The following is a 116001-nucleotide window of genomic DNA, read 5'->3' on the forward strand; positions in this document are numbered from 1 at the left end:
GAAGAAGAGCGGGCAAGTAGAAAATACCAAAAATAGAAGATAGGTAAAGTACATCATCTCTATCTCACACACACACACACACACACGAAGATAAATCTATCATTGGGGCCAACCTGCTGCCTGTCGCCTGCTGGAAGCTGCTTAGATGATGCCTTGAATTCTAATCAACAGCTAATTAAGTGACAAATTAAATATAAATTAAAAACAATTCGAATCAAGTGGATTAGATAACAAACAGCAAGGGGAATAGGTTGAGAGAAGTGCCATTTACTTTTAATTAAATTAAACTTTTACAAGACAACTTGTTTGGGTGTCCCTTTGTGCATATCAAATGAACTGGAAATTGTAAAGTTGAAAAGTGAAAAAGTCTCTCACAAAAATTAATTAAGTTCAATAACTATGCGATACTGCCATTTCGAGTAGAGTATTTCAATGGCTAAAATTAATAGAGTGATGCCATAGCTAAATATCAATATCAATAAAGCAGAGCTCACTGTATCCATGTCCACCTAAATAAAAGAAGAAATAGATTAAAAGCAATTACCAACAATTTGCATAGCTTTACATGCAAATCGGAGGTCTCAATCTTTTTCACACATGGCGGCTTACGAGAATGCCAGACATTGAAATGATACTTCAATATACCCGTCTCTGTAACGCGTCGCAGACTTTAAAAGTCAAATAATAGGAAAATTAGTCTCTATGTAATAACGGGGTATCCATAGCTAATTATTTACCCATAAGCAATTGCCTTGCGCATGGGTGAATTCTTTTGCATAATGTTCACCGTCTTTTGAGGTGGAAACATGCTCACTTCGGTCAAATCACAAATTTCACGTTCATTGAAGGTCTCCGCAATGATACGATAGGCAGCAGCCACATCTACATGAAAAGCGAAACCTGGTATTAAGTTAGAAGTTCAAAATTATAATGATTTCTTACAAAATGAGAAAATTCCTTCATCACACTACTCACGTTCATGCTTAACTCTTTGTAGTCCAGTGTCAGGATCTAACCAATTACTAGCCGCATTATCCTTGGCATGAGCTCCAGTCTCGTGACTATGAACAATATCACGATAAGATTTAGCAGATTCGCTAGCTCCAGCTTGTGTTGATTCTGGTTCTTCATCATTGCCACCAGCAGCTCCAGCACCAACAGATCCACCAGCTCCTTCGTTATCTTTATTTGGAGGTAAACTAGTAATTTTCTTGGCATATAACTCCATGGATACAGGATCTTTGGTGTGCTTAAAATAAAAAACATATATTGAATGTAAACTGTATTTGTAATCTTGTAAAATTTCTTACCAAAAAGTAATCTCGATTATAGAGTATATCTTCTACGCCCACTTTTAAAGAGCTATGAACCAAATCACTTAAAGTCTTAATTGTTTTCGGTTTCTCCATAAGCAACGTGCCAACAATACTGGCCGAGTAGAATTGATAGATGGAAAAGGAGAAAAGCAAACTAGTGATAACAATGCAACGGCCCGAAATGAAACTGGTGGAGAAACCTAAACCCTGTTGACAAATTATGCCAACAAAAAATAGCACAGACTCTAAGAATAGGCCCACACGTTCAGGTGACTGGCCATTGCCGCCACGCTGTGAGCGACGTAGATTGACATGGTTCTTTAAGCGTATGAGGCAACGTTGAAAAAATGTTCCAGTGATTGGTAAAATCTCAACAGAAATTCTCGATAAATTGTCGTCTTCTGGCTTTACTACAGCACTAACCGGGTGCGATTGCGGCTGTTGTTGCTCCTGCTGCGGATGATGACGATGATGGCGATGATGATGCATTTGTGGTGCTCCGCCCTTTGGTTTAATTAATGCAGCACCATCGTGGGGCACTAATTTCCATTCAATTGTCGTCAATAACCACAAAATGAATACTGTGAATACACCGCAAATGACAATCAGTATCCAAACATCGTTGGTAAATGGTTGCAAAAATACAATACGATCCTTTTGCGTATTACGTGGATGTCGAAAGATGAAACATGGTCGGCTCGACCAACTACGGCCAGCAACATCGATCCACTTATGCCTTTCTAGCCAATAGAAAATTGGTGCTCCACCAATATCCGTCTCGTTGCGTATGAGTGCCCCAATCATGCCATCGTAACGGCCATTCTTCACATAGCCCCATGAGGATGTGCGGGATAGGACAAATGTCCAGTTGAACATGTCACGGACGGCCATCAGCAGATTGAAATTGAAACGATTCATCGTATCGATGTGACCCGATACCGGGTGCGTTAGGTAGTACATCAAAGTGCCCGTCATGTTCTTGTTGGTCACCTGCCAAAAAGGATGCAAAGCAGACGTAAGCAGTGGCGGGGTAGCAAAAAACAAAAAAAAAAAAAAAAAAGGGCTGCAGCATTGAACGTTAAGGACTCTTACCACAACCATGCAACGAACTCTGGCATGCTGCATATTCTGGCGACGCAACACCGTCGATGTGGTACGAAACCAACTCTGTAGCAACAGTCCATGTGTTGGCGTAAAGCTGCCAATTTCCGTTAGATTGACATGACCGCCATAGTTCAGGCCGGGATTCCTAAAAGCATTTCCGTCACCAGAAGAAGTAAGGAGTGGATAATAAAAGTTCATCATGTTTATCATGCTTTCGAAAACGGTTTATGGTGCGTATATGTATGTAAACATTTGTCTCTCTCGTGTCAATTTGAGTTAGGGCTGAGACTGTGTTTAATTAATTGTGACCTTTACAGAGTGACTTAAGCTGTCGTGAGTTGTAAGTATAGGCATAGAGTTTTTATGGAAATACTTGAATAATAGTTCATCTTTAGGTAAAATACTTGAACAAAAGAATGTCAACTTTTCTCTTACCAAACATCATAGAGTGTATAACCAACTCCCATGCTGGCAGGCATCCTTTTGGCCAAAGTTAATTCAGTGTTGATATAGAAGTTAAGTCCCTCCATAAAGCTCTCAATAGAGATAAGGTCATCAGTCTGTTGCAGCAGCAACTCTGATGTCTCAATTTGTTGAAAATTCGCTTTCATATGCAGCGCATAATCCTCCATCAATAGCCAGTGAAATTTGTCATTAAAGTACATCTTGGCGGAAGCCTTTGCGCAAAATGTTCACTGAGTTGAGTACTTAATATTCATAGAAAAAATTCCACTCCCTTTTTTGCTTTAACAAATCCCCGTGACTTTGCATCACTTACCAGCTCGAGAAAGCGACGACTTAAAGGTCCACAAGCTAAATCCACGACCACAAACTGTTTTAGGGCTTCCAGTTTGAGGACATCATCCAGCCAGTCGACATAACTGAAAGTAGAACCACGAGCCTTTGGCCTACCCTTGACATTGTTGTTCTTGTTGTTGTTGTTGCGTTTGGTACCAGTCGCTGCTTGCCGTAGCACATCCATTTGCACAATCCTGATAAAGGGTTTACCTTGATATAGCAGCAGTTTAATCAGTTCCACATTCTTTGCCCGATAGGAATCCTGTAGATGCTGCTGCAGCTCCTCCACCTGAATCCCTTCATTGTGGCTGCTGGCCGTTGCCGCCTCATTTATGTTGATAGGATTGCGGTGGCAGGTGAAGTAAGTTAACCTTGGTATGTGTTTGTGCTGCTCGGCAAATTGTCGAATTAAAGTGCTTTGCATGAGAGCAGTAAGATGAGGTTCCCCTCCGATTGCCATGGCGGCACTTCCATGCCACAGTAGCTGGCTTAGTCCAATGTATAAAACCGATGTCTGCATTGTCAATGTCTAAATGGCGAAATGCAAGCAGCTTGCCAGATTTATATATAAACATATATACATTTTTTTTGAGTTGAAAAGGATAGGAATGTATTCAATTATTCATATCTTTTCAATGTCTTTGACATTTGGTGGCTGTCAAATATTTTTGTTGAATTGGACCCATAAATCGCTCATTGGTATTTTCACTTTTCCACATGGTCATTATTCAATTTTCATTCAATTACAATTTCATAATTCATGAGATATGGCCTCTACACACACACACACACCAAATTGCATTTGTATATGAATATGCATGAGAGATGAGGGGTTTTCTCTTCATCTCTGTCTCTCATTCTCAGTCTCTTTCCCTCCCTCTGTGTGTGTGTGTGTGTGCGTTTGCCTGTCCTTTGGGTATTCATTTGGGTTTTTGTGTTTTATTGTATCGCCCCCATGTCATAAATTTTGACAGTTTGTCACTTTAATTGAATTTCCTTGCTAAAAAAAAAAATAGAAGCAAAAATAAGAAAATATTACGAAAACTTTTTGTTCAACTGGGGAATTCTAGAGTTTTTCAACAATTAAATTAGCCTTTTGCTAAATAAAATGATATATGTACAGGATATGTGTATCACAACGGACAATTCTAAAGTCATGGACAACATTTTTGCAACTTATGTCAGATTTAGATATATGTGGGTCTTAGGCTTAAGAACTAGCTTAAAGTGTTGGGCATAAAATGTGATATTGTAATAGAAATTAGCATAGTTAGTACAATAGATCATTCTATGTACTTTTAACTGTTTAGTGATTCTTTTGTTCAAATCTCTCGTTTGATTAGAATGTAAAACTTAAAGAGGTCAAATAAAAAGCTTCTTATTATCTAAAACTTGTTAGACATTCTAAAATCTTCAAACTTTCAAAAACTGTTTTCTAATTCTAATTAGAGGTTCTTAAGTCGAAGAGTGTAACATAGAAACAAAAGTAAATATAAATATTTTGAATTAAGCATCAAATTTTTATAAGACTTAATGTTCAACTCTTTCTACATTCCATTCACATTATAGAAGCCCATCGTTTGATACCGAAAGAAAGGATTTATACTAATCTAGAGAGGACAATTTAATAACTCATCTAGTGCATCTTGGTATAAAAAGGCTCTCGCACTTTTTGTCGTCTGTGACAATTAAATTGTTTTTCGCGCTTTGTTAAAAAGCAAATTGTGCAACAAAAAAACAATTTTCCTGTACAATTTTTGTTTTATTTTGTGTTTTGTTTTTTTTTTTTTGGTTGGTTTTCTTTTGCGGTAGTCAAGAGAAAAACGAAAACGATTGCTAAAACACAACACAAGATGAAAAGGAGGAACAGCAGCAGCAGCAGCAGCAGCAGCAGCAGCAGCAGCATTAACAGCAAAAGCAAGAGCAACATCCTCTAGCAAGGAAGACCTGCAGGAGCTTGGCATAATTAACAAAGAGCTCAGTAGGGCGCATAATTTTGTGCCCGCTACCAGCGTCAAATTATGCTACACTCGACGGTCTGGCTTGAGTCCTGGGCGCTTTGGGTCCGCGCCTGGGCGACTGGGTGAAACTTTTTACCCAGGAAAGGCAACCAAAACCAAACCGTACAGATTGTACAGTATAGTAAAAGTAATGTAAAGTAAAAGTACGTAGAAGCCCCCAAGGAGTAAGAGTGCAGCCAGATCGGTTCCGAGCAGATTGGCCAGTGTGCATATGCTGCTTTTCCGCTTTCCCTGTCTCTCCCTCTCTCTCTCTGTCTCTCTTTCTGCACGTTTGTGTCAAAGTGTGAAAAACTTTCATGCGTCTTAATTAAATTTTATATATAAGTAGCGAGAGCCAAGCTAAAATTTTGCTCAGACACGGTAAGGGGCAACAACTCTTCAACAACTTTTCAAAAGTGACAGCTGCAAAGGGCCAAGCCAATGGAAAGCAACTTACTGAGTAAGGTGGATTGTGTGGGCGACAAAAAGGGAGGGGAGGCGGGAAGCACTTGACTTTAAGCTAACCAATTAGCGTATAAGCTGTTTGATAATTGAGTGGTTTGCTTTTACTTATTAAATCAAATTACTTCTTACGCATATTAAATGCAATTGTAATTGATTAAAATCATACAAAGCTCAGACAAGCGCAACAGGTGTGTAAGTCATACATATACATATATTGGTAAGAATAAGACCAATTAGATGCTTTTTTTTTTACTCATTGCTTGTATTATGTTTTTTAGTTTTCCTAATAAGTAGTTAATTAACTTTAAGCGTTTTGTTTCTTATGACTTAAACCAAATGTTGTCTACTGCCATAACAACATGAAGGTAGTTAACCATGGCTCATTATCATTCCAAACAGGTTGAGCTCACATTTGTGACACGCGACAGTGACAAACAATGTGACATACACACGTTAGTTCAGGAGCGGTTCAGTCACCAAAGTGGTGGGACGTAGGATGTCATTTTGGCTTTGGAGATTGCCCTCAAGATTTTGTCATTGCTCTCTAGCTTTTTACACAGTAAATAAACATTTCGTTATCCTAATTAGGTTGAGCGATTAAAAGGAAATCAAATAGATGGTTAGACTGTCTGTTTTGCTCCAAAAAGTATTCTTGCATTGAATACATTGCTTATAAAGAAAATGTCAAATATTCAGCCGTTTAATATGTCGTTTAATTTACAATTTATTCTAAAAGTAGACTCGCATGTCAAAAAGTTAGTTTGCTTTACAATTTGGAATCAAGTCTAATGACGTCTACAACTGAAAAATTGAAAAAATATTCGCAATTTTCCTTTAAACCGTACCTGCGTACAAAATTTGTGTACAGATTTTTGGTAGCTCATACATACATGGATTCCCACACGCTGTCCACATGCTGTCAGGCTTTTCCCCTCCCACACACACGCACGCACACACACACCGCACATACATAGACGAACACACACACACACACACACATACATACCGAGATTGAGATGACATAATTTGGGTGTTGGTTTTCCACTTGGTTTGTGTTAAGCGCCCAAGAAGGTAAACATTTTTGAATGGGTTAATTATGAAGTTAAATTCTTTTGCTCCTAGAAACAAACACCTGGGTAGCGGAATAATCATCATTAGAATTTTGGGGTTGGCACACATGACGTATGAGTAACATTTCGTATGTGTGTCTGTGTGTCTGTGTGTCTGTTAATTCCTCTGGCATTTAATAAGGCTTTTGGCCAATAATGAATAATTTACATGAATCCCATCGATTATTCATACATAATTGAGTTAGCTAAAGTGTTGATAGTTTATCGATAATTTAAAGTTTATATGTGCAAATAACTAGAAAGAGACAGAACTATCTAATGATTTTATTTTGCACAACAAAATGTTCCCGGTTTTTTTTATATATATATATATTTTTTGGTTACATGTTGTAAACATACAATTTAATGGCATCTCTTTTCCTTTTACTCACACTCCTCATAATAATAGTTTTGTGCAACTGTAATTTATGATTATAGTTTTGCGTTTTGGCCAAGAGCCAACTTTTTATTATCAACAATTTGTGTACAGGTAGAGAAAAAATGCAAAAATGCATTAGGGGCAGGCATACAAAACGACATTCACCCACACCCACACACACACACATACACATAATCACAAATGAACAGTTACACCTGCTCTCACACACTAAAAACCCACTTAAATAATTTAATAAATAACAAATAGCTGAAATAAATAGCGAAAAAAAAAGGAAAAAAGGAAAATATAATCGGATTGTATTGTTGAAAATCATTCAACTTTAAACAACAAAAGTCACAATCAGAGCAAAAGTCTGACAAAAGTATGGAAAAACATCATTAATGCGTATTATGGATTCTTGCTTGAGCAGAAAATCGATCAATTGCTGGCATTCCCTTCCATCGCGTTCTCTTTATCTAACATTTGAGTTGAAGGAAGGGAAAAGTTTTTCATCCATTTTGATTTGTTTGCACTTCTCTGTCTAGCCGATTGGCAGGCGGAACTCGAGACACAAAACTAAGGAACAACTGCAACAACAACAACAAGAAAAACCATTGCAAAGTTTTGACTTGAAAAAAATAAAAAATGAAAGGAACAAAAATAACAGCCAAGAGAAAAACTTTTTCATCTGCCAGTTGGAGAAGATTTAAATAACATTCAGTTTACACTTCAGTTAATAATCGTTATAATATGAATAATAATCCATACAAAGTGCCCTTTTGACAGGCATTTAACAGCAAACAAAAAAAAAAAGACAACAACAGAAAATGTATGAAACAATTTCAATTAAAATGTCAGTCAGTGAAAGGTTTTAACTTTTTGTATATAAAATTGCACGATAATTGAGCATTACGAGTTCAATTTAAGCCAGAATATATCTTAAAATAATAACATTCAATTATTTAAAAGTGAGAAAGGTTCCACTGAAAATACTTAAATAGAAAAGTTCAAAAAGAAAACTAGAAAAAACACAAACTTTAATAGAAATTACGTCACAGAAAAATTGCTTTTATGCAGAGAGTTATGAGATGCTCATGCATACTTGTATTCTCATCTCAAGTCGAACATTTGATTGTGAAGATTTATGGCTAGCATTTTGCTTATTGACAGCCGAGGGAAAGTGAGCGTGACAAGGTAATCAAATGGAGAGCACAAACGACAGCAGCCAGCAGAGCCAACAACACGGTGAAGGACTAAAAGTCCTTAAGGTAATTCATCATAAAAGGATGTGCTAGGCAAAAGTGTTTCACACCTGTGGCTATGTTGGCTGCCGCTTTCAAGTTTATATATTCATTCATTGCGTCATTCATCAATCTTCCAACACAAAAAAAAAAAAAAAAACACACACACACAAATGAATAAATAAAAATGAAAAAAGCCATTTTTACACCCTCTTTCCTCTTTTTGGCTATTGGTTATTTAAATAATGAATAAATTTTCTAGTACAAAATATTAAGCAAATTGTGTCAGAGCAATGAAATATGCCAGATAAATGATCAGCAAGAATGTGATGCCCAAATAGAAATTGACTACGCAAAAGGTGGACCAACAATTTGTCTATCCCTATCTGCATATTTCTCTGTCGCTCTGACGCTGTGTCGCTTAGCACTCATCCTTACAAAAAGAGAGAGCTGGAAAAGGGTTTTCTTTTTTTTTCTAAAAGCTTCGATAAAAGCCAAATCCAAAACCAAACTACATAGCGTAAAATTCTCCAAATTGAAAGTGCGCTTTTTGGGCTCAAAGCGCTTTCTAGCTTGGTTTTTCCTGACGGTCTCCTCTACTCTGCCTGCTTTGCGTGGCTCTTGATTTTGATTGCTGGCAAATTGTTCTGCAAGTGAAACGAAACTTAATGACAGAAGATGATGTAAGTAAGTTGTTGCGACGACTTCTGTATACCATGCATTAAAGGCAATTTTAACCTAAACTGGCACAGAGATTAACTTTGCCTCTTTTTTGGTAAAAAACTAATTTGCAATTCATTATTTTTCAACCTTTTTCCATGAAGTTCCCTTCGGTGACTCCAATATACCAGTTGACTTTATGGGTGTGCATGGTGTAAAAAGACACACTGACTGGCACTTACAGCAATTCAGCGGGCACTTTACCTCACCCCCCCCAGCAAGGCGAATTATTGTAATCGACTTAAAAATCAATCAGCAAAAAAGAAGAAAACATTAGGAAAAAACCACAGAAAAAAAGTTCTTCATGTAAGTCATCAAGATAATGGCTTCTCTATACCCTTCGTCTAAGTAAATATATTTCATATTATTCATATTGAAACATTTTTTGTTTCATTCAGAAAGTGTTCTTGTGTACTTTAAGAAATTTTTTATATTTTTGTATAGCCAAAATGTATTTAAAGTAAATCTATATTTCTTTTGAAATTTATACATTTTATATTGCCTACTTATTGGGGCAATTCACTTTTGCTTCTACAAATATGTTTTTCTCATTTACAAATTGTGCTTCCATTTAATTACTTAATTAAGTTAAGGTTTTGCCAACTTAAATTTAATCGTTTATGAAACGATGCGGCAAATAAAATCGAATATACCCTATGTCGTTTTTAGTCTTTGGCTTAAGGGATAAAAAACGAATGCGAGATAAGATGACACAACGAAAAGCAGAGGGAGAGAGAGAGAGATAAACAGAGAGCAAAAGCCTCAGAATATAAAATGCAATTGCCAAATGAATGAAGGATTACACTCTTAGCCATTGACTAGTAGTACATTAGCAAGAAAATAAAAAAACAAAATATACAAAAAATTGTCAACTTAATCTACTAAGCATCAAAGGAAAACTTATTCATAAATGTGTCTTGGCGAAATGGTTGATGGGTCCAAGCATTAAGATTATATTTCTTCGCCTCAATTCAAATATGCAACACAATAACAAAATAACTAACTTGAAGAACAAAAGCAAAGTAAACTTTTCTGACAATGCGTAATGCGTCTCTAGAGCATTTAGCCACAATATGTAACAGGAAAAAGACGAAAACTTTAGATGTTTTGTCATGACCAATGGGAATAATACTATACAGTAAATGCAAAGGAATCTGTATAATAATAATAACAATAATAATAGTAGTAATAATAATAAGTGAGACGATTACAATACTGACAGAGTGAGCAAGAGAAAGGGAGACAGAGAGAGAGAGAGAGAGAGAGCGAGTGAACAAAAGTTTCAATGCCCACAGAGAGGATAATGACAATAATGATAATGATGATGATGATGTTGATGATGATGAAGATGCGTGCAAATATTTGTCTTTGCTCTTGGGGCACTGATTCAGATATTCGGATTGTGTGATTCTGGTTTCTGGTTTTGTTTCTCGTTTGCTATTTAACACGTAACACGCCCCCATGATAATTGCTGCATAATAAACATACAACAATTTGAATTTACTCGCATTCTCCACTCTTCTATTCGTTTACGTATTTGCATTGTCATTTTGTTGAACAAAAGCAACGCCTGAAAAGCATTCTCTGTCTGTGGGTTTGACTAATAAATACACACACACACACACACATTCAGCTAGAGGAGAGAAAATGTGTTTATGAGGCTGGTGTTGTCACATGGACAGGCAGTAAAATTGGTCATCACACACACACACACACACGCACCATGTAAAGTGTGTAAACAACAACAACAGCAACACAAAATTGTCAGACAATAAGTAGGCAAAAACCCATTCAAATAGGCGAGAAATGTCAATTCGATTTTGGGTTTCAGTTTACGGCCCATGAAATGAGAGCCTAGAATTGACTAAAACGAATCTTCTAACCAACTTTAATCGTAATCGCTTTCGTTAAGTTATAATTCCTACACAATAATAATAATAATCTTACACTTGTAGAGAAAAAGAATTTGAAAGTGTCAGTTAAATGCTGTAGGGCATTGGTTATTATTGCACAATTTCCATCATCAATTTGAAATTTGCTATTTAATTTATCGTTCATTTGATCATTAATAGTAGTCACCCAAAGATTTTGGCTCATATTTCTCTTCTTTGTTACCAAACCCTTGCCAAATCCTTTGCTTTAGTCAGTCCAACTTCTGTTCTTCGATTTCGTATGACTTTCCATCCACCATCGTCAATATCTGAATTCCAGAGAATAGATTATTTACCAAGTTGAAGTTTAATTTGATGAATTCCTGATGGGAGATTTCTGCAACTTGATGTCCTTCTAAATGGTAATATATCTTTGATATCGACTAAGTCACTCTCGATTCGATTTGAAATCAGAAAATTGCGTTCACAAGATGAGACTTTATGTTCTTTAACATTATGATTTTCCAATTCATTCTGTATTGTTTCCCTTTTGTTATCCGATTGCCGTTTTTTAAGTTTTCATTTAAGTTGCTCAAATCTTTCCTTTTTTGTGTCTCTTTCACTTCATTTATTTTTTTGTACTTAACTCATTAATTTTTGCATTATTGTTTTGCTGATGAATTGATTCTGCAAGAAGCTTTCGCAAATCTTCATTTCTTTTGTGTAAACTATCTTTTATTTTATATAGCTCAATATTTTCCTTTTTCCACAATTTCAAATCTCGAATGTTGCTTTTAGAGGTTGAGTTGCCATGTAGCAATCGGGTGCGCAAAGATTTTTATTATTATCGGAATTTCGGCGAATCTATAAATGTTTTTTTGAGAATAAGTTTCGTTTTTAAAACTTAATTGAGACTTATAATCTAAATATTCTATTGTGACAGCAATTGACGCCTCTGCGATAAGCAGTTTCACTTCTTTTCTCACTCATCTCTTGGTTATTCTCTCCAGAAACTACTTTATCGAATCCAGAAAGCAGAACCAGGGCACAAATTAAACAAAACTTTGTAAATTCATTTTGGTGATTCGGTCTTCCAATATTTTTAAGATTGACTTGTTATCTATGCTAGAAGGTGACATAAAGTATAAACAAAAGCGGTGTTCCTGAGAGCAAACATTGAGATTTCGGAGAACTAAAGGTATCAATTTCCTTTTGTTGATAAGACTAAGCGATGGGCACAGATATAAAATATAAATTCTTAATGTTATGTTCTCACAATTTTTGAATTTCCTAGGCAAAGAAAATGTATTTTTATTTCTTTTTTGTCTGTCTTCCTTTTTGACCGTTTGGCGTTTTCTTTTGTCGCCTTAATTGTCATTTGAAATTCATTTAGATTTTTCACCTTTTATCTTTGCCCAAGCACACGATGAGTAAAATTAAAATAATCCGCGGCGGGTGTTGATAATACCTACATACTACTATATATGTATATATATTCTGTTTTTTTTTTTTTCTTTGCTTTACCAAGTTTTGCCTCATTTGAATAAATGGAAATGCTAAGTGTCGGCGACTGACTGACTGTCTGACTGACTGATGGAGTAACCAAGCTGGAAAAGTTAAGCTTTTTAATTAAATTTAATTACAAAGAGTTGACTTTGATGAAGTCAACTAAGAAATGAAACAGAGTATTTGCATACCAATTGAAGAGTAAGGAAAAACTCATGAAGTGAAAAGCTTCGTTTTTTTTTTTTTTTTTTGGCTATTTCGAATAATATTTTCATGCACACATGAGTAGACAGACAGATGAAGAGAGTGTGAGTTACTCAGGGCACGTTCAAAAGAAAATAAAAAAGAGAGAAGAAAATGTTAAGCTGAAGATTTATTGAAGCTACTTAAGTTGCTAGTGATGATGCTGTTCTCTAGCCTTTTCTGCAAGGCCAGCAGCTACTTACTCAAAGGACCAAACACCACCACCCACTACATGGCAAAATCAAAAAAGAAACAATCCAATTCAATATGCCAATGTCAAATGGGTCGACTGGTAAATATCCTTTATTTTTTGGATTTTACTATGAGATGGAAACCATTGTGAATTCATAAATAGATTAAAAAACCTTCACAAATACTTACTTCTGGGAAAAATGATAATAAGTATTGATCTCTTAATCTGTTATCCATGTTTGAAACCCAAGCAAAGTGCTTAACAATACAATTGCATATCTTTGGGCGTCTTAAGCATACCCGTCCAAGTGATTCTAGAGCACAAAAAAGGTTAAAATTCAGTCGTCTGTAAAAATATTTTTCAAGTAAAAAAATATTCTATCTCAGTTGTTTTTTATTCTCTCTCTCTCTCTCTTTCTCTATGTCTGTAATAACTTTGCGCTCTTTTTGCTTTTGAAGTGACTGCTGCCAGACGACATAATAGATTCGAAAAGAGAAAAAAAAAAAAATAATAATAATAATAAATATAGGTATATAAATATTTCTATTGAACGCCTGCGGGCATTTTAACCAAAGTCTAAGCTGCTTTAATGAGAGCAGGAACCCATCTTAAAGATCATAGATCATTATAATAGCAACAATAAGAGCAAACACACAGACAAGTTCCCCCTCATAAATAAAACATTTATGCCAAATCATAAAAAAAAGATGCCTTCAAAGAAAAAAAACAAAAAGGTAAGAAAGCCAAAGAAGAATAAACATTGAAAAACCTGAAAAATTGCCATTACATTTAAAATGAGCTTTAAAATATAAAAGCAAGCAAAGGAAAAGCGAAAAAACAAAAAATGATGAGAGGGGAGTGAACAAAAAAATCGTAAACACATGGCGTTTGAGCAATATGCAACATATTTTTCCAATTGAAATTGTTGTAGACAAAACTCTAAAACTCGGAAACCAAAATGATTGAAATTGAGGGAGCGAGAGAGAGAGAGAGGGAGAGAGGGAGAGAAATAGAGCGAAAGGGGGAAAAATGTGATACGTTTTATTCTTATTTTTAGCTTGAAGCAAATTTGAATTGTCAAAAATTGTAACGAGCTTTTCTCTTGTTCTGTCCCTGTTGCTGCTTACCCGACATTCCCCGCTTCCCTGCTGCTGTTCTCTTCCTGGTCCTGGTGGTGGCCACTCTCAAACCCGTTTCGCTGACATAAACTGCATTGAAATGTCATAAAAATTGAAACACGTTTCGAGGTTCCCTGCTTGTGCTTCGGCTCTCTCCTACTCTTGGGTTTCCACCGCCCACTCCGTCGTCCCCACTTCGCTTTGCCACTCTTTTTGGCTGACTTTGACTGGCAGTTCAGTTGTTGGCCGGGTTCTGGCCTGGTCCTGGCCTGGGCTTTGGCCTGCAGAGTGTCGCATCATGTTTCCCAGTTTACTCCCAGCCATCACCCCGTCCCTTAGCAGTTATTGCCTGTTATTGTTGTTGTTGCTGGTCTGATGCTGCTTTGCATACAAATAACGGTAATCTTTTTGGTCCTGTTCCTGGTCCTGGTCCTGGTCCTCTCTTCATCTGCATTTTGGCCTAGCAATTCGCTGATGCCTGCACTTTTTGCACTTTACACGTGAAAAGCGACATGTGTGTGGCTATCTCTTTCTCTGTTTCTCTCCCTTTTTCGCTCACTGTGCGTGTGTGTGTGTGTGTGTGTGTAGGTGAGTGTAGGATCTAGTCCTGCTTGGCTATTATGAAAATTTATTGTTTTACGTGTGAATAATTTTGGGCAATTTTTAGATATAAGGTCTAAATCAAAAAACAGGATAAGAAAAGTATAGAGAAAGAGGCAAAGACTGAGCGAAAGAGATATACAGTCAGTGTCAGGAGATCGTGGCAAATAACATTTTTATTGTTCGTTTTTTTCGCAATAAAAATAAAAGAAGTCAACTCCTTTATATCAAGAGGATTCATGAAAAATTTAGAATATATTCTCTGAGAAAAATGAATGCCAATGAAAGATTTTGCCATCAAATTGTTTATTTCAGATAAAAATTCTGAAGCTTAGCAAGTTAAAGTATTATGAAACAAATTAATAGCATTAATATTTCTTACTTGTTGTCATGACTGTCTCATAGATTCCGATTTCAATCAGGTTTTTGCTGTCAGCCATGTTTCCTTTAATTTGTTCATGCGCCTTCCTTTTGGCCAGTTTCCTTTTTCAATTTAAATTCGAATATAAACTCTTAACTAATTGATAGGACACATGCAAACAGCAAATCTCTGGCCACAAATAGTCAACCCCATCCCCCCACTGCCCCTACCCCAGCCACGTTTTCTCACATCCCATGCGGACCACCCTCCACCACCCGCATGACTTATGGGCTAGTTAAATAAATTTATGCTCTGTGATTTTCACATAAAATTGATTTATCACATTAACCACGACAAAACGAGAAATGGACTACAGATTTCAGTTTCAAGTTTCATTTCATGCTTGTTGGCTTTGTGGCTCATCAATTTGCAAAGGAAATGTGGAAATTGCATTAGAAAAGATAGAGGGAGATGAATACCACCGCCAAAAAAAGGGGCAAGACCATAAATCCGACTGGCCACTAAGATTTACCCACAAAAACCAGCAACAAAAACGAAAAAGAAAAGAGGTGGGTGGGGAAAAAAAAAACCAAAGGGTCACTATAAAAAAAAAAGAACTCTAAACTTGAAAGTGTGAGCCGTTTATAAGTTACCCTACACACTAGCCCAACTAACAAGTAAAGTTAAGTAAACCTAATCTCATAAATACTTCAGATTATCGTGGCTATAGATGTTGTTGTGATCTAAAAATAATCTTATTGACTTGGACTTTATTCGATGAATCTTGATATACCCATTTACTTTCAGTTTATAGGGTTTAAAAATGAAATGACAAAACAAGCTACCATAAAGAAGGGTTAATGGTGCGGTTTTTTGTTTGTTTCCTTTATTTTTTTTAATTTTTTTTTTTTTTTGTTAGTTTTCTATTGTAAATTTTTGTTATTTTCTAGTTGGCATCTTTTGCTTTTGCGTTTTTCTGTCTCACAATATTTATTACATTTCTAATGAAGAAAGTAGTCATAGCCAAAAGGAGCTGCTCAGTAAGCGCATTTATTTCAATTCATATTTCTTTTCGCAGTTTAGTTTGGTTTTTTTTTTTTGGTTGTTAAGCTTTTGCCGCTTGGGATAATCAACATAATGAGTGAGCGAGTGAGGCGCATTCAGGCGAATATTTGTCTCTCTGGCTCTCAGGACTACTTCGGCCTTTTGTATTTATGTATGTAATATGAGGGGTTTTTACGCTAGATGTAGGTAGGTAGGTAGGTGTCTAGAAACGCGAGAGGGGTGGGGTTTATGGAATGGTTGTGCGCGCTGGTTGGTTAGCAGAAAGAACAGAGGCGAAGACGAGTTGTGTCAGAAACAAATGCTTTTCATTTCAAATGCAGCTGTTGCTTGGTTACCCCCTAGAGGGATTCCCATGTTTCTTCCCTTTACTCCTATCCGACTCGGGCAGCAAGTAGCGGCAACAGCGGCAAAAGTAACAACAACAACAGCAACTTGAAGGACAACAGATGTTTCAGTGCGGCAGCAGCTTGTGTCACTCAACGTTGTATAAGATAATGTATATAGATTCATCTTCTTGTTGGGGAATTCTGGCCATTTTCTTAGGGTTGCGCTACATGGATGGTTAGATGGATGGATAGATGGATGTGTGGGGTGAAAGGGGTTCGGTTTGAAGGAAATGTTGAGCTTGGACTTGGTTTTGCGGTTGGTTAGCAGCCATGGAATGTCTTGAGATATTTAGTTGACCCAGTTGGCAAAATAGACAAAAAAAAAAAAAAAAAAATCTAAGCACCACACAAATTGAAGAATTTTTCGTAACATTTTTTTTTTTTTTTTTGTTTTATTATTTGTTTTGATTTTTTTTTTTGTTAAAAGAATTTCTTCAGTTTTTGTGCAATAATCTCGACTAAATGTTTGCTCTAGTTACAAATATGTTGCTTAATTTGCCCGTTCGTATAGACTGAATCTCCTCGGCTGTACTGCGGTTATATATATTGAAAAAAAATTGAATGTTTTAGTTATCAGAGTTGTGCCGTTAAGCATTAGCATTACTTTTCCATTAGCATTGAAAAATAAAAACAACGCTAATAAAAAATTTCTATTAGCATTCATTAAAAAAAATCAATTCTAATAAAATCTGTTGTCATTAGCATTGAAAATGAAAAGTAATGAAAAATTTCGCTTGGCATGGAGGAATTCTTCTAATTTTGTAAGCATTATAATTGAAAAATTATAAAACAGGAAAAGTTTTTTTTTTTAATTTTTGTTAATTTTTTGCAGTTTTTGAATATTTTTTGCTAATTTTTCCTTAATTTTTTGTTAATTTTTTTATATTTTCGATTTTTTAAAAAATTTTTCGTTCATTTTTTAAAATTTTCGTTAATTTTTGTTAATTTTTTTAGTTTTTTGTTATTTTTCTTAATTTTTTCTTCCTTTTTTTTAATTTTTTGGTTAATATTTTGAATTTTTTCTTAATTTTTTTCTAATTTTTTTAACTTTTTCTTAATTTTTTTCTAATTTTTTGAATTTTTGCTTAATTTTTGTTAATTTTTTTAAATTTTTCGTTAATTTTTGGTAATTTTTTTAAATTTTTCTTAATTTGTTTCTATTTTTTCTAATTTCTTCTAATTTTTTTTATTTTTTAAAAAGTAATTTAAAAAATTATAATAATTTACTCACCTGATGACCTCAAAAAGTTTGACCTCACGCAGCAATGCAGCTGCAATGACTGACGCGTAACCCCTCAGCTGCAGCTTCTTTTATAGGCCCAGCGATGGCAAAGAGCGAGAGAAGTGCTCTCCCACTAAACTGCTGTGTCACTCGCACACTTAGTTGCTGATCGGCAGAACTGCTCTCGCTCACTTACATATACATATGCAGTCGCCCTCTCGCTGACGTTGGCTAAGTGTGCGTGCATATTAGTGGGCGATGTGTGAGAGTTATCAGTGTATGCGTGTTTTTAAGAAAAAGTTCAAAAAATTAGAAAAAATTTAAAAAAATTAACAAAAAATTAACAAAAAATTAACAAAAAATTAACAAAAAAATTAACGAAAAATTAAAAAAAATAGAAAAAATAAGCAAAAAAAAAAAAAAAAACAAAAAATGTACCAAAAATTACCAAAAAAATTAAAAATTACGAATAATTAACAAAAAATTAACGAAAAATTAACAAAAATCAACAAATTATATTAACATTTTCTTATTTTTTTTTCTAATTTGTTTATTCATAAATTAAAAAAATTTTTTTTTAAATAATATTTTTTAAATTATTTTTTTAAAATTATTTTTCATTTTTTCTCATTTTTGGCTTTTTTGTTGAACTTTGTTCCTGTTACTTTTCATTTTCACTGCTAATGACAACAGATTTCGTTAGAATTGATATTTTTTAATGAACAATTTTTCACACAACTCTGTTAGTTATGTGCCAGTTATTACTTAACAAGTTCACAGGGTATTAAATGTTTAGAATGTTAAATCTTTAATCGTTTGAACAAGAATTGCCAACTAATTTTTGAGGATAACAATTTTGTCATAGCATACTTTTTAGGGCTCACCAAAAAACCGCATTGAGTTGAGTGGAAAATAAAAAGAGAATATGAAAAGCGGCAGCAGCAGGGGAGTCGAACTGATAAATAAGCAACAATAGTAAGTGGATATGGCAAACCTGCTAAAAGAAGCTTACATTCCTTCCGGAAACTCGGACACCGACCAATCCAAAAGAGAAAACTGTAAAAGGTTAGTTTTTGCATTCACTGTGCTTTTTTTTCGTTTTGGATGCTTTTGGGTGTTTGGTTTTTGTTTTATGTTTTGTATTGTTTTACATTTCTGTTTGATTTTTCTGTTTGATTTGTGTATAAAAAGCGGATTTTCTCTTGAGGAAAGAAGAAAAAAAAAGTAAAAGAAAAGAACAAAAAATAGAAGTAAAGAAAACACGAAATGGAAAGAAAAATGAGCATAGAATGCGTACGCATACGCATTGGGGCATTAGTAGGATTTTCTTTTCCCACATACAAACACCCACACACTCTGACACACACACACACCCACACACAGACATCTTGCCCATAAAATGGCATAAATTGTATGGGAAAAGAACCTTAGGGAGCAGCAGCTTGCCTCAAGGCGTTTATCGTTTGTAAAAATTCGAGATTTGCATGCATTTGCTTGTCATAAAAAGAGAAAGAGGGCAGTAGTATGAGAGAGGGGGGAGGGGGTTACTGGAAGTTGTTGAAGAAAACGCAAATGTGTTTACATGTTTATATGCCAAATGGCAGGAGTGTCAGATTACGCATACGCAATGTGGTCATAGCCACTTTGTATTACAATAAGTTTCTTTTACTTCCAATATGTTGCTATATTCATACAGACAAACACACACGCACATGCATATATACATATATATACACACACGAGGGTCATTTGAAAAATAGAGAAATGCCCATTCTTGTTTATGTTGATTTTCTGTCTCCATTAACTATTTCTAGTCTCTTCGATTGAAGAGATCGAACATTGTCATGTTCTTTAATAACCCTCGACATAAAAAAGTCCCTACAAAATGTCTTTTGATGAATTTTCCTTGGTTTTTCTCCTCCCTTATGATTTTTTGCTATTACTTTCTAGTTAGTTTGCGTGATTAAAGCAATTAGTCAACAGCTCATAAAACACTCAACGCATTAGCGAAACATTCATCAGATTTCGAGAAATTTTTATTAATAGTCAACTCATATTTAACTGGACAAAATCATGCAATGCATAAACTCATAACGAAACTCTCGCTCCTGCTCCTTGCCAGTATCTGGTATCTGTATCTATGAAAAATGGAGAAAAATGTGTTTGCTCTTCTCTATCAAAATGATATGCAATACAAAATGTGTAGGCAAGAAGTCAAAAGCTAAGTTCTTAGTTTAGTTTTACCAGTTGAAGTTTGTCTTAATCAGTGAGTTGGACTTGAGTTAACTATCTTTTACTCTGTTAGGCAGTAGTTTATGTCAAATAAGTTTATAATTCATACTTTAAATGGCATTGCTGTTGGGCTGAAAACTGAAACTAAACCAAAGAATAGCTTAAGTTGTTACCAAATAATGCTGATTAAGTTTTGCTTAAAAAGAAAAGGATGAGGAAAGACACAAGGAACGAAAGACACTCGCCATTTCGAGTTATAGAGAAACCACAATCAAAAGGTAAAGTGTTCTCTTGGTCTTTCAATGACTACCTACTTAGTGACTTAATGGTTCCATGACTAAACCTGGACGATAAATATAATTTCTTAAATTCCTTGTTCAAGCATAAACAGTAGCTGAATTTGCCTCATCGCCAGTGATGTGAACCGGAAATTATGTAAATTTAAGTGTTTTTTTCCGTTGGCTGAATATTTCTTTCGTCGTCTTTTCATTTTTATTTTTTTTTTTTTTTTTGTTTTGTTCTTAGTGGCTCGAGCTCAGTTTTGCTCATGGCACTGGAAAACATGATGAGCTGTATAGAAAGGTTTGAGCGCAGCAGTTTGTAGTCAAAAGCAACAAGCTTGCTCCTTTTCATTTCGTTTTTGTTTTTTGCCCCCTTCTTTTTTTCAGACTTTAACAAATAAGCCATAAACTTGCATTTGGTTGTAGTCTGAATGAAATTCTTGACAGAAATAATGTTGTAAAGCTAAGTATTTATTTTTTAATTTTTTTTCTGAGGGCTTATTGTTTTTTTAAAGCTACTTTTTGATATATATATATTATGAACAGAGAATGCTAAAGATATCTGATATTGATTTAATTGTTAGATATTCATTTCATTTCACCTGCAGAACAATCTAGAGTTGTGAGACAATTTGAGTTTTCTTATGACATTTCTTTAAAATAGAGGAGGATAAATGTTGTCATTTTTCTCATGTGGAATTTAGCCATGTTGCCATAATTAGTTTACTTTATGAAAATTTCAGGTGGAAAAACGCACACTCAAAGTGTGACACCTGACAAAATTTGCTTGCCAAGTTGCCACTTATGCTCAAAATGGCAGAAGAACTCAAGCAGCGGAATGCATTCTCGAAAACGACACGAATGAAACGAAGGCAAAATGATGCTAAGGCACACATTCAACATTTAAAGAAGAAACATTAAGAGAACGAAAAAGATGGAAAGACGAAAGATAAAGATTGTGAAATAATTAATTTTTCTTTTGGCGGTGTCAAGAAAATGAAAAAGGAATTTGTAAGCCTAAGGTTATGGTGTGGAAAACGGAAAAGCAAATTCTTGATCAAAAGGTATTACAAAAATTAAAACAGGAAGCCTTCTTCTTGCCTTAGCACATGCGGACAAAAGGTAATGATGATGTTGTAGATGATGATTCACTATTTCAATTGCATTTTACCAAAAAGCAATTCAACGATTGCTTCAGGAATGCTTTGTAAGGAATGGCGGAGGGGGGAAACGGTTAGAGTTACAAGCACCTGCAGACCATAAACCAATCCACACTCAACTCATTCAACTAAATGGCCCATCATTTAATGTTTAGTTTGAGAAATTTTCAAGCATTTGTATGCTTCTCTCTCTCTCTCTATGGCATCAATACAACAAAAAAAAAAAAGGAGAAAACAAGAACAAGAAAAACGAATGAAAAGGTAAAGTAAAGTCTTGGATTGAGTCTCTCTCCCCAGTACATGCCATTCGAGTGAAATGTATGAATTATAAATTGCAGTAAATATATTCTGCGGTTGGGATTACTTTATACCATATTTTGGCACACACGCACACACACACACACACACACACACAATAGTTTTCAATGTATAGGGAGGTGTGATAGGTCGTGGGGTTAGGTATATTGAAAGTTATGGCACAGAGGATTTCTATTGCACTTTTAGTCACGTTCGAAACATTTTGAAGTGCAGATAAAGATGGCACAAAAATATCTTTTCTAATGTGAAGCACTTTTTGTAGTCCATGGCCAGTGGAATGCCTATTAAAAGCTACAATTTAAACAATAGGTCATACACCAAACTAAATTTAGTTAAACCTATGTGCTAACTGTTTGTCATCAGTAGTTTCTGTGTGCCAGCCACATTTGCTTACAATAGAACACACACACAGCAAATGAAGGAAAACATTTAATGGCAGCAAACGAATTTGTAAAATTTACTCCACAACTCCACAATAACTGACCATAGTTGTTGTGTATTATACTAAACATTTATTTTCTAGTGCCAGTTCTAAACATCAATTTGTACCCCACCCGTTGGGCATTCGCTAATCACCATAATTGCATAACAATTTCGAAGCGTCTAACTTTAAATTTTAGGTGGCATTTGTTGGAGCTCTTTTGATTATTATTTATGCGCAATGCATAAATTGCACTAATCGTTCGAAATGCTGTTTTCTCTACCTTTCTATACAATGTATGTATATAGATTCTAGATGCATATGTATTTATGATTTTTTTCATTTTTTTTGCTTTTGTTTTTCTTTTTTTTTTTTTGTTGCTGTGTCAATCAACTTAGGAAAATTGCAATGGGTGGAAAACTCGACCAAATTGTCACTCATAAAAGTTTAATGGCAAACAATTACGTATACGCAATGTGGATTCTCACTCTGCGCGTGTGTTAGTGTGTGTGTGTGTGTGTGTGTGTGTGTCTTATGTGTCGTGTATATTTTGTAGTATTTTTAGTCAAATGCAAAATGCAATTGTCCATTTTGTTTGTGGGCTGGGTGAGTGGCCATTCAAAAGTTTAGCATTGCATTGCAATGCGTTTCATTTTAGCTTTGGCTTTGCCATCATCATCATTATCTTCTGTTTTATTATTATCATTATGCTTATCATCATTGTCGTCAACTGAACTGACAACTGACAAAATTAATTTTTGGCAAGTAACGCTAGCAATTTCTCTCCTTTCATCCACCCATCCATCCATCCATCCATTCATTTATCCATCCATTCATTCATTCATTCATTGCCAAACCGCTTTAGGTAAAGTTTTTCTGGCTTTTACCTGCAATTAGACGCAATTAAAATCGCAAAATGTAATTTATTTTAATTGCTGTTTGTGAAGACAACGAAAAACAAAAAACAACAATAACAACAAACCTCAAAATTGTCTGTGATGGCTGCTAAGAGGTGGTTGAAATAAATGGAGAAGGGGTTAAGTTGACTGCATGTTTAGATGAAGTTTGTTCAAGTGCTTTTTGTCCAAAATAATAAAATTATGCACACAATTTTGGCTTGTGAATTTGATGAAATTAGAAAGTTTTTATACCAACAACAACAACAACAACAACAACGTGAAATAGTTAAAAAACAAGCCAAAGCTTTTAAGTTGTTTCGTTTATATTTTCAGACACAAAAAAAGCAAAAAGGAAATGACATGTCGAATAGAAGGCAGGCAAATCAGAGAAATTAGTAAACTTCATTAGTCATTTAAGAATCGGTCAACAATTTGAGTCCATTAAATTAAGAGTTGATTCTTGTATATGTACATTTTAATTTATTTAAAGAACATCATTAAAATAACAATCAGGGGGAATGATTTTTGTGTTTTATAATTTCATCAATAAAATATGTTATTCAATGTTCTTAAATTCCAAAAAAAAAAAATTATAAATAAATTCACAACATTTTGCGAATTATTGCAAGTGGCCATTGACTCTTAGTTCTTTTGTTCATATTATGCAATTTGTTTAATTGAATAATAAATATTGATAAATGATTGGCAATTAATCACTTTTCAATTTACATTTATTTTTCTTCACCTTGTTTAACCGCCGATCAATTATCTAAAAACAATTCAAATGCTCCTCCGCTTAACAAAAAGGAAAAAATAACTTGCCGAAAATTTATGAGTTTGTCTTGGGTCAAATAAACACCAAAAGTTGAGCTTTTTGGCTATAACAAACAACAACAATCCTTTTTTAATGTTGCCAAACTTTGTACAAAAACACAATGGAGCAAAGGAAAATGCGGATGGGGAAAACTCACCTTTAGGGCATAAAGTTCGAAACAATAAAAATCACAACTCAATGGCTTAATGTGTGTGTGGTTGAAGCAAAACTTCTATCTACACCCTTTGTTTGTTTTTTTTTATGTTTTTTTTTTGCCGCCAAAAACTTCAAGGCAACAAGTGTGAATTTTTATGCTTTTAATTAGCTGGGAAATAAGCTTAAATCGATAAGAGATTTTAAAGCTTTACATTAGAAAAACATGAACAGTCGTCGCTTAATATAATTTATTTAAAATTGAATATAATTTATGTATACTATATTGGCTTTAATTAAATGGTCTTTATAAACTTAAATGAATCTGCTATCCACAAAGGATTTTTGCTTCTGTGATATAAAGAGCTTATCCCAATGAGAGGTAAACTCTTCTTTGTCTGCAAGGGTATAAAAGTAAACCAGAGGGCCGGGGCTAACTTTGACCGCGTCAAAGTTTGTATACCCTGCAACTTTTTTGGTAACTCTTTCCTTACCTATTAGCCATCAATGTGGAAGAACGTTTTATCTAAAAAGGCTTATGTTTGCGAAAGAATGGCCTACAATCATAGGAAATAACGAAGATATTGACCAAAGTCACAGTTTTCGCCCGATCGTTCCTATGGGAGCTATATGATATAGTCACCCGATCTTTATCAAATTCGGCACAGTCATTAACAGATATACTAAACTAACAAATGTTTAATTTGAAAGCAATCGCGGTAAAAGTAACGAAGTTATTTACAAAAGTCACTGTTTTCGACCAATCGTTCCTATGGGAGCTATATGATATAGTCATCCGATCTTGATCAAATTTGGCACAGTCGTTTATAAGCGTAATAAACTCTCTAATATTAAGTTTCACGATAATAACATAGAAAATAACGAAGTTATTGAGAAAAGTCACTGTTCGTGACTTTGGGGTTTGTATGGGAGCTATATGATATAGTAGTCCGATCCGGCTGAATCCGAGATATACAACGCCTGCAGTATATACAAGCCTACGTGCAAAATTTCAGCTCTGTAGCTCTTACGGTCTAGGAGGAGTCTGCGTTGATCCAGACGGACGGACGGACGGACGGACGGACGGACATGGCTAGTTGAACTCGTCTCGTCGTGCTGATCAAGAATATATATACTTTGTATGGTCGGAGATGCTTCGTTCTATGCGTTGCACACTTCTGACCAAAATTAATATACCCTTTTTGCAAGGGTATAAAAAGAAACACTGCACTGGATTCTCTTCTTAAATAATTTACTTTGCAAATATTAAAGTTCATTTCAACCTTCGCTTAAAATATTGTTGTATATGTTAAATACTTATGCATATGTGTGTCTATGGTCTATAATAAATTTTCTTTACAGTTCCTGGAAGTTCTTTCAACTTGCATTAGTGTAGCTTTGACATAGTTTATCTTTTAGTGCTTTGTTTTTTGTATTAGGGTAAAAAGAGAGAAAGAGAGAGAGAGAGAGAGAGAGAGAGAGCGAGTTGAAATTACATTTTGTGGTTAATAAATTGCATTACCTGATTCTAAATCATTTCCTTTTACTAAGCTTAGGCGTTTCCAATTCAACACTTGTCTACCAAGCTCACATGGACACACACACACACACCCTCTTTAACTGTTCTCTCTTTCTCTCCTTTTGCACCTTTCAATTGTCTTTGCGCCTTGGTGATTTAATGGCCTCTTCCTAGTCTAAATTATATGCAACATTTTGTGTAGCATAATTTCAGGCGGAGCCAACCGGAAGTGTTGCCACAGCCACGCCTATTTATGTGCTTTTAACGTGGGCGTGAATGTTAATGCCTTTTTCATATTTTTGCAAACAAAACGGAGAACAAACCAAAGAAAAGAATAAAGAAAAACAGAGCAAAAACAAAAAAAAAAAAACATCCAGAAACAAGAACTATGAAAATTTTCTCAGTGGGCGTTTGCTCAGTTGCTTGTTGATTTAATTTGTGGTCGTTGTTCGGTCTTTTGGTTTTTAGGCATATAATTATTGTGTGTGTGTGTGTGAGTGTGAGTGTGTGTGCAGTATGTGTGTGTTTATGTTAGCCATGTTTCTTTTTAGCGAAATTTATGGTCTACGGACTGGCTGCGGCTTCGCGTGTTTGCCTCAGTTTTAGTTTTATGTCTTGTGTTTGGCTTTTGGGTTTTACTTATTTTTCAATTGCCCGAGAGCTGAAAAACTGTTTAACATGCAGCTCACAAAAGTCTGTTGAGAAGTCGCTTGGATATTTGTATAGGATAACTTGCCATTTTTATGGCGGAAGCTAACCCACACTCATACATACACTCTCTTACATACATATGTATATATACAACAAAACCCACACAACCATCGAGTAGATTAAAGTGTTAATATTTAATAAGCGCGTCGCTTTGAATTATTTTTGGCTGTCTCTCTCTGTCTCTGACTGTCTGTTTCTCTGTCTCTTTCTCTATTCCTTTCTGTCTGTCTAGCTCACTCCCTCTCTCTGTCTATCTCTGTCTTCTGTGTGTGTGTGTGTGTGTGTTATGCTGAATGGTTATTCAATATATAAACTTTGCAAAAGAAAGAAACAAAAATATTTTAAAGTCTCCAATTCACACAGTCTATATAAATATTGACTGACTGAATGAAAGATACAGAGAGAGAGAGAGAGAGAGAGAGAGAGAGAGAGAGAGAAGAAAAAGTAGTACATTGAAGCAAAAAAATGGTAAAGCATTAGTATAACAACTTCTTACAGCCAACTGAATCTATCCTATTTTCTTCTCTTCATTGGCTCTTGGCCAAGACGCGAAAACTTTTCATACAACCTGACTGAAAGCTTAAGCCGAAAACAGCAAAAAACCGAAAAAAAGGATAGAGAGAGTTATTGAGAGATCAAGATTTTAAAAGTGGGTATAATAATTTTGTAATAACTTTTAAATTTAATTAGAAAAACCTTACTCTACTTATCGGTTATCTAAGTAAGGCTCAGGTGCCTTTCAGTGACTTGTATCGTTTGCCAACTATTATTGAGTACATTTACTGTTATCGTTACTCAGTTTATGGGTCTTCAAACTGTTCTCTTTTATGATCCTAACACTTTTATACCGCAAGTAAACAATGAAACTTAAATTTCAATGTCTTTCTGTGACCAAAAAACTGCTCAGTCTGGCAAATGACCCATCAATTCCCATAGATTTCTGCTCAACTTGCCGGTTGTTCTCAGATATGTTCGTGTTATCAGCTACCAATTTAGTTTATGATTATTTGAAGCACTTAGTAAATGATTATCTCGTCGATCATTTAAATGAATGTTCAATATTGTGCGCTTAAAACAAAGTTCGTTGTTCCACGCTGATCTTTAATCTCAATTTCTTTTGTATGCTTTCATTTTTCAATCTTATAGAAGAGTATACAATATTGTCATAATTTCTTGACTCTTCCGCAGTTAACTAAGGCCCGTAGCTTGTTGCTCTTGTCGAAACCAACAAGTTCTTAGGTTTTTTTTTTGTTCTCAAACATTAACAAGTGCATCAAAGCCGCCAGAAGTTTTACTCAAAGTTTGCTACATACACAGACAGCACTGAAAGGAGGAAAATGAGACACAGAGAGAGAGAGATGGAAAGAAAATGGGTGCAAAAAATAGGATAAATCTTTCACAAAATCAATTACCACACGCATAGCTCAAACTGGCTCGAGAATGCATCTTTGTCTCGTTTTAGGGGGCCAATGTTCAGTGCTCAAAAGCCGCAAGGACAATTGACCGACATTTTATTTAATGTCGCCGTTCATTAGACAGAAACCATCAAGAGACCGCAAAAGCATTTAGTCTCATGCCAAACGAGACAGCCGAGAGACGTCTATTGGAGACCACAAATTTAGAGGATGGCTGACTGGTTAGCTAGCTGGTCTGCTGTCTCACACTACCATTCCATTCCACACTTCATTTTGGCTAGGATCATGTGCCTTCTATCTTAATCTGATAAACCTATGGCCAGGGGCTAGACGCTCTTGCTCTTCCTTCTTTTGCCGGTTGCCGTTGCTGTTTGTGTTTAAAGTTCCTCTATGTTCCTTGGTTATTGATGACTGACCCTAGTTGCTGCTGTTGTTGTTGCTGTTGTTGCAGGTTTCCGTTGGCAAGGATTTTCCGCTAGAGATACGAGCTTTCTAGCATGCTTCCGTGTGTTTTAAACAACAAATTGCAATTTCTCCGCCTATGCCTGTTGTTTGGTTGTTTACATTATCCTGTACTCTCTCTCTCTCTCTCTCCCTCTCTCTCCTATAATCTACTTTTATTTTGTTCTTTTTACTTCACTCTCGTGTCTCGATCAATAAATCCAATCGATTTAAATAGCTTTAAGTGCACACATTAAATGCCATTAAAATGCTTTTGGAAGCATCAGGCAAAAAAAAAAAAAAAAAAACTACACAAATTAATATTCACTTAAAATGTTTTGTGGTTAAATTGACATAAATACAATACATGTCACTGTATGTGTATGTGTATGTGTGTGCGAGTGTGAAAGCAGAGAAAAGTCTGCAAAATGGCATTTATAATGCATACTTATTACTATGCAAACAGAAGAGACCGGAAACTGGGAACTGGAGACGCAGGCAGACAGCAGCAACGACAACGACAGAATGTGGAGTGGACCCCGGATACTGTGTGTACACATGTGGCCGATATTGAACATTTATTTATACAGATATACAGATTTCATTAAATCAGCCATTAACGCTGGTCAGCACAAGGGGGTGGGTTGGGTAAGAATGAAGAGCATAAAGCATAGCGAAATGCTTGGCAAATATGAGACCAGATTGGGAGTTAACCGTAAAAAAAAAAAACAGCAAATCCACAATAAGAACAACCACTTACTTTTCTATCATTTTCTTTTCAGGGCATCAAAATGTATGAAAATATGTCTAACAATAAGTCTATGATCATCTCAAAGTTGTCATTAAAATTCATTGATACATCGATTTGTAATCTATAATGTTCGACAGTCAAAAAATTGTTTATTTTCAAATAACAAACGAATGTTTCACTTAATTAAAATTTCAAATGCAAAATTCCTTCAAGCCTTTAGTGTAGTGTGGGCAAAAATAAAGATTTACGAGCTGCTTGAGGCTTTGTGGCCAGATTTGAAAATGAAATATATTTGCTTTCATTTGACCAGAAAAGTTTCGTTTCCTACACAAACAAAGAAAAAAAAAAAAAAAAAATGGAAAGGCGAGTAGGAGAGAGAGAGAGAACGAGAAAATGCTTTTCACTTTGTCTCTAGTCTCACTTACTTACAATTGTCACTGGCAATTTTTGTAAGCTTTTAGGCAAATGCAAAGTAAAAGTTGAATCAAACAAGCTGAAAGATGAAGCAGAAGAAGAAATTGAAGTAAAAATTCATAAACCTGAGAAAATGTTGATTTATCATACTCAACCTTGGAAGGGAAAACTTTTTCACTTAGTTAACCTTCAGCATGTACTTCATGCTAAAGGAAAAAGACGAAGATGAAGAAGAATTGATTTAACGACTTTTCACTTGCAAGTTCTTCCTGAGTAATGACTTTGCCAGGCATGTCTAAAGGGTTGAGTATGTGTAAATACATATATGTATGTAAGTATGTGTATCCTACATACATATGTACATATGTATGTGTATGTATGTGTACATATATTTCCAGACATTAATGTACAAAGTTGAGAAGAAGAATATGTAGTTTAGCATAGAAGGATAGGCAAAGGGGCGACAACGGGCCGAAGGCTAAGCTGTTGTCATAAAACTTTCGACCAAGAAGAGTTGAAGTTTGAGCTGCTTTTATGGGTGGCTTTTGGTATGGAGTTGGGAGTGGGAGTGGGAGTGGGAGTCTAAAAGTCAACACAGTTTTGCAAAGACAAATTATGTAATTTGTGTTTTGAGACTTGGAGGAATTTGATTTGCCTTATGTAATAAATCAATTTTGAATATACTTCAAATCTAAATATTTGCTTACATCAACTGTAATCAATCCAAAACCAGATGGCATAATTATTGTCAATTGTCGCCAAAGGCCAACAGGCAAGTTGTCTTAAATTATCTTCAAAAATTTTAAGAACAGTATACACAAAAACATCAACAATTTACATAGCGAACATATCAGAAATGAACAGCCATGGCAGAAGCAGCAGCAAAAAGGATACAGAATGAATAAGGATGTCAGTTCCTTGCTGCTGCTGCTACTGCCAGGTGCTCGGCAATCATTCATTTTGTTAATGAATTGCACAAGAAGCAGCAGCAGAAAGTAAGTAAAACGTGGGACGGGACTGAGTGGGGTAGCGGATGAGAAACCAGTTAAGAAATGAGAAAACAATAATTCATTCCATTGAACGGAAAATATTAATTAACATTACTCATACGCCCATTGGGAAGGCAAGCATTATTGTTAAAATATGATTCTTTACATGATTCAAGATTATCTATATCTCTTTTGCTCGCTCTCTTCTTCTGTGTCTTGTCGCTCTCAGTTTTCAAATTGATAAAAAACATTCTCATTCTTGTGCTCAAATTAAAAACATATTCTTCTTCAGTTATCTCACTTGACAGGATTGAGCCAGGATTTAAATTCAATTAAACTGTCCTCCAACCACTCTACCTCCTTCGTCTTCTTCTGGTCCCTGTCCTGGCATTATATTCGCATCACCTTGGGTCCGGACTCACTGATTATGCTAAACACTTGACGAAAAATTCGATTTTAAATGTCACCTGGATTTATCGCCTTCGATGGCGTTTGCTGCCGCCGACGCCTCGGACGTCGCCGCCTGTCAACACCCAACCGCAAAAAGTTGCCATTGAAGGACAACAAACAAAAAGACAAAGTGAAAATTAGGCCGCAAGGATTCGCCACAGATGGCGACCGCAAGTGAGTGAGTGTTGTAAATAGAGAGAGAGAGAGAGAGTGGGGAGACAACATGGTCATGGGACATGCCATGTCCTAGCACATGGAACATGGAACACGGCCACCTGTGGCTTTTGCCGTGGCAATAAATCAATTTCCCTTGACGTCTTGACATTGTCTCTAATCGAAGGGGAGGGACATCAGACCAGACCACATCAGAGGGGACCCGAGTCGAGACGACTGTGACTGAGAGTGGAAGTTAATACTTCGAGTTCGTGATGTTTGTCCAAGGGAATTTCGTGAACGATGATTCAACATTTGCATAAGTCATGGAAGAATCTGGTAAGGCAAAGAGTGAATGAACAAAAGAAAGAGGGAGTAAATTTAATTGTGAAAATGATGAAAATGGCCAGCAGAAACAGACGAAAACATGTATAAACTTTTTCTGGCCACTGAAATCGAGGCGCTCCACTCAATCTGGAATCTCAGCAAGCTGCCAATTTCAATGACCATAGATACACACACTCGAGAGTGTGTGCGTGGGCGTGCCATTGTATCCGAGTTGCTTTCAAGTCAAGCAGAGCGATGCCAAACTCAGACAAAAGTGAAGAAAAAACGTTGAAGGAGAAGGATAAAATGTTTGTTTGGTTGACTTGACCCCTCGAAATTAATAAAACGTTTTAAAAAGTTCTTCTTCACTTGTTAGAACTCGATGGAAAGTCGATGGGCCAGTCTCTCAGTCTCCCTTATTGTCCAATCGTAGTCTCCGTGGGGTTAAATAGATCATCATTGGGTTTTGCCAATGGCAGTCGGCAAAATGAAGTGGCCACTTTGGCATTAGCTAGCAGCAGCCGCCGATTTATGAGCCCCACTTGGCCTGGCCTGGCCTGCCCATTGTTTTCTGCTCTTCCTGCTTCTGGTCTCCCTGCTGGTGTTGGTGCAGCTTCACCTATTGGGCGAGGCGAGTTTGCATTTTGGGCAAGTAATGAGTTGAGTCGAGGTCTGGAACTTTGACTCAATGGACGAATCTGGCATGGTCATGCCATGGAATTGTGCAATTGACATTTATCGCTGTTGAATGGGTGAGCAGCAGACAATGCTTAATGGAAAAGGGTTGATGGGGGAGCGGGTGGGCGAAGTGGCCTCTTAACAACTCATTAACACGCTCCATGGACAACAATTGCTGTCATTGCCAATTGGCAATTGAAGCGATTAAAAATGTTGTAATGTCGCCTGTATTGCGCAATTATTCACTCATTTTGGTTGCCAAAGCTCCGATCCGCAACCCGACCCAGACCCTTGTCAAATTGTATTAAAATAGAATGAATAAATCGTCTAAAGAATAATCTCAGTTATTGTCTTGGTCTAGCTACCACATTCTCGCCCACCTAACTCGCTCCCTTTAAATACTTTTATCAAATTATGCCAAAATGTGTAACAGAACATTTCCATTTAAAGGACATGACTTCACACGTGGACTTCATCAGTCATTTAAATCTGCTAGAGGAGGGGATGGCGGAGGAACAGAAATGGGACAGGGACAGGGATAGGATCACCATATGCCTTTCTCTCTTGGCCTAAGACATTTGCAACCATTTGGACACAATTCCAGTTGATGCTCCTCCACCTTCTCTGGCTTCTGTTCAGCATATTCAACTCGACCTCGACAATTTTTGAATAACTAATGAAGGTGTCACTCAGTCAGTCAGTCGGCAACAACTAAAACAATAACAACAGCTCAAGAAGAAGAAGAAGCACAGGAAGGTGGAGCAGGAGAATGAGAAGGAACAAGAGCTGGAGCATGAGAGCAACATCAGTAGCAAAAGGACGAAGGACGAGCTATGTTTCCAGTGTTGAGTGTTGAATGTTGAGCCTGGCCTGAATATGAAATTTTGGATTTGCCATCCAAACTGTCGGCATTCATCTTGGACCACTCTTTGTCCCTCTCCCACACACAATCTCCCTCTCTCTCTCCCTCTCTCTCGCTCTCTCTTTCGTCTTTGTCTGAGTGTCTAACTGTCCGTTTGTCTGGCATTAGTCCTCCTCTGTCCAGTCTCTGACCAGGTCCAGGTCGAGGACTTATGCATCATTGTCAAAATATTAACAGCTGGCATATTGCCCATCCCTCTCCCTGCACCTGCTCCTTAACCTCACCCTCATCATCATGTGAGCTGCTTTTAAGCTAATGCTGATGATGATGATGAAAAATAGAAATAGAAATTTAAGTTCTTTTTGCGTTTTATTTCTGGGTTACACAGTGTATCCAGAATCCTTTTTTAAACAGACAGAGACAGAGAGAGAGAGAGAAATGTCAGATGCTTTCACTTAAACCTTTTCTGAAATGGAAAACAGCTCTTTAAGATGCGAAAATCATTCAAGATTGAGATAAAGTTTAACAAATTCATCCTTTTAAATGAAACATTTTGACTTGAAAGCAAAGCCGCGTCGACACATGGCTCTCTCTTCTCTCTCGCTCTCTCGTGAGTCATTCTGATGCATATCGATTTCTTTCTGCCCCTTAATCACAAACAAGCTTTCCCCCCTTGAATGCATTCGATTGACTTTTCGTCTGCTTTCCCCGATCGCTCAAATCGAAATAAATTTGCTTTTGAGTAAATTAAAAACAAACAAACAAAATCAAATATTAATGTCCTGTAACGCGGATTCCAACGATATTCAATTGAATGAGTGTTCGGATAAAGGGTGTGCAAGGGGGGATGCGATTTCCATTCGGCAATTTAGAAAAATCCTAGGGAATAGGACAAGTTAGTCTGCAGGTTTATTTGTCTGTCAAACGAGGGAGAATTTACGGTGGAGTGGGTTGAATAGGGGGAAAACAAGCGAGCAAAGTGGAAAAAGTGTCATTTAGTCAGAGCGACAAATGAAGAGAAATAAAAATAACCAAAATAACTGGAATTCCCCCTCCGCTCACACAGCCCTTCGTCCCTGCATTCTCTTCAATTGAGTCATCTCCATGGCCATGGCCAATTCCCCAGTCTCAGCCTTGTTAGTCCTGCCATTTTTGGTATTCAAATGTTATTTTTGGCTCAACACGGAATGTTGGATGATGGAGAAGGGGGTGTGCGGTGTGTTGGGCAGAGGAAAGGGAGGTCGTTGAGGAAGGAGTGTGTGAAATGCGGAAGTGTTTTTGTTGTCGCCGAAAGCAACAAATGCAAAAAAAAAAAAAAAAGCAAAGCGACCACAGGAAAATGCCTTCAAACTTTTGTTTGGGTTCGTTCTTTCGCTTTTCTTTCCTTTTGCCCCCCTCTTCTTTTGTTGTTGTATTTATAGCCGGAAAAGGAAAAGGATTAAGAGCAACAAAAAAAAAGAATTTTAAAAGCGGAAAACATGCGTGTTGATTTGGCCTTTGGCTATTAAGTACGTTGAGTGCCTTCCCTGATTGATGCTGATGCTGTTGCCGATGCCTAGGCCGAGACTGAGACTGAGTTAGGGAACTGGATTTTGTTGTTCCTGGGGCTCACATCCTGTCGACTGTCCCGCCTCGTCCTGGGTGGGACACCTGCAAGCCTTCGTCCACTTACTCAACAATAATTTCGATTACCTGCTGAATTTGTGGGGCAGCTGTACCTATTGCAGATGCAATTAAATGTTAATCGATTGTGTTTGCAAATGTGGGCGTGGTCACGTCCACACACAGCCCACAATTCAAGTGGTGTGTGAGTGTGTGTTTGTGTGCGAACCTGCATACATGAGTGAGAATAATCAACCAGCCAGGTGAGACACAGAGTGAGAGAGAGAGAGCAAGAGGAGCAATCTGAAGAAGCGGCATATGCCAGTGACCTCTTACCTGCAAAGAAGCCTTTTAGGCATTTTGGTTTCGATGAATAAGTCGAGTTAGAGTGCTCATGGAGCTTTTGCTGTATCAATCGAGGGTTGGGCTTGGGCAGGGGCTCTTTATGTGTTTGTCACCGGCATAATTAATTGTAAATAATTGTTCAAATGTCATTTGCAAAATTTATTTCCAATTTCAAATGCCAACTCAAATGTCCTCCCTCTATTAAACTAAAAAAAAGTTTTTAAAGTGTGCTTGAAAACTGAGACCTTTTGTGGGGTAACAAGACTTGAGCTGTCAGATAATCGAACTACTACATAATGAGAATCATTGAATGTAACTAAAGGATGCAAATATTTATTTCTCGTAGAAGGACAAATCGAGTGATAATTTACTTTTATTCTCCTTTTCTTATCCAATGCTACCACACTGATGAGTTTAGAGTGGGTTAAACTTGAACCAATTTAAAATAAAACGTTGCCCAAACTAATAGATAGAGAGACTACGGTTGATGTTTCTTCTACGCCAACAAATATTCTAGACACGTGTTACTTTTAAGTTTTCCATTTCTTGAGAAGCAAAATTCTAAATGCCATATGTTGTTCTTTTCCCCCTCCGTTCATATTAATCATACGACATGTTGTTGTCTATGTTATTTATAATTCGCATCCACCCATTTAGTTAGTGGTTAAGTTTACTGTGTTCAATATTTGCATGTCAAACGCGTGCTAATTTCAAATTACTGCGACACTTTACACTACCTATTCTTTTTTCCGCCCACAAGTCGAAGGCATTATTTATGACTTGTACGCTGCTTTTGCGTCATTTTATGAACATTTTTCAAAATATGTTTCCAGCATCATAAAACACAAAAAAAGAAGACCAGCAAGCAAGAAGTAAACTGAACAAGAAGAAGTAAAGCTACGCCTTTATGTTTTATTTATGAGACACGAACACAAACAGCAGAATGGCAATACTATGGCGTGGCTGCTAGGGGTTAAGGGGAATGGTGCCTTTTTTATGGCGGTAATTATGGTTAAGTTTTGTCGAGATGAGAAATCGTCAACACTCAAATCGATATGCAAATGTCTGACCATATGTTAGCAGTGGAAGGGTCAAAGGTTTCGGTTTCTGTTTCAGTTCCAACAGCAAAAGCAGCAAATCCTTGTTTAAATATTAATACATCAATCCACTTAATATGCGAGTTTATAACATTGAATGATGCAATAAATATAAAAAAGCAGCAGACACGATGACGATGGGAATGCGAATGATGACGATGTGGTCCCTGTCCCCCATATGGGAGCATACGTGAGTAAATCCCTTAACCGTCATTTGAGTTGATGGCCTAAGTTATTCCATTTTATATAGGGACCACTATAATACAAACGATTTGAAAACTTTACAATTTATTTCAAATATATTAAAGAGGAAAAACCAAAAAAATTATGTCAATTTTTGATTTCATTTCATTTTATTTGTTTTGTTTTGTAGGTCCTACCTCAATTTTCAGTCTTCGTTTCGAGTTCTTCTGGTTCTCTTTTCTAATTTGTGACACATGTGCCAGCCAATGAAATGTTAGTTTTTCTTCTTTTCGACAAAGTAAATTTTTTGTTTAGATTTCAAATATTCTGCCTGCCGAGTAAAATATATTGTTTATCACGCAAGCGCAAAGAGAGTGACAGATAATATTACAATATGTATCTCTGCTCTTATATTCGAATCAGAACTAAGTACTAGAATCACATTCAACTTGCTTCAGTTGCTTGCCGACAACCAAAGCTTAAAGTAATCTTTGGATTGGCTTCCTAATGAACTGTAATACAAATGTTTCCTTACCGGGTTTATCAGATAACATTTTTGATCATTTACAATAACTTTTCAAGCGTTTCAATTGAAATAATAAATAAACTACTTTTACTTCTACTACTTTGGTTTGAGCATTCGATAGCTTTTGATGTTGTTAGTCTACTTCGCCTAATTTTGTTTTTGTTTTGTTTCTGTTCTCTGCTCTAAATTGTTTCCCTGTGAAATTTTCAAGCACTTGTAATAATAGAGTGCACAGGGATTCTCTTTCCAGATTTATGAATTAGACTCAATTTTACTTCGCTCCATTTACTTCTTACATTCACTTAATTATCATCATTATCCATTCTTAAAGAATTTCTTAAAGTTTAACGATACGTTTTCAAAATTTGGTTATTACTATAAAAAGTTCTGGAAGATCAAATAATACAGGATACAGAATTGTCTTTGAATTCAACTTGTTACTTGGATTTTAATATTAAACTTTTGTTTCTACTTACATTTTTTCTTTTGACATTTTGCACTGTTTCAATTTCCTCAATACAAACTTGAATTGAAGAGTTTTTCATGGTTTTTCATTTCTCTTCCTGTCCCGTCCCTTTTTCGGGTTTCTTTATTTTTTAAGTTGTTCAACTAGAAAATTTAAATTGCCAGCAAAGAAGGAAAAAAATATCCACACTTTGGCTTCATAAAAATTTCAACAGGCCAGACTCCGTCTACGGGCAGAGTCTCTGTCTCCGCGTATCCGTCTCCGTCTTCAAAACGGAGTATGGCTATGGCCATGACGATGGCTATGGCTACGTTTCTGGCTCTTTCGTTTGGCAGTTTTGGCGACTCGTCGCCATAATTTACTCAACTGTTGTCTCAGTTGCAGGAAAACTGAATTTAATGCATTTGGCCAAGGCACTTTTCAGCCAGTTTTGCCCACGCCCCATCTCATCTCTTTTCCTTCTTGATATTCTCTCTCTCGTGTGTGTGTGTGTGTGTGTGTGTGTGTGTCTCTTTCTGCTCAAACAATTCTGCAGCATTCGCAATTTTCAAATGTAGACGTATCCATCGCGTTTTATACGTATATATATATATAAAGATATATATATTCAGTCTACCTTTTGAATAATTCACATTGCCTGCTTGTGCCGCTGTTGGCCATTGTCTAGGGATATTCAGCATCTTTTTGGCATTCCTTCTTCAATTTCTATACCCTAATTTAATGGGGTATAATATATCTGGCAATCTAAAAGTTGCAAATTTTAGTAATTTCCTTTTCGCTTAAATGATAATTTATTGATCAAAATCGAACCTAAAGGTTCGGAAATGTTTGGGTTTATCTTTAGTTATTAAAACGTTTAATTTTGTACAGGGTATGCCGACAGTCGACTTTAAGACTTGCTTGCGCGATTTTCTTGCATTTCCTTTCCTCTTTTCTTTTTTTGTAAAATTTTCCTGTGGTTTCATCTTGAGAGTTCAGCGAAAAGGAATGAAAATGGAGGAAACGAAAAAGAGAAAATGATAGGTTAATTGTAATTCCATTGCTCGTTACCAATTTGCTATCATAATCCTCGACTCAAAATTTTGGTCACTCAGAGTGGAAACTGCATAGCTAATTATCGGTTTATGACTGTTTTGCCTCTTGCCACCTGCTTCTGGGTTTATCAATTTGTCTGATTTTCTATCTAATTACTCTCTACCTGGGCCTTAACAGCAGCAGCAGCAGCAACAGCAGCAATGGTAGAAAACACGTCAGGTGGGGATTGTTATTTTACATGGGAAAATAGACAGACTATTTTCGGATTTATTGAAATTATATTTTTTGGTCTGATTAAAATAACATTAGCAGACACTAGATTGGATGGGATGTATGGTGGAGCAAGGGAAGAAGAGAGGGCGTATAAACTGTGACACAAGAGCGATTTGTTTATGTTATTTTTTGGGGGTGTAGCATTGAATTTATTATGAGTGCGAGTGTCCACATAGTTGTGTGTGTGAGTGGGTGAGTGTTTCAGTCGGTCGGTTGGTTGGTTGGTTGGTTGGTATATACATAATCAAATTGCTTCTTAATTGGTAGTTGATATTTTCAATCAACCCAAATATTGAAAGGGATCAGCTACAAATGTGAACTAAATTATGGGTTTAGTGTTTAAATATGTGGGTAAATGAAAATAGTTAACATATTTTCTGTTTCCATGTTTATTTAAGCCAATACTACAGAAAAATTAAAATAGTGTCAATAAGTAAGTGTATTCTTAACAAATGTAATTTGGTTTTATAGTATTTCCTTAAAATTTGAACATTTCTGCCCTTGCTTAGTCACCATCACTTCACCTGAGGACATCTTATTTGAAGACAACGCTAATAGCATAGATACGAACAGCTTTAAACATACCTATACAAATTCTATCCATGATGTTCTTAACTTAAGTTGATCAGTTTAGAAGAACATGGAACTTATTGCTCATAGGTTTCAGACACACCATTCCATTTGCCACATCAAACTGATTAGTATAGACGAATGACATCATGACTCTAGTTACAGGTGAAGCTTTAATTCAAGACATATTCTTAGTTAAGATTGAGAACCCTTTTCACATACTGAACACATTTGAGTAATGCCAAAAAAAAAAAAATAAAATAAAAATAGAAAGTAAATAACACAACTCTCTGTAACATCATCAATGGTGTTCAATCAAGCATATGCAGTACATATGAAAAAGAAGGGCACGAGCACACGAAAAAAAAAAAAAACCAGCAGGAACACTGTGTTGCTTGTTCAGGCATAAAAACAAACAGAAAACTGGGCAAAAAACAAGAAAACAAAGTCATCTCATCAATCTTGCCTTCATTCCAAAAAAAAAAAAAACAAAAAGTCGTCTACTGCATCAGCAAAAATTAAATGAATGCATTCATTTAGTTGAAACCTTTTATGCCAAAAGGCAAAAGTAAAAAAATATGGGGGGAAATATAATGAAAGTAATAACAAATTATGTGAGGGGTGGCAAGAGTTTAAAGCTGACAACGTTTGAAGTTCATTTTTGATGTTTTGCGGCTTGATATAGTATAAATGTAAAACAGTCAAATCATATGCAATGAAGCAAGTAAGTCGACTCGTCGACTTGGGTATACCATACACCTGGTGAAACAAATATTTCAAATTTCGAAGACCAAATGTATGTATGTCTATTAAATTGTTTTTACATGTCTTATACTATGTGCTATCTCGCTCACTCTACAAACACACGAGCACTCTAGCGCCGCTACTAGCCAACGTCCAATTCTGGCCTTGTGGACCGCGTAGTAAAATACGTTCATACGCATGTTTTACATGTTTCTAGTCCGATTTCCATAAAATTTGGTAGTTTGGTAGAAATAGATAAGATTAATTAGTCTGCCAAATTTAAATGCGATAGTCAAAAAACTAAAGGAGGAAATCGTTTTTTCCTAAATTATGGAGGCGGAAGTGGGCGTGGCAAAATGTGAAAATATCTAAATTCTCTGCGCATACTATGCCAGTATACATACTAAATTTGGTGACTTTAGCTTTGTTAGTTTTTGATAAAATCAGTTTTGTTTAATTTACGGGGGCGGAAGTGGGCGTGGCAAAATGTTTAAATAGCCAATATCTGCGCGTCTATTAAGCTAGTCTACATACTAAATTTGATGTCGGTAGCTATCATAGTTTTTAAGGAAATCACTTTTATGTAAATTCCGGGGGCGGAAGGGGGCGTGGCAAAAAGTTTAAACAATTAGTTTCTGCGCGCTAACTAACCGAGCATATAAACCAAATTTGATGTCTCTAGCTATTATACTTTTTAAGAAAAACAGTTTTGTGTGATTCCTGGGGGCGTAAGGGGGCGTGGCAAAAAGTTTGAACAGTTAATTTCTGCGCACTAACTAATCGGGTATACAAACTAAATTTGATGTCTCTAGCTGTCATACTTTTTAAGAAAAACAGTTTTATGTGATTCCTGGGGGCGTAAGGGGGCGTGGCCGAAATTCCAATTAATGCTGAACATGTGCATACTACACGAGTATACATGCCAAATTTGGTGGCTCTAGCTCTTATAGTCTCCGAGATCTGCGTGTTCATACAGACGGACGGACGGACGGACGGACGGACGGACGGACGGACGGACGGACGGACGGACGGACGGACGGACGGACAGACGGACATGGCTAGATCGACTCGGCTGTTGATCCTGATCAAGAATATATATACTTTATAGGGTCGGAGAAGCTTCCTTCTGCCTGTTACATACATTTTGGCGACTTTAATATACCATTTCACCCTATGGGTGTATGGTATAAAAATCATTTGCATATATTTAACAATGATGATGATGATGATGATGATGATGATGGAACTTCTGACATTGTGCTGCTGCTGCTGCTGCTTTATCTACAACTTATTGGCAATCTATATGCAAGACATTGGGTCCTAGACACACGGCCTCAGTTTGGACTCTGTCCTTTTTAGCTCAAATACCCTTTTATATATATACATATATATATATATATGCATTTTTGCGTTTTGACTTTTAGTGCTTTTTATATTTTTTGATAAAGTGTTGCCAATTTAACCGGCAGCCATTTGCAGACACATTCAGGCAGGAAACAGGCAGCAGTCGGCAGCCGGCAGCCCGCCTTTCTGTTTGATTGCCTAGTGCCTTCAACTGCCATTTATGGTTTTTATTTTAGTTGAACAAAAAACGAACCAAAAAAAAAAAAAAAAAAAAAACAACACACACAAAAACCCAAGCCAAAAGAAAAAGAAACAAAAACAGTCAAAGGAAAGAAAAAACCCACATTGAGTTTGCCTTTTATTTCCATTGAATCGTTTGCGGCTTTAAAGGAAACGAAAAGAAAAGCTACAAAGCAAAAAAAAAAAAAAAAAAAAGGGTTTTTTTCCCCTAAAATATAATCATCAATAATTGACTGTGTGCGTTGCCTGGCAGGAAAATTGCAACTTTAATAAGTTGTTTCGTCCATTTTTCCGTTCTCGCCTGTGCCGCCTAATCTTAATTTGAGTTTTATCATTCGTGAAATTGAACACGTTGAAATTTGGACAGGTGTAATTATTATGGTGAATATCTTTCAATTAAACTTTCGCTTCAGCGCAATTAATTGAGGGCTCGTCGTCTTTAAGGCCAAGAGCAAAAAGCGTAATGTGAATGAAAAGTGAAAGATGGGATGATTCCGTGTTAAAAGATTCTTCAACTCTTGGCCGACGAAAATCAATTTGTACGTTTTTTAATTAAATTCAATTTAACTTTCTCATAGGCGTTTGAAGTTCCGCGAGCGCGCCAGCACGTTAAGCTTGCCTAATCAAGAAATATGTATTAACTTATGCAAATGAGGTTTAAAGTCGAAAGGGATTAGTCGGAGTGAATTACTTTCACTAAAACGAATGGTGGTGGTGTGAGGGCCTTGAACTTGAACTTCAGTTGAGAACGAAGAGTAGGTAGACCTTTAAAAGTTTAACCTCAGTCAAGCTTGAGGTCAAACATTGCTTGTTTACATTGAAAACCCCATATTTTGGCCTCAAAATTGTTCCCAAAAGTATACTATAGAATTAATCGTTAAATCTTTATTGTCTGTAAGTGTGTTTTCTCTTAAATCGTCTTAAATCTTTTGGCAAGTGTATTTGTTACTTAGTTTTGAAATTTGCCATTTTCTTGTTTAATTATTGTAGGGCGTCGTTTAACTTACATAACATTTTAAGTAAATATGTAATGTTGAAATACAGTTAATAATTTTCATTAAAAGACACCTCAAATTATGCTACGGAAACCATTAGCCTGTTAAAAAGTTTACTGCAATGTCTTTTCTTTTCCTTTTTTTCAACCATTTTTTTTTTTCTGTTTTTCGAAAACCAAACAAAGATCATGGTTCCAACTCGAACTAAATTTATATTGCACAAACAGCAAGTGGAAAACGATGCAGTTTGATTTGAATGCAGCCTAGCCAGGGGGTCGAATAATGGGGCGGTATGTTTTAGATTTAGGTTTGAGGGAGAAGCGTGTAGAGACGGGAAGTGAGAGCGCCGGGCAGGATGAACCAATTCAGGGGGTGAGACAATACGGAAATTGGAAATTTCACACTTGATGATGGTCTACAAATTGGTCAATAGCCAAAGCAAAGGCAAACAACAAAAAATTCCCAACCCCCGCCGACATACACACACACACACACACACACACACACAGAAATAGTAGTGCAGCGGGGGAAACGGAGTGGACGATCACAGGGCAGCCTGTCAGCTATATAGATGGAGGAGGAAGGGAGGTAGGTGGGTAACGTCGCTAACTGTACAAAAGAAAATAAAATTGGTTGAGAATGAACGACCAAACGAAACCAATGGACGAACAATTGGGTGAGCCTGAACTAGGTAGCATGACATTTTGTGGTTTCTGATTTTGATTCGGATTCGGATTTTGATTTCGATTCTATGTGAGAGAGAAAGAGAGACTTAGCGCCCAACGGCTATAGCAATCAAATAACACAAACGATGAAAAAACTAAGGCCCATTGTTCGATTTGATTTCCCAATTGAAAGAGGTGATGCCACCACAAGAGGCGGCTGGACGTGATTTGGGCGGTGAAACAACATTAGTTTGTGGTCATAAGAAACAAATTTAAGTGTTTATTTGAAAGACGATGGACGACACAAATGAAACAAAGCATACATTTTTCTTTCTATTCTTTTTTTCTTACCTTTTTTTTTTTTTGGCTGTTTGAAGTTGTCGCGTCAAACCGTTTAAATATTTGATTAGGCATTTTTCTTTTTTCAAGGTCTCATAAATTATCATTTAACCTCAATCTAGCGAGACAGAGAGACAGGGAGTAATGAAACCTCAGTCTGGGATGGCAAATAAATATTTATAGGCATTTTAAAATGCCATCTATATTGAAAGCTGGGTCCACAGACTTTTCTTCCTAATTTACTTAAAATAGATTTTAACATGGGATAGAGATTGAAAAAAAAGAAGGTATATATGTATATACAAAAAGAGATAGAATAGAAAGAAGGCCTGTAGCAAATTCTTTTTCAATTTTATTTCAATTCAACTTTTAAATTCAATTTAACAAACACACACACACATACACACCCAAAGCGAATAAAAGAAAAGACAGCAAAAACGAGGAACAGAGAGGGAATGAAACATGCATATGGCGGCTTTAACTTAATCTGATTGTAATGCGATACACTTTACAGTTTCCAGATACAAATCAGCACCCACAGACACATCCCTACCGTATACATATCCCCTCTACACACACACACACACACACACACACACATATATATATACTCTACTCATTCAACTGCCAGCCATATCCCACATCATCATCCTAGCCAAAAGGCAGCTGTTGCTTCAGCTTATTGTTGTTGTTTGGCTGTGTGTATGTGTATGTGTGTATGGGTGTTGGCTCTCTCTGTAGCTGTGAAAGCAGCTTGAAACACTCCGTAGGATTCTCGCGTACAAATCAAATAAATTATCTAAGGATTTACAGTAATAAAGTAGTAGATAAACCAACAGCCAAAGTTCTTTTGGCCAGAATGTGGGGTTAGAAGTGAAAATTACTTAAGAGTGTGAGAGACTGAGAAAAGAGATAGACTAGCGGGGGTGAGTCAGTGGTTCAGGGGAGAGAAATGGAAATTTTCAGTTCAGGGTCTAGTTGCTTAATTGAAATACATAAGTTTCCGAATTGAAAAGGGTGAAAGTTTTTGTCGAAATAAATCTAGCCAATATGTATGTAGGTGGAAAGTAAAATTTATCTATTTAAATACAAAACTCTTGACTAACTAAAGCAAAGGAAATACTCTTAAGACACAAAGACTTGATTTTGGTAAACTGCTTTACATTAAAATTAAGTTGCTCCATAAAAATTTCACTTTAAATTAATAAGTTACTAACTGTTCTGATTTATTTCCATTTTGTTAAAATGCTTCTTTTTTTTTTATTTACAACTATTACTATTGTTATTCACTAATTTGTTTCAATTAATCTTATATCTATACGGTTGATCAACCCTTAACTCTGTGTTTTCATATTGACGAACCACAAATTTTCATTGCTATTACAAACTGAATATTGAACTTTGTATGATAAAAAATATTGAAAATGTGTCCTATGGTCACCAGTCATTAGATCTAAGCTTAAAAATAGTTCAACCTATTGTTAGCCAGTTTTTGAAAGATTTGATTGAACAAATCTTAAAATTTATTTGCCTATTTTTAAAAATAGTACCTCTGAATCTAATCAAAACAAAGAACATTAAGTTAGAGATCGGAAATAAATACAGTTTAGTCAAACACTTGATGTTATCTAATAAGTTAACCTTGACTGGAGTTAGGTCTTTTAGCTATCCTACACACTTTACAGAAATCACTAAGGTTTTCACTCATTTTTAAGGTAATGTATTCAAATGGTCTGACCTTTAGTTAGACCTTTGGTGTTTTAGCAATGGGAGAACTATGGATTTTCTGTTTTAATCGAATTGACATGAAACTTTTATGTCACATTTAACTTATGGCAATCGATGTAACGATTGATCGCTTGCTTTTTATGTTTTAATCATTGGAAAACATTTTTGTTTAATTTGTTCTCTTTCCTAAATATTTTTGTTGTTGTATCAAATAGGGCTTCCTCATTTACAGACTGTGCAATTTTGATAAGCGTACTTTAGTTGGTTTTTTTTCTGTTTTGTGCCTTATCATACCTTTCTGCTGGACCATAAGGGCAAATGAACTAAAGGACAAGCAAAGCGTGACGGAAGGGAAAAAAGCAAAGCAATGTACATACCTACGCAATACAAGGGCAAATAAAAAAACGAAAAAAAAAACGAAGAGAGACGCAGGCGAAAAACTCATCTTCATTCGGAGCCCAACTTAATGACAATGACCGTCAATTGTCGTTGTATCAACGCAGAAGCAGCAGCAGCAGCAAAAGCAAGAGCAAGGACTCACACCAATTCTGTCTGGCTTCAAATGTCTTTATCTTTTGTCGGCGTTGCCCGTTAACGCCGCTTAAAGTCAAATACAGCCACTCAGAGCGTAAGAGAGCGAGTGTGGGTGACTGTAATGGAGAGAAAGGGAGGTAAAGTGTCGTTGCACACACACACACACACATTGAAATGTAAATGCCGTAATGGAGATTGTGTTGGAAATAACCGCGCTGCGTCAACAGTATTTATTTTATTGACATTTGTATGCCCCAAACCCAAACCGAAAACCCTCCCCCACACCCTAAAGCGGCAAACCCGAAATCATTCCTGCCCCCAACTGCTCAAACGCCCCACCCCGCCCCCGCTAAACAATGAAAAGCTATTTTCTGTTTTTGGCGACAAACCAACCTGACAAAGTCAACAGCAGCAACACCAAACGGAAACGCAACAATCAGGGAAAAATCTTCTCCTTTCTTCTAACCACCCCACCCCCCCAACGTTTTACCACCCACCCGCTCAGACTACTGGAAAGTGTGCGCGTAAAAGTTTACGAGGCATCCTGTTTTGCGGCTGAGGCATAAAGTGATTTGCTTTTGCCTTTTGCCTTGCTTTTGTTGTTGTTTTTTTTTCTTCGTTGTTCTTTTTTGGCTATCAAAAAGTTTTGAAAACTTGCATTTAGAAAAGCACAAGAAAAGTAAAAATAAAAAAAATAAAAACTTAACCCAGTCCATTTGAAATCTATGCCTGCTTGAGCTCCCACCAGTCCACCATTTGATCCCCCTGTGACCAGAACGAGAAAGCTGAACCAGAGAGAAAAAAGATTAACACAAACTAATGTCAGAAGGAGCAGCCAACTTGTCAAAGTCAATGCCAAGCGAGGAAAATAATACAATAAAGAGCAACAGCAAGAAGCAACAGCTGCTGGCCATCAGAAGATTAAGACACGAAATAGAAGTGGAAATGGAAGTGGCACTCACTAGGCACTCCCAGGACAACAAAGGCGGCCAGAGCAATAGCAGTGGCAGTAGCACTGCCAGCAGCAGGCCAGAGGACGTGCAGCCTGGCATAGGAAATGAATGGCATTTGTTACTGACACCCGGCTTTAACTCTTGGGAGTAACCCAATCCAAATTCGAATCTGAAATCCTTCATGCTGCGTGGGTCAATTCTCAAGTGGCAACTGAAATGCCTACAACAATTCTTTAGCTAATCAATGAACCAGCACCAGTGCCAGTGCCATTCAGACTAAAGAGAATTAAGCAAAACCACGACACTGGCATTTCTGATATAAATGAGCTTAAGCGATTAAAAAATTGCCTTCCCTTATAATCAGGGTATATACAATTTGACAAAGAGTTTATTTGTGTATTCGTGTGTGTGTAAATCATAAACGATTATTAATTTCAGTAGTTTGATTTAGATTAAGTATACGCAAGGGTCAACCATAACGATTTGTATTGCCTACTTATATGGGCGTATGAGTTAGAACACTTTGCTTACATATGCGTTGCCTACTTATAAGAGCAAATTTCAAGATTAGGTCTTATAAAGATGAAGTACAGATAAATTGCTTCCTTTTTGTTTTGTAATTAGCGTATAGCGAACGGTAGAAATTATGTAACTTTGTGTTGCAGTTGCAAAAAGTCTTAATTTGTGTTTACCTTGACGACAACCAAATTAAGCACACAAAAGTAAAAAAAACTGACATCAATTTGATAACTTTAACTAACTTTGCTTTGAGGTAAATCAAATTCCCAACTAATTGAAAAGAAATGCACACATCCCTCACACACACACACAAACAAAGAAAAAAGGATGAGAAGCATTTAAAAATGTAAAATATACAAAATCTAGGAATTAGACATAGACAGTTGACAGATAGATAGACAGAGAAAGAGAAAGGCAAAGAGGAGTGATGGGAATACAAATATATATATGTATAAGAAACGCTGTCAAAACAATTTTTGGGACATAAACTAAAAGATATTTACGCACAACAGGCTTTTGTCGCCTACAGGTCCTTACTAGGACTTCTCAGCTTATTTGTCTGTCTCTATGTGTGTGTGTGTGGGTCTGTGTATATGCATCTTTCACTCATGTTTATTCCATGCAATATCCTGTTGAATATTTAAATTTGTGTACACAATTTCCGGAGCAATGGCTTTGACAATAGAATCATTAAGAAAAGATAACCCAAAATGTCTGGCCCTGATTCTGGGCTCTCAGTCACTGAGAGTCAGATTCAGGCTAGAGGCTTTGGGCGGCTTCTGCTGCTGCTGCCAAGGTGGCGATAAGAATGCTTCAGTGGACTCAGGGCAGTGGCAATGGTAGATACATTCAGTCAGTTACCCAAAATTCACCGCAAAATACTTAAAGCCAAAACAAATAAATCTCGGTTCCTGGTTGCTGTTCTACTGCTGCTGCTGCTGCCTGGTCAAAAACAAAATTGTGCATTGTCTGTTACGATGATTAAATCAAGTTTATTGCATTTTATTTTGGCCTTTTACTTTTGGCTTCGGCTCGAATATAATTTATCAGCCAGCCAGGCAGGCAGTCAGGGAGCCATGGACAGACAGACTCACGCGTCGAGCAAATTGACAATTAAATAGAGACACAAAAGCGGGGAGAGAGAGAGAGAGAAAGAAAGAAATATACAGCGATGAGTAGGGAAGAGAAACAGGCGAGAAAACTTGATTAAAATTTACCATGACAACAGTTTGGATGGTGCAAGAGGGAGAGGGGAATGGCACGTGCGTCAAAGGCAGCTGCTGCTGTTGCTGTTGCTCTTACTGCACTGTGGTCAGTCCAGTTTCTCCACCTCTCTCTCACACACACGTTTCACTAGCAGCCAATATATGACAGACATGGGCATGGGTTTCACTTCCACTCCTTTATGCCGTTTTCTTCTACTCCTTTAGCTATGCCCTTACTCCTTTAGTCGTACGTGACCAACTGCAAAGCTGTCAAAAAGTTGTGAAAATTAAAAAATAAAGTCCCACAAATATGCGAGTAGCAAAAGAAATTACAAAACATATAACAAATATATATATAGAAGAAAATAGCAGCCAAATGGTCAAGAAGGAGTTGAACTAACTTACATACATAAAAGACTTGGGTAAGTGGGTGGCAAAGTCATACAAAGACCAAAGCAAAGTGAAGACATTTTACGGTACACAATACATACATTTCTTTGTATTTTATTATTTTTATAAACTTTAATTTATTTTAAATACCATAAAATTCATCAGATAAATGAAATCTTTTGTTATTTATGACAATGGAAAAGAATTTCTTATTAAATTAAATATTAAAATAAAAATAAAAATTTCTCTGTAAGTGAAAATCCCTTTCAGTTAAAAAAAGTTTAAAAATAAATATTGTTTTATGTAAGACAAACTGTGATTCAACCGAAATTCCTTAGAGTAAAATAATGTGGGTAAAAATGAGAGTTAAACTAAATAATAATTTTATAAGCAAAGTGTTTGTTGCTGTTTCTATTTTATTTGCACTGCCATTTTTTACAATTCGTTGTGATTCAAAGATATTTTTAACACTGCCTGACTCCTAAATTAAACTTACTTGGCTAATATAAACCAAGAATCCAATGGGCAATACATATAACCAAAATTCTAGTTAGTTTTTATATATCTGCCCCTTTAAATAAATATAACATTAATAAATTTGACAAAAAATTTTATTTTAATTTTCCAAGTTAGTAAACTATTTTTCACTTCACAGAATGCTGTCTGTGGTAAAATATTCACATGCCTTTAAAATTTATATAAATATTTTTACTAATGAAATGCATTTTAAATATTTTTTTTTGTGGACCAAATCAGTTCAGAATTGATTGCATTGCATGTGTTTTTATCTCCAACCGATACCTGTTTCAAAGAAAAAAAGTAAATTTTTGACACATTCCGTTTAGCTGGGAACAAATTTTAGTTTAATATTTTGTTTTTATTTTTATTTTTTGGCTTGTTTGTTGTGGCCAACCACGACAGCAGCACCAACAAAAACAAAAAAATAATAGAAGAAATGTATAAAAAGTATAGAAATATGCAGCATAAAAAGCTGCAATAATGTCATTGCACCCCAAAATGACAGCAAAGTTTCAACGTCGCGTCTGTTGCACCATCAGCAAACACATCAATGAGTCCCCGCGGTGACTTTGGTGGTAGTGCTGCTGCTGCTGCTGCTGTTGCTCCTTCATATGCTGCGACATTTTTAGAAATGCCAAAAACAGAGCCACACTCAAACGCATCAGAATCATCTCGGTCTCTCTCTCTCTCTTTTTCTCTGTCTCTCTGTCATTTGCCATCATCAAAGTCCGTTCGCGAACAATGCTTGTCGTTGTAATTTTTATGCAACAAACACACAAAATTTCTCTAGAGGGCACTATGTAAAACTGACAGATGAGTTTCAACAGCAGCAACAATAAAGGCGTTGACAACAACAACTCCTCTCCATATATGCGATATGTCTGTATGTGTGTGTGTTTGTGTGTGTGTGTGTGTATGTTGCCGGGGTCCAACAAATTTAACTGCAAGACAAGTTTTGTTGTTATTTCTTCATTCCTTTTTTTTCGAGTATGTCTGTATATGTGTTTGTTTTGTGTGTGTGTGTGTGTGTGTGTGTGTGTGTGTTATAACCATTTTCAGCTGCAATTTGCGGGCAACTGTTTAAAAATGCACAACAAAGTTTTACGTAAATCTAAAGGGAGTTGATATTTTCCAACGATTTATATATAGAAGTTTGATGAAAAGTTTCACTATAATCAAATTGGCAGAAGCAACGAGGGTGAGAGGAAGAGAGAGTAGAGAAAAAGTAGTCTAATGTTTTCCCTCTCTTGTTCACTCTCTGTTTTTTTCTCTCTCTCTCTCTTTCTCTCTCTGTCTCTGTTTAAGCCTCGCTGTGTAAAAGTGTGTGAAAATCTGAAACTGAATAACCTTCTTGTGAAATTGAAAGAGTTTAGTCCTGATGGCAGGTCTTTTATCGGTTTTAATCTAAATTCAACACCTTTGAAGACGAAATTTCAATTCAATTTACTTTAAAACGCCAAGAGAGAAGAAAAAAGAAGAACATTGCATACACTTGAAACAATGTAATTGGAATCTTTATCTCCCAATTGAACACCAAAGAGACTTACTTGATCGTTTTGGCATATGTCAAACTGTTACTCTTATCTTAAAGTACCAAAGTAGCCACACACAGAGAGCTTCTTTGGTTCCTTGTTAGAATTACTTTTGAGTTTTTGGGGTACAGCAATAAAAACAGTGTTGAGTTTGCTTTAAGTCATAATTATTTATCTTCCAAGTATTACATTTAAGATTCAAAAGCTTAGAGGCTTGTCTGTTAAATGATAAATAAATAGTTTAGTTACATGACTGTGGGACAGCATTATCATGTTTCATTTAAGGCTATTTGAAAATCAAAACTTAGCATAATCAATTTTCTCTCCGTGTAGAGAAGTCTCTAACCATTTTTAGCTATTTTAAGCCACTGCTACTATTCATGTCAAAGGAGAGCCACTCATCATCATTATCACTTTGCCAACTCTACATTTTTGCAACTTTTTCTTATGTAAAATCTCTCTCCACCTCCAACACACTTTCAATGCTCTACTAACCAAGCCCGCACAAATGTAAACCAGAAAAAGAGAAAAAGCAGAGAAAACAGAAAGTAGAAAAATGAGAAGATGTAGAAGGAATGGAATGGAGTGAAGTGAAGGAGCCAGATTTTCGACTAACCAAAGTGCTGCACTTTACAACATTTAAATGAAATTAAACATATTTCCTGCAGCGACACAAACGAAACGCGCGCAGTAAGGATAACGCAAAGCGCGGCAGCGGTATTACAGGAAGAGTTACCAAAATGAAGAGAGAGAGAATGAGAGAGTGATAGAGAGAGGGAGGAAGGAATAAGATGGAAAAAGGAGAATAAGGACAGACATTGGCACAGAATTAATTTGTTGAATGCAAGTCGCCGGGGTTTTTGTGGGGCTTTTGGGCAAGATGGGTTACAAGGGACAGAGAGAGGAGTGAGAATATTTGTAAGATGAAAGTTTTGCGCTTGAAGCTTATCTTAAGTGTGCGCCACGCTTTGGCACTCAACTATGTGAGTTTGTGGAGAAATGGTGGCAGCATATAATGTTAGTAGAGAGAAAGGGAGGTGGAGTAGTAGACTGCCAGGCTTTACTGTAGGCAAAAACTTTGCCGACAAATGTGGTTTCCGGTTGTGTTTGTCTCTACGGCTCACTCGTCCACTTTCCCTCTCCCACACGTTCACTCTCAATCTCTCTCTCGTTCTCTTTCTGTCTGCTCTGTGAATATGTGTTGGCTGAAAAGTGCCGCAGACATCGTCAGCGTCCTGTGCCCCCGTTGTCTTGTCTTGGTGTGGCATAATTTTCGCGCTTTTGTGCACATAATTTAAATGACTTTTGAAAAGTTGCTCAAGAGCTACAGATAAGAGCCTCCTGCCGCCAATCCCGCTGATTCCTTCACCTGCATTCCCTCTATTCTCCTGCTGCGACATCTTTTTACCTAATAATTATGATAATGTTTAGTAACAGGCCCAAGTGGCCCCCCGTGTTACTGCTGCTCATTCATATTAAATTATTAAATATATTTCATTTTCTTACCAGCAAAGTGTTTAGCATATTTTAGTCCAAAAATTTGTTTGCGTGATTCAAACAATTAGCAGACATACACACACACACACACACACACTCATGCGTGCGTGTGTTAGTGTTGGTGTAAATAAACGCGCTCATTAACGTTTTTCGGGCAAACTGCCAAATGTCAAACCAAAACCTCGAACGAACCTACAAAATGAGAAGCATTTGCATAAAATGCAAAAAGCCAAAAACTCAACAAACCAAACTGCTAAAACGAGGCAACAGCAGGAGCTGGAGCTAAAACAGCAGCAGCAGCAGCAGCAACGCAGCACTAAGGGGGCGGGGGAAAAAGGGACAGAGGGCTGGCAGGACCGCTTTAGCTCTGGCCACGAGGCGTTGCCGCGTGTAATTGAGCTTTGAAAATTAGATGCAAATTTTCTTTTTAATACCCTAACACCAAAAAATGAGTTATATGTATTTCTTCAGCTACGATTAGCATGACTTATATCAAGTTATGTTGAAAGAATTTAAACAAAATTAACTCTTATTATATGTTTAATAACTTAACTAAATTTTTCGCTGTTCTAGAAACTGTATTGAAATAACATCGAGAAAAATATATAATTTCTAATAATAACTTATGAATTTTGTATGGAATTTCAATGGAAAAGATAAGAGGAAAAGATTTTATATATCAACATGAGAAATTTTTCATTAATTATTATACTTTTATTATTGATTATATCATTACTTTGTATGATCAATGGATTTTAGCACTTTAAATAATATTTTTTTTTTCGAAATATAGAATCAATTTAAAATGCAAGTAACCTTTAAATGAAAAGTATGGAAGAAATATTTGCTAAACCATAATTATGATTAAATATTAAGTATTCCGCAAGAGTATAAAAACTTCGATTACGAAACCAATTACCCCGTCAAATTAATCCGTTGTTGTTGTTGTTTTTTTCTAGTTTCATTGGCTTAAATAAAACAGGCAGTTATTTATGTTCATTACTTTGTTTGTTCAGAATTCTTCCCCAATTTCCCCACTAAATATTTGCCTGAAATTTGCATTTTTTTGTTAGACCAATCGAATCAAGTCGAAATTTTTATTCATACGTTTTGTTTGTTTGTTTTTTTTTTTTTTATACTTTTATTGTTGCTTATTATCGCGTAATAATAACTGCTTACAATTTAATCTCAATCTTAATTATACATTTCGTTATTTGTTGAATGTGTGTGTGTGTGTGTGTTTGGTTAGGAGTGTATGTCTGTGTTTGAGTGTATTTTACAATACTTAGGCCAAAAAAAAAAAAAAAAAAAAATATACACTATTTGATACTTTTTTTTTTTTGTTTGCAAGCAACATGGGAACCTCTTTTCAAAAGAAGTTAAGCCTAAATTTAAGTTTATTCCGTTTTTTTTTTTGTATCGGGTTGATCTTATTTTAATTTTAATATATATTTATATATATATATATAGGTATATTTAATTTAATTTGCTCAAAACACATTTATTTTACATATTTTTTTTTTTATCTTTTTTTGTTTTGGTTTTTGTTGAATAGGAAAACATTTTTTTTTTTTGTTTGGTTTTGTTTTGAGTCATTTACTGCAAAAAGCTTAATTTATTTTCGTATTTATTCATTCATTTGATATTTGTCTAAATTTTTGGGGGGTTCATTTGCAACAAACATCATAAATATTATATATATATATATACGATATATGATTATGTATGTATATATATACGGATAGACCTAATTTATATGTAATTATTGTTTTATTTTTTGGATTTGTTTTTGTTTTTCTGTTATTTCAATGAAATAAAGTTAGTTTCTAGTTTATTTAGCATACACATTTGACCTTTACATGGTTTTGTTTGGTTTCTCTCGTTTTTGTCATTTTCTTTTTCTCTTTTTTTTTTTTTTTTGTTTTGCCTGACCTCTACAGGGTGCAACAAAGTCAATGTGAAGCAATTGAACCGAGGATAAGTATAACCCACTGAACGAGGTTCACAAGGCCAACAAATACTGAAAAATCAACATCAAATTGAATTTTTAAGGGATTAACGATTAAATATTAAATAAATATATTTATTCTTTTAACTAAAGTTTGCATGAACAACAGAAATCAGACCAAATTTTCTTTCTTTAATGTTTATACTTCACATGGAATACCAGGCACCCTGTATGCATATATGTATAGGTATAAATATATTTATTTATATTTAACGTATGTGGAAATTGATGTTAATTGCATTGGTCTCTCATATTTACACAAAAAGTTGATCAAAATATATATATATATATTTAAAAAAAAAAAACAACAAAAAATTATATTTAAATAGAACAATAAATTTTGTTTTGTTTTTTTTTTTTTTTATTATTTATATCGCTTATTTATTTTTTCTATTTATTTACAACTAGTCAAATAATTAGAACTAAAATTGAAATTATTATGACAAAAACCAAAACTCAACAATTACATATGTAGAGAAAAAATTGCTTGGTTTTTTGGTTTTTATTTTTCCTGTTTTTCGTTTTCGTTTATTTACATATCAAATGACTAATTAAGCAATTAAAAAGCTGGTGAAACAAAATACAAGAAGCGTCAATGTGCGGTTAAATTAATTAGAAATTTTATGAAAAATTAAATGAACCATACAAAATTGCAAAATAAAAATACGATAAATGGAATAAATTTTCGCCTAAATTAATGCCTTGAAAATCATTGAATAATAAAGTCGAATTTGTTTTACCCTTTTTAAAAAAATCTTCTATTTATTTTCTATTTTTCAATGTCAAGAAGCATTGAAACATTTAGAGAAAAAAATTTTTCAAATATTTTGTTAGTTTTGAGTGATTTCAAAATGTAAAAAGGTGAGGCTGCAAATTATAAAAATTATTTAGATGAGATTGCATTAAATTGTGAAAGAGTACAATAGTCAACTCTACTTTTTTATGATAGGGTATATGTATACATAAATATACGATATAATTCAGATTGTTGTCGTTGCCATGTGCCATGTTCCTCGAAAATACTTAATTAGCTGGCATTGTTCGAGATAAACTGAGTCTGTTCAGATCAGGACTAAAGAGCAAGTCAACAAGCCAGGTCAAAAAGGCCAAAAAATCGAATGCAACAGAGGAAAAAATAAAAATATAACATAAATGAAAAGAGATTAAATAAAAATGCATTAATTTTGTTATTGTATACACATGAACAGTCAACAGGACCGGCCAACAGACGTACAGGAGCAACAGCCAATAATGTTGATTATCAACATTTTCAACGCTCATTTTTTCTTTGCATAACCTCGTTAATAAATGGCAATGGTAAAGCGGAATGGAGGGGGTAATCGAGAAGCCGAAGGGGGAGTTAAAAAGGAGGAGGAGGTAAGAAGATCGAAACGAATCGTAGCGAATCGAATCTTCATGTACATGTTGTGGCGAAATTTTCCATTGCGGTAAGCAACAAAGTTGAATTATTAAAATCAGGCAAGAACATGGCGTCTATATATATATATATATATTTGTATATAGTAAATTGGCAGGCCTTTAAACTCCCGACGATGACTGTTGCTTCTCTGGCGCTCTTTTTGTATGTAAATGTGCCATATATCTTATGGCCTTAATGTCATTTTTCTTTGGCCGTCGATGGCATCGTCAGACTGTCTGTCTGCCACTCTATACCCACTACGTCTCTCTCTTTCTCTTTCTACGTCTCTCCGTCTCTGTCATTTTCTCTGCAGCCATGTCATGAGTTATGACCAATAAATTGGACATGTTAACTGTGTGTCATTGTATATGCAAGAGACCCGGTCCCGACCAAGCCGCAGGAGACCGCAGGCCATGCAATTTTATGCTGAAATTAATTGCAAGTATTTCGACAGAAAGAGAAGCCAAGATACAGCTTGTACACGCAGTGCCCTGGCATGGGTAAGAGTGAGACCGTTATATTGGAAGCCATCCAATGGGTCGTATGAGTAATAATATAATTAGCATGCACATTTATTAAAAAATGATGAAAGCGCACAAAGTGACGACATGGCTCCAACGCGAAATCAACGAAGAATCAGCCATATTATTATGACACAGGCGAAGCATAAGGACAAGGAAAGGGAGAAGGCTAGAAATTGCTGTTAATGTAAAAAGAAAGAAGCATGATAATATGCATAACGACCGGATGCATGCTGAAGTTAACAAACATAAATCTTTATTTAGTATATTCGAGAAATTCTTTCATTTTCCTAATTATTCAATTATTAGAAAAACTTTAAAAAAACTAAAGGACAAAAAACTCTTTGGCTAAGCCGCTATATACTATATAATAATCAAACAAATCTATGCAACAGGGTTTAAGGAGTTTTAGACTAAAAAGAGATTCTGATTTGTACAGAATATATAAAAATATTATTGAATTTCCTTTGGAAGCTTTCTAAACAAACTGTGGGTAAGACAAAATTGAATAGCAATTAAAAAGATTAAACTTGACATTGCCAATTAAATTTAGACCACAAAGAGCAAAAATTTCACTTTCAATTTGATGTAATTCATCGACTAATTTAGTTGAAGTATTGAGACTAAAGAATGTCACCTAAATAAACAAAATATTACATGTTTGTAAATGTTAAGGAATATAAAATATTCAAACAATTTCAAGTGCATGAGAATGAATGACAAAGCCCGCTAACGATAAAAAACTCAAGATCAGAGTAAACTAAATGAAATGAAAATTGAAATACATTTTAGTTGTTTGCTTCTTATCTTTTGTCATTTGTTAGTTGTTGTTGTTATTTGTTGTTGTTTTTATTTTCGTTTCTGTATGTTGTTGATATGAAAATTGTTTTTGGTTTAACGTATTTTCTTTGATATGTCCAAAAAGGCTTAAGGATAAAGCAAATAGCAGACACATACATACATACATACATACAAATACATATACAAAATGATGACAGCTGTCTTAAACATTGAAATGAATTATTATTATTGCATTATAATTATTGTTATAGTTTTTTTTTTATAGTAAGTTTTGAACAAATAATTCGAACAATTCTTAATTTCTGTCTGTCTGAGTGTGTCTGTGTGAGTGTGTCTTTGTGTTTTTAAAGTAAAATTTCATATGAGCATTTTTTTTTTTCTTCTTCTTTTTTCTTATTGTTGAAGAATTTCTTGCCATTTACCTTTTTGTTTGTTTTATTTATTTAACCTAAATGCTAACCCCCAGATTTGTATATATGATTTTTTGTTTTTTAAATCCCTTTTTTTTTTTTTTTTGTTTTCTTGGTTTTGTTTGCTATTTTATTTTATCCCCCTTTGGCTGCATTTTGTAAATGCGTTTTCTGTGTATGGTTTGTTTTTTTGTTGTTTTTGGTTTCGTTTACCTTAAGTTGGTTGATTTATTGATTTCAAAGCCAAGTCCATATGAATAAATAGAGTAAACCATGTAATTTGTAGAGCTTATTATGATAAGAGCCAGCTATATATATATATATATAAGGAAATGGTTTTGGCTATAGAGATCGAATTGAATGTGGTAAAATGGGAGAGGGAAAACTTACCATTTTTGCCAGCATACTCATTTGGTGGTCTTTCCGTGTAGAACATACTTTTGCCTATCGCCAGTGAGCCTTTTGTGCCCCCATTGCCATTTAGCGATGACAAACTATTACCCATGGCACCAACTCCGCCGGGTAGTACCGAAGTTTGCATCGATGTGGCCGATGATGATGAGGATGCTGCCGATGCTGATCCGCCAGGCGATAAATCGTTTTTCATGGCATAGACATCCGTTTGTAGGGATTTCGTTGAATCGTTGCGTGACGAGGGTATGATATTGTCTGGACGCAAAAAAAAAAAAAAAAAAGAAAAGACGGAAAACAGAAAACCAAAAAAGTTTTACATTACTAAACCAAAAACTTCAAAATTTAACCCACTGCCCGCTGCTTCACGGTGTATGTATCTAACCCCATTTTTGTTAGACTCTCTACTAAGTGACATGTTATTCTGGTGGCGAGTTAAATTGCCTGGAAATCTTATGCTCTTTCTTGGAGTTTTGACCAGACATATATAAAGAAATATATGCATAGACATACTCCCGCATCTGTTTGCCACACGAAAACCCATTCTTTGTTGTTTCTAGAGGCCAGGATTAGGTCTCGTTTTGTTCCTCTACGTTTGCCAGTCACTTTAAATAAAATATGTTGGTCTTTTCTCTCCATTGTCGACAGCAGCAGCGGCGGCGGCGAAGGCAACGTCAGTGTTTCAAATGTTTGTGTGTTTCCAACCTAATGCCCCCGAAAATCCCCAGCATAATCCTCTAGCATATTGCTTTGCCCACAACCAGGACACACTCACACACCGACACACATACATACATACACATAGAGACAAAGACACAGGACTATGGCCAAAGAAGAGAGAGAGACACAAACTTGAAAGTGTGTGTACTTTTCTGCTCGACTTGAATTTCTCGTAAAACAAAAAATGAAAAAAGAAGACACGAATGAAACAAAAATTAAACCAAAAAAAAAAAAAAAAATGGTAAAAACCCCGTCGCTGAAATAGTCAAAAGTGCTTTACTTTATCTCTTTTGTGGGCGTGTCCAACCCACTGACTCACTCCTTTAACCTAACCCCCCCCTTTACCCCACACCATTGTTGTATGTTTGTGGATCTGTCTGGCTTAGCTGCTACTTTCGCAGTTTTGTTTGTGGCTCGCCGTATCCTGTATCCTTCTGCTACAGCTACATCCACTGCTTTTGCTTTTGGTGTGACTTTCACAGTTTATGCAATGCTCGCAAGCCGAATGCCAAACCCTATACCCCATTCCCTCTCTGTCTCTCTCTCTCTCTCTCTTTTTCTCTTGGGTCGTCCTGATACTATACTTACTCTCCCTGGTTTCCACAGTGGTGTGTGTTACTTGTTTGGATGGTGTTGATGGCAAAGGTATTTCTGCAAATGGATTTGAATAACAACATGCAGCCATAATTAATTATTAGAAAAATATGTATTCACCGCTATGTTGAACGGGGAACATGGACTTTATACATATAAAAATATATAGGTATATATATTTGAGTATATAAAATGGTTTTGCATTTCAGTCTTCTTTGGTTGGGAAAATTTATGTATAAGTGTTTAGGTGTTTTGCTTCGCCTGATGTTTCCTTTTGGTTTAGTATGTCAAGATGGTGTGTGTGTTTGTTTTTGTGTGTGTAAGTCTAGGAATACGTTCCTTAAAGTTTCTTTAAATTAACTGGAATAATGAAATTGATGAAAATTATAGCATACTTCTTTGGGCCAAACTTGAAAACATTTGAAATATCTTTATTACTTGTATTAAAAAAAAAAAGTAATCAGTGTAAATTTAAACTAGATATAATGTGTCAATAAATCAGCCAGACGACAACAAATTTCTATTTCCCCCCCCACCAGTTATTTTTTAGTCATTCACCCTACAAAATGATAGTTGAAAACATTTTATGTGCATGTAAAGCTAAGAAAGGGGAGCTTCAACTTGAAATAGTGAGAAATAGTGAGATTGATGACAAGTATAGAATTCTGTTTTGGGTTACATTTTTAAATACAAAAATTTACCATAAAGTATAGCATACTTTTTTTGTGGGTCTTACTCATATTTGAGGTTCGTAATCATTTAATGCTGAAGGAAAATTTTTATTCAGAGATTGATGTAACAACATAACCATCTAGCCAGCAAAGTAGAAATTTCAGCTCTGTGGTAATCCATTTAGGTTTCATAATCTACATACCTCATAACAAATTGCATTCCATTTTGTATTTGACTTTTAATTTCTCTACTCACACTTTAACCACTTGACTTGAACTTTTTGCCACTCAACTAAGTACAAAAGTAACCACAAAAACAAAAAAAAAAAAAAAAAAATAAAATGGAGACTTGAAACCGAAAACGAAAACCCAACATAAAATATCAATAAATTTCAGTTATTTCTAGTTATGCCTTAAAGGCCACAATAACAACCAACTAGTAAACACAACATGAAACTTTCACAAAACTGCAAAGCCAACTAGAACTAAATACATATATAAAATGCAAGCCAAGCCACTTTTGAAATAAACGAAAACTGGAAACGTAATGTATACACACACACACACATAGACATACATATGTACATACATATGGCTATAGGCTGCTCCCAACCGAGTGCTAGTGTGCTAGCAGGTAAACGATACAAAGTCAAACAACAATTCCGAAATTCACCTTTTTATTTTACGTTTACGTTTACGTTTATGGTGAATGTGTCTCCCGTCTCCCAGTTGCAATAAGCTGGATCTGGGAGTAAGAGCCTGGATAAGGCGGTGGGATGACGAGAAACTGAAAGAGCACACTACTTGCTGGTGCTAAGAGAATAAGAGAAGGAGGGCGAGAAGGGGGCCAGACACATAGCCTCCGCTCGTTTAGTTTTACGCTTCGTAGCACACACGGCACACATATCGAAGCTAGACGGAGATGTTGCCTCTGCTGTAGTTGTTGGTCGCTGGAGCAGAGCCTCGGCTTCAATTCTAGCTCCTTCCACTCTCCCAGTTCCCAGATCCCTGGCTATAGCTATGGCTATGGCTCTGGCTCATAGGTAAAAGCTTTTGGCAAAATTGTGCCACAAAGGGCACACGATATTGCATTGCTATGGTTGAGTATCTCTATCTGAATTTGTTTGTGTTTGTGTGTGTGTGTGTATCTATATTATGTGTGTGGGTGTTGTACTGTCTATGTGCCTTCGGTGTATGTGTGTTTACTGTAACTAGTGCACTTAAGTTACCAATACAAATGCACTTACCATAAACACGGATAGAGCCTTCCGTTTCCCCCAGAGAATTCTTTGAGATGCATCGATAGTTGCCAAAGTCACCATATTGTAGGTTTCTTATCGTCAGTTTCATGTGGGCGCTTTAGAAAAATGGAACACAGATATAGAATGGTATGAGAAGTAAAGTCTTGTTGGTATATTTCCCCATGTACAGCAAGGGGGTAAAGAAATGCAATGTGGTTAAACTTAATTTTAAATGTTTGCTCTTGAAAGAGAGCCAGAAGGACGCAAAGTAAAAGGAGTAGGAAGAAACGTTTTCAAGAACACTTGTCTTCGGCGTTGACTATCGCCATCACGAAATATCGATTTTCTTAGATTGTCATTAGAATAACATATCAGCATTTCAAGTGCACAACTCTCACAATATCATACGATTTCTTCAAGAAAACAATTGATTAAAGTTTAAATTTTAGCCTTAACTAACAAACTTTAGAGTTTTTTTTATCTATGTATCTTCTTACACTTAGCTAATAAACTATACTGACACCTTTTACTAGTATTGTATTTTGCATATTATAGAACTTCAAATATTAGGGGAAAACCTAAATTAAAATAACTGAAACTAATATATGTATTTTGATTATTTAGTCTACGATTTTATTCTTCAATTTCAACAAGTTAAAATAAAACATTGTCCATAACAAATTTCTATACATATTTTGTAGCCCATCTCTAGGCATCGGCTGGAAGACAACTAAAGGCATTTTGTGGGCAAAATGTTCTCTCTTGCATCTTGATTTTAGACTTTTTGGCAAGTGCAAATGACTATTAAATATTTAACAATACACACAAGTTAACATTGTATGTTTCCTACTATCTTTCTCGTTCTCTCGATGCTATCACTTAATTGATATGATGACTTACCGATAGGAATTCTCAGTGTAGTCGGTTTTATACTTTTTGCTTGGCAAAACCATCACCGAATTGTATACCCAATAGATGATGGCCCTGAAAAATGCAAAATGCATAGAGAAACATTGAGAGATAAATATACCGAAAAACTGCAAAACATGTAATTTGATTTTCACCAATGAAAAGCAAAAAAAAAAAAAAAAAAAGAGGAGAGAAACAAAACAGGAGAAAACGTAAAGAAAAAACACAAGAAGAGAAAACTAATCAAATGCTGTCGAAATGAAAGTAAATATTTTTACAAAATCAAAAAAAGGGGGTTGACTACGGGGGGCGGGGAGTTTAGTAATAGATACACTGCAATCACAACATGAAAACGAAAAAAGAAAAATAGAAAAAAATCTGTAGGATGAGAGAAAAGTGTAAAGAACTTACTTGGGATGTGCCTCGGTGTGGCAATCGATGGTTACATCTGTGCCAGCTGGAGCACCAACAAGTTGATTCGGTACCCAAATCATGGGAGAGACTGTAATGTAGAGAAACAGTAAGAGAGGAAGAGAGAGAGAGAGAAGAGGTAGAAAGTTTGATATGAAATGTTTGCAATGTAAATGAAAAAGAGGAGATACGAGATCCGGATTGAGAGGACGGGTATAAACTGAATGGATTGGTGGCAGAGGGGATGGTATCCATGACAAGGTGTCGCTGCATTTTAAGCGTTTGGCTAAAGCACGCATAAGCCCCTGCATTACGCCTGTTCAATGTCTTTCTCTTTCTGTCGCACACTTCTCAGTCCCACCTGTCCAATTCACCCCCTCTGTATGTCTGTCTCTCTGTCTATCCGTCCGTCTGCCGTTTCTCTATCTGTGTGTAATGGTGTCTGACTGCCAGCTTAAAATGAAAGTGCAATGACAAAGCTAGAAAAAACTTAGACGAGACGTGGTTGGGTAAGCAGGCAGGTGGTGGCAGGTTGGTAGAGTTGGTAACTGCTGCCTGCCTGCCTGCCAATATGCGACACGGTTAAGGCAAATACTCTAGACCAAATAGAACAACTAGAAAAATGAAGTTTAGCACGAAGTACGTGCTTTGTATATATGTATGTATGTGCGTTTGTGTGTGTTCACTTGGTTGAGTTAACTTTATGTAGAGGTTTATGCATGTAACTGCATGAAATTGCCAAAGCACATGCTGAAAGGCAAATGTAATTTGTCATTACAATTCTTAAAAATTGACAGAAACAATACATGCACTTGAACCAATTGTATTCAACATGACTTGTTTAAACTTTTAGCTTTAAGCGTATTAAAATGATTTGTTTGTGGATCAAGAAAAGTTTGGAGCAAATAAACATTTTTCGTCAAGTTTTCTTTGATCCTGCAAGAGTTTTTCCTTACAAAATTATACAATTTTTGTCTTACTTTTTTCCATTACAACTGATTAACTATGGCCTTCAAGGCCTTTTAATGACATTGATTACTGGTAAGTTGATAAAATATTCTCTGATATGTTGTTTTAAATATAATTGATGCTATTTTGAATGGTATTGAAATTGTAGTCCATATTAGCATACATTTTTACTGTTGGCATAGTTTACATATGGTATTCATATCATAGAAATTATTTTTTTCCCCATTACATATTAACAAATTACTTTTCGAAGATCAGCAACATATTTAACCCCTTAATTATTGCTTGATTTGTTGCTTATGTTTCTAAAAATGAGTGAACATTTTCCGTCTTAACCAAATAGTCTTTAATTTTCAAGCTTCTAGTGGGTTAGTTTCAATTCTAGGTCCTTTAAAGCACTGATTCGATTTAAAATTTTCTAGGTTACGTTTTATTTATAAAAATTTTTCCATGGAGATTTTCTTATTTATTTTTTTTTTTATTGCAAGTGCCAAATAATTTGATTGTCACTCCTTTTGTCGTCACTTAGACTTGTTAGCACACACTTTATATGATATATTTGTCCTTAGCAATATCTCCCACTCACACACACACACACACACACACACACACACACACACACTCACGCACGCACTTACATACACACATATATCTTTTGTCAAGTATTTTCATTTTCAATTTCGAATAAGATGAGAAGGGAAATTGAAACAGCGAACGGCTTGTTTGCAAGAAAAATTTAAATGCGCCATCCTCTTGGTGATGACAATGCCCAAAAACTGTAATGCGAAACATGGTTGCTGGTTACCCTTATACCACGCCTCCTTCCTCCATGTACACTCATACACACAGCGTCAACTAACTCCAACCACGCACAAAACCGTTCATAATAAAATAGGACGACGACAACGGCAAAAAAAAAAAGACCGACAAAAAGGGGGGAAAAAACGAACTGAGTGAAGAGAAAAACGCCGTCAAAGTCATACGTGCAATGCCGGCAAGTGACTTTATTGCAGGTACGTGACGTGAATTATTGTCAATAGGTGAGTGGAATGAGCAGACGAGCTCGAAACGATGAGATGAGATGCGAGAGAGGGCGGGTAGAGAGCGAGGCGGTAGAAACTCGTTAGGATTAACAAGCGTTTACTGGCGCACACAGCATGCAACAGCCGCGCAACTTTTACGCCCTAGAACCAGGACCAGAAGCAACTAAACCTACCCATCATATATCAGCTGCATTAGACAACGGCCAACGAGAGAGTGGAAGGAGATGCTGCTGATGCTGAAGCATTGGAGCCTGCGTTTGTCACTCATTGCGGGACGCCAACGAGCGTGCAGTTAAAATTGATGAGCAGCAGGTACGCGACGACGACGACAACGACTACGATGGCTACAGCAGTTGCCTATACCGTATTGCCGATGCCAATGCCGATGCTGATGCGATACTCCCTGGATAGATAGATGGATGGCTGGCTGGCTGGCAGGCAGGCTGAGCTGAATGAATGGATAGATATCCGCGTTTACTGAAAGCTGCTGGTCGCCTGGGTAAGTGCTCGCGCGTGTTACAACTAAAATGGCATAGAGTCTCTCTGACTAATATAATACCTAAAACCCTCGTGCCACAAAGAATGGGGTATATGTATGTACAATCACCCCTTTCCAATCTCCCTCAGCACACCATCCATTATGTTGTGCTCTCTTCGAGTCATCTCTTTACTTTGGCCTATACTTACACTCCACATCCAATATGATGCGTTTCGAAACTGAGGGCGGTACACCATTTGTGGCTATGCATAGATATGCTCCCATCTCATTGCGGCTGACTTTGGTCAGTGGCAGGACATCGCCATCATAGACCAGAACTGCTCATAGATGATGATGTTGATGATGATGTTTGCCAGTGTCCGTGTCCGGAAAGTGTCCCCCAGCCAACGAAATAAACGTGCCGAGCATCAGTAATATGCACAGGGAACAAGACATTAAAATTGAAAAAGAGGGTTGAATTTTAAAAAAAAAGAGTTCGACACAACAACAAGCTAAACAAATTAATAAACATTTAAAGGATTTAAGTGAAGAACTGAGTTATTCTCAAAACATATTTTAAAGCCTTTTTACTCTTTTTAATTACTTCAAAATTATTTTTTTAGTTCTATTTAGATTAGGCAATTTCAGTTTATGCCAAATCCTACGAGTCCTCTTTAACCTCTCTATGAAAATTGTGAAAAATTTAGCTGTTAAATATAACTTAAGTTTTCTAAGTTGTTAAATTCCTAAATATCCAATCACTTCTTCATTATTTCTGTTTGATAAATTTTAGTTTGTCTGTGCACGCACCTTTCTTTTTCTTTTCAACCGCAATTTCTTCGCCATCCTCACGACGCCAAATGATTTTGGGAGCTGGGAAACCATCGGCCCGGCAAGTCATATTAATATTTTGATTCTCACGCACAGCAACCGATGAGGGGGTACTCTCAATGTCCAAGATATTTGGAGGAACTACAATAGAAATTTTATTAGGTCTTAGATAAAACTAAATGGAAAGGCAGGGGGATACTTACCGACCACCTGAAGATAACCCACTTGACTGATCATGGGATTTGTATTGACCTGACACATGTAGTAGCCGCGATCATCCTGATGAGCCTGGTTGACATGAAGTAACCAGGTGTTATCTGTGTACGTGATGCTATACCGTGGTATACGCGAAATGACGTGACGATGAATTGTCAATATCATTTGACGATCGATGTGGATCCAGGCCACCTAAAAACAAGAAACCAAAATAAAGGAAAGGAATCGATTTTCAGTTTGACCAATGTCAGAACCACATACAGACACGCTCACACGCCCATACACACACACACACATATACATACGTTTACGTATGTATAATAAATGAATGTCATGAGAGTTCAAGAAAGCCAACTTGACAGCTGTTTCCGCTTTTTTAATACGCTTTTTTTTTTTTTTTCTTTTTGCTGCTGCTGCTGCTGCTGTTGGCACTTGCCATGGCGTTGCTTCGTTTACATTGCGTGTGACACAAGGACATCTCTGCCCTTTGCTTAGCTTTGCCTTAGCTCTTGCCTGCTGCCTGCCGCCTGGCTTAGCCGCCTTTGGCTGAAGGGAAACTTTTCAAATTTACTCACTTTCATTCTCTCTCATACTATTCTCATCGTTGCCTTCGTTGACAGCAATGAGTTTCCTCGTTGAACTGAACAACGATGAAGAAAGAAGGACACTACTACTACCACGACTACGACTACTACATACAATGGCTGGCAATGTCCAGGCTTCTTCCTCCGACGCGCTCCCAATGTTGACAAAAGTCCAATAAGAGCCAGCAATAGAGTGGAGCCTTTTGGACCTTGGTTAGTGTTTTATATGAAGTTGATATGGCGAGTAAATATTTGTGATTTGTTATGAGCTGCACTGTGCCAGCAACATTAGCAGCAGCAGCAAAAGCAAAAGCAACAGCAGCTGAGAGGAGATAAATGATAAGTGATTTTCTAGTCATTTTGCAAGGAGAAAATATATGTATTATAGGGAGAAGAAAATCATGCCAAGGTCCTTGCTATGGCTAACAGTTTTTGCAATTTAACTTTGGCCTGAATAGCTCAACTCTAACATACTTGGGGGTTGTGAAATCTTTTTGACTTTGCAAACAGTTCATAAATTATATTCCCAAATGACAACTATTGGCATAGCTTTAAAAGTAAATTTCTTGTTGTCATTTTGTTTTTTTTTTTTTTTCTTTGCAGCATTTAAAGGCAATTGCGTTTCTTGCCTGGCCTAGAACATTTTTCTTTTCATGCTTTTGTGCTGTCGTTATCTTTCAACTGTCAATTGACTGACTGGCAACGCCTACTCACAAAAAAAAAAAAAAAAACGCCCATCAGTCTATACGTTTTCTATTGCCCATTGTGGGCAATTTATAAAATTGATTTTTGACAGTCTACTGCGTCTGGGTTTCGTTAAAAAAACCCAGAGAGAGAAAAAGAAACTCCTTTATCAACTCGGTCGGTCTGGTCACGCTGTTCATTTTCCGCACCATTTTCTTTAGTTGTTCGCCACCACTCACTAACCCACTCGTTCACTCTGTCAGTCACTCACCTTATAGCCACCCAAATGTTCAACCACACAAGGCAGATTGGCATCACGGCCCACAGCCACTGTCACATTTGGTATAGGTTGCGCGAAACGTGGCTCATCCATCATAACTGAAAATTACAAGAGCAGATACAATAGAAAAGTTAGTCAGTTAGTTAGTTAGTTGGTTGGTTGGTTAATTGATTAGTTAGTTGGTTAGTTAATGAGCTAAACCATAAATAAATATTCAAGTGTACACTGTGGAATAAATAAATATATATGTATTTAATCTGTTTCTTAATTCGATTACTTTGTAACATATAAAGGCAATTAACTCAATTTCCATTCAACAAATTCCCAATTGGTTTTAGCAATCAGCTTATGGAATCGAAATAACCAACAATTACAATAAAACTCTATATTTATCTAGCTCTAATTTAGGCAATAAAATTTAATACATGTGGGGATTACTTTTAATTTGAAAAGTGTACTTCAATTACAGATCGAAAAGGTCAGAAGATACTGACAGAAATCTACATTGGACATTACTAAAGCTAAACCTTGAACTAATATATTTATTATTTGATTATTTGATTGAGAAGAGTTGATAACTCTGGATCTTAAAATTTCAGATTCGCCAAGAAATGGAACCGAGCTTAATGAAAAGGAGAATTAAGCAATGAGAATCAAAGGCAAAACTAGAATTACATTGTTTAAAATAATTAAGAATTATTTATTTCTCAATTCATAGTTTCCACTCTCTGGTTTTCCTTTTTATACCCTTGCAAAAAGGGTATATTAATTTTGGTCAGAAGTGTGCAACGCATAGAACGAAGCATCTCCGACCATACAAAGTATATATATTCTTGATCAGCACGACGAGACGAGTTCAACTAGCCATGTCCGTCCGTCCGTCCGTCCGTCCGTCCGTCTGGATCAACGCAAACTCCTCCTAGACCGTAAGAGCTACAGAGCTGCACGTAGGCTTGTATATACTGCAGGCGTTGTATATCTCGGATTCAGCCGGATCGGACCACTATATCATATAGCTCCCATACAAACCCCAAAGTCACGAACAGTGACTTTTCTCAATAACTTCGTTATTTTCTATGCTATTATCGTGAAACTTAATATTAGAGAGTTTACTATGCCTATAAGCGACTATGCCAAATTTGATCAAGATCAGGTAACTATATCATATAGCTCCCATAGGAACGATTGGTCGAAAACAGTGACTTTTGTAAATAACTTCGTTACTTTTAACGCGATTGCTTTTAAATTAAACATTTCTTAATTTAATATATATGTTAATGACTGTGCCGAATTTGATAAAGATCGGGTGACTATATCATATAGCTCCCATAGGAACGATCGGTGGAAAACAGTGACTTTGATCAATATCTTCGTTATTTCCTATGATTGTAGGCCTTTCTTTCTCAAGCTTAAGCCTTTTTAGATAAAACGTTCTTCCACATTGATGGCTAAGAGGTAAGGATAGAGTTACCAAAAAAGTTGCAAGGGTATACAAACTTTGACGCGGTCGAAGTTAGCCCCGGCCCTCTGGTTTTAAATTAAGCTATAAAATGCCATTAAAAAATTGGGTTTTTTTATGAATTTTAGTTCAAGTTAACAAAATCATTATCTTTTGGTGGTAATACTCCTTCCATTCTGCTAGCCACCTCACCAGCCACCTTGCTAGCTTCCTCTATAGGGTAATAAAAATAAAGAAGTGCAAATGATGATGGAGCTGGCGTTTTTCAGTAGCAGCTGTTGTCCGGATATCCCTGACCTGACCCTCGGGCCAAATATAATCAACATCAGTAACAGCAGTTGCACTGGCGGCGATGGCAGGCCGCAGCGTCATTATGAAATAATTAAACAAAGCAATTTTTTATCTGGCTGCAATGGCAACACCGACAGCAACAGCAACAGCAACAACGACAGCGACAACGGCAGCTACGACTACGCTGGACGGATAGAGGTATGAAGATGGGAAAGGACTCCTGGGAGCTGGCACGTAGCGTAAGAGTCAGAGGCAGAGGCAAAAGGCAGCCTGTTGAGGAGCTGCTGCTGCTGCTACTCCTGCTCACCATCGTCCTTGGTGGTTGGATGCCAATGCTATGTGCTTTGTTTTTCTATGCATTTTGCATTTTGGTGTGCCGTGTTCGTGTTCTGCTTTTTCCCCTTATACTATTCTATTTTGCTTCATTTTGTTTTTCCTGTTTTCTTTTTTTTTTTTTTTTTTTTGCCGCGGAAACACCTCTTCCGTTTTACCCTGCTCCTTCTACTACTACAACTCGTGCTGCTACTCTTAGTCGAAGAGTAAGTTTGCTTCAGGCTAACAGGTACGTGTGCTTGTTATCTGCGCCACGCAGTCAGCGTGCCCGCATGCCAACACGCTGCACCTGTCTCTCACCAATACACAGTTAGTGTGTTAGTGTCTGGAGGGGGGAGAGGAGGCCAAAGAGTGTGGCGTATTGTGTGGATTGTGGGAATAGTATGAGGAAAGGGCGGGGAGGAGAGGTACAACTGGAGTACAAAATGTTGGTATGTAAAGGTATGCGGTGGGCACAACTGAAGTACAGGACATGGACATTGAATGCAAGCCGCCGCCTGTTTTGAGGTCTCATTTTCCTAATTAAATTATGACCCGGCAGAACAAGAACAAGAAGACAACGGCAACAACAACAGCAAACCTATATCTACCATTACCACATTTCGTTGCACTGGCTTGGAGCAGGGCATTGTCGAAAAAGGCTTCAATAGCAACGCAACATCAGCAATTTGAACAAAATACCAACTGTAAAGTAAAGGGTACAAGCACGAGCAATAGGTTTAAATGGGATTTTGTTAACTGAATAATTGGACACACGCACACACACACACCTAAATTGATAGTTAAATGCTTAAACTATCGAGTTTACTTTGATTCACTCAACTTAGACAATTGAGAATCTTTTACAAACAAATTGGTTAGACAAGAATAGTAATAAGAAATATTGAAAAGCTATCAATGGGGGTCTAAATCAATTTAAACGAATGGAATCATGTTTCAGTTTTTCAAATGCAATCATAAGAATTATAAGATTCTCAGAATTGAGTTATTTAAACAAAAGGTTCTTGAAATAAAGCTGTAAAGGTGTATTTATAGTTCATATGTATAACTTAGAAGTAATTTAAAGTAAACCCTAAAAAGTATGCTAACATTTTTCCATTAACATGAATATTGCCCAACACGACGTCATAAGCATCCGTTTCATTATTGATATATTTGGTGAATCAATTTTTAGAAATAGACTTTTTACTGATCGAACTGCAATATCTATTCCATAACCCGATCGGACATTTATATATTTTAACATTAATTCTTATGAAATATGTGGGCAAGTTCATACTGTGGATGTCTTCGACTCTATTACAAATGTACTAACTATGAGTATATGTAGAATAATTATTAACATCAAATTATGTAGGCAAGTTAGTGTTGTAGCTTCACAACTTACCATGTGTAACCAAATTGGTCATATAGATGAGGAACATTATCCGACGATTTGTGAATCGGCTTGGAAATATGTTAAGTGCCAATAGGAGCAATTTAATTACCGTTATGATGAACATTTTGTGTATTTATCTTGTTTTCTTTCTGTGATTGTGTGTGTCCGTGTGTTTGTGCGTGAATGTATGTGCGTTGATTTTGTTGATTTTTGGTTGTTGATTGAGTTGATTTAAATCCGTTGAAAATTCGTTGAATTATTTAGATGAAGCGGCGACACGTTTGGATATATTTACAGGATATATATATTTATATATGTATGTATATATATATATGTCTTTGTATATAGATTGGATTATTTGTTGTAGATACTTGTTGTTAGTGATGCTGATGATGCTTTTATTATTATTGTTGTTGTTGTTATTGCTGTTATTGTTGTTGCCGTTTTGTTATTTTTGGAAACACAGAGAGACAGGGGAATATTGAGGAGGGGGTAACGTCGAGTTGAAAAACATTTATTTGATTTTGCGTAATTTAATTTGCACACACAAGTGAACACTTTGGCAATTCAAATTTCATTTAGCGTAAAGCTTTAAAAAATCGCTTAATTCACTTGACGCGTCAATGGCATTGCGGTCCGTGTTGCTGTTGTTACTGTTGCTGTTGCTGCAGACGAAACAATGAAATTGAAAATAAAAATTGCACACAAACACACACACACACACTGGAAGATAGAGAGAGAGGGGAAGAGAGGCGAACGCCAAATAGGGATATACAGAGGCCGTTGCAGAGTATCGCCGATTCAAAGGGGATTATGGCATTTATTATTATTATGGCACTTTTATTATTGTTGCTGGTGCTGTTGTTGTTGTTGTTGTTGCTGGGCTTTACAATGTTGTAAGCAACAGCAACAACTACAATGGGTCACACGCATTGCCTTGTTCATGGCTTGAACCTTTTCTCGCTCTTTATATGCTGCAGTTGCCAGTTGTTGGTTGCCTTTGGTTGTTGGTTTGTTTCGCTTGTTTTCGGTTTTTGCCAAGTTCATTTGGCTGACCCAACCACCTCACCCCACCGCATCCCTTTACACACACACACACACACACACACACACGTAACGTACTGGGCCAACATTTATTATTAATAGCACTTTATTCCGGTCAGAGAGAAAGAGAGGGAGTGAGTGCTATATATGCATATACATATATGAGTGCGTTGCATTGATGTTGGCTATTTTATATAGCGGAACGATTCATTGTTGCTACTGAGCTGTTGCTTGTTGTTGTAGCATTTCTTTTTTAATTTTTTTTTTCTTTCCTTTTTTGTGTATTGTCATAACATGGCCACAGAAATTCATTGCGCATGAATTGCATTGGCCATTCCCGTTGCCATTGCCATTGATGCTGCTGCTGTTGTTGTTGTTATTGTTGCTGTTGCAGTTGAAATTTTCGTTGCTCTTGTTTTCGTATGAGAAATATGTGGAATACCATCAATTGGCATAGTTACAGTGGCATTCAAGTCAAGTTTGACATCTCTCTCAATGAATGAATTAATAAATGAACAAGGTCATCATTTATTTAGTGTCACTTATGTTCAAAAACAATGTCTAGTTCATATGCAAGAAATGTTTTTGTTTACAAATTGTTATAGAATTTAGACAAGAAAAAAGAATTTATATTAAATCATTCAAGCTAACTAAATCATATAAGATTTAAGTTGAGGTAATCCAAATGATCATGAACTTGTTTTTTAATGATCTTCATTTTAGAAATAAAGACACACGATTTCTTTACTATCTATGGTTTTTTGCATTAGAGAAACTAAACAATGGAACCAATCATAAAGTTAAATAAATTTCTGGACGTTTGAAAGTAAATATAAAATTTCAGATCGAAAAACCAATGAAGAACAAGTTTGGTCAAAAATAGAGCTTAACTTTTAACTGGTTGGAGTATAGAACACCCCATTGTTAGAGCATACATTATTCGTGGCTTTAATGTTTCTGACCACATGATTTCTTGTTTTCATTTAAATGCACTTTAACTGAGTGATATGCTTGGGGCGGGGGCGTTGAAGGAAGAAGAGAATTGGAATTGTATGAGTGTGTTGTGGACTGTTTGGACGACGAGGACGTCGACTTGGCCAGGGCAATTTTGTCAAATGATTTATGAATGCACATGCCATATCAGCTTCCTGCTGCTGCTGCTGCTGCTGGTGTTCATTCCACTCCCTGGCCCCTGCCCCTTGTCTACTTCCTTTTACAATCCTCACTCAGTCGCAGCTCAGTTGTCGCATCAAGACATTAATATTTGAAATGGCTAGCATTTTTTTTTTTTTTTTTTTGGATGATGATGATGATGATTGCCAGTTCTTTTTTCTCGCTCGCTCTCTCTCTCTCTCTCTCTCTCTCTCTATGTCTGTCTCTCTCTCACACATCGCTGCCATCTGTCTGACAAACCCCTTGTCACTCCCTGACATGGTTTAAATATTTATGCGTATGCATTTAATAATAAAAACGAATAGTTAAATATATTCAAATTTTTTCATCTTCTTTTTCAACTACTGCTGTTGATTTTTTTTTTTTTTTTTTTGCAAAGTATTTAAACATTCGATAAACAAAACAAAGCATACAAACAAAAAGTTCGGGTCATATGTCACAGTTGAGTTTATGAGGCTTTTTGTTGTTTAAGTGTATATTTACTTTTTGAAAAGGCAAATTCTATGGCATTAGTAGTTAAACGTTGACTTAAAATCTAACAAATATCAAATGGTTTAAAAGTTAATACAACTTAAGACCACTTCTACTTAATTTTCGTATAGACTTCTTACTGATGTCGTTGAAACAATTAAACCACTATATATCCTATAGAAAGAGTCAAGCAAGATCCTTAGGATTAATGGTCGTCGTAAAATTGTCGTTATTCTGTTATTAATGTAAATGCATTTAACAAATTTTATTGCCAATTTCATGAAAAATTATTGAAGCTTATAAAAAGTAATTAAATGTGGCTAAGTTGACTTTCGACTTCGAAATTGCTGTCCCTCTTGAATCGAGTTTTAATAATGTTTTTATTGAAACATTTTAAAGGAATGCAAGTTAAACGTACAAAGAGTTTAGTAGATCACTAAGAAAAGACAAGACAAACATTTTTACTGATGATCTACGATATTTGTGATTAAATGTAGGACACTTTAAAGTCTAATTTTTGGATTTTTAAACCAAATTTGGTCAAAAATAAAACGAAACAAAAGAGGAAATCAATTTAAATGACCTCCAAAAATTTACATATGTCTCACCACAAAAATATTATCAGAATTAAGGACCATACAGGAGAGTCAGGGACAGGCGGGTTGCATGTATGTATGTATGTACATATGTACATATATTGCCTGCGGCGTATCTCTAACATAGTGAGGAGGCGTGTCCCCACTGAAATGGGCGTTTTGTGTATGTGTGTGATGCCTGTGCCAGTTTCAGTGACATTTTATTGCTGACGACAATGTTTTTCTCTGTACTCAGTCACGCCCATTAACCCCTCCCACAATTGGGCTCCCTTTGCTTGATCTCTCCCCAATGTTTCACCCAAACTAATTAGGTTGAAATTACAAATTATGGCTTCATGTACTAGATTATTACCACAAAATCACAGAAAATTGTATAGAAAACCAAAAATTACGACATTTGTTTGGTATTCTCTTCTCTTTTTTCCTTTTTTTTTTTTTTTGTATTTCGAAAGCAAATTTTGTGTTGAAAAAAAGGGAAGGATTTCTGAACTGGGCAGCAGCTCGTTAAAAAGCACTTAGTAGGACCAAAGCGGAAAAAAGGTTTGCTTACTAAAAATGAGGTAATTATGATGCAATCAGTAAGTGGTCGAGTTTGGTCAAATGACAAGTGGCGGGCGGTGTGGAATGGACTAAAACAAATGATTTAGACTAGAAATCACAACTTAACAGGCAACTTGACATGTTGTATAAATTGAACTTAACTTTTATTTCCGTTCAGGAACAAAAAAAAAAATAGTCCGGTAAATTCATGGCGACAATTGGAAAGACAACTTCAATTGCACTCAACAGAAAGAGATAGACAGGGACAGAAGACAAAGAAAGAGAGAGAGAGAAACAGTGACAGCATGAGATGTAAATTATGCTGGAGGTAGCAAAAAAAACCAAAAAAGAAGAGAAATGGAATGGTTTTCGCGGCGGCTGTCATTTCACTTGGCTCACTTGGCTCAGTTGCATCCTCATCTTCATCCTGACACTGTTCCAGCACTACGACCCTCCCACTTCACCATTATGCTCTCTAGAGAGCGGAAGCGTGAGAGAGAGAGGGGCATTGGGAGGAACAGAGATATAGATGGAGAAAGGCATGCGGCCAGGCAGCTGAACAATGCAAGTCGCAAATGGAATTGTTCGCCAGGCATGGGAATGGGTATGAGTATGAGATTGGAATTGAAATTGGTATGAATATCTCTGGCAAGCAAGCATGAAATGCATTATATTCACTTGAATATATTTATGTAATCTACACATACAAATATTTACACAAATATTTAAATTCCCCAACCCAAAAATAAAGCAGCATAGAAAATGAACATAAAATGAACGCCCGAAGTGGCTAATTAGTTTCAGTTTTACCATAATTTTTACGTACTAAAACATACAACCAGAAGGACATTCCCTTGAAAAACAAAACAAAAGAACGCTAAGCCCTTTGGCGGTTTTGTTTATTTTTGTGTGAAAATGGCAGGAAAAACACTTAATGAGCTTAAAATACAAAAAAAATATATATATATATACCACAGCAACAAAAACAACAATGAGAATACGAATAACACCCAAGAAACAAATGAGACCGGGAATAGTACTTTTGCGGTCCATTATGAGAAACCAAATATACTTATGGTTAGTTTCGGGGGGAATTTCAACTTGCTTGACTGAATTCACCCACATGAAGTGGAATTGGGTTGATGTGGAATGGTTTGGGGTCTTGGCAGTTATTTAAACAATCGAGGGTGAATTAATAGTCTTGTGAAATTGTTTGATTAAACCATAAAATGACAATGATTTTAAGCATAAATTCTGATTTTTAATGAAACTTCATAGAAAACTTTCGCAAAAGGTTACACATTTTAATTTGCAAAAATCATAGCTCTTGCTTTGAAATAATAGTCCAAACAATTAGATGCTATTTAAAAACTTAATTATTGACTTTATATAAATTTAAATTCTTTGTTTCATACATCAGCTTAAAATCACATGAAGGAAACCTTTATTTTGTCATTTTTAAGTCTTTTTTTTAACGAGTTCATTAAACTTTCCACTGAGCATTACAGCCAAATTTCTTTTATCAGCAGTCTTCGAACTTAGCGCAGGATTTAAGACTAAAACTGATTGCAAATTATAACTTAATGGCGCAAAATATTTGTTTAGATACAATATAAGATCAAATTAATAAGAGAAGTTAATTTTTAAGAATCCAACAAATTGTTTAAAGTTTCTGAAAATCATATTCGTTTTAGAAATACCCAAAAAATTAATTGATAGAGAACTTAAACATTTTTTATAGAATTTAGCATGAATCAAAATAAAAGTGATGTATTTTAAAATCTGAATGATCGAGTATAACGAATGAAAATGATATAAACAAAAGTGTTTAATTTTTACATCACTTTGAAATAGTCAAGCAAATAGAAATTTAAGAAATTTAATGACAAAACAATCTCCAAAATCAAATTGTTGTTTTCATAAACAACAAATAATTTAATTTCTTAAATAAAGTAAAATTTCTTATTTCCAATAAACATATTTAAGAATAGAAACTTTATTTGAAATATGTAAAGTTTTGTTAAATTTGTTAAAGTTTTTTTATAGTAAGAACAAAATTAGAAAACGCAAGAAATATAAATAATCTATAAAAATCAGGAAAAGGTTGCCTGTCAAGTTACAAAAAAAAGCTCTTTCCTGGCTCACACTGACAGGAAATAATTTGATACAAATTCATTTAGAGTCATTCACATTATAAATGAAAATTTCCGCTTTTGTCTTGTCACTTTTTGTTTATCAGTTTTGTTGATGCCCGGCTTGGATGTAGTAGTATGGTAAACAAAGTTGATTCAGTCATTGAATGAATCGGCTTCGATTTCAGACTTGAGTATCTAATATTTATTGTTCGTACAAGTATTTCTTCAATCCCGGTGGCTAAACAAGCTCTTCGAAATGCAAACAATTGATTTATTAATGCACTTTGCTATCAATATCCCTTCCCTTACCAATTGCTATACCCATGCTAGTCTTGGAGTATGGAACTCAAGTGCATCGAACCAAAAGATGATGATGTTGTCTGGCATCTGGCTTCGCCCAGAGGGTCCCACCAATAACGAGGCAAATGATAGAAAAATAAAGATGAGAAACAAAAGGGAGCCGAAGAAGACGAAGACATAGAAGAGGATAATGCACTGAGAGAAAGAGGAAGAGAGACAGAGTAAAAGACGGTTGTGAAAAACTCAAATGCCGCGAGTCTTCAGAAGTAATTCCTTTACAAGCTGAAGGATATTAAAAACAAGTGCAGCAGCCGGCAGTAGCACAGCGGGGAGCAAAAAAAGTGGAAGCATCAGCAAGATGGAAGAGAAAATGTTGCATAAACTTAACATAAATAATGGAAGCAATATTTCAGGAGCAGGAGCACCGCCACCACCACCATCAGCGCACAAGCGCAAGTGCAGCCTCTGACTCTGAACGGCAGCAGTAGCAGTAGCAGGAACAGGAGCAACAAATGAAGTTTGGATGACTTGCAGTCCTGGCTGATTGCCGTGAAATTTATGTGGCAGGAGTAGAAACGAACGAGCCAACCAACGCACAAGTAGGTGGAATAAGTGAGTGAGTATGAGAAGAAGCAGAGTGGCGGCACTTGCACTTGCATCGGCACCGGCAGCAACTGTATTTTTAATGAGAATTTGCTAGCATGCAAATTGCAAGGGTTCTTTCTTTTAAGCCTTTTACGATCCCCTCTCTAACACAACAAAAAAAAAAAAATAAAAAATAAAAAGCCACCTTTCTTCCATTGGCATTTTATTGTCTGTGGTGGCATTAAGTCATTTGTTCTTATTTTGGGATTTCGGTTTTTTTACGATCGTCGCAACACAAAAACCATTTTTAATCACTTTGTATTTAATTGAATTTTTAATATATATTTGTTTTATGGAGCTCACTTTACTTTTATTGATTAAAACAACACTCAACACTTGATTTGATTTATTGTAAACTTTCAGTTTTTCTTATTAATTTTTTTTGTTGATCTGAGATTTTTGTATATTTTGGAAGTTACTTTATTCTTCTTAGTACGACGAGACAATAGTGAACTCAAAAAAAAAGCAGCACACACAACTTGGCGCTAGTTGGCGTCCACTTCCGGAGCAGGTTCGAGTTAAACTGAAACTGAATTTGCTCCAAAAATGCTTCGCTTCATGGGCAAGACCATGGCCAATAGACGAGCGAGTCGAGCTCGGGACGACAACAAAACCGAAGTCTTGGTACATCGTTTCATATCGTATCATTTCGTTTTGTGGCTCGTGTTGTTGTTCGCATTTCGGGTGTCTGTCCTTTCGTTTAGTTCGAAAAATCCTTTAAGAGAGAGAGACAGAGAGCGTGTGTTATATTTTGTAGGCTTTTCGAACGAAACACGTGCTTGCGTGCTTAGGAGTCAACAAAATAAACAAAACAATATTTTTGTTTGCATTTTTTCGAAAAACCAAAACACCCACACACACACACGCACAGCTCTCTTTTGCTAAGGGGAGAAAAGAAGAAAAAAGAAAACAACACGAAAAAGAAAAGGGCACCAAATAAGGCAAAAAAGGAAGCATGTAATACGAAACTGAACGCATAAATCTCATTGGCCAAGATTGTAAGCACAAATTAATTCAAAGAGCGAAGTCCTAAAGCGGTTTTGCGTTGTCGTTCCCTCTTGGATTTTTGCGGCTTTGTTGGGCCTATACGATACACACAGACACAAACACGAACTCATACACGCACTCAAACAAGGGGGTGACTTTTGACTTGAACTTGAATTCGATTTGTAAATCCTTAAAGCGAGCAGACAACAAACCAGAAATCAGCAGAGAATAAAATAATAAAGTTAATCATAATTTGCCTAAAAGCAAATCGCTCTTCAAATAATTTTAGCAACAAAACAAAAAGTTGGAGTTCAAATTACTTAACTTATGGGGAATTAAAGTTCAACAATTAAGTTATAAAGTATATTATTAATAACGCCACTTTGCTAGTAAAGTTAATGTTAAGTAAATGCTTTGCAACTAGTTACAAATACATAATCGAAAGGCTTCACAACTTTGATATCTGATTACATATTGTCGTCTCAAGTGCTGACAATTTGTCATGCCATAACATAAACAACTTTATTCTACACGCAATGACATCTCTGACGTGTTCAACATGGCAGCTTCAACTTGTACATCATTAGTATTTCATTCTGCTCTCATTAGCCACATAACTGCATTGACAGCACGTTCTTAGACTTAACCAGTAATGCTCCATTACGTACGCAATATAGTCCTTCCTCAATTTAAAGCTTTTAGCCACTGTTGTTATATACAAACACATATTGCTCACAAATGCGGCAGATATGAATGTTTATTCAGATATACAGAATATGAAATAATCAGACAGCATGTCGGTCTTGTAGTTCCAATGAAAAAGTCTTCCACTTAACAGTTATTTTCATCAAACTTCAATACACATGGGAATCATTTGGCTTTGATAGTTAAGCAAGTACATTATTTTATTGATAGATTGGCCCCATTTAAATATGGATTTCAATAACCTTTATGTGTCTCTTAACAATCAAATACACTAAGCTTTGTTAGTCTCAGTTAATCAATACATAGACTAATGTAGCTCTGAAATAATATATTAAGCTCAAAATTGTGTTTCAAAACTAAATAAACTTTGTTTTTTGAATACAAACAATTCAATTATAAGTTGAGAAATTAGTTAGACTTAAATCACTTAAGTAAAAGCAATCGAAGACTTGCATAGACTACATTAACTACTTGTTCCTATACATCATACACCATAAGCGTAAAGGGGTTGAATGTAACTGATATAAGGATATCTTGAACACCCTAAATGCGACGAGAATTCTATATATTGGACATACAGATCTTTAGCGATTCGTTTAAAAGTTGGAACAATACTCAAGTGAAATGGAAAAGCCGAAAGGAATCAAACCAATTATTAACATTTCGCTTTACCTTTTTTTATGTACTTAAATACTATTCAAATTTTGAATTTATCGAATTATTTTTTATATATTTCATCTTACATTTTGTTTGCTATCTTCTTCACTTTTTTTCTTCATTTTCTCATTCTTTTTTTTCATCCTAACACAATGGTCTCAACCGCAACAAAGAAGAATCTACTTTAAAACACTTTGGCACGTGCATGAAAACTGACAAAAGGACAGCAAACAGCGACTTAGCTTCTGCAATTGTCATGTTTTGTTGTTATTTGTGATTTGTCGTTATGGCGAAATTATTAATTTAACGTTGTTGGTACTTGTGTTTATATTTTTAGCACAAAATTTGTTCTGACTTCCTAGTTTATCAGTGAGTAAAGTTTCTTTCTGTCGGTTCGACGATACTCAGTTGGAAGTCAATAAAAATGCTGAAATCCTACTAAAGACCTCTAGTAGTATTGTAGTCAAACAAAGTTAGGACTGACAGCTATTTAGGTGCGCTTAAGTGATAATTAACCTTAAACAACGACTAAAGATTGAATTCACTTTCCAAAATTTGAAATTGCAGAAGCTTTTTGTTGTTGTGACAATTGAGAAATTTCAACCGCGACTTTGTAATTCAATTGCATTTGAAGCGTTTTGTAAAGTTCATTCATTTGTCAGACAGACAAAAAGAAACAATTGCAACTAAATATATTCTGCATGCGTAATTATGTCAGTTGCAGTTTTTATTTCCACCAGATGGGCGTGACTTTCCCCTCCCCCCCATTCTTTTACACCAGAGACATAGTCTCACCCACCATTCACTGCAATCCCCGATTTTGCCGTTTCCTTGCCATTTTCATTTCCATTTTCATTTCTCTTTAGCATTTGCGCAATATGTAAGTTTTGTTTCTTGTTGTGCAATCATAACGCACAAGCGCACCCAGAAAATGTTATACAATATTTTATTTTACTTTATATATATATTTTCTTTTTGGTAAGGTTTTTTTTTTTTTGGCTTTGTTTTGTTTTTTGGGCCAGCTAAATTTCCTATTCCCGTCACCGCCAACTACCTACCCATACAATCGTTCCATTTTTGCCTCTTATAGCCGCACTGTGTCTCCAGCAACAATCTCTGTGGTCCGATGATTTCTTAAGTTTTAATGCAAATTCCACTTTGATATTTTCTGTGTGTGTGTGTGTGTGTGTGTGTGCGGCTTGTGTGTCTCAGTTTGTGTTCTGTTTTCGGTTGCTGTTTGCTTATTGTTTTTGTTGCTCTTTGTCGGAAATCCAAGTTGATGTTTTCTTTATAAGTTGTGCGAGTAAACAAGCAGGGCACTTCCTTTGTAACAAGGACCTCATCCTGTCGAGAAGGAAGTGCGCGCTTATGCCAAAATTTGTTTTGTCTTCAGTGAGACAGAGAGGGAGCGAGAGAGCGAGTGAGTGAGAGTGGGCTAAGAGAATATTACAATCATGTTTTCTGGCTTTTGTGGTCTTTTGACTTTTTCGGGCAAAAAGATTGAAAAGAAATGAGAACTGCTTCTGCATCACTTCTTTCATTTTTGTGGTTAAGATGTTACTTTAATGGACATCATCAGGAGGCCAAAAGAGCCGAAGAGGCAACGCGGCGCATCCTTTGTGATGGTCCCTTTACGAGGTGCTCATATCAGCGAAAAGACAAGACTGAAACTCATCATCAACTCAAGTGGTTGAGGGATTTATAACCAGATACACAGACTCCCTACCATCATCATCGTCGTTGTGTTTCTTTTTTTTTTTATATTTATTGCATCATTCAATGTTATAAACTCGCATATTAAGTGGATTGATGTATTAATATTTAAAACGACGATTTTTTTTTTGCTTGACTGGCAACCGATATCGATAGCAAAACCCTTTGACCCTTTCATCGCTAACATATGGCCAGACATTTGCATATCGATTTCGGTTAAACTTTACCATAATTACCGCCATAAAAAGTTGCCAATATTTAACATACTAAAAGGTGATTCCCCCCTAGCCAAGCTTCCACTTTTTACCCCCTTATATTCAGCACACTGATACATACATACGTACACCCCCTAACTCGCACACACACATTAAAAGGCATGCTGCATTATGGAAAAGGTATGAGTTTTGTGTTCGTGTCTCATAAATAAAACATAAAGGCGTCTCCTCGACTTCATCTTCTTGTTGTATGTTGTTTTTTTTACGATGCTCTGGCAACATATTTTGAAAAATGTTTATAAAATGACGCAGAAAGCGTACAAGTCATAAATAATGCCTTCGACTTGTGGGTGGGAGAACTGAACCAACTGCGGGGGAAACCAACATACGCAAGGAGAACGAGCAAGATGAAGAGGAGTAAGCTAAGGTAAGAAAAGTGTCGCAGTAATTTGAAATTATTACGCGTTTGACATGCAAATATCGAGAGAAAATATATATGTATGTTTATATATATATAAAGTTGCCCCTAGACATAACTGTTTGCGAATTATAAATAGCATTTTGACACAAACATTTAACTAGCAAGGGGGAAAAACCCCATGAAGAAAATTCCATTGGTTTTAGCATTTTGCCATATACTTCTTGTGCATACTTTTAGGGGCGGTCATTTAAGTAGTTGGCATTTCGACATTAGAAATAAATTTTGCAAATGACATTTGAACAATTATTTACAATTAATTATGCCAGTGACAAACACACAGAGGAGGGTTCCCTCCCCCATCACTCCAACTCGACTTATTCATCGAAATACCCATTACCTAACCTAAATGCCTAAAAGGCTTCTTTGCAGGTAAGAGGTCACTGGCATATGCCGCTTCTTCAGCTTGCTCCTCTTGCTCACTCTCTCTCTCTCACTCTGTGTCTCACTTGGCTGGTTGATTATTCTCACTCATGTATGCAGGTTCGCACACAAACACACACACACACCACTTGAATTGTGGGCTGTGTGTGGACGTGACCACGCCCACATTTGCAAACACAATCGATTAACATTTAATTGCATCTGCAATAGGTACAGCTGCCCCACAAATTCAGCAGGTAATCGAAATTATTGTTGAGTAAGTGGACGAAGGAAATATTTGTTCGGCTTGCAGGTGTCCCACCCAGGACGAGGCGGGACAGTCGACAGGATGTGAGACCCAAGAACAACAAAATCCAGTTCCCTAACTCAGTCTCAGTCTCGGCCTAGGCATCGGCAACAGCATCAGCATCAATCAGGGAAGGCACTCAACGTACTTAATAGCCAAAGGCCAAATCAACACGCATGTTTTCCGCTTTTAAAATTCTTTTTTTTTGTTGCTCTTAATCCTTTTCCTTTTCCGGCTATAAATACAACAACAAAAGAAGAGGGGGCAAAAAGGAAAGAAAAGCGAAAGAACGAACCCAAACAAAAGTTTGAAGGCATTTTCCTGTGGTCGCTTTGCTTTTTTTTTGCATTTGTTGCTTTCGGCGACAACAAAAACACTTCCGCATTTCACACACTCCTTCCTCAACGACCTCCCTTTCCTCTGCCCAACACACCGCACACCCCCTTCTCCATCATCCAACATTCCGTGTTGAGCCAAAAATAACATTTGAATACCAAAAATGGCAGGACTAACAAGGCTGAGACTGGGGAATTGGCCATGGCCATGGAGATGACTCAATTGAAGAGAATGCAGGGACGAAGGGCTGTGTGAGCGGAGGGGGAATTCCAGTTATTTTGGTTATTTTTATTTCTCTTCATTTGTCGCTCTGACTAAATGACACTTTTTCCACTTTCCTCGCTTGTTTTCCCCCTATTCAACCCACTCCACCGTAAATTCTCCCTCGTTTGACAGACAAATAAACCTGCAGACTAACTTGTCCTATTCCCTAGGATTTTTCTAAATTGCCGAATGGAAATCGCATCCCCCCTTGCACACCCTTTATCAAAACACTCATTCAATTGAATATCGTTGGAATCCGCGTTACAGGACATTAATATTTGATTTTGTTTGTTTGTTTTTAATTTACTCAAAAGCAAATTTATTTCGATTTGAGCGATCGGGGAAAGCAGACGAAAAGTCAATCGAATGCATTCAAGGGGGGAAAGCTTGTTTGTGATTAAGGGGCAGAAAGAAATCGATATGCATCAGAATGACTCACGAGAGAGCGAGAGAGAAGAGAGAGCCATGTGTCGACGCGGCTTTGCTTTCAAGTCAAAATGTTTCATTTAAAAGGATGAATTTGTTAAACTTTATCTCAATCTTGAATGATTTTCGCATCTTAAAGAGCTGTTTTCCATTTCAGAAAAGGTTTAAGTGAAAGCATCTGACATTTCTCTCTTTCTTTCCGTCTCTGTCTGTTTAAAAAAGGATTCTGGATACACTGTGTAACCCAGAAATAAAACGCAAAAGAACTTAAATTTCTATTTCTATTTTTCATCATCATCAGCATTAGCTTAAAAGCAGCTCACATGATGATGAGGGTGAGGTTAAGGAGCAGGTGCAGGGAGAGGGATGGGCAATATGCCAGCTGTTAATATTTTGACAATGATGCATAAGTCCTCGACCTGGACCTGGTCAGAGACTGGACAGAGGAGGACTAATGCCAGACAAACGGACAGTTAGACACTCAGACAAAGACGAAAGAGAGAGCGAGAGAGAGGGAGAGAGAGAGGGAGATTGTGTGTGGGAGAGGGACAAAGAGTGGTCCAAGATGAATGCCGACAGTTTGGATGGCAAATCCAAAATTTCATATTCAGGCCAGGCTCAACATTCAACACTCAACACTGGAAACATAGCTCGTCCTTCGTCCTTTTGCTACTGATGTTGCTCTCATGCTCCAGCTCTTGTTCCTTCTCATTCTCCTGCTCCACCTTCCTGTGCTTCTTCTTCTTCTGGAGCTGTTGTTATTGTTTTAGTTGTTGCCGACTGACTGACTGAGTGACACCTTCATTAGTTATTCAAAAATTGTCGAGGTCGAGTTGAATATGCTGAACAGAAGCCAGAGAAGGTGGAGGAGCATCAACTGGAATTGTGTCCAAATGGTTGCAAATGTCTTAGGCCTAGAGAGAAAGGCATATGGTGATACTGTCCCTGTCCCATTTCTGTTCCTCCGCCATCCCCTCCTCTAGCAGATTTAAATGACTGATGAAGTCCACGTGTGAAGTCATGTCCTTTAAATGGAAATGTTCTGTTACACATTTTGGCATAATTTGATAAAAGTATTTAAAGGGAGCGAGTTAGGTGGGCGAGAATGTGGTAGCTAGACCAAGACAATAACTGAGATTATTCTTTAGACGATTTATTCATTCTATTTTAATACAATTTGACAAGGGTCTGGGTCGGGTTGCGGATCGGAGCTTTGGCAACCAAAATGAGTGAATAATTGCGCAATACAGGCGACATTACAACATTTTTAATCGCTTCAATTGCCAATTGGCAATGACAGCAATTGTTGTCCATGGAGCGTGTTAATGAGTTGTTAAGAGGCCACTTCGCCCACCCGCTCCCCCCATCAACCCTTTTCCATTCAGCATTGTCTGCTGCTCACCCATTCAACAGCGATAAATGTCAATTGCACAATTCCATGGCATGACCATGCCAGATTCGTCCATTGAGTCAAAGTTCCAGACCTCGACTCAACTCATTACTTGCCCAAAATGCAAACTCGCCTCGCCCAATAGGTGAAGCTGCACCAACACCAGCAGGGAGATGAGGAGGAGGAAGAGCAGCAAACAATGGGCAGGCCAGGCCAGGCCAAGTGGGGCTCATAAATCGGCGGCTGCTGCTAGCTAATGCCAAAGTGGCCACTTCATTTTGCCGACTGCCATTGGCAAAACCCAATGATGATCTATTTAACCCCACGGAGACTACGATTGGACAATAAGGGAGACTGAGAGACTGGCCCATCGACTTTCCATCGAGTTCTAACAAGTGAAGAAGAACTTTTTAAAACGTTTTATTAATTTCGAGGGGTCAAGTCAACCAAACAAACATTTTATCCTTCTCCTTCAACGTTTTTTCTTCACTTTTGTCTGAGTTTGGCATCGCTCTGCTTGACTTGAAAGCAACTCGGATACAATAGCACGCCCACGCACACACTCTCGAGTGTGTGTATCTATGGTCATTGAAATTGGCAGCTTGCTGAGATTCCAGATTGAGTGGAGCGGCTCGATTTCAGTGGCCAGAAAAAGTTTATACATGTTTTCGTCTGCTTCTGCTGGCCATTTTCATCATTTTCACAATTAAATTTACTCCCTCTCTCTCTCTCTTTCTTTTGTTCATTCACTCTTTGCCTTACCAGATTCTTCCATGACTTATGCAAATGTTGAAATTCCCTTGGACAAACATCACGAACTCGAAGTATTAACTTCCACTCTCAGTCACAGTCGTCTCGACTCGGGTCCCCTCTGATGTGGTCTGGTCTGATGTCCCTCCCCTTCGATTAGAGACAATGTCAAGACGTCAAGGGAAATTGATTTATTGCCACGGCAAAAGCCACAGGTGGCCGTGTTCCATGTTCCATGTGCTAGGACATGGCATGTCCCATGACCATGCTGTCTCCCCCTCTCTCTATCTCTCTCTCTTTCTCTATTTACAACACTCACTTGCGGTCGCCATCTGTGGCGAATCCTTGCGGCCTAATTTTCACTTTGTCTTTTTGTTTGTTGTCCTTCAATGGCAACTTTTTGCGGTTGGGTGTTGACAGGCGGCGACGTCCGAGGCGTCGGCGGCAGCAAACGCCATCGAAGGCGATAAATCCAGGTGACATTTAAAATCGAATTTTTCGTCAAGTGTTTAGCATAATCAGTGAGTCCGGACCCAAGGTAATGCGAATATAATGCCAAGACAGGGACAAGAACCAGAAAAACAAGACAAAGCAAAGTGGAGAAGGGGAGGGCAGGAGTGACAGGAATGAGGACAGTTTAATTGAATCTAAATCCTGGCTAAGACCTGACAGGAGGAATTTGTGGCAAAATATGTTTTTAATTTCAAGCTAGAAATGGGAATTTAGTTTCTGGGGCCATAAGCCACATGAAAATGTTAAACAAATGTGAAAGAGTTCAGGCTGCAGGTTTTCCCACACATAAACTAAGTGCGGGTCCGGATACAAAATTGGGGAGGGCGGAAAACTAGAAATTTCCCATAGAGTGCTGGACTTTATTTGCTAAAAAATTTCAACTTTAGTTTTGTGGTTAATTTTTTATTCTTTTTCTAATTTTTTGTTCATTGTGTTGGTTATATTATTTTGTTGTTATTTTTCGTTTACATTTCTGCATAGCAAAATGATTTATTATCTTTGCTAAAAACAAAAAAAAAAAAAAAAACAAACAAACAAAAAAAATAGCTAACAAAATGTTAACCCTCCGATCCTTTGCCTCTTCGACCCCCTTTGTTTGTCCTGACAATGCAAACCGAAGATAACCCAAAACAAAACTTGACATCAACTACAAATAAACTGACATTTTACATGAATTTACGCTTTTTGTTTCTATATGAAGATAGAAATTTGTTAGAGAGAAAGAAAGAGACAGAGAAATAGACAAATACAGTGGGTCATTGTTTTTGTTGTTTGTGTGAGATATTGATATTAAAAGAGCATTTGTCTTTTCGTATGGTTGAAATATGTCAAAAGTTTTTTTCTTTTGCAAGATGAAATAAATCTAACAAAAAAAAAAAAAAAATGCACAAAAAAACACACAATGAAAGAAACGCACAAAAATATACCCACATATATATCCTATACACATATCTGTCTACAAAAAAAGGTTAGCACATGTGTGAAATCAGTGGAAAAAAGATTTATCGCCGGTCAAATCAAAGGGAACAGCTGAACATACAGCGGAAAATATCTAAATAATCATAGAGGCAAACGTTAAAGGGAAAATGCAATTTCATCATGCAAAGAAAAATCTAAATTCAGCTGTGCCGAAACTTTTTTTTATACCCTTACTCCAAAAGTTAAATGACAATGCATGGGTATATCTTATACAAAGACTTAAATCGAGAAGCAATATATGGGAATTTTTTCTAAATTTAAACAAAACGATTGATTGTAAATGGATTGGAAGAATTTTTAGATGGCATCAATTAAATATCTGTCTCTTTCGCTCATTATGCATTAGTTTCTTGGCACTTTAATTTACCATCGCTTATGTTGCTGTGCATTTCCCTATGATTTATAATATATGCAAAATAATGAGCCTTCCATTTGATGTCAAATCTATCGATTTTCTGACATCAACTCCAAGCGAATGAAAATAGAAACTGCCAACGTCAGGAGCAACATAGCAGACAGCAGAGAACATGAGCTCGAATAGAAGATGAAGCCGGAGATGAAGATGGAGATAGAGACGGAGACGGAGACGGTGATGTCGATGGAGCAACGGAGCTGTGTAGCCGTTGCAGGAAGAGCAGACAGTGCACAATAGATGCGATGCGTTGGGCATCGAATGACAACCAATAATATACCACCATCACCACCGCCACCACCAGAACTAACCACCACCACCACCACCCAAACCACTATCATCTTCATCATCGTCATCGTCATCGTCGTCGTCGTCATTATGCTCATCCTCAATCTCATCCTTCCACATTTGGTGCTGTCTGCCTCAGGCAGTAGGCACTTAAAGCTGGCATTGAAGATGTCTTCTATTTATGGCGGGATTCGTTCAAAAATAAAAATGAAAGAGAAGCAAACTAAACCAAGAGCCAAACCAGCAAACTTTCAAGTCATAAATATGAATTCATAGGAACTTTGCGGATAGTTTTCCTGCCTTGTTGCCGTTAGCAATTATTAAAAATTTATTGATTGACCATTTCGCCCAACTACCTACTCTTCCCTTTCGCTGACTCCTGCCATTTGCTTATGGATTCGCGCCCAAAATGCTTTTAATCTGATTGCAACGGCGGTCATAAAGTTTGTCCTGCAAAAAGAGAGAGAGACAGAGAGAGAGAGATAGAGAGACGCGAGACAGCAAAATGTGAAGAGAGAGAGAGAGAGAGAAGGATGAGAAAAAATACATTGAATGAAAAAATATTTATGCACTTGAATGGGCGTTAGATAGATAGCAAAAGAGAGCGAGGGAGGACGAACCGATAGAAAAGAAACGAGTGGGAAAAACTTGCCAGATTATAAATCAAAACTTTCAATTTTCTTCAGTTTTCTTCTTTAGTTTTCTTTTGCCCGTGTTCTTCTTCAGGTTTTTTTTTTGCGATTTTTTCACTGACGGCAAACTTCTTGGACATAGTGAAAGAAAAAGTTTGTCTAACATTGTAAGTGGAGGACAATTTTGATTGATTGACTGACAAGGCATGCGACATCATTGAAACTTTAAACAACAATAAATATGTTATAGTAAACTGTAATTACGGTTTCAATATTTTACCCCCCTTAAATGAAAACATACACACACACACACACACACACACATACAAATGAACACTATTAAAAGGTTTTTAACTGGGTTAGTAATGCCGACTAATAATATCCTGTAAGAGCACAATAAATGGGATATGACTGACTCAATTTGTTCCCTTGGTATTCAAATACCAAAAATTAAAGAGAAGTCAGAGCATTCAATATCGATGTTTGGCTTTTTGGAATCTTAGATTTGGTATCCTTTGAACAATAAATATTTCTATTTAAAATACATTTTTATTTAAGGGATAATTTCTAGTCGATTACATTTAGGTTTTAGTAACGCTATTTTAATTTATTTGTCTACTCTTTGGGTTTTCTCATTTGGCCAACCTCAAGGCAATGGCATTGCTGCTCATTTAAACGCATCCTTACAACTTAACCGCACACAAACGCACACACACACACACACATACAGGCACACATGAACACGCATACAAACGTATTAACACAGTGAAGACAAGACAATGAAAATGTTTTCATGAAATTATTTCTGAGTCCTTTGTAACACTGCCTCTTGGTGCATTTGCCTCTCTCTCTCTCTCCCTTTCTCTCTCTTGTACTTCCTGGCACTTTCTTCTCTCGTTTATTTGTTGTTGTTTGTGGTGGGCACAAAATGTAATCAAGAAAACATTTAAATGAATGGCAAATTCAAAATTGCATGCATATTTCATATGTGCAGGCCACAAAATGTTCATGTAATTGGCGCCCAAGTTGCCCAAAAAGAGAAGCTCAAGGAGCAGCATCAGAAGCAGCAACAAAAGTATGAGTAAGTATATGAGAACATACATTCGCACGCACTTACACACACACACACACACATCCAAAAATACACATAGAGAAAAGGAGAAAGAAAGTGTGACTATGAGTGTGAGAAAATGCCGTGCATAAATTTGTGCATCTCGGCAAAAGTTTTGCTTGAGGATGGAAAAGCTGTTTTCGAATGCCCAGGCATGCTTGGAAAATTTGCACATTGATTACTTGTGCCGGAAGTCATAATTAAACAACATCAAAAGGACATTTTCAAGTGGTGGAGGGACAACAAACAACAAACACAAAAAGACCAGAATATTCTGAAAATAAGAAACTTTTGCATAAGCAAAATTAACACGTAATTTGTTTACCAAACACGTTTCTAGCCCCAACGAACCAACCAACTTTTGACTTGACCAAAGAGATCTTTCACAAGTCGAAGAGGCCTTTTCGACTTTTGTCGACTAATTGAAAATTCCAAGCTTGCAACCTCTAATACAGAGATGAAAGCAAGTAGGTGCCGCCCCTAGAGAGGGGGATTTGTTGGTTGGGGTAAACCTATTTAGATCGTCAACTTTCGTGTTGACTTTTGTTTTGCCATCACACATACAATATTCTCGCCTTTAATAGTAGTTTAGACCTGTCTAAATGAGTCTAACATATGCATGGGTGTAACCATGCCCATTAGCCATAGAAAGACACAGAGTTAGGGATGGGAGAATGGTTGAGAAACACACCCACCGCACCGCACTGGAAAAGTCGTTAAAAAGTAAAAATCAATTTATGAGTAGAAACGTTAAGTGAAAAAGTTTTGCCATTAAAAGGCACACCGTTGTCAAGAGTGGGTGGACTCGGTGACTTGGTGAGTGGATGAGTGGTTGAGCCGCCGTAGGTAAACTTCTTCATCACAACTCAGGAGCACAGGAGTCAAGGTGTTGAGAAGATAAATCAATTTGCTTGTTGCACAGTTGCCTTAGCTCAACACCCAACACCAACACCAACAACAACACCAACAACCAACAGCCAAGAGCCAACAACAAAAAGGTTTAATTAACGAACAAATGTCAACTCGGAGCAACAGCAGCAACACTTAAGCAGCAACTTTTGTCCGCAATTAAGGTCTTGAATGAATGACAGACTGAATGAATTACGAACTGAAACTGAACTCAGTTCAACTGACTTGACTGACTCAGGAATTGGAATCGGAATGGGAATGCTAAATGGGAGGTGGGGATACTGGGAAAATGTGAATGGAAATGGAAATTTCAATGTATGCTGTTAAGCATAGATTTTTCTGCCTGCCAGTGTGTGCTTATGTTAGTATGTGTGTGTGTGTGTGTGTGTGCGGCTACAAAGTACTCAATTTTGTGTCTCCATCACTATATCTATCTGTCCCTTAAGGGTTTTCTTGTGCCCAGTGAAATTTAACTAGAACTTTTAGCTATTTCTTTTTCGTTGTTTTTATTTGACTTCACTTTTCCATATCTACATATGTATATATGAATATGAATTAGTTTTGCAATCGGCAATTGAATTGCCATTGTCTTGAAAATTGAATTTAATAAGCAGCTTTGATTTTCTTCATCATCAAACTTGGTATATATTGAATTCCCATCGATAAATTTGAATGTTAAAATTCATATTTCTATGTAATTGATTAATCCTGATGGAAGCGATAATGAAAAAAGCAAAAAAAATTATCAAAAAAATCAACTATTGTTCATTTAAAATATCTGTATTTCATTTCAACGAATATTATACCCTGCATTTAAAATTGAATAGATGAAATGCAGTTACTCTCAAACAAGCATATGTATTAAGGTGTTCTCTAAGTGAGTTAATTGTATACACAATTGACATGATCTATGGGGTATTAACTCTTTACTCTAATTAGTATGATCAATAGTCTTAGAGTAAGACGCAATGTATGTAGAAACTACAAATTCAAATTCTAGAGACTGTTAATGTCTTATTCTAAATCAAATAGGAATTAGAGCAAATGCCATAAAAGCTTTCATCATTCACAAACTTATTGTTAGTTAAAAACTTTCCAATTTCTATGATTGCAATTTCAAACAAGTATTTATGTATTTTTTCCGATATGTTTTTACCCAAGTACAGGATATTAAATAGTCGACTATTTCACTTGCTTTCAATGGGAATATTATTATTATTATTTTTTTTTTTTTGTTGGTCAAGTCAATTAAAATCTGTTTCCTTATGTAAACAACTGACAGAAAACACTTGTAAGCAATTTCCCTGGATTTTTTATATGGTTTTTGTATGTTTCTTTTTTTTTATATTTTATTTTTGTATTGCGAAAAACATATAAAAAATTTTTAATTAAATATGTATTTGAGTCAAACACATTGAATTTTAATCACATTCCATTTGGCCATTGCCATTTTTGTGTGTTGTTGAATTAATACTTGTAAAAACGAAACCAATTCATTCCATACACACACACACACACACACACACAATGAGAAAGAGAAAGAGCAAAAGAGATAAGTAAAGTGAACGAGAGAGAGCCACATTCCGGCCGGACACGCTTCAATTAAATATTGTGAAATTTCTGTAGAATTTTATGACACAATTTCAAAAATGTTGAATTTGTATAAATTTTACTGCTGTTGCTGCTGCTGCTGTTGATTGTGGACCAGAATCTGATGATGATGATGATAATTTAACATTTAATGACATGTTTTTTGGGGATGAATATAATTTTAATTTCAATATTGAACATACACACACACACAAACACAAAGAAACAGAGCAATTTATAGCATCAAAAACTGGTATTAAATTTTATTTCACATAGCCATAGCCACGGTAATTTTAATTGATTTTAATGGTTCAGACTCGTCGTCGGATGTCATTAATCGGCTTAAAGTTGACATAAATATATATATGTATATATTTATATACCTATACCTATAGACAAATATGTATGTACATATAGATCAAACCAATTGAAATTTATGCCACTTTATACAACGGAATTGTTTCTACGTTACGGTGTCAATTGGAATGCGGGTCCAGGGAACGGGCCCCGCGGCACAGGCACCTGTTAAATAAATAATTCATTCATTTGAATTTGTAATTTTTTATACAAATATATACATACATATGTCCTATCTGTACATAAATGTATCCCTAGCAGGGACATTTCAAATTTACTCTGGCAAGCAAAACGAGCAAAAAGCAAATGCAATTTTTGCTTAATTGAAATGAAAATGTACAAGCAATATGCAAATGGGTGAAAGGATGATGGAGGAGGTTGGGTAGCTCCAAATCATAAAATATATACATACATAATCATCAACCGAAAAATATAATGCTCACCCGTCATTCATTCACTCACTTACTCACCCACCCACTCACTGTCATTCATTCATTCATTCATTCATTTATTTATTCTCTTTGGCAAATTCAGCAGATTTTGTCTCACACTCTTTGTTTGGTTGTCTCTTTTTCTCATTATATATATATCGGCTTGCAACTCATTATACAGTTAATTGAATTAATTTTCATATCAATTTTCGAGTTTGAAGACCCTGAAAATATTTTGTACATTTGCCTAATTGGCCTTTAAAACTGATTAAATTATAATGAATATGAAATCTTGATGCTTTAACCCTGCTGCTGTTGCCACAAAGGCGTTAAAAGGTTAACACTTTATGTAACACAAGTTTTTCAAACACACATTAATTATTTATAATGTTAGCAACCCAAAAAGTATTAAAAAAAAGTTGTGTTTTTTTTTTCCAACCGAGATATGTATAGGCAATTCTTTCATCGTAACGAGATTGAAATACTCTTCTTAATGTTAGGCAGTTGCTTGTTATAATAATCTGAATCTATTAAACCTTTTCTTTAAAGAAGTCTACTTAAATGGGTTTTATTTTCTGTTTCTAAAGCTTTGTAGCAAATGCCTCTCTTTAGGCTATAGACTGCTTTTGCTAGGGTATATGAAGAATGTAAGAGCACCGAACACACACACACACACATTTTGCTAAACGGCTCATTAAAAACTCATATGGAAAGACTGGTGGACTGACTCAAAATTTTAAGTACGTTTCAGCATCATCAGGGATTAAGTCTAATGAGTATAAAGATTATGCTTAAGCATTTTCATAGCCATTAACATATGTCCATAAGCAGTTAACATACACCATAAGTTGGCCATTTGCCATTTTCCTGTGTTTACTAGTTTACTATTTTGCCTCTCTATTATCCATTTTGACCTGGCCAAGAAACAAGTTTGTAATTCGATTATAGACACAGGTCCCAGCTCAACAGTGTCAACAAATTTTAAATACGTGAGTGAGTGAATGAATGAGTGAATGAGAGAGAACCAAGCTGAGTTGGCTTAGTTCAAATATTATTTGATATCCTGCGGTGCTTGGATTTTCGTGTTCGTGTTCGTTGTTTGCCTTTTGCTTTTGCTAGATTTCTACTTTTGATTTTGTGAGCTCTGTCAAACATCTGACTACAGCTGCAGCTGCTCAATCTGACGAGAATCAGCCAGAGCTGAAGGTGGAGGAGGAGGAGGCGGAGTAGAATCCGATGGCGAATGTGAGACTGTCGTCGTGTATGTATGTATGTATGTCTTGTCACTTACATTGTCACTTGGGCATTGTTGGTTTGCCGTTGCCTAACGACTGCCACTGTCAGAGGACATTGCTCAAATATATCTATATATGAGTTCATCTATATACATATATTTGTATATTTGTATATATATCTACATATATTCTACAAGTGTGCATTTTGTTTTGAATGTTAATATTTGCACTTTCAATTCAAGCACTTGCCAAGTGACAATTTATACGCTTTTCTCAGTTGCCTTTTCAATGCCAGCCACCATCATCATCATCATTGTCATCGTTATCATCATCATCATCATCATCGTCATGTGCTAAAAATTCTGTGTGCTCTTTTTGTTGGTAACTTAAGTGGGACAAACTCTAAACGACGTTTTTTGTAGCTTAAAGAGCTGAAAATATGTCGAGTTGTGGACTGTCAGTTTCAGGACACAACATTTTGACTACTCTCCTTATCATCAAACCCACCTCCACCCATTTTTTTAGAAAATGTGTTAAAAATAAAAAACCAAAAGACTAACCGACCATTACGAAGTTTTAATATTCTACACAAATTCACAATTCGAGATTAGAGTGAAGGTTATAAAATTTGAAACAAAACTCGGACGTCGAATAAGTTTGCATCACACATGATACAGTAATCGTTCGAGTCCTTACCGAAATTGGACACTTTTGTTATAAGTCTGAAGAAGAATGATTGCAAGTTTCTTGCTAAATTCATTAAACCTGTTTCTACTAACAGTTATGTAATTGCACTATTTTCCAAAATAATATCGAAAATTTTCGATCAAGTAAAAGCGTTCTGTTTTCAGTTCATAAAACTCTGGACTTTGAACTGGCAAATGGATAAACGCACTCAACTTAAGCGTAACAAATTGCCCTTGGAGCATAAAGTAAAAACTAAAAACCATGAAGTGGAGAAAATTTAGAAAATATTAAGCATTAATATTCACGCCCGAGACCTCTCAACCCCTCACATAACCTTTCGCCCTCGCTTCGCATGTCCTCTTCTCTCTTTCTCTCTCTCTCTCTCTTTCGACCTTTTTTGGTTTTGTGTGTTGGGTTTGTTGTTTTTTTTTTTTTTTTGATGGTTGGTTGGTGTGGCAGCAATAAAAGTTTAAATAGAAGTGCCAACAAACCACAACAACAGCAGTAGCACTCATCACGCTCCAACGCCCTGTCCCCCAGCCCTCAGCCCCCACCTTTAAACACTGAACCCTGTTCAAATGGCGGCGGCCCAAAAAATGGCAAAAAGGCAGAGCAGATACTACAGAAGGCCGAATGAGAGAGAGAGATTGAAGAGAGGTTAAAACTAAAGGCAGGTAGCTAGCTAGCTGGTGGTCATTTACGATGGACAGGCCAAACAAGGAATAGGTGAAAGGTGCAAACAAGTCGACAAACATGTTTCACGGGTGGTGGGGGGAATACTTTTCATTTGTTCTGACCTAATTTAATTGATGGCTGGGGACAGATCCAAATAAACACAAAATAAACAGCAACAGAATATACAAAGAAACATGATTTTTCTGTTTCAATTTCATTTTGGAAATCAAAATTGACCTCGAGCCAGTTGCTAAATTTTCACATAAACAGAAATGGAAATCTCTTTTTGTTTATTAAAAAATTCATAGCATACATTTTCGGGCACACACACGCACAAAATGCGCATCAATGTAACATGGAAAATAATAATAATATTCTTGCATTTCAATTAATTTACTCATTCATTCTCTTTGATTCCCCCGCCTGCTGGCTCTCTTCCTCGTTTAGTCCGGTTCCGGTTTCCTTTCCCTCCCCCTAAACCACCGACTCCAACCTGGTGAATTCAACGAAACGTAAGTGTTAATAAACATTATTATAAGCTCATAATTTATAATTGAAATGTTTTGCATTTTGGTCAAATTTGAAAATTTTGCGTGTGCTTTGTTTATTTCAATTTTTAAATTTTTGATTTGGATATATATAGGAGGGGGATATTTTTGGCTAATTAGCATAATTGAATTCCGCTTGAAATGCCGCCGAAACCAATATAAAGCAATGAATGATAAATGAAATAATCTTTCAAATGAATATTATGAACATCAAAATCAAACTAAGCTTGTAAAATGATTTCTAATGTATGTAAAAAATTTAAATTTATTTTGATTTAATTGTACTTTTCAATCTATGCGTGTGAGTTGGTAGAATTTGATTTAAATCTATTAAGTGCAGTCTTTCCATTTATACAATTCTTATCAGGTATCATTTAATTTATTAATCACCCTCTGTGCAGCCATTGTCAAGTGAAAAACCCTTTTGAAACTCAACCTTTATAGCCAGCCGCCGTTTGTACTTCAGTTTTTTTTATTCAAGTTGGGTCCCACACTCCAACACACACACAGCAGGAGAGTGGTGGAGAGAGAAAGGGAAACACTCAGGCTAAAGAGTAGAAGTAATAATACTCAAATAAAACATTTACAGGCACAGACGGCGAAAAACTGTAAATGACATGCTGAGAAGGGCCACACAGGGTGGCAAGAGGATTCAAAAGAAGGGCATAAGTATTGTATCTGTGTGTTACTCTCTATGTGTGTGTGTGTGTGTGTGAGAGTGTTTGTGGTAAAACGACTCATCCTCATCCTTGTTCTCGTTGCTGTCGTTGTTTGGAGTCAAGTGGAGTTTTGGAGTAGATGCAAGTGCACTTCATTTCAGTTTCCCCTTTCTCATAAATTCCAAACCTTGAACAAAACAAGAAAGAAGAAAAAAAAACACATAAAATGGAAGGAGAAACCAAAAAAAATAGACGAGGCCTCGGCGGCACTTGGTAACAGGCAGCCTACAGCAAGACAACTGACAACACACATAGCACCAGCACCAGCAGCAGCAGCAGCAGGAGCAGGAGCAACAGAAGCAGCCAAGCCAGATAAAGACCCTTGCCAGGTGGGTAGGAAAATTTAGCTGTTATTTTTTTTTCTTTCTTCGCCTATTCCCCCTTCATTTTCCACCTTTTTTTCGGTGAGAAGAGTTGGAAGAAAGGGTAACAAAACCGCAAATGCGACAAAAGCAGAATGCAATTCGCACTTGAAACTGAGGGCAACAACAGAGAAAGAGAAACAGAGACAGAAAGAATAGGGGAAAGCGGCAGCAAGTGAGACAAGAGGCGAAATGCTTTGTGGTAAAAAACAGAAAACTTTTTCACAGGCAACTTTAACGCGTCAAGTCAGTTGAATCCTTTTTTTCATACCCTTTCTTTACGAGCATGCTCATCGAGCTCTGAGATGAGTTATGTCTTAAATAAGCGCTGGGCATGATTTTGTTTTGAACATGTCTCGGTTTTGATTTCAATGAAAGTTCAAGATTGACTTATTAAGATTAAGCTCAATTTAAGTTGCTTAAAGTTGTCAAAAAATAAAACTTCTGCTAAACTAAAGCAAAAGGGTATAGAATATTTTGCTGTAACCCAATACGTTTTGATGCTCTCTGGTTTCTTTTGCCAATTTGCTGGAGAAAATGAAAATTTAAATTTTTAACCAACGCAGACGAGACGAGGAAGTTTTCACTAGTTTTTCCTGCTGTTGCTGCAGCTGGCAAATTTCACACATTTCCCACAGCGAATTTCGCCAACGTTTTTCGTATGTTTTTTTGCATTTGCCTTTCCTTTTTTGGTGATTTTTTTCTTTTTTTTTTTTTTTTTTTTTTTTTTGTATTTCATTTTTGTTTTTTTCATTTGGTACTTCCCTCGATTTGGTGTCAACGAAGAAAACTTCCGGTTTTTCTGAGGTTTCTGACGAGCAGCAGCAGCCCCTGAGTGATGAATTGGAATGGTGAATGGGTCGGGTTTTTGGTGGATCTCAACAATAGTAAAGGAAATAGAAATTTTGAAAGAAAAAGAAGCCCTAGGTAGCAAGAAAGCTTGTTGTCTTGCCAGGGTTTTTTGTCAGTTTAATTTACAATAATGAAAAGGAAAAGAATGAAGTGTGATTGAAGGCACACGTTAAGGTTTTTCTCTTCTTCACTTTTGCATCTAACAAAAGAATGCATATCCGACACGATGTTTCCTGACACTCCATACCTTCACCCCAGCACTTCTTCATCGTCACCGTCAGCTCCATCGCCCATGCACCCAACCCACTTGCATCTGCTTCCGCCTGGACTCCCTCTTGCTGTTTGTCCTCTCAGCATGCAACAAATGCCTCAAGTGCATAACTGCCTGGCAGGCGGCTAGATGGCTGCCTGGTTGGTTGGCTGCTTTGGTAGGTCCTTTTGCCTGACTCTGGCATAAATCACTGCATTTGCATGTCCCACTGCCCCACCTAAGCCCACCCCAAACCCATTTCTCAACCAATGCTGGCTAATCTTCGTGTGTTTGTATTGCCTTTGTTTGCCTTTCATGTACTTGCTCAATTAAAAAATAGCTAAAGGGAACTTGCTTTTTGGTTTCCCTTTTTCGGTTCCATTAATCTATAGGCTCAACAGAGCAAACAACAACAACAAAAAAAAAAGAGAATATTTTAATTGCTTTTTAGCACGAAATGCCGCAATTTTCCGTTGCCGCTTTTAACACCTATAAATATGTAGACGATTTTCTTTCTTTCTAATTTTAAGGCTAATTACAACTGCAATTTCCACATAGTACGTCAAAATCTCATCTTCATTTATCAACAATTAAACGGAAAACAAACAAAAAACAAAAAAATATATGTAGAACAGAAATTTTTGGGGCTAACTGTGCTTGGCTGCGTGGCTTTTGCTTTCTTCTATAGCCAAAAAGCAACTGTTTTCTACCAAAAATATATTTCAACTTCGCTTTCACTTTCACATTTGGAGCCGAAGTTTTGCAACAATTTCGAAAATACGAAGTATTACCAGAGTGAGTAAGAGAGCAAGAGAGTCGGAACGATACTTTCGATGAACATTGACGCAGTCGCAATTGAAATATTTTTTGTGAGTAGCCTCAACTCGTTTCGTATAAGACCAAAGACATCAATGAAATCATTTGAAAACAAAGAGTATTCAGAAAAATTAAGTCATTTAAACTCTTATATTATAAACTGCAAGATCTTTTTGTAAAAATTACCTATTTATTTTCGGATTAAAAAGTGTTTGACATTTAAAAAGAAAAAGAATATATATTGGACTATGCAAAAAGCATATTATGAGGAAAAATCTTCTCGATTCCATAAACGAAACCCAACTCTTACGGGAAATTTTGGTTTATTGAACCGTTTACTAAAATTTCTATTCATTTTTTAAGTTTTCTAGCAACCATTTTAGCAAAACAAGAACTTATATAAACTGACTCTTTTAGATTTGAATTTTCAAAGTAAGTAAATTAAAGCAGAATAGTATAAATTTTGACTTTTATCATCAAAGAAGCTAAAAATATGGTATAATCTAAAATTAATAAAAAATTTGTTTTATAATTAAAAAAAAGAAATAAATAAAAAGATTTGTTGAAAAATACTCTTCTTATGCAAAGAAATGGTTAATTTTGAAGTTGTACGCTTTGTTTTGACTCTTGTCACTTTATCTAGTTGTGATTCCCAACTTGTTTTATAATACATATAAGACTTGTAAACAAAGTTTTTTGATGAGAGAACTTTTTAGTTCTTATAATAGCTCTATAGAAATAACCTATTCAATTTTATTTCTTCCAATAAATGACTTTTATGCATTTGAGCGAGTTTGAGCTCAACATTACATTTATATAATGTATGTAAATATTAATTGATATTATTTTCAATGTATTATTTTTCATAAATACATAAAGCTAAAAGCATTAAACACTTACACTTTAATGGCAAGTGCTTACAGGAAGATAATTTGAAACTTGAGTCATTTCAGATACATGTTATTAAAAGAGTATAAATATTTACTGATATGGTGTTCGAAATAATTTGGTATAAATTACTTACACATCAAATAAAATGAGAAAAATATTTCCCAATATTCAATATGCAGTTGAAATTCGATTTTTTCTTATATATGTAAAAATAAAATCTGGAACAATTTACGAAAAAAATTTAATAAAATTTTGCACATATTGAAGAGAGGGTGGTTAAACGAAACAAAAAAAAAAATGTAAATATTAAATATTTTAAAGAATTTTCCCTTGAATAACATGCAACTAAAATGCGCCCTCGACCCCCTGGCTATCTCCCTTTCTCTTACACCCTCTTTCGCCCCTCTGCTTCTCCACTTTTGCCATTCTTCATTTATCTCGCATTCGACCATGTAAAAATATTTTCATTAGAAAAATGGGGTAAAAATCCCAGGCTTAAAAATAGTTTAAATTGGGCTAAGGGCGGCAAAAACAACAGCAACAATAAGGAAAACCGGAATATTTTTAATTTGGCAGATTGTAACACAAAGCGAAAGACACAGAAACAACTAAAGGTAAACGCAAAAATTCTTATCAAGGTGCAACAACAACACAAAAAAAAAATGTAAGCAATTAAAAACTTTTACCAAGAGAAATCACAGAGAAATAGATATAAAAAAAGACAGAGACAGAGAAAGAGAGAGAGAGAGAGATAGGGGAAGAGACATAGACAAATGGAAAGAAGGAGACTGAGGAGAAAAAAAAAACGAAATTCAAATAAAAACCAAATGTTTTCGTACTCTCTATACCCTAAAAATAATTATATAAACTTGGAATAACTCTGATTTTTTAAACAGTTTAGTATATTCTTAGGGAAGATAATTCTTAAAATAAATATGTACATATATTTTTAACAAACCAACCTTGAACGAAGACAATTAATTGAATATGAAACAATAAAAGAATTAAACGGCGATGAGATTGTAAATTTTGTCTTGTTGATATGGCAAATGTCTGACTAAAATTAAAAGCTTTTTTTTTTTGTTTTTGCTTAGGGTATGAAGGGAAAGAACATAAAAGAAAGCCCAAAAAGAGAATCATTGGATTTTAATTAAGAGAAATAGCAAAGAAGAAGAGCAAACAACAAACAAACATACAAAAAGATGCACACTCAAAGGACTTTCTGGCAGAATCTATGCACATGCAAAGGCCAACATTATGAGAATGACTAGATGCATGGTACCTACCACTACATACATACATACATGCATACATATTTGCTCCTTTTGCTCATTTGACTCTTTTGTGCTGCTACTTTTTGACTCTTATTAATGCTGACTTTACGTTCGGATTTGATTGCATTTCTCTGTGTGTATGTATGGTGGATATAGTAGCAGTATTCGATCTAAATATGTGATGTTCGATTTTGTGGCTGTCTTAACTCTTATTCACTCGCTCACTCTAGGTGACTGCCTGACTGACTGACGCCACACGCATTGGGGTCAATTTCATGCCAACACAAACAAAACCACCAGCAGAAGGAGCAGCAGCAGCAGCAGGAACATCAGAAGCGGCAACATAAGGCGAATCCTCACTCACTCACTCTCCCTTTTGTCGTTGTATCTCCTACCTTTACCTTAACTTTACATTGCTTTCCATTCCATTCCTTGCCTTGTCGTGGCTAACTGCCTGCCTGCCTGGCTAGCTGGCTGGCTGGCTGCCTGCCTGCATGTAGGACACGTTTTCCCCAGGCCCGCACATGGCGCACAGTATGGCAGGTGCTCAGCTGTAACTAAACGTTCGTTTTAACATGGCCACCTGACGGCCAGCCCCAGTCCTGCCCCTTTTACCATTTTCTTTTTAACCTCCTATCTCGCGTATGTGTCTGTGTGTGTGTGTGTGTGTGTGTGTGTGTGTGTGTGTGTGTGTGTATATGGCACATGGCAGTTTGGCTGGTTGGTTGCTTGCTTGGTTGTTGGTCACGTCTGCTGGGGCATAATTGATAGTTCAATCTGTTGCAGATCAAACGCTTGACAGCAGCCAACAGATCAAGCTGAAAAATTGTTTGTCCCTAAGACACATTTGAGTATGCGTGTGTCTCTCTATTTCTACCTCCCTCCCTCTTTCCCTTTCTCATTCTCTCTTTGGTTCTCTGTCATTTTCTGTGTGTGTATGGCCTTGAATAGCTAAAATCTGGCCAAAGAAAAAAAGACAAACCAAAAAATGTATGTATATATTACCTTTCTCCACACACGACATTCGTATTCATTTAATCTGTCTTTTAGCTTAGGCTCCTGTCTGGTATTATAAGTAAATCATTGAATGAATCATTTGGGATGGAACAAAACTCAATGGATTTCGAGTCTTTTCAAATGCTTTTAAATAAAATTACTGCCAAATAATAAAGGTTGAACAATATTAATATGAAAAGCAAGATCATTCTGTTCCTTTTTAGAACTTAAATTAACATCTGTGCTGTTTCCAAGAAAATTTTTAATAATTTCTCTCATTTGAGCTAAAGTTATTATTATTAAGAATTACTTTTAGATATTTTAAAAAAAAAGTCACAAACTTATTATAAATTTATCATAAATAATATTACATATTCTTGCATCGAGAAATAAAATATTGATTGAATTTCCAAATATCAAGCATTTTAATTACTTTTTTGAATAAATAACCTAAAGGAATGCATGTATATATATTTAAAATTTTATTTTTTTAAAAATTCGTCTACTTTAATCTATACATTCGCATTTAACGACTAAAAGGACTAAAAACTGAGAGCCTGCTGAATGATTTTATAGAAATTTTTGCCGAGAATTGCATTAAGTTTCATCGTTCTTATGGCCATTTTCCTATTCTATTTCTTATATTTAATTTAATGTTTGTTTTTAATGGCATGGCATGGCCTGACCCGGCTTGGCTTGGTTTGGGATGGCCCGGCATTGGCCTGGCCTGGGATTTTGAGCACTTTTCTTTAGCCATTTGTCGCTGGCATTTTTGCCAAAGCTGCAGTCATAGGAAAATGCTGCAAAGTGGGGGAAGTAGAGAGAGAGAGAGAGAGAGAACTCTCTTTCAGCAAATAGATTTATGCTTTTAAGTAATTTGGTAAATAAATTGAAAATTTCAATGCACAACAGGCAACTGTAGATGCAACTGCAGCTGCAGTTTGCAGTTTTGTTTCTTCTCTCGCTATGTCGCTCTGTCTCTCTCTCTCTCTCTCTCTTTCTCTTTCTCTGTCTATCTCTCACTCCTGAACTTAAGGCTCTGCTGCTACGACGACAACGGCAAAACGGGAAAATTGTTCCTTGTGTTGTTCCTTTATGTCATTTTTGTTTGCAGCTCATGTTTTGTCGCTTAATTTTAATGGCTCTCAAGCATTAAAGTTGCTTCTTCTCTCTCACTCTCTCTCGATCCTATGTTTATGCTTTTGGCCGGTTTTTTTTGTTGTTGTGTTTTTTTTTTTTTTTGTTCTGCTCTTTTATTTGCTGTAATTTACGCGTCGAGTGCTGCTCATAAATTTCTGAAACATTCAGCGAGGTCACGTTGTCTCATTAAAACAACAACAGCAATAAGTGTAATAACGACAAGCAATAACGAGAGGCATGCACACACCAACACACACGCACACACACAGGCATATACACATATCAACCAGGGATATCAAATGTTTTGGTTTAAGCAAATTTTAAAGAAATTGCCATATAAGAAGTCACTTGATGGGAATTATCTACAGGTAATCAAACGATATATTGAATGACTAGAATCAGTCCCTTGACAAATATATGATAATAACAATATTGATCACCTTTGTAAACTAATTTAACTTTAATTTCAAAACTAAGCGATTAATCTAATCTTATAGGGACAAACTGTAAAAACATTTTCGAAACGCTTTGTAATGTTCATGTGAACCGCATCGAATTGAGATATACGAATGTTATAATGAACTAATTGTACCCACTTGATTGGCTCTACATTCACTTTTGCTTTAAATATAAAAGCTTTCCACATAGTAGACGAAAAAATACCGCGCGTGTTTGCTTATAACCAATCAATCATTCATTAACTGATAACGAATATTAGTTGGTTTATTTAAGCACTTTATTTACAATTAATATTTAATTTTATAGAATTTCTTAGAAAATCTAATCTGAAACTGTCAATGAAATGTGCTATCTAACCGCAGAACGTAGAATCATTGACGCCAACGGAAGACAGCCAAATAGATTTTGAATTGAACGATGAATGGTTTTAGTTTTTAGGCTAACCTTTAAGAGCCAAGTGTAGTTGTTAGCATTATGAAAGGTAAATTCGAGTGATGAACAAATTTGTTATAGACTTTGTGAACATTTTTTTTTTTTTTTTGTTTATTGTTATTTAGTTAATTTTCTTCAGTGGACACCATGGCCATGGCTATGGCTAGTTGTGATCTATGTTGGAGTTCAGGCTTATCCTCCAATTGAACCGCGTCATAATACTTGCGAAAATGAGGAACGTTATGAGAATCAGGCCATGTGTGCGGGCAAAGAGTATGGTTGTCTTGTCCCCTATCCCGATAATTGTACACAATATTTGGTCTGCGATTGTCTATATCCAACGGTAATGAGATGTCCAGCGAATTTATGGTTTGATAATACAACAAAAAATTGCAATTTTCCACAAGGAATGGAATGTATATTCTATACATTCGATAATGCTGAAAGTTCTACTCAAATCATAACTGATGGTACAACAGTAGGTCTATCGACCACTACGGAGAAAATTACAACTACTCCTACTACAACAACTACACGGACAACAACCACATCGATAACAAACACACCAACAACAACTACATCGACAACTACCACACCAAGATCAACCACACCGACCATAACAGCAAACACCACACCCAAATGGGAGACAACAACAAGCATTGATGGTTCAAGCACCAGCAGTTGGGATCCATCTCTACCACCGCCGGGCATTTCCGATGATTTTTGTCGTGGTCTAGCCAAAGATCAAACAGTCTACCGTTATCCCTATGACTGTAATGCGTATATTAATTGCACCACTGGTTATCCGGTACTAAACTACTGCGAAGACGACAAATATTTTAATGAATTCTTGTCAATATGCGATACACCCGACTCGGTGAATGATTGTGAGGAATTACCCCTACCAACGACCACAACGCCCATCTGTAACACAACTCCAGCAATCACGACCACAACTGAAGATGATGGTGTGTGCGGCCCATCGCCGGAATTTATAGCCGATGACTATTGTCAGTCTTTGGGCAATGGATTCTATAAGTATGACTATGACTGTCAAGGCTATCTGACATGCAAAAATGGTTGCACTTACCTGGATTACTGTATAGCTGATAAATTATTTAATTCTTGGCTTCACATTTGCGATACGCCCAACGCCGTGGACTGTTCGCCTTCGCCCTATCCCACAACGTCGACAAGCGGTCAGACCACAGAGTCAACATCAAGTCTGGGTACATCAACCACAGAGAGTACGTCGATGTCCACAACTGAGATGGCTTCAACATCGACAACCACATCGGTGCCAGTTACTTTGCCACCTGATGTCAATCCTGATGATTGCAAGGATTTGAATGATAACCAACTTATACCATACGCGGGAAATTGCTCGCAATTTTTATATTGTGAGAACCATGAAGTGAAATTAGGTGAATGTCCTAGTTCGATGCTTTTCAATCCAGATTTCATGTGTTGCGATGAACCAGATGATGTTTATTGCTATGGTGATCGTACCACTACCACGCCAACAACAACACCAACCACCACAACTCCAAGTACTACAACCACAGTTGCACCCACTCCCTACTCCTACTCCAACGACAACGACAACAAAGGGCACGACTTTGGGGCCAGATGAGTTGTGTGCGAATGCCGAGCTATCGACATTTTTCCCATATCCCGAGGATTGCACAAAATACTATATTTGTTTGGGTGAAGGTCGTTGGTATTTGGCCAAATGCATATCCGGATATTATGATCCAAAGACTGGGGAATGTGGTCCAGATGTATCACCTACAGCTTGCAAGGAGCAAGATACAACAACAAGTCCTGCAACTACTGTAACAACAACCACAGAGGCTACAACTAAAACCAGCACCACAAAAAGTAGTACCCCTACACCTACATCCACTACAGAGGTGGCAACAACAACTACTTTAGCTCCATCTAGTGAAGGCGTGTGCTCCGATCACGACCTTGATGACATGGTGGCCTATCCAAATAATTGCAAGAAATACATTGTCTGTCGTTCACCCATTCCCATTGCCTTCTATTGCCCAGATGATTCATATTATAGTTCTGAGCTACAGCAATGTGCCTCTTGGGAGGATAGCGATTGCGATAAGGGTGAATCAACTACAACGCTCTCACCAGGTTATACACCAGCACCAACTATGTGCACGAACAGCACTCGTGACACTTTCCCTTACCCGGAGAATTGTCAGTGGTTTATACGCTGTGTAGACGATTATATCTATATGATGGATGTCTGCAATTCTGGTGAATATTATGATCCCATAACAGAAAAATGTGGTCCAGATGTGCCAACGGATGCTTGTCGTTGGGATTATACTTCCACAACTACTACTACGCCAGCATCGACAACAACTCCAATAGAGAGCACAACAGCTGTGACTAGACCACCACCTCAGAAGGGTCCTTGTGATGATGCGGATGATGGTCAATTAGTGGCGTATCCCAATGACTGTACGAAATATATTAAATGTGATCGACCCATAGCAGTCTCTGGCGAGTGTGATGAAGGCGATGAATTTAGTGTGGAGCTTGGCAAATGTGTTGACGCTGAGATAGCTGGTTGCAGTGTCACAACAACCAGAAAACCATCCACAACTTCAGGACCAATCACAACAGACGGAACTACAACTCCAAGGATTACTGAGAGCACTACAAAAAGCACTACTGAAAGCACTTTAGAACCTTCTACAGAGAGTACTACGTCTAAGACTACAGAAAAGACCACGGAGAGCTCTACAGATGGTACCTCGACAAGTTCTCCTAGCCCAACAACAGATAGTACGACAACAACTACTGAGGATCCTTCAGGCGGTGGCATTTGTTATGGAAAACCCGAATATAGTTGGGTACCGTATCCAAATAATTGTAGCAAATACATCGAATGCCAGTCCCCCATACCAATTGGCTTTGATTGTCCCGAAGGTTTGGAATTTAGTCCTACTGAATTCAAATGCATGGATCCAGAATTGGCTAACTGTAGTCCCAAAGTAACCACAACCGATTCAACAACTGAGACAACTGAGTCGTCTACGACCCAGAAACCATCTTCTACCACAGAGAACTCCACAACTGAATCAACGACTCCTGATTCTACTACTGAATCTACCAGAGAGCCAACAATTTCTGAATCTTCTTCCACCACAGAATCAACAACTACTATACCTTCTTCCACCACTGAGTCTTCTACCACCGAATCAACAACTTCCGAGTCTTCTTCTACCACAGAATCAACAACTACTGTATCTTCTTCCACCACTGAATCGACGACTCTTATACCTTCTTCCACCACTGAGTCTTCAACAACTTCTGAACCTTCTTCCACTACAGAATCAACGACTCCTGAACCTTCTTCCACCACTGAATCAACGACTGCTGAATCTTCTTCCACCACTGAATCGACGACTCTTATACCTTCTTCCACCACTGAGTCTTCAACAACTTCTGAACCTTCTTCCACCACTGAAACAACAACTCCTGAACCTTCTTCAACTACCTTACATCCCAATACACCAAATATTTGTTGTGGTTATCCCTTGGGGACATTTTTACCCTATCCCAATGATTGTAGTCGCTATGTAATATGCGATTATCCCATTCCCTATGCTGTATATTGCATTGAGGGAACTTATTACGATAATCAACTGCAACAATGTACCGAAACTGCTAATGAAAACTGCTCAATATGAAAGTAATAAAGAAAAGAGAAGCCATGGCAACTAGAATAAGTTATATGATTATATGAAAGAATATATTCGACAAAGAGTTTAATATTTTATTTCGTAATCAAAAAAAGTATTTTAAATGTATTTTGACTGTTTCTTGACTCAGGGATAATCTCTGGAGAAGGTAACACATTGTGGGAACATGAAACATTTTAGTGGTTTTCGATTAGGTTTCTAGCCAATTCCCCACCCATTCACTTTTTGGGTTGAACCGTGTCTTTTTTCTCACTTGCCAAATCAATTGTCTAAATGCACAAATGCGTAACTCAGTTACACTTTTAAGGCTTTGCAATTGCCAGTGTATGTGTGTGTGTGTGTTACCTGAGGAGTATCAATTACAAGTAAATCCTTTCTTTCCTTTTTCTGTGTGGGTGTCTTTTTTTTCGAAATCCCAAAGATAATTTACCACTTAACTGTTTTGTCCCTCGACAAGGCGAAGAAGACCCACAACAGCTATACGCCAGATTGAGGACATTTCGATGTTTTAGCAACAGGCTAAAAGCAATTTACCCCCCACGCACATACACACACACACACACACCCACTGCATAACACAACAAATGCTTATATCTTGCTTACAAGTTTCCTAACAATTTATTGTAGTTGGAGAAGGGAAGACGACTCTGCTCCTCCGCCTAATCAGATTTCGGGGTTGGCCACATGACAAACACACACAATTGCCAAAGGAATTAGGTTTGGTTTTTGTGGAGGGAGCCCGATCCGATGCCGGATTGCGGGCAAGTAGGGGGAAAACATAACAAGGACAAGAAAAGAAAAAAAGAAAGAAAAAAAAAACGAAAGGAAATAATGGCGATACACCGAGAAGACGAAAGTCGAGAAGGGCGAAGAGGAGAGAACAACACAAAATGAACAACCATACAACAATTCTCGAGCAAATTGTTTGGCAATAATGTTAACTTAATGTGTTCCATTTGTCGCACTTCGGTATCGATAGACATGCTCCTCAGCACAACGATTGAAGTGATTTGTCGCCCCGCACTTCCACTTCCTTCATCAGTTCCCCTGCCCATCCGCAACACACTCAATTCTTACCCAAAGCCATGATGGCCCACACTTCCGTCTTGAACTCGGAGCTGTGGCAGATTATCAGCGGCTTTTTAATAAGCCCTCAACAAGTTATTAAAGTAAGCCAAATTAATGAATTGAATTAAATGGCTCTTAAGCAGCAGTTCAAGTGAATTTGTACAAGTTGATTTGAAAGAGCTTTTTGCCTTTAAATTTGTACCCACTTCCATTTCGTTGAACTGTACTTAATTAGTTTTTTGGAAAAATACTTTTCCAACTTTTATTTGAAAGACTACAACTCTTCAAATAATATGATTATCAATAATTGTTAAGCTAAGTATTATATGTAAGTTATAGCCGTTTAGTTAATTAAGGTTTCAGAGTTTCATTTCTTGTCATCATTCATTTCATCAAAAATATCTATATTTACATGTATGCTTCATGATAAACTCTATTATTCTTTTAAATTTTTGTTGGTAATCAGTCTTAATTTAACTAGTTGAACCACAAAATGAGTTAAAGAAATAAAAGCAATATTTAAGTGTATTTAATTGAATCCTTTTTCACCATAAAACAAAGCCCCTTAATATACGTTTTATTCCATTTTTCTATATATTTCCTTTTTTTATTTTTTACGTGATATTTATACTTTTTAAATATTTTGCTCAAGCAACGAAAAAAAAAAAAAAAACTTAAGCATGACCTTGTGGAAAATTGTTGAAAATGTTGTTAAAATATCAAATTTTCTTCTATTTTGCTACGATTTACTGATGTCTTCTGCTTGTCAAAGTTCTTGCTTACATGTGTATCTTGGGCCAATTGAATATTTCAGAGATACTTTTTGTCACTTTTACATGCAGCAGTCAGGACTCGTTTCCTTTTTAGTTACAACTCACTTGGAAAAGAAATGAAGATGATGATGATGAAAAGGTTGCAGATGGGAATGAAGATGGAGATGAAGATGACGATGGCAACTTTTGACTCTGTTCTGACAACTCTGATTTGCTGTTTTTCTACTACGACTTCGACATGGAAGTGAAGTGTGTCTGCCTGTGTGTGTGTGTGTGTACTTAAAACTCAATTTGCCTAAGTAAATAAACAGGAATATGAATGTTTAATTTATTTTATAGATATTAAATAAACACACACACACACACACACACGAGACTGAGACTGAATCTCAGAAGAAAAAAAAAAACTTTTTCACTTCCTTCTGCAGATGTTGGGACAAAAAAAAAAAAGGAAACTTTTGAAGACTCTCTTAGACGGGGTATGGGAAATTCTTGTGAAATGTATTCGGAATAAATGTAGAGGCAATTTTGCGAGCTTTGGTGTTTGTGATAACAAAATTTGCAATTCGAAAAGTTTGTCGTATGAGTAGAAAGAAGGAAAACAAAAGAGAAAAAACAGCAAGAAGAAAATCTAAAGCAATAAAACACAAAAAAAAAAAAACGTAAGGAATGGATAAATGTGCAATAATTTTCATCTTCATAGTTGTTAAATCTATGCAAAAAGTTTAATTAAATAATTTTGTCGGTAAATGAGTCAAGTGAGCATTGAAGAAAGCACAGAGAGTGAGACAGAAGGAGAGAGAAAGAGAGGGTAAGAAAAAAAAAGCGAAATCTTTATTGCATTTAATGTTAATTAAATTCACAATCAACTCTTATTTTCACTTGCCACTTTCACTTACACAAAGAAAATTGTAAACACATACAGAAGAAAAGAGAGGGGGATAGAAGATAGAGAAAGGAAGAGAAAAACCACCTGCGGGCAATTTGCATTTGTATTTCTCATTTAATTAAAAATGTCGTTTCAATATTTTGCCCCAACACCGCATTTTAATTAAGCCACACACACACACACACACACACACACCAATACACTCACCGAAACACACACAGTTTTGTGGCTCATGCTGCGTATACGCAATGTTGGCTTAAATCTTTCTTCAGCCAGCCAGTCCATAAAATTTATGCATGACTCAGGCATTTTTGGTTTTTTTCTCTGCTTTTTTTATTTTTGTTAACTTTTTTGTTGACTTGTTTACATGGATCCCTGACAAATAATGATGCGCGTCTTTTATGAATATGAATGATATCCCATGCTAAGGCTGAAAGTGGGACCCCGCAATGTAGAGTAAAGTGGAAGATGGGGGAGCAGTTGTGTCCCATGTAGAAACGGGGGCGTGTCCATAAAAACCTAAACGCCCCTGCTCAGAAAGCATTAAATTTTGTGAGCATTTTTATATGGCCAGATCGTGTTATGACAAACGCTTACAAGTTGTTATCGCCAGCAAGAAGGGTAGGGCAAAAACGGAAGAGAAAATGCGAGAGAAGGCAAATACGAAAAAGATACCAGAGAAACAGGAGACAAGTGAGGTACCGGTGCGGCAAGATGTCAAGCCGGATAAGTGGATGGATTTGCGTTACAATAAAGGCAGTTGGCAGATGAGTTCCTTCTCTGTCACCCCAAAAGGCAAAGACGCAGAGCAGGTAGAACGGAATAAGATTATTAAGAAAAGTTACCAAAGATTTTTATGCTTTTTTTATTATAATTGAATTGAGTGAGATTGATGTATGCGCCTTTGCGAAATATATCATTTCACTTAGGCAAATGAAATCAGCTGCCACCAAAATAATCATCAATGAAGCAATTTGGTCATAAGTAAAAAACAAAAAAACTACAAGAAAACTGATTATGTTTGGGCGCCAATTCAAACTTTCTATGTATAAGCTAAAGACTCAGATCTCATAGATGAACTAGTTTTATTATAGATCATAAATATACTCTCGTTCAACTCATACGCCATTTAGTTAAACTAATTTACCCTATAATTTACTCTTCTTTCTTAATCAAATTGGTTTAGAAACTATTTATACTATCTCTAATATATATACTACGTCGTCATTGAATTAACATCCTTACAGGCATAAAGCCCAATCTAAACGCAATTATAAATAAACATTTTCTTACAAAAAAAAAAAGGAAAATAATTAACTGAAAACTTTTGCGTATAATATACATAACGCATCTGGTCTGAACAATACTATATAAATTTACATATATGTATATATAGATATATATAGATATAATTTACGGTTCGCTTAACCTAACACGAAATGAAATCACAAAATAATTTTTTCTCCTCTCCCTCATAAAACTGAATATCCCCGGCGGAGATGTATGCAAGAGCGAGAGAGTGAGAGAGTGGTACCCCGAGTTACAGTTCGAAGTTTACCTCTAACGGGCCATAACATTTGATTTAATTTTCATAAATTTATAAACCAGTTTTCCAGTTTGTTTGCTATTTTTGCATAAGCATTTTTCATCGGAAAAATAACACAACAACAAATAGAAAATTTGCTACTTTTTCGTACTACTTTACATACACATACATATCTATGTACATATGTATGTATGTTTGTACGTATGTATGTGTGTGTGTATACAATTTTGCCGAAGCTCTTTTGGTAGAAAAATGTAAATGTTACTGGCCAACAGTTTTTGCCCATGAATTTTTATTTGCAACTGCCATTTAATATACAATACATTTCATAACCATCAACAAAAATAATAACAAAAGCGATCCCCCAAAAAACTAAATGCACAATATGACAGTTTGTATACTCTATAAAATTTCCTAAATATCGAAAAAGATTTAAATTTCCATGATAAACCATTTCAACAGATCCTTTATTTAGTAAAGGATCTTCATTATATTAAAGTAAAATTGACTGCTTTTCTACGAGTGGTTTTTGTTTCGAATTGTCTGTTCCTACAAGTTTATGCCATGGGAAAGTAATTTTCTTTTAAACTATGATGATAAGATCGAGTTTTAATTGATGCCTTACAAACACCAATTCAAATTTACACATAGACTCTTATAGAGTATACAAATCATAAGTTTAAAGGGATAAAAAGTTCTCCGGTGCTGCTGCTGCTGCTGCTGTCTGCCTGACACTGATGTTGAATGTTGCCTGTGTTGGATGTTGCCTGTTGCCTGTTGGCTGTTGGCCTGGCCTGTCTATCTGTTTGCGAAACATGCGAAATTCTCGCGGGAAGCATAAAATACATTTTACATTTTACATAAATGGATGGAATTGCACATTAATATGCGCCAGCAAAAGTTTCCCATAAACTATGCTGGGGCCAGGAAAACTCTATACTCACCCACTATAACCCTCGTGCCCAATCCCATCCAATTTTTTTTTTTTTTTTCTGTGGGTGAAATGGGAAATGGGGAATTTGTAAATAGCAGCTGCAGTAAACGTAGATGGGAATGTGGAAAGTACAGGAATAGCAGACACTCACACGTCGAGTGCTCTGTGCGCAATGCTTTCATTGCAATTTTCTAATTGTTAGTTATGTGATATAAACAAAAGTCCTAGAGAGTTGGCTTCTTCCTTCACCCGATATGCCCCACAGGTGGGACGGTCTGTCGCTCTCTCTCTCTCTCTCTCTCTCTCTCTATCTCTTGAAATGCAAATGCAATTTTCCCCAAGCAAAAACCTGCAATTAGTTAGACAACAATTTTGGTTTCGTTTTCTCAATAATTAGTTTTAATTGCTGTTTATGACATGGCAAAAGTTTAACAATAAAATTTGTGAACATCATATTGGCAACAGGCAGGAGCCAAGAAAACGCTTAAACTATCTTAAGGCATCTGTTAGCTCTGTCTCTCCATCTCACTTGCACACACTCAGTCTATTTGTTGGCTTAGAGCCCATATCAACCAGAGATTTGGCAGCACTTTTGGCTACAGTTCAGTCAAATAAAGGCTAATGTCATACCAAATTGTTTTTTTATGGCCATGTAAATGCGGATAGTTGAAAACATCAAGTCACTAAAGCAAAAGAAAGAAGAAAACGATTTGGCAAACGATTTCCATAAGTTTTGCTTCAAGAATTTATTGGCCGTTGCTTAAGAAAAACCATAAAAACAAATGTGTTTAAAATTTCGTATAAATTTTTTACACATAAAATATGTTTAACTAAAGTCTTTTGATGCATAAATAGTAAAGTCCTAACGACAACTTTGTTGTAAATCGATCTTCTATCATATGTTTAACGGATTGAGAGTGTTTCTTACTTGAAATTTTCCGTTGCAAGCACATTTTGATTAAATCAATTCACAAATTTGTAAAAATTGCATGAAAAAAAGGAACAATTTAATTACAATGCTGGCAATTTACAATAAGTTAATTGGTCGCACTAGTCGTATCAGTGTTGGTCAACGAGTTTGAACCCACACCCACACACACACACACACGCATGCTATTCCCTATTCTTAGCTCTTAACAAATTTTCATTCAGTTAACATTTCCATTACTCAGCAAATGCATTTAACTCCAATTACAAAATTGAGCAGCCCCAAACAATTGTGCTTCCATCTACAGTTTATTTTCCTCTCTCTCTCTCTCTCGCTCTTTCTCTGTCTATCTATCTATCTCTTACTCGACCAACTCATAGTCAAATTGATGGCACCCTCTAGACAACAATTACGTTCATTTAAACACACACTCACTAAAAGAAAAAGAGAAAAAGAGAGAAAACAGATGAAAAAGGCCAGAGGGGAGATTGAAACAAAAAACCCTTAAAAACCCTTAAAAGGGTCATAATTGGCAATTGAGTATAGAATATAGAATTACTCCCCATATATATATATATATATGCATGTGCAAACATACACAAATATATCTACTGCAGGTCATACAAAACATTATAAATCATAAATCAAACGCTCTAAGCTACAACAACAAGCTTTATATACATATAAATATGTATATATATACCTGCATACATACATATATGAACAGAAGGATGGAACCACACAACAAACACTCATAAAAAATTCCCCATACAAAAAGCAGCAGCAAGAACAGAACGAACAAAAAAAAAATAAAATATAAAAAGGAAGAGAAGAAAAACCAAACAGGAAAATGCTTCGTTTTCATTGTGTAAATATTTAAGCACACAATAAAATGCCAAGGAAAATGGGGAAATTGGTAGAGTCAGAAAGTGGAGTGGGAATATGAAGAGGGGAAAGCGGGAAGCATGGCGACCAAAAACAAAAGCGTAGCAGGTGTCAAATGTTGCGGCCCAAAAAAGAAAAGTAATGGAAAGAGGGCCAAAGTCGGAAAGAAATTTATGACAAACTGTAGCAGACATACCGAAAGAGACACCGACAAAAAGACAGAGAGAGCGACAGAGAGAGAGAGAGAGAGGGACATACAGGGAAAGCAAGAGGAAAGTGACGATGATGATGATGGAGAGGGGAAAGAAAATCGTTTGATTTGCACATATGTTTCAAAAAAGAAAAAGAAAAAGAAAATACATACGTAAAGAAAGAAAAACTCAAAAATTGCTTTGCGGAACTTTTGCTACGTGCCACAATGTTGGAGCACGAAATACTCTATGCCACACTGCAGCTGCCACGGTCAATACGGTTTTCGGTTCTCGGTTCTTGTTTCTCGTTTCACGCTTCTCTCAGATCTCTCTCAATTCTCAGTCGGTCCTGTCCCGT

At 36.3% G+C, this 116001-nt stretch overlaps 3 protein-coding genes across 4 annotated transcripts; 1 reads left to right on the top strand and 2 right to left on the bottom strand.

Moving 5' to 3' along the window:
* Nucleotides 1-380: 380 nt before the first annotated feature.
* Ir64a (Ionotropic receptor 64a) lies at nt 381-3738 on the bottom strand. Its single transcript, XM_068286167.1, has 8 exons — nt 3199-3738; nt 2856-3097; nt 2409-2565; nt 1311-2306; nt 976-1249; nt 738-900; nt 566-668; nt 381-509 (listed from the first exon to the last, which is right to left on the bottom strand). Exons 1-8 carry the CDS (start codon nt 3736-3738, stop codon nt 381-383), a joined length of 2604 nt encoding a protein of 867 aa, XP_068142268.1.
* A 53178-nt stretch (nt 3739-56916) lies between these two features.
* On the bottom strand, nt 56917-78059 carry DIP-delta (Dpr-interacting protein delta). Of its 2 annotated transcripts, none has more exons than XM_068286066.1 (12): nt 77862-78059; nt 70659-71314; nt 67180-67286; nt 65628-65832; nt 65404-65565; nt 64803-64931; nt 62104-62194; nt 61684-61767; nt 60790-60899; nt 58866-58928; nt 57537-57815; nt 56917-57454 (listed from the first exon to the last, which is right to left on the bottom strand). In XM_068286066.1, exons 2-12 carry the CDS (start codon nt 70771-70773, stop codon nt 57384-57386), a joined length of 1416 nt encoding a protein of 471 aa, XP_068142167.1. In that variant the 5' UTR covers nt 70774-71314; nt 77862-78059; the 3' UTR covers nt 56917-57383. The 2 variants fall into 2 exon arrangements, with proteins under 2 accessions (XP_068142167.1, XP_068142168.1); XM_068286067.1 differs by having other exon boundaries at nt 77857-78059.
* Nucleotides 78060-104720: 26661 nt separating this feature from the next.
* LOC137574061 (uncharacterized) lies at nt 104721-108417 on the top strand. The gene is given in 3 exon segments (XM_068286170.1): nt 104721-104750; nt 104827-106265; nt 106267-108417. Coding segments are annotated over 3 exon segments (3597 nt in total). The 5' UTR covers nt 104721-104743.
* Nucleotides 108418-116001: the final 7584 nt, after the last annotated feature.

Source organism: Drosophila tropicalis, unplaced genomic scaffold (genome assembly GCF_018151085.1).
Source record: "Drosophila tropicalis isolate 14030-0801.00 unplaced genomic scaffold, ASM1815108v1 contig_443, whole genome shotgun sequence".
NCBI lineage: Eukaryota > Metazoa > Arthropoda > Insecta > Diptera > Drosophilidae > Drosophila > Drosophila tropicalis.

Excerpts from the sequence above, each read along its gene's own strand:
- Ir64a (XM_068286167.1), bottom strand. The coding sequence starts at position 3,738 with ATGCAGACATCGGTTTTATACATTGGACTAAGCCAGCTACTGTGGCAT. Across the intron at positions 2,566-2,855 it reads TATACACTCTATGATGTTTG|GAATCCCGGCCTGAACTATG; the intron begins GTAAGAGAAAAG and ends AAATGCTTTTAG. Across the intron at positions 901-975 it reads ACAAAGAGTTAAGCATGAAC|GTTTCGCTTTTCATGTAGAT; the intron begins GTGAGTAGTGTG and ends ACTTAATACCAG.
- DIP-delta (XM_068286066.1), bottom strand. The coding sequence starts at position 70,773 with ATGTTCATCATAACGGTAATTAAATTGCTCCTATTGGCACTTAACATA. Across the intron at positions 67,287-70,658 it reads GACCAATTTGGTTACACATG|TTATGATGGATGAGCCACGT; the intron begins GTAAGTTGTGAA and ends TGTAATTTTCAG. Across the intron at positions 57,455-57,536 it reads TGAGTATGCTGGCAAAAATG|CTGGCTCTTATCATAATAAG; the intron begins GTAAGTTTTCCC and ends ATATATATATAG.